Genomic DNA, 113235 nt, shown 5'->3' on the forward strand with positions numbered 1-113235 from the left:
GGAGGAGGAGGGGAACAGGAGGTGTAAGAGATGAGGAAATTGTGTGGTATTACTCCAAATGATAGGGGGAGGGGATGATATACTGGTTTCCCATTAAACAATTTGCAACCTTTTGTTGAAAGAGGATGACATCTTCTAGAAGTATTAAGTTTTCGACTTTAAACCCAAAAATGTCTCAGGAGGAAAACTAAGACTTCATAAGGAGCTTATTGCACTAACAACCCACTAAAGGTTTTAAGGAAATGCACTTTAGGAGGACAGTAATGCAAGGTAGCTGAATTAAGAATGGAATTAATATTTAATAAATATTAGCATGTAATTTCAGTAAGGTAAAGTCAGCTATGAAGGACCAAATGGAAATGAAGTTTCTTGCTTGGAGCCTGCAGTTTGTTAAATAGGAGATTTTCTACTAATGTCAACAAATGAATTCATGCTTAGTTCGCACTGAGAAGCATGGATGACAATATTTATATGTAGTATAGAGTAACAGATAATAGCCACAGATTACAAAGTTTCAGATTGAGGAACAATTCCTATATTTTAGCAATAACCAGGAAACCTCACAGAGAAGTGCATATGAGCTGACTTTTACAGGAGGAGTGAAATGCTTCATTTAATGTCTCAGTACAGGGCCAACGAGTAATACTCAAGGAAGCTTATGCTGTATCTTACTTCACACAAAAATGATAGGTTTTGAAGTGGAACATATTGTGATTTCCCCCCATGACTTACATTAGGTTTCAGAGAAATTTTCTCTTTACTTCTAGTTGCTCTTCAACTGGGAGTTTCTTCCTAAAACTTTGACTTTAAGTTTCTCTCTCTCTTCATAAAAGATTAATAATAAGCCAAGAAATAACAAAACAACCCAGAAAAATTCATTCTTTAAAGTAGCGATTTTTCAACTTTCACAGTACATTTGAGTTTCTTGGAAGGTTTTCAAAAATACTGATGCTTGTATTGCACAGTGTGGAGCCAAGCTCATTTATCACAATTTTTTAAGCATTTCACAGATAATTCTAATATATAGCCAGAATTGAAAATCATTGGCTTATTTTAATGTTAACAACCTAATCCAAGAATACTGGTAAATCAAAGAATATACACATCCATTTTCAAAAACCAATCTTTTCTAGTATACAAACGGTGACAAATACCAACAGTGATAAATTCCATTTTCAACAGCATAAATGGAATCAGAAGCGCACAGCTTATTCATATACAACATTTACTTACAGGGGCAACACAGTTGATTCTTACTCCACTGCTGGCCCATTCTAAAGCCAAGGTTTTGCTGAGGTTGTAAACACCTTCTCTGGCAGCTCCACTATGCCTTTAAAACACAAAAGATATAAACACTATAATTAGCTTTTGTTGAATGTTTCTTCATTAACTAAACTGACGGGTTTGTCAATGGCCTGTCAGAACCCCAGAAGAACCTTCTTGTCATGAAACTGTGTGTCTGAGTCTGTCTGAACAATGGGAAAGAATTGGGTCCTCCCATGTTAGAGCCAAACCACAGCTCTCTGATTGTCAAACCTCACTGTGCAGGCCCAGATAAGATTCCCCAACTCACAGGGATTAAGAGGAATATTGAAAACTTTTTTATGAAAACAAACAAATTGGTAATTTGAGGGTTACAAGTGTGGTTGCTACAAGTCTTTTGGTGTGTGCACAGTAAATTTTTAACTGATGATGATTTCAGTGATTTTTTGTTTGTTTAACTTTGGCGATTTCTGAAGCTTTGACACATAGGAAAAAAATATATATATATATAAATGCTTACGCAAATCGCGGATATCCATTTTTAGTAACAATAATGATATTGACAATGGATCCTCCATGTTCTCTCATCCAAGAGTTGTAAACTGAAGGAGACAGACAGATGACAGTCAAATTAAACAGTGTGCTGACCCTTCTCTGGTCCCCTGTTCCAGCATGCTGCTTTTGTGGTATGTTTTTAATTCATATTTATACTATATATTTTTATTTTTTAAGCCTGACTGAGGTACAATTTACACATCACAAAAACCATCTACTTTATGTGTACAATTTAATAATTTTAAAAAAATATACAGAGTTCTGTGCTCGCTTCGGCAGCACATATACTAAAAATATACAGAGTTGTCCTGGCCAGTGCGGCTCAGTTTATTGGAGTGTCATCCTGTGCACAAAAAGGTTGCTACTATATAGCGGTCAGGGCACATACCAGGGTTGCAGGCTCAATCCCTAGTCGGGAGTGTGCAGGAGGCAGCCCATCCATGTACCACTCTTACATTGATGTTCCTCTTTCCCTCTCTCTCTCCCTTCTTCTCTCTCTAAAAATCAATAAAATCCTTTAAATCTGTATGCAGAGTTGTGCAACTATCAACACAATACAGTTTTAGAACATTTCCATCACCCCAAAAAGTTCCTCTGAGTCCATTTGCAGCCAAATCAACCCCTGGGCAAATAACCATTCATTTTCTGTTTCTGTAGATTCGAGTCTTCTGAATATTTCACATCAATGGAATCACACTTTTATGTCTGGCTTCATAGAATGTTTGTGAGGTTCATCCATGTTGTAACACATATTAATAGCTCCTTTTTGTTGTTGAATAGTACTCCATTGTATGGATATGCCATATCTTATTTCTCCATTCACCAGTTGATGAACATTTGGGATGATTATGAACACGCTTTTATGTAGAAACATGCTTTTGTTTCTCTCAGGTTAAGGGTAAAATCGCATTCATATGGTAACTCTATGTTTAGCTTTTGAACTCTATGCCAAACTTTTTCAGTGTTTCCACTACGTTATATTCCTACTACAAATGCATGAGGATGCCAGTTCCTCCACACCAGTATTGCCTCACTTGTTGATTACAGGCATTCTAGTGGAAATGAGGTGGTACCCTCAAAACTGAGGTTTTAATTTCCAGGTCTTTAGTGACCAATGGTGCTGAGCATCTTCTAATGTGCTTATTAGCTTTACATATATCTGTTTTGGTGAAATATCTACTCCAATCTTTTTTCCATTTTTTAATTGGGATGCTTTCTTAATATCAAATTATAAAAGTTCTTCATATATTCTGGATACAAGTTCTTTATCGGAATGTGATTTGGAAAATTTTCTCCCAATCTGTGGCTATCTTTTCACATTCTTAATGGTGTCTTTTGAAGCATAAACATGTTTAATTTCAAGTCTAGTTTATCAATTTTATATTTTATAGATATATAGGGATTTTGGTGGTGGTTTCTAGGACTCTTTGCCTAACCTAAGATCAGAAAGATTTTCTCCTTTGTTTATTTCTAAAAGTTTCAGAATTTACTTTTCCCATGATCCATTTTGGACTATTAGTTAACTTTAATTTATAGTGTGAGGTAAGGGTCTTTTTGTATGTGGAGATTCAACTGTCCCAGTATCATTGATGAAAAGACTATCATTTCCCCATAGAATTATTGGCACCTTTGACAAAAGTCAATTAATCACAAATATAAAGTTTTATTTATGGACTCTCAATACTTTTCCACTTATCTATACATCTATCCTTATGCCAGTACCATGGTGTTTTGAAATCAAGAAATATAAGTCCTCCAAATTTCTTCTTTTGTAAAATTGTTTTTGGCTAATCTGGTTCTTTGCATTTCTATATACAGTGTATTTTGTTTCTTTTTTTCTTTGTTTCCTTTACCCAAGAAAATATATCAGAAAAAAATATATGGGTAAGAGACATGCCAGAGATTTCACTGCCTATGTTTAATTCTAGGAGTTTTATGATTTTGAGCCATACATTACAAGTATTTAATCCACTTAAGAGCTTATGCTTAAACTATTGTATATGGTGTAAAAGGTGATCTAGATTCATGTTTTTGCTTGTATCTGTCCAATTTTCCCAACATACTTTATTGTATAGTCTATCTTTGCCCCATTGTATGTTCCTGCCTCCTTTATCATATACCAAATAGGTATGGGCTTATTTCTGGGCTCTCTATTCCATTCTATTGATCTATGTGTCTCTTTTTATATTAGTGCCATGCTGTCTTGATTACTATACACGTGTAGCATAGTTTGATATCAGGTAGTGTAAAACCTGTAATTTTGCTCTCTTTTTCTCAAGACCACTGTTCTATTAGGGGTTTTTTGTGGGGCCGCATAAATTTTATTTTTTTGAATATAGTTTTATTGATTTTAGAGAGGAAAGGAGAGGGAGAGAGAAATATAAACATCAATGATGAGAGAGAATCATTGGTCAGCTGGCTCCTACATGCTGCCCACAGGGCATAGAGCCCATAACCTGGACATGTATCCTTGACTGGACTCGAACCTGGGACTCTTCAGTCCATAGCCCGAAGCTCTATCCACTGAGCCAAACCCACCAGGGCTCCACATAAATTTTAGATTATACTTCTGTGAAATATGTCATTGATATTTTGATACAAATTACATTAAATCTATAGATTGCTTTGGGTAGTAAGGACATTTTAATGATTGAAACCAAACATGTAATCTAAAGACAATGCCATGCTAATTAACTGTTAGACTAAAGAATGTGGAGTTTGTCCGGTCTTCTCCCCGAGGACCTAACTGACTTAACAGGTTATTAAAACAGATTTATTTCTTAAGAACAAAGTAAGTGTGAGAGGTTTCTCTAATTTTATAAACAACTCTGTTGTTATCTCTTTGTACAGACCTTTAATAATTTTGTCATGGTAAATGCATTAGAATAAAATTATAAGATCAACAGATATCCGTATTTTATAAATTCTGCCAAATTAATAGCTAGAATTGTAGCAATTTACAATCCTGTGTGTGAGTAAATCAGGGTAGTGAATCTTGAAAACTGAGCTTTCTGAGCCCCTAACAGTTTCTCTTTCAGGATTCTCTATGATCTTTGAACAAAGACACCTTGAATGTTGGGGGCAGTGATCACACTTGCCTGCTTTGCACATATAGAAGGTGCCTGTCAGGTTGGTTTCAATCACAGCATGCCATCCCTTTGCACTGATGTGGTCAGCAGGAGCCGGGAACTGGCCTCCTCCATTGTTTACTAAGAAATTGATCTTCCCATAAATGTCTAAGGTGGATTTGACCAAATTATTTACCTGAAGAAAAACATTAAAAGTAAACTGGTTAATGACATTATTTGCTACTCGGATGGATGGTTTGCTCCAGGAAAGCTTACAATCTCTCACCACAATGTCCACACATCAGAAAGCTGGAGGTATAATTTTGCTTCCCTTCCTCTCTCCTTCTCCTGAGGCAACTTACTCAATGGATCATTAGCGAAGAGCCTCCTTCACAGGCTCTGCTTCTTCTGAACCTCATCTGAGGCAGGTAACATGAGAAAACGTGAAGCACTCTCAGATTGGGAACCACTGATATAGATGAAAAATGAAAAAAAGACATGGGCATAGTTGCAGTACTTCATCTGATGGATGTTGCATTTTATGGGAGTGACCTGAGACTGGTGGGTGAGAGGCAGGGTGGTCTTCAGTTCGTCCGCAGTAGATTTTAATACATCAAACTTACGGGATGAAATGACCACATTACAACCTGAGGAAAAAACAGCCAAAGGACAAGTAAATATGCTTTCATTGGTTGGCAAAATCTCACAAATAATAATATTTACCGAATATTTCATGTGTTCCCATAAGAACAATGAATTGGGACTTCTGCTTCAAGATGGAGTAACAGGAACTGGATTGCTATCAAATCAATGAACATATCCTTAGGTGAGGATGAAAAAAACAAAACACTCTTATGTGTAACTCTCCCTAAATCCATATTAAGAGATTGAGCCTCTTTAAACAAAAACTAAACAAAAACAACAACACAGAAACAACAAAACAATAATTACTCCGGATACTAAAGTGATTAATGCCTGACCTTGTCCAATGCCTCAAAAAAGACATACAGTGAGCCCTGGTTGATTAGTCCAGTGGATAGAGTATCGGCCTACATACCAAAGGGTCCTGGGTTCCATTCTGGTTAAGGGCAGTTACCTGGGTTGCAGGATCCTTCCTGGCCTGGGCCCTGGTAGGGGCCCTGTGCAGGAGGCAACCAATCAATGTGTTTCTTTTACATTGATGTTTCTATCTTTCCCTCTTTCTTCCACTCTCCCTAAAAATCAATGGAAAAATATTCTCAGGTGAGGATTAACAAAAAACAAACAAAAAAAGACATACAGTGAAAATACAAGTAGGATTTTTCCCACGAATTATCAAACCCAACATTTCCTAAATTAACACTGCCTATTATCTGAGCCCTGAGCTTCAGCAAAGTTATGCAATACAAGTAGAGCTCTACTGAAACACAACTTTAAAGGCTATTTACTTCAACTGATAGAGCTTGTCACCACATTCAAAAGGTAACCCAGCCCACCGTTCTTTTAACATTGTTTCTGAAAAGGATGATTTGTAAATTCCCAGGAAGCTGCAGGATTCTAGGAAGCTAAGTCCAGGCTTCAGGCATTTTGGCTCCAGACTTGGTTACCTTCCAGACCATCACTTGACTGGCTCCAAGATCGTTAGTGGAGCGGCCTGTGCCAACTGGCACACAGCACCTTCACAATGACCCACAACCACTCCGGTCACCTTTGTTCTGTCTTCCCCTTCCCTGCCCATCAAAACCTCTGCCTGCACTGAGATGCCAAGATGGTCTTTGTGATGGGAGTCCCCCATCTTCTCAAGGTGCCGGCTCTCTTCCTGCTTTCCTTTTCTCTATAGCAGTGGTTCTCAACCTTTCTGATCCTGGAACCCTCTAATATAGTTCCTCATGTTGTGGTGACCCCCAGCCACAAAATTACTTTTGTTGCTACTTTATAACTGTAATTGTGCTACTGTTGTGAATCGTAATGTAAATATCTGTGTTTTCCTATGGTCTCAAGGGACCCTGCTAGCAGTTCTCAACCTTTGTGCTTCATGACCCACAGGTTGAGAACCTATCCTGTAGAGCCTAAGCCTGTGGGAAAACACAGATATTTACATTACGATTCACAACAGCAGCACAATTACAGTTATGAAGTAGCAAGGAAAATAATTTTATGGTTGGGGGTCACCACACCATGAAGAGCTGTATTACAGGGTCGCTGCATCAGAAAGGTCAAGAACCACTGCCCTAGAGTATTGGCTTTCAAGCAGCAGGCAGCCAAATCTGGGTTCGGTATCAGAACTTGAACTAGTGTGCAAAGGTAATACAAGAAAAAACAAACAAAACTTCAATGCTGGGCAAAATGCCGGAAATCCAAATGTCCATTAAAGGAATGGTTAAATAAATTATTGAACACCCATTCTATGGAAAATGACATGACTTTGAAAAGAATGAGATACTACCATATGTACTAGCCAGGAATGAAAAAAAGTTACAGAGAAGTTAAAATATTGTGGTCCCAGTTTTGAAAGAAACATATTATACATATGTGTGTATATGTGGGCATTTGGGTGGGTTCATTGAAAATCTCCAAGGAGATGTAGAATAAGAGCAAAATGGGGAAACTAATTTTTTTCTTTTATATACTTCAATACTACTAGAATTTATTACAGTGCACTTATATTATCTTAAAATAAACTAGAAATGCATTAAATATAATTCTTTTCCAAATCCTACACTAAATAATTTGAATGAATTTTTTTCATTTGTTTTTATGAGAAGCTAGAGAAATCCTGAAAGCTAAACTTGTTGAGATATAAGATGGAGAACTGACTTGCAGATAAGGAGTTATTTCTACATCAGGCAAATGCTTTCCTGCTTGGGCTGACATTGATTCCTTTTCATCTTCAACTCAAAGTATGACATTTATTAAGTACTTTCTAGGTGCCTGGTGTCAGTAATAGCCTTGGTGTAAATCCTACAGGCTTTTGTTTGTTTATTGTCTTTAATGTAAATGCAGAATTGAAGCTTTGATTGTCAAGGCATCCAATTCAAAGAAGGCTATCCTATCTAATAGAAGGCTAATATGCAAGTCACCTGAACTGCAGAACTGGTTGCTATGATGCACACTAATCACCAGGGGGCAGATGCTCAATGCAGGAGCTGCCCCCTGGTGGTCAGGGTGCTCCCAAAGGGGGTCCTGGTCGCTACTGATGGGTCAGTGCCAGGGCAGGGAGTCCTTACTCATTGCTCCTGGTCCTGGCATTGCACACCTGGCTTTGCTGCTTTGCTGGGCCTGGAGCTGCAATACTAGGGAGGCCTAGATGCTATCTCTAAGGAGGTGACTTTCTGTATCTGGCTGTCAGTTGCTCAGCCAGTTTTTCAGCTGTCTGTCTCAGTTTCCCCATTCTACTGGCCAGGAAAATATCGATTTGGTTCTGAGTTCTTTTTTGTTTTTTCTAGAAAATTCCAGACTCTCTTACTTCACAAGGTACACATTTTCTTTTAGCGATAATTTTATGAAGATATAATTCCATGTGGTTTGTGACTGGGATGCACCAGTGGCTTCATGGAGCTGTGCCTGGGCGGGTCAGTGTGCCCCTGGCAGCACCACAGCCCTGGTGGTGGCTTCCCCCATCCTGCCTCCATTTGGTTCACCTGGTCCCTATCGTTAGCCAATTTTTCAAGCAGTGTGTTCCATCTTTTCCTTTTGTATTTGCGCGAGCTCTTTGTATCGTACATTTGTTGTATATTGTAAAGAGTTTTCTTCATGTGCCTTTAATATTTCCTTACATTGTTTTTTTTCATTCAACTACATATTCTATTCATGTGGATTTACATTTCATGTGGATAGATTGCTCAATTTTCTCCTTCGTGGTTTCCCTGGCTTCCTTGTTCAGGTGCTGACAGAGTCACCCCCTGTACCCTAGCTTACTTGGCTGGGGGAACAGAGCTTCTGCTGGTGCACTGCAGGGTCCTAGGTTCCATCCCAGGCAAGGGCACCTACCCCTGTGGCAGGCTCCATCCCCAGCCCAGGTTGGGGCCCTGCAGGAGGCAGACCAGCTATGTGTCTCCCTCACCTCGGTGTTTCTCTGTCTCTCCCTTCCACTCTCTCTAACTTTCCCCAGGGCCAAAACTTTCCTTGAGTGACGATTAGCAAAAATAAAATAAATAAATAAAGTCCTCCCTCCACTCATTGCAGGAACTGTTATGAAAGCTCATATGATGGGAGCCTCTCAATGCCACACTCTCTTCAAGTGACATGAAGTCCCCTGGGTCCTCACCCCTCCGGAGGCAGCCTAGGGGAAAGGGTTCGTTTTCCATGATTCATTCCACACACGTTTCCGCAGGTCTCCTTCTCCGCTACTTGGCACCCCAGAGGAGCAGGTACCATGTCTCCCACATCTGTCCCTCTGTGCTTTGCAGCTCCACACCTTCGCCACCCGCCTAGCGCCTCCTGCTGCCTGCGGCCTCTCCAGGGCCCGGCCGGCGGTACTCACGCACCCAGCCGCAGGAGCTCGGTCGCGATGGCCTTCCCGATGCCCGTGCCCCCGCCGGTGACGATGGCCACCTGGTTCTGCAGCAAGCCGGCCGCCAGGCAGCTGCTGCCCTGGGCCCACATTGCCGGGACCGCGGGGCGCGGAGTGCTCCCAGGGAGGCCGGTGGGGATGATGAGCCCTAGGAGCCCACGTGACCGCCCCGCCCGCCCCGCCCGCAGCAGCTGCGGACAGAAGCTCCGGCCGCGGCTCCCCATCCGCATCCTCTGCCCGCCCCGCCCCGCAGGCCGGTGCAGGTGAGACTCCTCCTTTGTGTGCCTGTGTTTTGGTCCATATTTCCATGCCCGGGAGGTGTTGGCAGGAGGTGTTGGGGGAGGGGGTGGCAGAAGGGAAGCGGACAAAAGGCGGGAGCGTGCTGTATTTTGAAAGATGCAGTCCTCAGTGCTGTGGCTCCCACGGTTAATTAAAATGGAATCTCCAGGGCGTCTGGGCATGGAGGCTGCAGCTCGGCCCGATGCTGGGTGCGGCTGCCTGGGGAGGGAAGGGGCTGGCCCCCTGCGAGGAAGACATCCGCTTCCATCCAGACCCTTCCATCCTCAGGGGGGACCCGGGGAGGGCAGGAGCGGGGCGGGGAGGAGGGCCGGTGCAGGCATCCGCAGACACAAGGAAACGGTTTACAGAATAAACTCGAGCCCATCTCCACCCCATCTCCCCCTCAGCAGAGAAAGGGAGAAGCGACCTTTACCAGATTCCAGATCTGATCCAGTTCAGCCAGGCTGCCCCGTACACCCATGAGTCCTTGAAGGGGCATGCTTGCAGCAAGAATGTATCTTAGGCGAGTGTTTGAGAGCCTATCCTCCAGCTCCGTGGTCGGCAAACTGCGGCTCGCGAGCCACATGCGGCTCTTTGGCCCATTGAGTGTGGCTCTTCCAGAGGAATACCATGGCCTGGGCGAGTCTATTTTGAAGAATTGGCATTAGGAGAAGTTTAAGTTTTAAAAATTTGGCTCTCAAAAAAAATTTTAATCGTTGTACTGTTAGTATTTGGCTCTGTTGACTAATGAGTTTGCCGACCATGGCTCCAGCTCATTCTTTATGCAGGGGGCGAGCCTGCTGAGGATGGGGAAAATTTCTCATCTGAGTTTGGGTACCCAGTCATAGTGATTCGTTATTCAGGTTCTCCTTCTTACTGTTCATCTGGCCTGGTTCAGAAAACCCACCAGAGGGAGAGCACACCTGGCCTGGCCCAGAGCGCCTTTGCCTAAGAACTTGGCAGATCTAGGGCTTGTGTCAGGTGCTGTGGTTTAACCATCCGGGCAGCATGCTGTTTCCAAGTGTGTCAGCAGAGTGCTGTATGTTCCTCTCTGGCCATTAACATAGTGTGAAAGCAAACAAATGCCATTATCTGATTGGCCCCAGCACCTAATCACAAAGCAAAGGAAATGATGAGAGTGCACTCAGACATCCTTTTCCTTCTTCCTCCATCCCCTGCCCTTCTCTGACCTCCTTTAAGACACACTTGCCCCCAATCTTTGTTGCTGACAGATTCCAATCTCTGCTCAGTGCCGAAGGGAAGAAAGTCCCTCTTTCCATTTGTTAGATGGCTTACCCATGGGTCACCCCTACTATTAAGTCAGGTATGTGGTTATGACCACATTAAGAATGACACTGTCACCTCCATGACAAAGAATTAAATGTATATAGCAACGTTCAAAGTTTTATTGCAGAAAAAAATAATTCCTGGTGCTTTAATCCCGACAACAAAATATTTATTTTAACAGGAAGAGCAATATTGACTTGGTTCTGAGGAATTTCTTTTATTCCAGAAAATCCCAGGCTCTCTTTCTTCACAAGGAACACTTGAAGTTTCTTTAAGAACACTGTTATGAAGATATATTTTGTTTGGTTTGTGTCTGGGTTGCACATGTGGCTTCATGGAGCTCTGCCTGGGCGGGTCAGCAAGCGCCTGGCTGCACCCCGGCCCCTGGGTGGTGGCTGCGTGGACTGGGAATGGGCTCTGTGGTCCTCCAGTGAAAAGCGGGCTGCACAGGCTTCAAGCCCGTGTGGACTGCCGAGGAGGACAGGAGCCAGTCCTCAGCAGCAGGGAAGGGGCAGCATGAGCAGTCAGAAAGACAGTCCAAGACAGCCCATGATGAAGAGACATGAGGTCTCTTTGAGAGGACTTTCCTTAAAAATAAGAGGCGTGTCTCCTCTGCCTCTGACCTCAGCCAGGGTTTGAGAGTCTAACCCCATAAGGCCTGGCAGACCAGCAGTAGTTCTGCTGCTCAGAGGCTTGTGTTTCTAGATTTCAACTCTGGCCCCTGCTGGAGCCATCTCGCCTCAGGGCATCCACGCCATGCTGCACTGACTGCTCCTCTGGTGAACCAAGTGCTGCCTTTCTGCATCTCTACCCGCTTTGTCCTGGGGAAAAAGGCATCCTCAAGGCCCCAATCCTTCCACACTCCCACACTGTCATATTGTATTACCATGACTCTCTTTATCTTCTGAGATTCTTTCTCACCCATCTTCCCGCCCCTCCCCCGCCCCATCTGCATGGTAACTTCACTTTCTCCCTTCTGCAAAGCAGCTGCTGGCTCAGACTGACAAGGCCCCGTTGGATTCTCAACATTCAGACTCACAGACTCCCCACGCAGAAGGAGTGTCAACGAGGCCTCTAGCTCCAATATAAATAAAACTCATAACCAGTTCACAATATTCAGCCAATATTTATTGAGCACCTGCATGTGCCAAGTACTGTTCTCTACAGTACAGAGGACAAGACAGTTAGGTGTGTCTGCCTTGGCAGAGTTTCTGTTCTGGCTCATGTGCCTGTTAGGAGCAGAAATGGGAGGTGGAAAGGCTATGTGTGCCATGAGCAATCCAAAGGTCAGATAGTGAAGGTGAGACCTTACAATAAGAACGTGCTCCAGCCCCTTACAACCAACTACCTTTGCTGCCAGGAACAGTTTCCTCTGTAGATGGTCAGATCCTCCCTCAGCGATGAACCTGTCTCAGTGTGAGAACCTTCCAGAACCAGGTAGGTTGGCATTGACAAGAGAAATACTATCACGGGACCACAAAGGAACAGGCTACCCTGTGCTCATGGCCAGTTCACAGCAACTACTGGAGGCTGTTGTTCCATCATTGTTCAGTCACTTGCCATCCTCTAAGCCAAATTCCCTCTCATTTTTACCTTAGAGAGACCGTCTCCCTAAGAGGGGCTATGGTAATTTTCAGTGGTAAAATGATAAGTTTTATTTTCTAGCTGGCCTACTACACATAATGGTGGTGAATCAAGATGCTATTGGGAGAGTCTGGCCATCCCAGACAGGTAATATGTGGTCCTTTGGGTGACACATACACAAAACAGAAGAACTGAGAGCATAGCAGGCTGGAGCAAGACAATTTACTGTGGTGGTAAATTAACTTAAAAAACGGTGCTATCCCACCCACCCAGTCCCAGTTCAAGTTCTCTTAAAGAGAGAGATGTTCCCATATGGGTCAAAGTGCAAAAAGTCAACTCCTAATTATTCTTAAACCATTGGAGCAGGCCACCCTGATTTGGAAGTGTTATGAGCCAGAGGTGACAACCTATTTGAGTTTTGTTTTGGTTGGTTGTCCACTTGGCAATTTGTTTAAATTTAGACTCGTGGCAACAAGTAAAGTCAGGGTTTTTCAGATGAAATGTCAGGCAACCCATGCTAAATGGACCTGCATTTCTCCATGGAAGCACTGTTGGCCAGCTCTTTACAAGAAGAGAATAGTCTCTGTCTCAGTCTGTTCAGGCTGCTATAATAAAATTACGGGTAGCTTAAAGAAATTATTTTTTTCTCATAGTCTGAAGATTGGGAAGTCCAAGATCAAGGTGCTGGCACATCCAGTGTCTGGTGAGAGCCTGGTGAATAGACATCTTCCTGGTTCATTGGTGTCCAGCTTCTTGCATTGACCTCACATGACAGAAAGAGCAAGAAAACTCCCCATAATTTCTTTTTAAAAAAAATATATTTTATTGATTTTGTACAGAGAGGAAAGGAGAGAGATAGAGAGTTAGAAACATCGATGAGAGAGAGTCATCGATCAGCTGCCTCCTGCACCCCCCCCACTGGGGATATGCCTGCAACCAAGGTACATGCCTTTGACTGGAATCAAACTCGGGACCTTTCAGTCCTCAAGCCGACGCTCTATCCATTGAGCCAAACCAGTTTCTGCGAAAACTCCCCATAATTTCTTTCATAAGGGCACTAATCTCATTCATGAGTGGTGCATCCTCACAACCTAATCACCTCCCAGTGACTACACTTTCTAATACCATCACATTAGAGGCAAAATTTCAACATATGAATTTGAGAGGGGTTCAAATATTCAGTCCATAATAGTATCATACAGTGTATTAAGCTCTCCAGAGGGCTCCAGGTGGCGCTTGAGCCAGCATCAATGTAGTGTCCTTCATATTGGTCTGCTGGGTTTCAGGATTCCTGGCCCACCCAGAGGAATCCAAACTGCTTGAACTATAAAATGGGTGATGCCATTTTAAGATCTAACTCTGAGGTGCATATCAAAATCTGCTTATGCCCCAAGGCTGATAACTTGGAACACAGCAGAGGTGTTGTGACATAAAATAACAAATACATTGGGCAATCCCAATGTATTCGTTAAGATTTCTGTGTGGCTGCCTCAAGAGGTCAAAATAACCTTGGCTAAAACAAAACAAATATTTGTTTTTCTCATATTGCAGTCCAGAAGAAGAGGGTGGCTCTTAATCCTTCTCCCTCGTTCCTCTGCCATGCCTACAGGCTTTCCTTGTCCGTATGGTTGAAGATGACTCATCCAGTTCACTTTCCAGCCCTCAAGAAAGTGAAAAGAGGAAAGAGAGGTGCACATGTGGAAGCTGCACATATCACATTTCCTCACATCCCCTTGGCCAAAGACTAGTCGTGATCACACTTATCTTTGAGGAATGGTGGGCAATATTGTCTTTACCGGGGAAATCATGTGAGCAGCTACAAACCTCCATTGTTAAAGAAGAAAATAGATATAGATGTAGCACTTAACAATTGTACCATAATTGAGCTTATTACGCATAAAAGAGCTTATTAATGTCTCTTTACTTAACTTTCCCTTAATCTTGTTCTTTGACAAAATCAAGCTAATCCTTAATTGCTACCATGTCACTCCCCCAAAAATTATTAATACAGTCTTTTAAAATATTTTGTTGAAAACCTTCTTGTTGACCTAATTGTATGTGCTTATAGTCTACTTTATAGAATTTGTAGTCTAGTAGAGGAGATAGACAATAAACAAGTAAAATAAAAAATAAAAAGACTTAATTTCAAATGCTATGTCTTATACAAGAAATAGGCTATATTGAAAAGGAATAATGAAAGGCAGAGCAGGGGGCCTATTTTAGGTTTGGTGTCAGGAAAGCCTTGGGGGATACCAAGGCTATGGCCATGTGAAGGGCCAGGGGTGGACAACATACCAGCCCTGTGGTAGACAGCATTTAAGAAGACTTCAAGAGGGCCCGGCCAGTGTGTCTCTGTGGTTGAGTGTCTACCTATGAACCAGGAGGCCGCAGTTCAATTGCTGTCAGGGCACATGCCCAGGTTGCAGGCTTGATCCCCAGTGTAGGGTATGCAGGAAGCAGCTGATCAATGATTCTCTCTCATCATTGATGTTTTTATCTCTCTCACCTTCTCCCTCTCTGAAATCAATAAAAATGTATATGTTTTAAAAAGACTTCATGAAGGAAAGCAGTTGGTGGTCTTGAAGAATAATTGGCAGCCAGTGTGATCGAGCATTGGAGACATAGATGAAAAAAGAGGAAGAGCAGCCGAAACTGGTTTGGGTCAGTGGATATAGCGTTGGGCTGCGGACTGAGAGGTCCCAGGTTCAATTCTGGTCAAGGGCATGTACCTTGGTTGCGGGCACATCCCCAGTAGGGGGTGTGCAGGAGTCCGCTGATCGATGATTCTCTCTCATCGATGTTTCTAACTCTCTATCCCTCTCTCTTCCTCTCTGTAAAAAATCAATAATATATATATAAAGAGGAAGAGCATAGAGTAGCAGGCCAGGAAGAGCCTGAGTCATGCATGTCCTTATGCCATGTGGATTTCTTTTTATAACAGTGAAGAGGGTTTGAAGCTTTAAGCTTTATGTAAACTTGATGGTGATTGTGTCAATGCTTCCTGCCACAACCTGCAGGACGAGGGTTCAGGATCTGAAGGAGGGGCCGATGCACAAATGAAAACACTGGACAAGAAATATGCATTTAAAAGGCATGGGGGGCCAGGTGGAGACCCCTCTCTAGGCGAAGCACACTGAAACCTGCTTTACCCCTTTTTATTCAGTTTTAGATACGTATCTTGCCTTCAGTAAAGCATGGCAAAGAGCAGACAGACTGCCTCTAAGGTCATTAAAGATCAGTCAATATCAGTAAGGTTCAGTAAACATTTACTTTGAGACAATTAGACCAGGAAATTGCTTCGAGCCACCACTATCTCAACAGAAAAATGCTGCTTGATATTAGTTCTGCTAATACCCAAGGCCCTTCGACCTTCCTCATTCCTTGGTGCACTCTTATGACAGTATTGGGAAAACAGTGGCTCTCCAGATTTTCAAAAGATATTTCTAACGACTGAGTGAAAAATTGATTGGAAGACAGCAGGAGTAGAAGCCAGACAATAAGGAACATTTTTTAGAATCATAGGTAAGAGATGATGTCTAGTAGACCAAAGTATTATAACAACGGGTATGGGAAAAATGGTGGATGAAGTTAAAAATTATGGAAAGTTGCCTTCAAGAATGCTTAAAACCAGTTATTTGAAGCATGAATTTTAGAGTCTGAGCATGTTCTTTAAAACCTATTTGCCCCCTAGGATGACTGGGAATCCGGAGCTAATGATTTATTGAAGGCCACACTGTGCAGCATCACATTCACTGACCATCTTCAGAATGGGAGTGGACATGGAGGATGGGTGAAGCCCCACTTCCAGGGAAAAGAGCAGTCCTTTCTCCTCCCTTAATTCTACAGATGAAAGTCTTAGAAGCTGAGAAAATCCTTTTTACCCTCCAGCTTATGGAATAGGAAAGGAAGGAGAAGTATTCAGAACCCAGTTCCCAGATAAAACCCTAACAACATAATAAAGTCTATAAAAATGGGGAGATAATTAAGCCTTTCTTTCTTAACAGTGGCTCTTATCTTATTTTTAAATAGGTATTTTCCCTTTCCCTCTGTTCTATCAGGTCAACAGGCATACCCTAAGTACCTGCTATGTGAGTCCTGGGATCTTTCCACTGGACCTGAGGAAGTGTAAGATTGTTCCTGATTTCTAAAAATTTACAATCCACCCACAACCTCTCTTTACCTTGTAAAGAAACAAACAAAAGAGGAAGAAGAAAGACTTAAAGAGTGAAAAGTGTGTGCCCTCTCCACTGGTTTCCCAGCATGTGGTAGGGCAGATCCCAGGAACTTTCTGGGATCTTGGGTCAATAAGAAGCCAGGAAAGCCGGGACCGGTTTAGCTCAATGGATAGAGCGTCGGCTTGGGGACTGAAGGGCCCCGGGTTCGATTCCGGTCAAGGGCATGTACCTTGGTTGCGGGCATATCCCCAGTAGGGGGTGTGCAAGAGGCAGCTGATCGATGACTCTCTCTCATCGATGTTTCTGACTCTCTATCTCTCTCCCTCTCTGTACAAAATCAATAAAATATATATATTTAAAAAAAAAAAAAAAAAAAGAAGCCAGGAAAGAGGTGTGCTCTGTAGAACAGTAGGGTATACGTGGTTGGTGAAGTTGTGCCATGTTTTTTTTTTTTGGTTTTTTTTTTGTTTTTTTAATATATTTTATTGATTTTTTACAGAGAGGGAGGGAGAGAGATAGAGAGCTAGAAAGGTCGATGAGAGAGAAACATAGACCAGCTGCCTCTTGCACACCCCCTACCGGGGATGTGCCCGCAATCAACGTACATGCCCTTGACCGGAATCGAACCTGGGACCTTTCAGTCCGCAGACCGACGCTCTACCACTGAGCCAAACCGGTTTTCGGCGAGTTGTGCCATCTTTTGGTGCCTCACTGAAGGTTGCATTCATTCATCCATGTGAGTATTCTTATAATGTCTGACTTGATAGCCAGAAGCCTGGAGTATTGGTTGCAGCCATCTGTATCTCCTTTTATGGTGACAGTAAGAATGGTTCTTCACTGCCATTTGTCTGTAAGGCTTCCTCAAAAGTCTTTTACAAAAAAGGTAATTTACAAAAACATATATTATGTACTAGCAAACCCAATTTCATTATACTTGTCTAGATTGTGGGTTTCCTAGTACATAATATATGTTTTTGTAAAACCAACATCATTGCAATAAAAGTTTACTCACTATAATGCAGTCCTATAAAAGTATCTCTGCAGCATTCAAAAATGCAGAAATATCCCAGCCAGTGTGGCTCAGTGGTTGAGCATCAACCCATGAACCAGAAGGTCAGGGTTCAATTCCTGGTCAGGTCACATACCTAGGTTGTGGGCTCAATTCCCTGTAGGGGGCATGCAGGAAGTAGGTGATGGATGATTATCATTGATATTTCCATCTTTCCTTCTCCCTTTCTCTCTGAAATCAATAAAAATAGATTTTGAAAAGATCTTTAAATGCATGAATAAAATGTTATGAGAAGTAAAGAGAAGTAAGGTGTTCTGAGATGTAAAAGGAGGTGAAGACTTGCCAAGGTGAGGATCATTTCCCAAATTCCTTTTCAGCTCACCCCTGTTGATGGCTCTGCTTTCCTATCTGTCAAGTTGAACTCATCATTGGGATATCTTTGCAAAGCCCATCCAGGAAGAAGCTCTGGGATGTACGGATTGTAAATTTGCCCAAGCAAGTTGGAGCCTTCACAAGAAATAACCAGACGTGAGGACTAGAATGGAAGAGTTGGCGCCAGTAGAAAGTCAGGACCAGCTCTCAAGCCCCCACCATGGCTCTCTGAGGAAGGCCGTGACAGCTGCCCTGGCCCTGGATGGGGAATCCACAATAGGTCGCAGGAAAAAGAAGAGGAAGGAGTCCCGCCCAGAATCTATTATCATCTACAGGTCAGAGAGTGAGAGAGTGGATGAGGAGCCTGGGGAATCAGAAGGTGGAAACCAGCCTAAGGAGGAGGAAGGAGCCGACTTCCTAGACTATCCTGCCGATGATGGTAAGTCTCTCTGGGGCCACTTGCTTAAAGCCATGGGAAGGAAACCAGATGAGGATCCTCCAGAAGACAGAAAGGCATTTGATCACTGACCTATTTCTTCTTGTTGATACATTTCTTTTCACAAAGTTGCAGTCTTCATTTAATGAATTGACAATATTTATTGAGCACTTATTATATTATCTTCTAGGTAATAAGGAGGAAGTCTCTGCCTTTTTGGAACTTCTAGTGTAATGACTTATACACAAAATTTAGTAATACAAGCCATGCTGTGTTAATCACTTAATACATGTAAGATAAAGAAACAATAATAGTTGGCTTTCATAATAATCAGGAAAATACAAGTTATAACAACAATGAGTTATAGTATTTTCTCACATTTAGGCTGGCAAAAAAATGGGTAAAATCTGATAACATCAATGTGAGGAAGTGTACATATTCTCATACACCTCAAGTGGAAGTGGAATCTGCTTTGTAGGAAAAATTGTCAATATTTATTAAAATAAAAATATGCATTCCTTTGTCCTGGAAATTCTCAGTATCTACCCCATGCAATTTATGCCCATGTGCATAAGGAGGCATGTGTAAGAATATTTGATGCTGTTATTGAAGTTGTGGAGTGTCTGTATTGAGCATCACTGTTTAGCAACATATGGATGAGGCAGATCTATTTGTGTAGATGAATTCATCTCTAAACAGATACCCAAAGGGAACAAGCAATTGCTTTCATGCAGTTGACCTTCTAATGGAAGGAAGACAGACAGTGAACAAGTCAGCAAATAATAGATAATTCAGGCAGTGGTTCAAGTTTCCAAGACAATAAATCACAGTGATGAGAAGATGAGTAATTGGGGGAAGAGATTGTATGGATGTGCAAGGGCTCTCTGAGGCTGTGATATTTGAGCTGATCTGAATGACATGAAGGAACCAGCGATGAAAAGATCTTGGGCAGAGCTTTTAGAGGAGGGAGAACAGCAAAGGCAAAGACCCCAAGTTGGGAACATTGCTTGTTTCTGGTATAGAGTATTTTCTGTTAGTGAGTGTAGAGAATGGTGTGAGATCAGAAAGGTCAGAAGGGTCTTATCGCAATGGGTTAGGATTTATTATAAGTTCAAGAGGAAGTCAATAAAGAATTGTTTTTTAAAAAATATTTTTTGATTGATGTTTAGAGAGAGAGGAAGGAGGGGTGGAGATAGGGAAAATTGATTAGCTACCTCCTGCACACCTCCTGCCAGAGATTGAGCCCACAACCTGGGCATGTGCCCTGACCAGAAAGGAATCAAACAGGATGTTGGGGACATGCCAACCTAAAACTTATGCTGTGCCCACCTTCTTCATTTGCATAATACATTTCACATACTGAGGATCACGGATATCCCTATTTCAGTATCTTCAACCTCACTTCCAGAGTGGCCAAAGGATGGCTGTTTGGTGGTTGTTGGTGGTGGTAATAGTGGTGTTGAGTGTATTTGTGTGTGATATGTATGTATGTATGTATGTATGTATGTATGTATGTGGTGTGTGTGTGTGTGTGTGTGTGTGTGTGTGTGTGAACAGATCTTAGACACAAGGGCTGGGATGTCCGCAGACTTGTGAGGAGGCCTCCTCTCAGAGAAGCATAGTAATTGACACTAATAAGCAATATTTTTACAGTGCTTATAAGCTGGAAATAAGATCACTATAAAGTGGTGTCTGTAGTAAATTGCTCCCACTCCTCTGATCACAGTGATTATGTCAAGATTGAGGCCCAGAAAGTGGAGAAGAAACAGAAAAACAATTCAGTCCACCACTGAATCACTGTCTCCAGTGCCATGACAGATGCTATAAAACTGGACACTAGCCCTGGCCGGTAAGGCTCAGTTGGTTGGAGTATTGTCCTGTTCACTGGAAGGTTTCTGGGTCAATTCCTAATTAGGGCACATACCTGGATTGTGGGATCCATCACTGCTCAGGGCACATATGGGAGGGCAACTGATTAATGTTTCACTCCCACATCGATGTTTCTCTCTATCTTCCTCTCCCTCACCCTCTCTCTAAAATAAATAAAACATTTTTTTTAAAGTAGACACTGTTGTCATCAGCCACAGCCTCAAGGGACAACACTGTGATGAAATGTCCACTCCTGATGTTGACTTCACCTCTCTTATGCCTTGCAGGTATGTGGAACATGCCTTTGGACAGCCGTTATGTCACATTAACTGGGACCATCACACGAGGGAAGAAAAAGGGTCAGATGGTGGACATCCATGTCACTTTGACAGAAAAGGAGCTGCAGGAATTGACCAAGCCTAAAGAGTCATTGAAAGAAGCAACACCTGAAGGCAGAAAGGTCTGCCAGATGTCAGCAGACCGTGGGCCCCACGTGGCCCTCTGGACGCTGGTCTGCCTGCCTGTGGTATTTATCCTCTCCTTCATTGTCTCTTTCTACTATGGCACTATCACCTGGTACAACATCTTCCTTGTGTACAATGAGCAGAGGACCTTCTGGCATAAGATCTCATGCTGCCCCTGCCTCATTCTCTTCTACCCAGTGCTCATCATGGCCATGGCCTCTTCCCTGGGCCTCTATGCTGCTGTGGTCCAGCTCTCGTGGTCCTGGGGAGCATGGTGGCAAGCTGCCCGGGACATGGAGAAGGGCTTCTGCGGCTGGCTCTGCAGCAAGCTGGGTCTGGAGGACTGTTCTCCCTACAGCATTGTGGAGTTGCTTGAATATGATAATATTTCAGGCAATCTCTCCAATAAGGACCCTACCCAGGAAGTAGAAACTTCTACTGTCTAAACTTCCAACACCTTACTTCTTCTTCTGGTCCCGTAGCCTGTATATCGTCGTCCAACTCCCCGTCCCTCACAGTGCTTCCGGAAAAGTCTAGCCCACACTGATCTGCCCAACTATTTTGATGGTTCTAGGAGGGCAGAGAACAAAAAGGCAATTTATACAAAAGTTGTCCATACAATGGACAAACTCTTCTTCATTCCCTGCCCTAAAATGGTCATTCATCTGGGACAAGAAGCTCCTTTTATGTCATTTCTGGTGCTTGAAGATGTTACTGGTGCTTGGAACTCAGGCGAGTATGTGAGTAAGTGTGACAGGGAGTATAAGGAGGACTTGGGGGACCAATAAAATAATAGATAGGAGTGGAGTAAAATATTTAGGAAGCAGGTTTACCACAGCGTAGCAGAATGTAAAGCTTTGTAGGCATCACTTAGAGTTCTATTTAGCTGCATATAATTGATATCCCAAAACATGAGTGGTTTAAACAAGATAGAAGTTTACTTCTTTCTTCTATAGAAGAAGTCTGGAGGCAGATCATCAGGGGACCTGATGGAGTTTCCTGGATCCAGGCTTCTTTTATTCCCCTACCGTTGGAGAAATATGACCCTCATAACCTTTATCTTCCACACCCTGGTGCTGACTACATCTGCAGCCACCTCGTCCATGTTTCTGGCAGAATAGAGGAAGGGGCAGAGAAAAGCAGATTTTCTGTGCTCAAGGAGGCTTCCCAAAGCTGCACTCAATACTTCTTATTTCTCATGGGCGAGGCCTTCGTCACAGGATCTAACAAGCAAAATAGGCTGCAGAATGTAGTCTTTTGGCAGTTATATGCTAGCTAAATATGGAGGTGATGCAAATTTAAGAGGAAAAAGAAGAATGGCTATTTTGATTGGCAAGTAAGGATATCAGTCATTATTTACATATATTCAGATCCCAAACTGCTTATTTATTTATTTATTTATTTATGCTTAAATCTTAGAGATTTTATATGTAGATACTAGCTCTATATACTATGTATAAGCTATATATAGATATTAGTATCTAGTACTTTGCAATTAAATGACTGTAATGTCATGTGGTTTCAGGGTTATTTAGAAGGGAAGAGTAAACAGGTGAGTACAACTATATCCCAGTAGTGTACTTTTTCCCCTGGTAGTGAAGGTGGGACTGGTGGCAATATTTAATTTATTCTGAGATTAAAGACTGTGCAGGGAGGGATTGCATCTGTGATTCCCCACTGCCTTCCCCTCATCCCCATAACAGGATTGGTAGCCCTAAGCAGGAAGAAGGTAGAGTTATTTTTCTGTTGTTCGGAAAAATCTCTCTCAGAGCCTCACTCACTCACACTTTTCTGGAGTTTAACAACAAACACAATGTCTGTTGAGCTGGAAGACTGTCTTCCTGGTCACCAGGGACTGTAAAGCAGGTGAATTAGATTAATTTAAACTTAAAAAAAAAAATTCATTCCTGAAGGTGTATTTCTAAATTTTTTAAATTAGATCAAGCCACTTGTGGAGGTTTGGGGCCTTACAAGAATAGCTGGTACTTGTTTCTTATTCATGTCTCAGGAAGAAGTTGAAAGAACTGCTGTGAAGCAAATAAGACTGGTTGGGCATGATCTCCCACAGAGGGCCAGGGACATTTGTTTAACGTATGGTGCTGAATTCCACCTTCAGTAGATTCTCCACAATTATGATGATGATTATTTAAATCTTCACGTGAGGATATTTTTATTGACTTCAGAGACAGAAGACAGAGAGAGAAACATCGATATGAGAGAAAAACATCCATCTGCTGCCTCTTGAATGTGCCCCAACTGGAATTGAACCCCCAACCTAAATATGTGTTCTGACTTGGAATTAAACCTGCAATCTTTTGAACCTCCAACCAACTGAGCCCCCAGTCAGGGCAACACCCACCTTTTATTATTAGTTTGACCAAAACAAAATTCTGTTCAACATTTTTGAAGATAAACTTGGTGCTCATTGGTGCTTTTTTTAAAACCATATTTAATATCACCAATCTAATGATTAAACTTATGTATTCTGTAACAAATCTAAGTACATGTGCTTTCACCTCTGGCCAAGTTCTCATTCCAATTGAACAGCCTATTTTTGGTGTAAGAAATGGTAATGCTGCAATAAAGTTGTAGATGTCTGCGGGCATACATTGAGGGATAACTCTGACCTTCAGGGATTCCAGCTCCAGATTATTTGCTGATCTTCACTTGTAAAACCAGGATGATGTACCCAGATTATCATTTGACCAGTTTTGAGATTCTTAATGGAATGGATGGACTATGCTGGTGTGCATGTAAAAAACCTTCAACCTCCTCCCCTTAATCTTTTTGTTCTGTTTTCCTTTCCCTCCTTTCAAAAACTCCTTCCTGCACTGAGATGCTAAGATTGTTTTTAAGGACAAGAGTCCACCATCTTCTCAGGTCGCTGGCACCTGAATAAACCTCTATCCTTATTTACCATACCTGTCTCATGAGTATTAGCTTTCATGGTGGCAGGCAGCCAAGCCTGTGGGTTGTTTCCCCGTTTTCACTTTTACGGAGATGTAAACAATTGAAATGAAAACAAAATAAAAATAAAATATGTTAAAATGTGCTCACTTTGTTTTTGAGTTTCTCCCAAACTGCTTTGAATGCCACAATTTGAAGAAAAAGAGTAACTATGGTGGCTGTTCTATCTCTATCCTATATAATTAAGTGGTAATATTCAAACTGACCAGTACTCCAACAAATAAGATGGCTGCCCCCATGTGGACACAAAATGGCCACCACAAGATGGCCAGCAGGGTAGGGCAGATGTACGTGATCAGGCCTGCAAGGGAAGGCAATTGGGGGGGGACCAGGCCTGCAGGGGAGGGCAGTTGGGGGGAACCAGGTCTGCAGGGGTGGGCAGTTAGGACTGACCAGGCTGGCAGGGGTGTTTAGGGCATGATCAGGCTGGCAGGCAGAAGTGGTTAGGGGCAATCAGGCAGGCAGGCAGACAGGCAGGCAAGCAGTTGGGAGCTAGCAGTCCTGGATTGTGAGAGGGATGTCCAACTGCCCATTTAGGCCCAATCGGTAAAATCGGGCCTACACAGGCAGTCAGACATCTCTTAAAGCAGGGGTCCTCAAACTTTTTAAAGTGGGGGCCAGATCACTGTCCCTCAGAGAGCTGGAGGGCTGGACTATATGAACTACTAATTCCTACTGTAACACCTCGGCTGCGCTCACTGCCCAAAAAACCTGGCGGGCCGGATCAGACTCCTCTGCGGGCCCCATGTGGCCCGCGGGCCGTAGTTTGAAGACCCCTGTCTTAAAGGGTCCCAGATTGGAGAGGGTGCAGGCTGGGCTGAAGGACACACTCCCCTCCCATGCACAAATTTTGTGCACTGGGTCTCTAGTACTGGTATATAAAAACCTAAGCAACTGTTAAGACTGGTTAACTGGTTGTTATGACACGCATTGACCACTAGGGGGCAGACGCCCAATGCAAGAGCTGCCCCCTGGTGGTCAGTATGTTCCCAAAGCCAACCAACTTCTTGCTTTCCCTCTCTCAGGACTGGGAGAGATGGCCCTGATCGACCCCAATACTTGGCCAGGCTGAGGGACCCCACCCATGCATGAATACTAGGCCTCTAGTACATGTACGATATAACAATCTGAATCTGAATCCAAGTGTTTATGAAGCAAAATATCTTGACTTTTTCCATGTACTGTTACTGGGAAACCCCCACTTGAGCTCGCGCTGCGTGATGCTGTGTCCAACAATGAAGGCAAGGTTGAATCATTAAGGCTTTTATGGAGGAACCCAGCCAACCAAGAAGACAGGTGTTTATAAGCATTCAAATCCTGTTTTACTGCAAGGTGCAAGGGACAGGATTTTAAAGAGGAATAGAGCTGGGCGGGGATTGGCAAACTCATTAGTCAACAGAGCCAAATATCAACAGGACAATGATTGAAATTTCTTTTGAGAGACAAATTCTTTAAACTTTTTAAAAAATTAGACTCGCCCACGCCATTGTGGAAGAGCCACACTCAAGGGGCCAAAGAGCTGCATGTGGCTTGCGAGCCACACTTTGCCAACCATGGGTTTAGGATGAGTCTGGGAACGGATGTCAGCCATTGTCCTTTAATCATCAGGCAAGGAGATGATGTTAATGAGATGATGTCTTGACTTCTGGTGTGTTGGTCTGACTTTTCATATCAGTTCTGCTTGCTGGATTCACAGCTGAGTCACCTTCTCAATTGCTTCACACATGCCTTGAAAAGGAAATTTAAGAAAAAATTTACCCCCTATTCACAATATGAGAAACTTAACCCCCTATTCACATAAGTATATGTGTTCTAAGATTAAAAAAATATGATTATTTTTTAGGTTAATTCAGGTGCTCTATCATAAGTCCCCCCTATCAGTAACCCAAATTTATGGAGATTTTGTTTAGGTGGACTGTTTTCATAGTCACATATTTACTTAAGCGTACATTAGGAAATTGCAAACATTTTTGCCATACTTTTCTTGGGATAGAGAAATCAATGGCCAGGCCAAAAGTAGCTATAATTAGAGCAAGGTAAGGAGGTCATGGTTTAACGGAGGAGGGTGGGGTGAGGATGAGTTCCATATCTAGATGAAGTTGATATGACCCCCAATCTAGTTGGGATCGCCACCTATTGGAATAAGTGGGCTTGTAAATGAAAATCATTTCAAAAGCTTTCTAATAAGGTACCTAAATGCCTAGACCAGTAGGAGGAAAACTTAACCAAATTGGGAGGCATGGCTTATGAGGGGCACCCAAATAACATTGTTATTCTCCTTGCGTCAATTTTCCTCATTTGTGACTGTAGCTCTCATGCATCTCTCTTCAAAAATGTCTTTTTTCTCCCTCCATTTTTTCATTAAGGTATTATCATTGCCGCCCCCACTCCCATACATGCCCCCACCCCCCAGAATTTTGCATTCATTGGTTACGCTTATATGCATGCATACAAGTCCTTCCCCCACATCTCCCTAACCTTCCCACTGTAACTTGACAGTTTGTTTGATGCTTTACTGCCTCTGTATCTTTTTGTTCATCAGTTTATAATGTTCTTTGTTATCCACAAATGAGTGAGATCATGTGGTATTTTTATTTCATTGATTGGCTTATTTCACTTAACATAATGTTCTCCAGTTCCATCCAGGTTGCTGCAAATGGTAAGAATTCCTTATTTTTTGTGGCAGCATAGAATTCCATTGTGTAGATGTACCATAGTTTTCTGATCCATTCATCTGCTGACGGGCACCTAGGCTGTTTCCAAATCTTTGCTATTGTAGATTGTGCTGCTATGAAAATATGGTGCATATATCCTTTCTGATTGATGTTTCTAGTTTCTTAGGATATATTCCTAGGAATGGGATTACTGGGTCAAATGGGATTTCCATTTTCAGTTTTTTGAGGAAACTCCATACTGTTCTCCACAGTGGTTGAACCAGTCTGCATTCCAACGAGTAGTAGACAAGGTTCCTTTTTCTCCACATCCTCACCAACACTTGTTATTTGTTGATTTGTTGATCATAGCCATTCTAACAGGTTGAGATGATACCACATTGCCATTTTGATTTGCATCTCTCAGATAATTAGTGACTTTGAGCATGTTTTCATGTGCCTTTTGGCCTTCCTTCTGTCTTCTTTTGAAAAGATTCTATTTAGGTCCATTGCCCATTTTTTATTGGATTATTTATCTTCCTTTTATTTAGTTGTATAAGTTGTCTATAGATGTTGGAGATTAAACCTTTATCAGTGGTAACATTTGCAAATATGTTCTCTTATACAGTGGGGTCTCTTGTTGTTTTGTTGATGGTTTCTTTTGCTGTGCAAAAGCTTTTATTTATTTATTTATTTATTTATTTATTTATTTATTTATTTATTTTTATGTAGTCCCATTTGTTTATTTTCTCTTTAGCTTCCATTTTAGGAGCAGTATCAGTGAAGAAGTTCTTTTGGCATATGTCTGAGATTTTGTTGCATGTGGATTCCTCTAGTATTTTTATGGTTTCCCGTCTTATGTTTAAGTCCTGTATCCATTTTGAGTTTATTTTTGTGTATGGTGTAAGTTGGTGATCTAGTTTCATTTTTTGCAAGTATCTGTCCAATTTTCCCAACACCATTGATTGAAGAGATTATCTTGAATCCATTGTATATTCGTGCCTCCTTTGTCAAATATTAATTGAGCATAGAGGTTTGGGTTGATATCTGGATTCTCTATTCTATTCCATTGGTCTATATGTCTGTTCTTATGCCAGTACCAGGCTGTTTTGAGAACAGTGGCTTTGTAATACAGCTTGATATCTGGTATTGAGATCCCTCCTACTTTATTCTTCTTTTTCAGGATTGCTATGGCTATTCGGGGTATATATTTACATTAATAACATTTACCTCTTCACCTTTAAGTAAGGCCTTTTGCCAGTGGAAGCAGTGTTTAAACTCCATATCCATTCTCAGCACCACACCTGCCTCTCGGCCTGGAAGCGGGTGATTCCAAAGACGTTTCTAAGGATGGCTAAGAAGCAAACAAACACAGGTACTAGAATTTCTTATTTCTTCCAGGAAACAAAGCTGTACTGGAAGGTGTGTGAGTGTGAGACAGGGGGAGAGAGAAAAGAGAAAGGAGAGACTATATAGAAGACAAAATTATGAGCATAAAGCATGCACATTTCCTTGGTGAGTCTCCAGTAATTCTACTCACGTGTCATATAAAAAGTTTTAAAAATAATATTTGACTTTCCAAAGATCTCCCTCGAGTTGGCATTAAAAGCTGTGTGTGTCGATACCAGTGAGAGGAGAGGGAAATGAGTCTTTCGGATAAGTGGTTTGTATTTAGACCCGTGGGCAACTCAAAGACTGCCAGCGCCACCGCACAGGGAGGCACACAGGGAATCTGCGCACGCTCGGCGCCCAGTGCCCCGCGCCTCCCGGCCCCCCCAGCCGCTCTTCCGGTCCCCCAGCCGCACTTCCGGTCCCCCGGGTTCCCAGTCCGCCGGAACTGTGCTGCGGCGCCGCAGGTTCCCGCCCGGAAGAGGCGGCGGCGCTGCTGAGCGGCACCATGGCGCGGTCGGCGAACAAGGTAGAGGGGGCGTGGGCTCGCGCGTTGCCCGTGCGGACGATGGAAAGGGCGCTTCCGAAGCAGGAAGCATGGGTATCCAGGAGTGAGGAAAGCGGGGAGATCCTGGTGGTCCAGGGGCTGGATCAGCAGGGCCTGGACCCGGGGATGCAAAGTGAGAGAAGCTGGAGATTTGCTGGAGTCCTAAGACCTGCATTTGAGCCTTGTGCCTACTCCCCACCCCCTCCTCTACCCTTCCATCCTCTCACTCCCTTTCTGTCCCACCTCCTTCCTATATGGGCTACTCCTCTCTGGCCCCTCTGTCCATCCCTACCCCTCCTTCATTACTCTTGAGCCCGGTGTTTAAAATCTGAATGAGAATGGCAGCGAGCCATGGTGAGCACCTGCTCCACAGAGCTGTAACACTTCATAGGGGCACTGTGAGGAAAATAACTGGAGTAGACAATGTCATAGTATCATCTAATTTTCTCCGTGTGAGACTAAACTGATCTAAATGCTTGGTTCCTATCTCATTTAATTTTAACAAGCCCTGAAAACTGTTAACCCCAGTTTACAGGCATGAAGAATGTTGAAGTGATGAATTAGCCCAGGTCTCCCAGTCCATACTTGGTCAAACTCGGATTTGAACCCAGCTGGTCTGGTTTCAGAACCCTGGGGAATTTCTGTGTGGCTAGGAATCTTTGGCCTTCCGTGTTCCAAATGAACAACAGGTATTGAAGTGACTTTTAAAAATGATTTCTCTAATAGAGGTAGAGTGGTAGTTGTCTGGAAGGATCACTAGAGGGAGATGTGTGCCAGGGAGTGGCTCACGCTCCCCAAAGGCAAGGCCCTGTGGGAGGTATCTGATAGACTTACAGACAAGGATTTTGAGCAGCTGATCCTTATACCCCCTCCATCTTCTGTTAGGACATGTTGACTATCATGATTAGGAATGTATGCTGCCACCCCCCTTTTTTGTATATCTTCTTTCAGCTGCTGAAAACTGCAGCTTTAGTGGAGGAGCTGTTTATGGCAGGTGGGCTTGCAGCAGAATTCTAACTGGCTTGCTTTGGTGTATAAATGAACCCAGCTGCTGTGCTGCCCAGTTTCTCTTTCTGGTAGTCTTACTGCTGCCAGAAAGGAACTTGAAATATCGCATATACAGTTCTTCTGCTTCCATGCAAGAAGTTCTATATTGTGAAGCCCTGTGCTGCCACTTTTTTGGATACCTCATGCCTAGCAAAAGGCCTTATTGTTTTAAAGTAGTTTTTATGGTTGTGTATTAAATAAATGCAGCAACGTATTTTGGGACTCATAAATTTTTAAATATTTTTTTATGTTCAAGGCGTTGAAACTATGGGATGTAAATTTTATTCTCAGAGGAATTTTGTAGTTCATTACCACCTTTTCTCCAAACATGCTGTCTTTACTCCAGAAATCTTTAATATTAGTACATGAAGTTTACTATTTATAACATAAACTAGGGAAAAACTTAAGTAGTCTTTCTTTTCCTGGTGTTGCCTGCGATATAACCAAATCTAGAAATCATGTATAAGTTCCCTGATTTTTCAGACGCTTATAGGGGCAAGAGATCACTGCTTCTGAAAACTGGTTCTTTTATGGATCATTTCTAAATGTTCTTTTTTTCTCCTTGTGTGGAGTCAAACCAATCTCCCAGTAACTTCTATCTGCTAATCTATCTCTCCCAAAGACCAGTCCTTTTATATCACAGCTGTCAAATATTTTGGAGGAAGTCTCATGTTCCCCTAAATCTTCTCATTTGGCTTAAATATCCCCGCTCCCTTTTTTTTTCAAACTGTTCTTCAAGTCAAATGTTCTTCAGATCCTTCTTTAATCTGCTCATTTCATATCAGTTTTAATAATCTTCCTCAAGGATGTGATGCTCCAAACTCTCACAGTTTGCCAAATGTGGTCTGATCAGTACAAAGCACAGGTGAACTGTCAAAAGAATGTTAACTATGAAAAGACCTTAGATCTCATTTAGTCCAATGCTGCTTTCTGCCTCCATGAATTAATAGTGAGTTTAAGTGGGAATAGTGAAGTGAAGTAGGAGAATCCAAAGACTTTGGGAATCCAAGAACTCAGAGCTAATCTGTATATATAAAAGGCTAATATTCTAAGTGTCCGACAATCAGGATATTGACATCACGTAGCAATACCCGTCTTCCTCTCCCTAGCTACTAGCCTCCCTGCAGTTTCTTCAGCCCAGGAACATGACTTTATAGCCAGGAGCAAACATTTCACACTGTAACCAAATGTTTATGAAGCAAAGTGTTTTCCCATGCCTCATCTCATTTGATCCTCACAGAAGTCCTGGCGTAGGTAGATAGGAGCGTCGGTGGGATCCTGTTTTCTTTTCATTAGCCGGAAAATGGAGATTTAAAAGCTTAGAAACATGACCCAACTGACAAGAAGTAAGAAATGGTGGACCTTGAAAATGACTTCAGATTCTCTCAACTGCTCAGAATATAGTCAAACACTGCTGCAGTTAAATATTTTACCCTTTGTTCTCCCAGTGTGATCTACAATAATAATCTTCATGCTGATATTTACTGCTGTGTGGCTGACAACTACCTGAAAGAGAAGTTGGGGTGCTTCACTGGGCTGGAAAAAGTTTAGCTAAATCAGAAAGCAGGTCTAATTAAGCAAGTTTATTTTCTAAATATATAAAAGGCTGAGTTGACTCATGTGCAATACATATAAAGCTCTTGATGGCACCAATTACACGCATGTGTTGTGATCTGTCATTGTCTATTGTGAATTTGATGGATACTTCTACTATAGAGGAAGGGTGAATAGCAATATTAAAATATTTCTTCTCTTTAATTTCCTTTCAATGTGCATAATTTTGTGTACCGGGCCACTAGTTGATAATAAAGATGGAGATTGGATCTCAGGTCTTCAGACTGCTAATCCAGTCTTCTTTTCACCATAAGCCCTTTCTTTTCTTTACTTGGATTCAATAAGCCATCGACACAACCTAAAATATTTTAGAGGATGAAATTAGATATGTAAGGGGGATATAGTGCTGAAGCTATGACATACCAGTGACTCATTTTATAATTCACTCTGAAATTATTAGTTGCTGTTTGTTCAGGTCTCCAACTCTATTTGGTTAAATTTTGGATGCCAAATATAGATTTTATGTGTATCCCTCTTGGTTTATGTTTTCCCTATTTTCTTCATCCCATACATACATGATTGCTATCTAATGACTATATGTCTTTATGTGGCTCCCTCTATCTGTAACGCCCTTGTTTACATGACTGACTCCTACTCATTCTTTAAGACTCACCCAAGTTTCATATCCAGGCAGCTTTTTCTGCCTCCTTATCCCTCCTGTATCTCCTCTCTGTGTGTGCTCTAGTGCCCATTGCATATCTCTGTCATGGAACATTGTGCTGGTATTGTTTGTTTATATGACTTTGTCGGCTACTGGGATAGATTTAATGTCTTGATCTTAATTTTAGATCCTCAGTTTATAAACCAATGCAAAGTGTTGTAATCACTTTTGCATATATAAATTCTAGTAGTCACTTATTGCCACAAAATGGTTTATGAAAAACTACGCCCTAAATCAGTGGCTTACAACAAAAGTTTGTTAGGGCTCATGGTATGGACTTAGCTCTAGCTTGCAGGTTGTTTGCAAATCTGCTGCCCCTGGGTTTATTCCTGGGCTCAGGCTAAAGAAGCAGCACCTGCCTGGAGCATACTCCTTCCTGACAGGTATTTTCTAGCTTTTAGAAAACATTAGGACTATTTAAACTTTCTCTATAGTAAAAATTTATGTCTTACATCTATTCTCTAAGTAGGACACTTCCTCTCCCTTCAACATGCATCCCCTAAAGATCAGTACAGGTTATCTGGGTGAAATAAACAAAGGGCATATCTCTTTTCTTTCCTTTTTTATTGGCTATTATTAACATTTTTCAAATATTCTTTGGGACCTTGTTTCCAGGCAGCTGTTGTGCTGTGTATGGATGTGGGCTTTGCCATGAGTAACTCCTTTCCTGGTGAAGAATCTCCATTCGATCTGACAAAGAAGGTGATGACCATGTTTGTGCAGCGACAGGTAAGAGCCAGATTGGCCTTGGACTTGTAACTCAAGTTCTAGCTGTTTATTGCCTCCACTTTAGTAATACAAGGTACCAGCCTGTTTACAATGTCCAGGCTCAGGGTTTTCTGGAATCTGAGGAGTTTTCTTACACATGCTCCCATGCAAGTTCAACTCTCATTTCTTACATATACTCCCATGCAAGTTCAACTATCATTTCTTACATATACTCCCATGCAAGTTCAACTATCCTTAGAGCCTGGTAGTTTTTCCTTCTCTTATTTTTGGCCCCTCCACTGGATATTACAGTTTTTACCAGACACAAGAGGCAATGTTGAGTCATGTTTACAAGTACAGTTTCTAGAGCCAGATGGCCTAGGTTTGAATCCTTGCTCTAACATGTCGTTTACTGATCTCGTGATCTTGAACAAGTCCTTCAACTACTTTGTGCCTAGTCCAGTTACCTTTTGCTGGTGGCATGCTATCTCTATTTTAAACAGGCCTCATGAGAGTCCCATGGAATCATGAGAGATGATTTTTTAAAAAGATGTCATCTAAGATATCATTTAAAAATGTCCCACTGGTGTGCTGGACATGTTTGAATCCCAGCAGCTGGGACCTTTTCTCCATGTACAACTAGGGATTATAATGAGTTGTTAATTGACTGGGGAATTTCATAGACCAAACAAAAACGAAGAATGCCAGAATTTCATTTTCTCCCTATGCAGCTTTCTCCCCAAGGATATAAAAGGCTTAATCATAGATGGGGACAAGATTGCCTGTTGTTTCAGATACTGTTGTTGTTTTTCTGTTTGATTATGAAATGTTTCATAAAAGAGGCAGATGCAGAGAATAATATAATGTGAACATATTTTCCCATTGTCTAGCAATATACGACCCTAAAGTTTTGCCATATTTCTTTTTCTTTTTTTTCTTAAAAAAATAAATATTACAGATAAATAGGAAGCCCCTTGTGTATCCCTTTCCAATCCTCTTCTTTCTTCTCCCCTGTCCCCTCTTTTTCTCAGAATTTGTATGGTTATACCATGCTTATTTTATACTTTTGGACATAAGTATATTCATAAATAATATTTAGTGTTGTGTGCAGCTCTCAAAACTGTGATGCTATTATATGGGGCATGTAATTTTGCAGCTTATTTTTTCTCAACCATCTGTTTTTGACATTTATTTCTGTTGATAAACATTGCACAATTTTTTTTTGTTTTTTACTGGGTAGTAATACCCCATTGTATAAATATTCTTCAATGTTTGTTTGCCTTCTCCTGTTGATGGATGGTTCGCTTGTTTCCAGTTTGTTATAAACAGTGCTGAAGTGAATTTTCTTGCTCATTGTATCCTTGTGTACATGTATAAGAATTTATCTATGGTATATACACTTGTAAGTGAAATTCCTGGGCTTTGGGATGAGAACCAGGAAACATTGTTTTTTAATCTCTGGAAAATGTAAACCTTGAATAGTCGTTCCAGAAAGACAGACTAAAATCTTTTCAAATTACCCATAATTAGTTTTCATTCAGAATTAGAGTCTGGTTTTGCTAGAATTCTTTAAGAGCAGTTACCATCCTACTATTTCCCCACCCTGAGTTGTGCTGAAATGAAGGTGGTACCGATATAGTTCATGAAAACGTCAGCTTAGAACCTAGAAATTGTCTTTGTCCCATGGGCCATCCAGCCCAATGTACTGCTGTTGACAATGGTCCCAGGAACCTGCCATAGGGAGGCGTGGTTGTCTCTCTCCCTGAAGGATAGGTATCTAATGGCTTCCAGCTGGTACTATATGGTTTTCAGCCTTCTAACATTCTTCTCTAGGTGTTTGCTGAGAGCAAAGATGAAATTGCATTAGTCCTTTTTGGTACAGATGGCACCGAGAATGCCCTTGCTTGTGAGGATCAGTATCAGAACATCACAGTGCACAGACACCTGATGCTACCAGACTTTGACTTGCTGGAGGACATTGAAAGCAAAATCCAACCAGGTTCTCAACAAGCTGACTGTATCCTTTTTCAGCCAAAGAAGACTTAAGAAACGTCCTTTAATCTGTGGGATCATAGTTTAGTTTGGGGAGGTTCTCTGAGTCCCAGCTATAACTGTAATGGCATTTTGGCTCTGAGGACATGAAGGTAATGTGTGTTAGGATTTAATGGGAAATTAATTGGATTGGGTTGGGTGCCTGGATACCTGCTCCTCCAGAATAGAATCTTGCTCCTTTTTTGCACGAGTGAGATTGAGAGGTTGGGAGGCAAAGGCAGGGGAAGATTCCAAAATGTATACGTGTGTATCAACGTGCAGAGGGTTTGATAGTGGTGATAGTCAGAAATGTTTGGACATGGAGCCAGTATTTCTAGAAGACTATAATATATACACCTGTAAGTGAAATTCCCAAGCTATAGCATTCTCCATGCTTTCCCGGATGGGGGCTACTTCTGTGTCAAAAATATGCCCATAGCCAAATTGTGAAACTTCCCGTTCCTTCCACAGGCGCCCTAACTTAAAGGGGTTACTCTTATTTTTTTAACAGTTCACACTGCCTTCCTGGTCACTAGGAGGTGATGCTGTGCTGGGAGTAACTTACAAATGCTATATTATGGCTCACTTAATTTTTAAGAATTGGACTGTTAATCACAAAAATTGGGTTCTAGTCATTGTAAAATGGCATCATCATTTTTGGTTAAATGAGTGAGATTACCTTTTGGATTATTTTATCTCTTATGGTTATATGTCTCAGGATGTATAATATGGCATATAGCATATGTGAGTGTATGATTGGAGGAAGGGTCATTGGGCGGGTACTTTCAGATCATCACACAGTCAACCCAGTGTCTACAGTTTCCAACACTGTGGGCTTTATTGGGAAAAAAGTTGCATATTCTTGGAATAAAGGGACTGTTTGGTCAGATCTGCCCTTAACTAGCTGAGTCCTGGATGCACTCATTGTGTGCATGGATGTGATTCAACAAGAAACTGTGTAAGTGTCTCAGCTGGAGAGAGTTGGAAATGAGCCTTTCTGAAAAAACTGTATGGCTTGATATATTCCGTGCACTACGTGATTCATTATTAATCAAACGGCATGTTTGTGTGGCTAAGGAAACATTTGATAGAATTCAGTGGTTGAGTTCAAACCCTCATAGAAGCTTAAAAGGAGGAAGGAATATATTGGGAGGGAATTTCTCTGGGAGGAATAAAAGTTTGGCTTATTACAGATTCCTTTCTATTTGACTTAGCTAATTACCTGGAATTTTAAAAAATACTAAATAGTATGGTCCATATGTTATTGAAATTAGGTGCATAGTAACTCTGGCCAATTTTCTAATTCATTACTTTTTAATTACTGTGCTTTTAAAATATGTATCTTTGTTTTTTTTTGTTTTGTTTTTTAATATATTTTATTGATTTTTTACAGAGAGGAAGGGAGAGAGATAGAGAGCTAGAAACGTCGATGAGAGAGAAACATTGACCAGCTGCCTCTTGCACACCCCCCACCGGGTATGTGCCCGCAACCAATGTACATGCCCTTGACTGGAATCGAACCTGGGACCTTTCAGTCCGCAGACCGACGCTCTACCACTGAGCCAAACCGGTTTCGGCTAAAATATGTATCTTTGAATACACAAACATATCCCTTGACTTTTAGGAATAATGATTTGTACAAAAATCCCAGGCCAAATTTTGTATTATGATTTCTCAATTTATATATATATATATATATATATATATATATATATATATATATATATATAATTTTATTTTTAAATTGATTTTTCACAGAGAGGAAGTGAGAGGATAGATAGCTAGAAATATCGATGAGAGAGATATATCGACCAGCTGCCTCCTGCACACCCCCTACTGGGGATGTGCCCGCAACCAAGGTTCATGCCCTTGACCGGAATCGAACCTGGGACCCTTCAGTCCTCAGACTGGCGCTTTATCCACTGAGCCAAACCGGTTTTGGCAAATTTCTCAATTTCTATACATTCTTTGCACTAGCCCTGTGAGAGGAATCAGACCAGGGTGTTTGGTAATTGAACCCTTACAAGGCTGACGTTGTAGTACACTGGAAGTGCTCCCTGTTTACCTTCTGCCTTTCTGGAGGCTGGAAGGGGATTCTTTTTAATCACAATGACCACACCTTTACCTGAAGCTAGAGTTATGAAATGAGGGACATAATTCCAAATTACTAAGAAATTTTGCCTAAGTGGTTGAAAGTATGAGTTATAACTAGGTGATTAGATGTTTGGTAGAAACTTAACTGAGTATCAAGAATACGTGGACTTCTAGAAGGAAGGTAATACATTTGTTAACTGTATCTAGATAATTTCTTAGCCTCTTTCTGCTTAGTAAACAAGTGAAGGGCATTTGAATCTGTAGGAACTAATTCAGGAGGATGATTTCTTAATGTAATAACTCTCTCTTGTAGAGGAAAGAAGTTTGAGAAGAGGCATATTGAAGTGTTCACTGACCTCAGCAGCCCATTCAGCAAAGATCAGCTGGATACTATAATTCATAACTTGAAGAAATCCAACATCTCTCTGCAATTCTTGTAAGACTGTAAGAATAATGTTCATAGACAAACCCTGTGCTCTCACATGTAATGAGTGGGCCTCATTATAGAGTGCTTGGTTCCCAGGAGTCTTTGCTCTGCTCTGACTTGGGATCTGTCAGATGATTGACTTCAGCAAATATTTACTGATTACTTTCCATATTCCAGGAACTCTTCTGAGTTTTGGTGATAAAGGGATGAAATTCACAGTTAAACAGGAATTTAGCTTAATAGCCGATGGTTTACTATTCTTAGACTCAAAGAATTGAGGAATTAAAGGGAAATCTTGAGCATATTCAATTGCTTGCCTACTTAGAGGATTTGACCCAAACAATGACCTGATTGATGGAGTTCTTTCTTAAACAGCTCAAGAGAACTGTGTCTTAACAGTAGATATTTTTGGGGTAGAGAGAAATGTCAACTTGGGAATCATTTTAAACATATATAATGCTTGTTTTTAATTGTTTTCCAGATCTAAAGGATACACACATGTGCAGAAAAATAATTTGCTTATGCGTATTTAGAGAGGAGGTGTATGAACAGAGAGGGGAAACATATTTCACAGTTTGTTGGGGAGAGAATCCCTCCCCCAAAACTTGAATTTCCCCTCCAGGCATTTCCATTCTTTCTCTTCTATGGAAGTTCTTTGACTACACCAATCCTTCCTGCTGTGTCTGTAGCCTATTTTTTCTTGTCCTATTTTCAGTGAAAGCAGAGTGATATTGTAGGATGTTGAATTATCAGGCTTCTGGGGACACTCCTTTTCTCAGACCGAGAGCTCTATTAAAAGGTCCCCAGCTCAGAGTGGTAAGCCTTCGGCTTTAAAATGCCTGCCATGGGGAATTGCATGTATGTCCCTCTTAGAACTGCGGAGGGGCATCTCCTTTCTGTAGAAAAGTAGTTCAGAATAACCATCATACTGGAACTTGTTAAAACGATACCTCACCGAAATTAAGTGCTTTTAAAGCGACACTTCTCTTATTGAATTGAGATTTTTTTCCCCCCAGCACTTCAAAAGCCCATCTTGGTTTCTGTTCCCTGTTCATAATCTTAGGATGCCTTTACATGGCTGAAGCATACTGCACTTGTATTTATTTATTTATTTTTTATTGAATTTACTGGGGTAACACTGGTTAAGAAAATTATACAGCTTTCAGGTACACAATCCCACACACATCACCTGTACACTGTATTGTGTGTTCACCACCCCACATCAAATCTCCTTCCATCACCATTTATCCCCCCCTGTACCCTCCCTCACCTTCTCACACTCCCCCTCTTCCTGGCAATCATCACACTGTTATTTGTGTCCATGAGTTTTCTCTCTATTTTCTTAAAAAAATATATATCTTTATTGATTTCCGAGGGGAAGGGAGAGGGAGAGAGAGAAACATCAATGATGAGAGAGAATCATTGATTGGCTGCCTCCTGCACTCCCCCAAATTAAAGAGGCTTCAGCTACTTAAAGCTGACAGAGCCCCAGCCGGGCAGCTCAGTTGGTTAGAGCAGTGGTCGGGAACCTGCAGCTTGCAAGCCGCGGTTTGCCGCTCTGTTGACTAATGAGTTTGCCGACCGCTGTCATATACTCCCTTACCTCTGTGCACACGATATGCCACAATTGCCGAATCCTCACAGCTTCCAGCTGCACGGTAACATTTAGTATACCAATGGTCAGCAAACTCATTAGTCGACAGAGTGGCAAACCGCAGCTCGTGAGCTGCAGTTTGCTGACTACTGGGTTAGAGCATTGTCCTGATGTGCCAAGATTGCAGGTTTGATCCAAGGTCAGGACACTTACAAGAATCACCAGTGAATACATAAATAAGTGGAACAACAAATTGATGTTTCTCTCTCTCTCTCTCTCTCTCTTTCTCTTTCTCTTTCTTTCTCTTAAATCAATAAATTAAAAAACCCTCATAGAATATTGGGTAAGCGATAAGTGCCATTTGACAGATGAGAAATGTAAAGCTCGGAGAGGTTGACATACCCATTTTTTCTTAGCCAGTGAGACAGGCACAGGATTGGGACCCAGGGTCTGGCCTAGCTGCAGAGCCTGTGTTCTTAACCAATGCCGATCTTCTCCTGATAGTCTGCCTTTCCCAATTGGCAAGGAAGATGGAACTGGGGACAGAGGAGATGGCAACTTGCCCTCGGACAACCATGGGCCCTCCTTTCCTCTAAAAGGAATTACTGAGCAGCAGAAAGAAGGCATTCGGATGGTGAAAAAGGTGATGACGTCTTTAGAAGGTGAAGATGGGCTGGATGAAATTTATTCTTTCAGGTGAGAAGTGAAAACCTTGATTGCAACTTTCAATTGTACTATATACATTTCTCTTTTGATCATAGGGCTTCCTAATATTTTCTTTTTTCTGGACCACTCTTGAATAAGCAGTTCTTCTTTGATTACATTGAAGAACTAGTATACCAGTTCCTAATCTTTTTTTTTTTTTTTTTATATCTCTGGATAATGTCACATAATTTTCTTTACCTCTTTCTCGATTTATTTTTCATCTGTACCAAGGAGATCAATCATAGTCTAGACCACTGGTGGTCCACGAGGTCTGAAAGGTTGGCGACCGCTGGTCTAGACTGTATGCTTTGAATGTGTTCAGTCATTAGTTCCTTTCTTCCTTATTTTAGGGAATATCACAAATTCCAGATATCATCTGTCATCTCCTCTGTTGTTTGGGGGCCAGATAAAAGTAGAATTGATCTGGATTTATGTTCAATTTATTGTTGTTCAAGAACCAACAATTTACATTGTGTTTGCCACCCCTCTATTTCTCCCCTCTCTTCCCAGTAAGAAACCTAGAGTTTTCTATATCTGCTTTGCCTTAAAACTAAAATATGGACTTCCAAGTTCCTTTATCCCCTGGAGAGTCTTTATTTAACTCTCTCCATTCTGTACAAATACAAGTGCCTTTTATTTTGGAGAATTGGAATGAAATAAAAATTGTAGAGTTGTGAGCAATGTATTTTAGGGTGGTGCCCACCCCATGATACCCTAGATAGGAGTTCTTACCCTCAGGTCCGTGTTTTTCAGGGAGCTTGGTGAACTCTTTCTATTGGGTGAAACTTATTTATGAATGTGCTTTTTCATAGCCTCAACATGTCCTTGGTCCTGAAAAAAATGTTAGGAACAACTGGCTGAGTTGAAAGAAAAGATTGAATAGAGGAAGATAGAGATGTTTGTTTTTACCTGTCACTGAGCCAACTCAGTTGTACCTGGTTTTCTCCCAACTTGTGATTGCCACATTCCTGCCATCCCCAGCTGTTCCTCCTCTCTTTGTGATCGACACCAGTTCACTTCCCCTTCTAGAAAACTAAGCGCATCATTTCAGTACAATTAACATTTTAAAATTGTTGCTTTCATTGTATATTTATTTTTAATTTATCTTTATTGTTAAAAGTATTACAGATTGCCTTTATTTTTTAATTAAGTGAGAGTCTGAGACAACTGTGTGTCTTTAAGAAAATTGAGAGGTCTTCCATGGCCTGGCCCTGTCAACTGACCATTGGCTCTAATTTGTCAATAAAGATCTTGGCTTATAAATCGGTAAGTAGTTGGTACACATATTTTTACAGAAATGTTACCTGGCAGACAAATATGCTTATGTAAGAAACTGACAATTCATGAGTGGGTTACTCAGTACTGTGCTTACTGCTTCTTTAACTGCTCTGCCTGTTCGTATCATCTCTATCTTTTGGGAAAGGGCATGCTAGAAGAGGAAGCTTTATGAATTATCTCTGATGGAGATTGATTCCCTCATTTTTCTTTCTCTCCATAATGGTTAGTCATGAGTTTCAGGCCTTTCTTTCTCCGGAATGCATAAAGTTTTATCATTATCGTATCTAGCTTTTGTTTTCTTTCAAATTTTCTTACTGGTTTCCGACTACTGATAGACGTCTCCCCTTTCTTTATGATAACTGTGGTAATAAAATGTATGGTCCTCTTTTTATTTTTTTGGTCTGAGGGTTTAATATAGAAAGTATTTGAATACATACTAATATTAATGTTTATTTGTGGTTTACCTTGGGGGAAAGATGAAATGTAGAAAGAGTTATGAAGTAAACTCAAGTTCCCACAGTAGACAAGAGCAAACAAAGCAGTTCATCTAGATTAACTGATATGGATGATTTTCTGTAGAGAGCATATCAGATTGTCACCTTTTGTCAATTGGAATCCTTGCTCTCTCCGCATTGATTTATTTATGTATTTACTTGTTTTCTTGTTCGTTTAAATTAAGATTCTACAGGAGAGAGTTAAAAAGTCTTGGACAGTTGTGGATGCAAGAACCCTAAAAAAGGAAGATGTACAAAAAGAAACCGTTTATTGCTTGAATGACGATGATGAAACTGAAGTTCCGAAAGACGACACTATTCAAGGTATTAGAGTAAGAGTATCTACTTTTGCTTAAAAGAGCTGTTCTTCAAGGTGATAGGAGGTGGGCTGGGATTTACATTATTATTGTTTAGAGATATTTCTCTGTGTCTGGAGACGCAGCTCTTTGAGGGGATCATGAGATGTGAATCCCGAGGGGTCCCTGGTTGGAGAGGGTGCCGGCTGGGCTGAGGGAACCCCCCTCCATGCACAGATTTCATGCACCAGCCCTCTAGTAGTTGAATATGGTTTGAGTTCAAAGAGCATAGATGTGCAACTTTTGTCTCTCAAACTTTTTGCAGTTATTCACATACTCCCTTTTCCTATCTTCTGCTCTCTACCCAAATATGTAGAGTTCTATTTCTTAGAAGGACAATACATGTGGGCAAAGGAATAAGGTCATATGTTGTAATCTATTCTATCTTTTTTGCTGTCTACAAAAGTTAGAGTTATTGATTTACCTTTTAAATAGATGAATGAAAAAACCCAGAAGAGATTTCACTATAAATTTTCACGTTACTATTAAACAATTTAAGTAAGAAGATGTCTGATGACAAAAAAGTTAAAAAAACATTTGGTTTCGATATCACTCTTAATCATGTGCCATACATTTCCCTGATAACTTTTTGTTGGAAATTTTTAAAAAACACAAGTTTCTTTGTTTCCTGGAGTAAAAGTGCACATACTGTTCCTTTCCTTTAACCCAAAGCCAGAATCCTTGGATTTTGCTGATCCTTCTCCCCACAAAATATATAACACTGTATATACACTCTATGTATGACCTCCCATAGAGCAGAGGCCTTGGACAGAGTGGGAGTTTTGTGTTTGCTTGTTTTTTAGAAACCAAGAGCCACTCTGGCCAATTTGGCTCAATGGATAAAGCATAGGCCTGCTGACCGAAGGGTCCCAGGCTCAATTCCAGTCAAGGCACATACCTTGGTTGCATGTTCTTCTCTGGCCCAGACCCTGGTTAGACAATCAATCGATGTGTTTCTCTCACATTGATGTTTCTCTCTGTTTTTCCCTCTCTCTTCACTCTTTCTATAAATCAATGGAAAGATATCCTTGGATGAGTATTAGCAACAACAAAAAAGAAACCAAGAGCCTATATTTATATGAGCAACCTAAGTAATTGAAAAAAAAAAAATAGACAATCCAATCCCAGAAATAAAATAAATTTGAATGCAGAAAAATATTTATCAATTGAATGTTTCTAAATAGAAAAATTTTGGCTTCTTCCATGAATTTTTGATAACATTTTGTTTTGAGAATTTTCTGTGGGCATTTTTCTCTGTGGTTCTCCAGGTTTCTGAAGAGATATGTTCATGTTATTATATTATGTTTACAAATCATGACTATATTTTAGTCAACCATGGTTTATCTTTAGAGAATAACTAGTTCATTGCATTTGCTATATTCTTTCCTCTAGGCTGGATAATCATTAAGTAACTAAATTGCAGAATATGTACTTAAAAATGTAATTGGATTTTAATGGACTCTTTTTGTAGATGCCGTTTGTGTATCTGCGCTGCTGCTTCTCCATTCATCACAAGGGGCAGACCTTTGATTTTAGGGAATAGTCTATGGAGGCTTGATCTGGGGTGCACGTGTATTGTTAGTGGATGCGGAGGGCTCATTTCAGCTCGTAGAGAATGAGGCCCCGTGTGCTTAACAGATGCTCTTCTCTTGTTCTCTAGGGTTCCGCTATGGGAGTGATATCATTCCGTTCTCTAAAGTGGATGAGGAACAAATGAAATACAAATCAGAGGGGAAGTGTTTCTCTGTTTTGGGATTTTGTAGATCTTCTCAGGTACAGGATTTAGTTTACTAATTATGAACAAAATAAGTACGTAACCTTTTTCTTGTTATTATTTGAGATGGGTCCTTTCATTTATAATATGTTTATACTTAACTTAGTTTTTCTAAAATGTAATCTGGGTGTTAGTGTCACTACCTTTGATTTTTTTAAAAATATATTTTTATTGATTAGAGAGGAAGGAAAAGGAGAGAGAAACATCAGTGATCAGCTGCCTCCTACACACCCCCAGTGGGGTGATGGAGCCTGCAACCCAGGCATATCCTCCCCGACCAGAACTGAACCCAGGACCTTTTAGTCTGCAGGCTGATACTCTATCCACTGAGCCAAACCGGCCAGGACACTGTCTTTGATTTTTGAAGAGAAAATCAAGATGAAGAAAAGTCAGAAGAATAGATTTAATTGAAAGTCAATTTTTAGCTTTGGTGCCGGTCATAGCTCATAGTAGCCTTAAAGGAACAGTATCTAGTTTGATATTATATTGCCTTTTTGAAAATTATGTATAATGGAGTGTTTATAGGAATGAAGGTCTAGCTGGGTTTTGAATGTCAATGGACCTCTTAGAATATCATTGATTTATGCCAGTCACTGTCCATCTCAATGCCCAGCAGAGAGGTCCAAGATGTGAAATTTGTTCATGTCATATGCTTTTTATTTATTTATTTTTTTTATACTTTTTTAAAATTAAATTATTATCTGTGTACATATCTTACCATTGCCAACCCCCCTACCATACATACCCTCCCTCCCCAGAGTTTTGTGTCCATTGGTTGTACTTATATGCATGTATACAAGTCCTTCGGTTGATCTATTATCTCCCCCAGATCTCCCTACCCTCCCCGCTTTAATTTGACAGTCTGCTTGTTGCTTTGCTGTCTCTATATCTATCTTTTGGTTCATCAGTTTATAATGTTCTTTATTATCATAAATGAGTGAGGTCATGTGGTGTTTCTCTTTCATTGACTGGCTTATTTCACTCAGCATGATGTTCTCCAATTCTATCCAGGTTGCTGCAAATGATGAGAATTCCTTCTTTTTTATGGCAGCATAGTATTTCATTGTGTAGATGTACCATAGTTTTTTTTTTATCCAATCATCTGCTGACGGGCACCTAGGCTGTTTCCAAATCCTAGCTATTCATATGCTTTTTAGATACCAATGCAGAGATACACGAAATAGACACAGTGGGAAATGCAGCAATTCACTGAAGGCTCTGGGATACCATATACTGCCCTAGAAAGGCTTATTAAAGATTCTTGGATATCTTAGATAAAATTATTCGTGAGGTGAATGAAAATGAAATCAGTATAAAATGTATCTTTTCAGGCTCTATAGGGATAAATATTTTTGTTGATTCTAGATGAACTCAATTGAGAATTATAATAAAAATAAATATTATCCAGTATATTGGGCTTGAACTTCTTCATGTTGCTTAAGTATATAGTCCCTGTATAATTCAGTGTTAGAATAATTCATTGAAGTTGAAAGAATCATTTTCATGATATGTGTCAGTTGTTAGATACATTTTTAAGACTCATAAGCTGAAAATTGGGAAGATTTACTTAAAGTTGATGAAATTTTAATGGTGAGAATACTTTTTGGGATTTGAGAGTCTCTAATAATTTTCTAACAAATTATACTAAATATGCTTTATATACTTCCCAAAGTGAACTCACTTTAGTCAGACCTGTTTGTACAAACTGGCCTATTGGAAAGTGGCCTTCCTAATTCCAGACAGGCAGAAAAGACCTACTCAAAACACCTGCAGCCCTACCATTTGGCCCAATGGATAGAGTGTTGGCCTGCGGACTGAAGGGTTCAATTCCAGTCAAGGACACATGCTGGCTGGATTCCCCAATGGAGCATGTGCAGGAGGCAGCCAATCAATGATTCTCTGTCATCATTGATGTTTCTATCTCTCTCTCCCTCTCTCTTTCTCTCTGAAGTTAATAAAAATATATTAAAAACAACAATAAAATAAGACAAAAAAAATCTGCAAGTGTAATTCAGAACTCAAAAAATTGAAATCATCTATGCCTGGCTGGGTCTGGGGGAGCCTATTTAGTGAATGGCAAAGCAAGAAAGAATGAGCTGGACAAAAAGTACATTTTCCATTTTTTAGAAACTTTTTATTGAATTTATTGGGTGGCATTGATTAATAAAATTATATAGGTTTCAGGTATACAATTCTATAATACATAATTTATGTATTATATTATAGAGTAACCTTCCATCCACCATTTATTCTCCCCTCTATCCTCTTCTACCTCCCCTTGTTCCCCTTTCCTGCTGGTAATCACTATACTGTTGTCTGTGTCTGTGAGGGTTTTTGTTGTTGTTTTTCTTAATCCCTTCACCTTTTAGAAAGATTTTTATAAACTTTTAAGTCATGAATTATTTTGGACTTTTTGTTTTTAAGCTCTAAACTATTTTTATCTTAAGTATAATCTCAGACAGGTACAATGAAGATAACATAATAGCTATCATTTATCCAGCAATTATACTACTCTTGTCATTATACTAAGCATTTTATATAAATTCCCATTTCATTCTTTTGTGACCCTCTTAGGTAGATGCTATGATACGTATTTTATACATTAGGAAATTGAGCTTCAGAGCTGTTAAATGACTGGCCCAAGATCACTTTGCTGGAAGGTGGTAGAGGTGGGCTTTGAGCCAGGTCTCTGATTCCAAAGCTATTGCCATCGGTCAGTTGTAATCTGCCCACCAGATGGACAGCCTCATTTTTGAACAGTCTAAGTTTTACATACCTGCTTTTGTGTATTATCTTAACAAATGTATACACATCATCTTGTCAACTAGATAGTATAAGCATGCACCTTGTAACAGATGAGTAATTATCATTAAATTGATAAAATCACATAGTTTTCAAATTCCCTTAAAGTGAGGGAAACTAACATTTCTGGGTTGAAATTATGTAAAACTTTTCATTCTATAAAATAGGATTTTTGGTTTGGGATATTTTTTTCTTTTTTGAAATGTGAATTATTTTTCTTTTTAAAAATTTCAAGAGTCTTTTCAATTTGTCTTTCTCCAAGTTGTCAGTGTTCTGGATATGTAATTATAGACAGATAAGAATTTAGCCAGAATTTCCCCTAAATGTCTGGCTGAAATTCCCCTAAATTTCCCCTAAATGTCAGAATTTCCCCTAAATTTCCCCTAAAGGATGTGTTTCCAAACACATCCTTTTAGGTGCCTTAGGAAGAGATTTCATTAGCTCTTCTTTAATCAATCAAGAACTATTACAAATTCTCATAGGAGGGCAAATTTATATAAATGTAGCAAACTAAAAATACAGAATTATTCCCATATTTCTTTAAATAATGGTTCTCAAATGGGGAATGGAAGTGGAGATGGAGGGAATTTGAATTATATGGGCCTATACCCATGAATTACACCCATATCTTTGAGACTTAGTCTTGAGCTACTGTGACAGTGCTCATAATTTCTCAGCTTTAGAGGTGGAAGGGCAATTGAAACCCAAAACATTTTAGAAGCATTGCCTTATGCAGCATGTGGCATGTTCTTATAAATAAGCTTCAGGCTCAAGGGCCCCTAGATGAGAGAGAAGTTCTCTCATCTTATTCAATAGGTGCAGGTGGGAACTCTTCAGTGTTCATTTCTCACCTTTGACCCCTTTGATACTGTGAGTAACTAAAGGGGGCAAAAGAACACACAGTGTTTATTTTTGCTTTATCGATAGTTACCCTTCCTCCAGTGCTCCCCCTCTGTTCAGTTCTTTGCTCTGGTCTCTGCAGTTCTTCGTTGCTCTTAGGACCACTTAATTTTGCTGATAAGAGATCATAATTGGTTGTTGTTAATCTCGCTAGTTTCCCCCTTCCTCCTTGAACTGTGGCAATGTACTACTCCAGAAGCAGTTGCCCAAACATACTTCCTATGTCTAGACTAACACACTATTATCTTTGCCCAGGATATTTGTGGCCAGACTTTTTATCTCCGTTCCAAACACATCCTTTAAATCTTAACTTGGGTGTCACCATTTGCAAAAGCCTTCCCCGAGCCCTCATGCCCAAACTAGCTGCCCTTCTTATGCACTCTCGTGGCACCAAACTGTTAATACTGTATTATAAGTCTATTCCTGTGTCCTTATATCATAGCACTGAATGTTAGTACTGCACTGTGGTTAATTTAATATTTATCTAAGCTCCTCAGGACAATCTGTATCTTATTCATTATTGTGTTTATAGTGCCCAGAACAATTTTGATGCATATTAGATGCTCATATATTTATTGTGTTGAATCTTAGGTAATATGTTGTTTCTAGTACTCGTCAATGTTTTTCAGTAAGAACATTTTCAATGGAATTTCTTAGCAAACTGTGGCATTATGGTCTTATGTATAACTTATTTTGGATCATAACTGATTCTTTCCTCACTTACTCTTGTAGGTTCACAGGAAATATTTCATGGGAAATCAAGTTCTAAAAGTCTTTGCAGCAAAAGATGATGAGGTGAGTTGACAATGGGTTTTTTAGGTAGTGTCACAAATTAAATTGTCATTTTAAGTGAATTGTTTGGGACATTTATAGTTTAAAATGACATTAATGTTGTAACGGCAGTGGGGAAATTCATTGTCCTTTCACTCTGAAAATGAAGAAATGACTAAAGAATTTGTCATAGCATGAGCACAATACCTTAGGAAATAGTCCTACCATTGGACAGCAGGTGAATGTTAAAAACAAAACTATTTGAACACATGCATTTAGTATGGGGATCTCAGGGTCCCATGATCAGAAAGGTTGGGGTCAGGTTGCCATTTTCATTGTGATGGATATTGGACATTTAGTACTGGCTCTAGTGTCCTGGAGAGGAGCTTCACTGACTCTCTGGACCCCTTCTGTCATTGAGAAATTTGTCTTTTCCAACCCCCATCTCTTTGCACTCTTTCCCCACCTTCCCGAGATTTTGTTTTCAGGCTAGTTTCTGCCTGGCTAACAACCCAAGACCCTTGCATCCTACACTCACCTGCCCTCTCTCTAAATATTTTCTGTGTGGCTTCCAAGTCAGAACTTATTTCCTTGGAGATGCTGATCTAAGCTGGAAGATTAGAATATAGTGTCTTTTTAAAAAATATATATATTTTATTGATATTTTACAGAGAGGAAGGGAGAGAGAGAGCTAGAAATGTCGATGAGAGAGAAACATCGACCAGCTGCCTCTTGCACACCCCCCACCGGGGATGTGCCCACAACCAATGTACATGCCCCTGACCGGAATCGAACCTGGGACCCTTCAGTCTGCAGACCGATGCTCTACCACTGAGCCAAACCAGTTTCGGCAGAATATAGTGTCTTTTTAAGACTACTGAAGCAGGTCTCTATACATTTAAAATTAGTAGATGTAGAAGGCTTTTTTGGGGTGAGGGGAAGGGTGATGGTATAAGAGATCTAGTCCTCTTAATTCTCTCTTTCTCCTCACTTCTGAAGGGTAGCTGGCAGCAAATCTAGTAAATGGAGATGCCATTATTCCATCAGAGCAGTTGACGTTAGGAGAGAGCACTCAGTACTGCACAGATTCACTGGAGCACAATGGGCTCTAATATGCGAATCCTCCAATTTAAAAATCCGAGTTCCTGGGTTTCTCCTAAATCAGATCCTGTTGGTAATCATGCAGTTTTGGGATGTATTGTCAACACATCTTAACTGCATTGTTAACTTCCGCTGACTGTAAGTCTGGAATTTAGAAGAATGTTAAAGCTGATTCATCAACTCATGAGACTGGATAAAATAATCCCCAAGTGGAGCTTTAGAGTAAGAGGAGGAGGGAGAGGTCAAGAGCAGAGCGTCAGGTTAGTTGGAGGAAGAGAGGAGTGGCTCACAATGTATAATAATCAGGAGGGAGTGTTACCTGAAGCCAGATGAGAAAGTGCAGGGAAAGGGGATGGACCTGCTACTGAGAGGTCAAGGAGAACGGGAGCCAAGGGCTTAGCAATGAGGTCATGGGTGACTTCAGAAGATAATGTCAGTAAGACAGGTCAGTGGATGGATTAGATTGAAGAACAATCCTATGCTAAGCAGTGACAACAACAAGATGATTATTTCATGGAATTTAGAGGTGAAAAGAAAGAAAGATACATGTAGTCATTGATGGAGAAAGGGGGACAAAGAAAGATTTTGTTTCGGAAGGCTGAGACTTAAGTTTATGTAGAGGGTGAGGGTATGAATTCAGAGGATAAGGAAGTTTGAGTGATAAGAGGGAGGATTTAGATGATGAAGTAAAGTTCCGGAAGAGGTAAAGTAAATGTGATCAAATGCAGATGAATAGAGTGGCCTTGAAGTGGGTGAAGGTGCACTTTAAAAAAAATCTGAGCCCTAGCTGGTGTTTCTCAGTGGATAGAGCGTCTGCCTGCAGACCGAAGAGTCCTGGGTTCAATTCCTGTCAAGGACGCATATCTTAGTTGCAGGCTCCTCCTTCTCTCTTCCACTCTCTAAAAATCAATGGAAAATATCCTTGGCTGAGGATTAAAAATAAATAAATTTTTAAAAACCTGAAACAGGAAGACAGTGGAACGCAGTCTTAGGAGTATGTGGCTCCGTTGTGAAAACTCTCCCGGGTTGGATCTGTGTTAATGCTGCCTCTTTCTTACTAGGCAGCAGCGGTGGCCCTTTCCGCCCTGATTCACGCTCTGGATGAACTGGCCATGGTGGCCATAGTCCGCTATGCTTACGACAGACGATCTAATCCTCAGGTTGGCGTGGCTTTTCCTCAGATCAAGGACACCTATGAGGTACAACCCACAGGGCTCTTATTCCTGATTTTTCCCCTTCAGTTTCTGTATTCTAAAGAGTGCTTCTCAACTGTTAATGTGTGGGAATCACTTGGGAAAGCTTGTTAAAATGAATTCTGTTTCTGTATTCTGGAGTGGTGCCTGGGATTCTACATTTCTCACAAACTCCTAATGTCGATGTTGCCGGCCTGTGAACCACATGTTCAGTTACAATGGAAGAACATAAGTTAATATGAGTATGTAAAGGACCTTTTGATCAAATCACTAAAGGTTAACCATGACCTCCTGTTTGCCCTATCCAGTGACTTTCTCTTGGTTATCCTCCTTTTTGACAATCTCAGAACCTAATAGGAATAGATTACCTTTAATTTTTTTTACAATAGCCTTTATTTACTATGAATAAAGGTTGAAGATGAGATTTTGTTGTGATTCTTGTGAAAGTCAGTTTGGTTAGCGATGTCCTATTTAAAATACAGGTCCGCATTTCTTACATCTTCTATTCCTCAAAGATCTTACTGTGGCAGAACTGAAAAAGGGACAGCAAATGACTTGACTTGCACATCAACCTTCCCGTCACCCTGACTCTTCTCATTTATTGTGTTGGGCATACATTTCCCAGGCATCCTTTGGTAATCTTTCTTTGACATGTCTTTCATGTTTAATATTCTCTGTACTCTTTGCAGCTGTGTACAGCTAGTAACGATAATCAAAACACTGTACTTCCCATGCACCAGCTTTGGGACTTCTGATTTTCGAAATATTTTTGTTGTGCCACTTTCACAGCACTTGGGACCAGCTTTATATTTTTTTATTAATTGGATTGTTTTTGCTTTTACCTCCTTTCTTTCTCATTAGTGTTTGGTGTATGTGCAGCTGCCTTTCATGGAAGACTTGCGGCAATACATGTTTTCATCATTGAAAAATAATAAGAAATACACTCCCACGGGTGAGTTTATTTCCATTTTGCTCACTAATTGGCTCCAAACATAAACTGTTCCTGGGAAATCACCTGTCTGCAGTCATTGGCTGGGGCCAAGGTTTCGCAGGATGGAGTCAGTTGGGTCCAAGTCGCATCATACACAGTAATGAAGATGGTTCATCATGTGTTTTTCCAGTAATAAGGACAGGATTTCCCTGAACTCTCCAAACACCCTCTAGGTTCCCGCTTCTGACGTAGGATGTATATCTAGGAAGCAGCTTGCTAGAAATGGATGTACATTCTCTAGTTGTGACCAGGTTTGCCCTTTATAGAAGCGAGTTGACATATATAGTATTAAACCTGGGACTTTAGTGTCATACATAAAATATGTTTAGTGTCATACATAAAATATGTTATAACTTTGACTTGAAGAGTGATAGTGCTGGAGATTGCCTTTTCTCTTTGCCCTTTCTTTGTAGTTTCATGGTAACAGTTTAAGTCGCACTGTTCCTCATTTCCAGGAGTTACTTTGAGCTTGGCGTGAAAAGGCCATTATTAAGCATCTGGCTGCAAAGGTCAGGGGCTGCACAGAATGAGTCTCACAGATGCAGATCCTATCTTCCAGAGAGCTCACAGTTTAAGACAGCTGTAACACAATATAGTAGTGGGCCAGATGTAGAGAACATACCACAAGGACAAGTAGATGTTTTAGTTTACAAGTTTTTCTCTGTGTCAGTGTAGGATTAGGGAATAGTAGGTGACTCTCAAAGCTGGTTTCTCTGTGTGTTTCTTTGGTTAGACCGTTTGGGCGAAGTGTGCAGTAGGAAAGCCAAGAAACAAATGGGCTTCTGGGGCTTTGTCTTTCCGTTCTTCTAGAAATGAGTCCCTCTGCATTATGGGGAAGCCAGGCGTGGACTTCAACATGTTAGAGTTGTCTCTCCTTACCTCTTAGTAATCCCAAACTTTAAATGAGCAGAACATTTAAAAAAGAGAACTTCGTTGAGAAATTATGGTCATAAACCATTCATTCAGGACCTAAATAATACATTAAATATCTCTCGACCTGTTGATTTATTTTCTGTGAGTTGACAGTTTTGTTTGCATTTTCTCCATTGGAAAAACGTATTATTAAAACTGTTTGGCATATTTCCCAAGTAGACATTTATGATTTATGTAGGGGTGTGCAGTGCTAGAGTGATCTGGCCTGATACAGCCTGATAGCTTGTAACGACAAATGAAAGCCACTGCATGTTCATACACAGGTACCACCCACTGTTGTTTACGTAGTCAGCTTACGATGGTGATGGCTGTGCCAGTGCCTGAAGCCTCCCTAGAAAGTCCAGAGATGGGCGAGGAAGGTTTTATGATAAATATCTGCATGCTCTTTCCTTCTGTAGTAGCTGTTCACAGGGAAATTTGTAGCGGTGATGGACAGAAGCATAATGGGTGTTTCAGAAACTGCTTACTCTTTTCTACCTTCAGTGGAGCGCCCGTGGATGATCCAAAATTAGCACCTCAGCTTTTAGGAACCGAACTGCTGTGTGAATCAGCAGCATGAAAGTGACACGTGGTAGTTTAAGTAGAAGCATTTCTGAGAGAGTTGCCTTTCATCCACATTGCCTTGGGGCATGTCGTTTTTTGTTGACTAGGCCGATTTTTATTGAGGAGCCCTTGCTTTCTTTCAGGTTTTAGAAAAGTCAGAAAGAAAAGGAAGTCATGTGTTTGCTCTTCAGGATCTTCAGAGTTTGAATAAGTCATGAATACAAGTGTGCATATATGCAGAGTGTGCTTAGTGCCATGGGATTTGTGAGAAGAAAGGGCTCCTTCTGACTTGCAGGGGGAGGGGGGGGCCGGGTTGTGAAGGAATCGGCTCACTCTGCTCCAATGCTTTCTTCCCGTTAAACTGTGATACAAGTTCTATTAAATCCTTATAGAGTTAATGCTTTTTTCTTTATTTTTAAAAAAACATTTATATTGATTTTTAGAGAGGAAGAGAGAGTAATATCAGTGTGAGAGGGAAACATCAGTTTACTGCCTCCCACACACCCCCTACTGGAGATTGAGCCCACAACCTGGGCATGTGCTGGGAATAGAGCCAGCAACCTTTTAATGCACTGGACCAAGCCCAACCAACTGAGCCACACTGGTCAGGGCTTTTTAAATGTTTTTCTCCGTTAATTACTAATTTCTTTTAAAAATTCATTGAATTCTGAATATTTTGAATTGCTGTATAAAGGTTGGGTTTTGTGTGGCTGTGGTCTGTGGTTTGTGTGGCATTCCATTTTATTTAAAAAAAATATGATTTTATTGATTTTAGAGGAAGGCAGGGAGAGCGAGAAACATTGAAGAGAGAGAAACATCAATCAGCTGCCTCCTGCACACCTTCTGCTGGGGATGGAGCCCAAAAACTGGGCATGTGCCCTGACAGCAGTCTCTTGGTGCATGTGACAATGTTCAACCAACTAAGCCACATGGTCCAGGGCTAACCTCTCTTGCTTTTGATATGATTTCCATTGTCCAAAGTTCACTGAATGGTAGAACTGGGAAGGACCTAAGAGACCAGTTACTCTAAATAACTCATTTTTACATATAGGAAAACCAAGACCAAGGTAAATGATTTGCATCACTGGAGACTATATTTGGCAGAGCCAGGGCTGTGTAACCTGCCAGTATTGCTATGAATAGCTATGAGTGGAAAGCATTTGTTTTAGTGGAAAATAATAGAGTTCGTCTATTTTTCTTTCTGCTTCTTTGTTTATCCTTGTTTTAGAGGCACAGTTAAGTGCTGTCGATGCTCTAATTGACTCCATGAGCTTGGTCAAGAAAGATGAAGAGGCGGACACCATTGAGGACTTATTTCCAACCACCAAAATCCCAAATCCTCAATTTCAGAGATTATTTCAGGTGAGAAAGGAAAGATGAACCAATCATACTTTTTTTTAAATGAAAGAGAACTGAGTGAAAAATTAGGGTAATTGACCAGTCACTAGCAAATGTTTTTAATCTTTTCAGTTGCTCTATATGTTTAATGGGAGAAAGTTACCTTCTTTCTACTAAAAGAGAAAAATACTCTGAGCTTTTGGAAAGAAAGAAGTCAAGTTAGGGTGCTTTTAATTTCTTTCTGGAGAAAGGCTGTTGTTTTTTCAGCCGATTTTCCTTTTATGTGTTTTCCAGGCTTTTCTCCTTTTTTAAAATATCCAAATAGTAGAGTTTTAATGAAGTTTATAATAATCACTATTAGGGAACAAATGTTCTGGTGCCACATTTGTCAAAAATCTCATAATTAAAGGTAGCATAAAGGTCAGATAAAGAGGTTATAGTATGAAACTATTAAGGAGTAACTAACGTTCGGGGAAATATGAATTACTGAATCTTGGGCCAAAGGAATTGGGAGTTGTAGATTGGATTAAGGGAAACGGGAAGTTGAAAAGAGAGCTGACTTATGCTGAGCAAAGGCCAGGGTTGAAGGGAAGGAGTATTCCAGTCCTGGATTACCTCAGTGACAGCAGGACTTAGGCCTTTCTGAACCCCCAAAATGGAAAATGATCACAGGCAGCTTTTTCAGGCAAACTCCTCCTCACAGAGCAGTGGAGGGCCTGTTTCTGAGGGGGTGGGGCTGTGGATGGAGAGACCTTCAACTCCCTCTTTTTTTTTTTTTTTTTTTTTAAATATATTTTATTGATTTTGTACAGAGAGGAAGGGAGAGAGATAGAGAGTCAGAAACATCGATGAGAGAGACTCATCGATCAGCTGCCTCTTGCACACCCCCTACTGGGGATATGCCCGCAACCAAGGTACATGCCCTTGACCGGAATCGAACCCGGGGCCCTTCAGTCCCCAAGCCGACGCTCTATCCATTGAGCCAAACCGGTTTCGGCTCGACTCCCTCTTAATGCACTTCTTAAAGCATCCTTAACTAGCTCAGGGCCATATTGGGGCCCGCTGTAATTTTGAGGGATCTTCTACACAAGAGAAAGTGTGTGGGGTGTTTTTTTTGTGTGTGTGTGTGGGGGTTTTGTTGTTGTTGTTGTTGTTGTTGTTGTTTTTTAATGTTTATAATTCCTTTAAATAATGAGGGGGGGGGAAGGAAAACAACTTTTGTTCTAAAATTAGAAATACAAAGCCTGACTCAGTGAATGCTTTAGTAGTAAAGTGTAATCAAGTATAAGTTCTTCGATGTCTTTGACAACTGGACGTCAAACGGCCTTTGCCACTTACTTGCATTTTAAAATCCTTCTACTTTCCCCACAGTGTCTGCTGCACAGAGCTCTGCATCCTCAGGAGCCTCTGCCCCCGGTTCAGCAGCATGTTCTAAATATGCTGGACCCCCCCACTGAGGTGACAGCTAACTGTGAGATTCCTCTCTCCAAAATAAAGACCCTGTTCCCTCTGACTGAAGCCATCAAGAAAAAGGATCAACTGACTGCTCAGGACATTTTCCAAGACAAGTAAGTAATGCTGTGGTTGCATTTCACATCAGACAGCATAAGACTGGTGGTAGTCATAGACTGGGCCTCCAGGACTGACGGCTGTGGGAGGAAGAAACTTTGGTTATTTGACCCTGGCCTTGAAAATACTGGTTTCTCATCTGTGCATTGTAGGTCTGTTTTATTCTTGTTATTCACCTGGAATGGAGAGCTACCTTCTGGGCTGTTGGCTTTTTAATCAGCATCAAATTCTTGCTTAACACACACACACACACACACACACACACACACACATGTATATGAAAGCTAAACAAAATTAATACTAAATTTTACCATTTTCTGAAGTAGGGTGCTAGGAAAGAGGAGAGGGGTGAAGGTCATAAGGTTTTTGTTTGGGAGGTTAGGTATCAGGAGAATGGCAGTGAGAATTTTGGAGGGAAAGTGGGAAGGGGAGTGAAAAGCCCTGGCCCTGTGTCAGTGATGCACTTGGTTATAGCATCAGTGAGGTGTTTGCATTATAAGGATAGCAAAATGCTTCTCATATAATTCTCAAATCAAATCAAGCTTTCAGGAAGCTATTAAGTTTTTCTTCCCTCAGCAAATTCTTTTCAGAATCTGTATCAATTCCCATTCAAAACAAAACAGAAACAAACCATAAGAAATTGTTTTTTAGTATCCGGAATCATTTGGATGTATAACAGTGATTTTTTTTTTTTTTTTTTAACCAGTTTTAGGTTTGGTTATTGGTGACTTTTCCTCCCAAATCAAAATGATCTGTTCATTTGTTTGGATTGGATTCTGTGATCTAGTTTTAGGCCACATTTTTTTTTTCTTCCTTCCCACAGCTGTATCTTTATTGACAAGTAAAGCTTATTTGTAATTACCCCATTGGAAGAGTACTGAGTAATTTCCAAAAAAACCTTCACAGTGTTCTGTAAATTGCTTATTTAATGAATTATCTTCCAAGTTGAATAGAAAACTTTATGCTTTCTGTGGCTTTTTAGAGATTAATATGCCCAGCTTTGTTAGAAGGGAAAAAAAAAATCATGGAATTGATAGATTCTATCACGTGATTTCCTGATATATTCTGGAGAGTTTTTTTGTTTCTCTTTAGCCTATCACGCTTTGTTCTACATAGAAAGGCTGTCACTGGAAGTTTACTTTCTCTCTTTCTCTGCGGGCCTCATCTACCTATATCCCTCTGGATTAGTACTTTAGAACAGTTTAATGAAATGTGAAGTCTTTTTCTTCCCATGGCAGCCTAGCTTTGGCCTCTCCACAATCATTAGCTATTCTCTGTGTTAAGGCTCCAGTTCCTGATCCTGATTACCTTCTGCTGTTGTGGGAAAGAAAGGGGTCATTTCCCCCTCTCCCCTGGATTAAAATGTATATTAGCTGACTTAAAAAAAAAACACACAAAAAAAAAGAGAGGCTGTTGTTCTGTGATTTGGTCCTTGCTGTGATGACACCTTCAGCTCTAATCCTACCCTTCACTCTTTCTGGAAGCTTGAGTGTTTCCTGGGGCCTGAGAATTATATCACTTATACTTACCCACTCACACTCTCATTCTCTACCTTTCTTCAGAAATCTTTGTTTTTAAGAACTGCAGAAATTATGCATTTAACAAATATTTATTGAGTACTTTCTATATTTAATAAGAAAGATTCAGCCCCTTCCACAAGGTCTTTGCACCCCTTAATTTTTAGGGTAAGGTGCCCATCAGCTTTGGAGGTGGTCTTCCCAAAGAGAAGAAAATTGCTAAAAACTAATTATATTTTTGTGTATATTCAGTATCTCTGTACTTAGGGCACGTATTTCCTGTGTAGGGGCAAGGGACAAAGACTAGGGAGTGAGCAAATGTCAGTTCAGGAAGTGTCAGAGGCCAACACAAAGAGCCCTGGATGGGAAATCACGAGTCTTCATTCCAGCTTTGAACTCTTTATGTGATTTTGGTTAAATAATTTTACCTTTCTGAGAGTGTCTCCATCTCAACAGATATTGTAATAATATCTCTTAAATGAATATTTAATTTAATAAGTATTTTGAACTAGTTAGAAGGGAAGGCAGTAGTCAAAACCCAAAATATTAATAGTATCATGCTGTCCCAAGTTAAGCCTTTCACCTGTGTCCTGATGTCATCTTCTGTCTCATCTGGTACCTTATTCCAATACTAATTTCTTCCCTCTTTCTGTATTTTCAACTTCTCTTTTTGTACCAGCTCCTTTCCCTTTACACATTAACACTGTATTTCTTTCCTCTGTAGCAAAATAAAATAAAATAAATCTCTTGCTTCCCCCTCTAGTTATCACCTATCATTTTCTTTCCTTCCATAAGCCAGGCTAATTGGCAGAATAGCCCCAATTTTTGTTTGATTCTTTATTGGGCACCCATTGTCTCGGATTCCTGCCCCCACTGCTCCCCTGAAGCTGTTCTTCCAAAAGACACCAAGTGCTTCAATGCACGTTAGCTTGGGAGTCCTTTCTCTCTTCACCTCTTGGTAGCACTTGACATTGTCAGTTATTCTTTGCCTCTTGGAACTCATATATCTTCCTTAACTTCAACTTCTCCAGATGGTTCTGTCTAAATCTTTGACAGCTCCTGCTTCCATTCCTCTGGGGGCTGCTTTCTTTCCCCACCAACCTTATGTGTGGATGTTCTGTAGGACTCTTCCTGACAAAGAGCTGACACTTATTGGACACAGGTATGTGCTGAATGCTTTGCTTGACATGTATTACCTTTGTAGATCCTTTGGGCCATCCTCTGAAGTAGGTTCTTCTATAACCCCCATCTCAAAGCTGGGGATACTGAAGCTTCGAGAAGACAAGAAACTTGCCCAAGATCACAGCTGACTGCGTGTTGGAGTGAGGAGTTAAAGGCAGGCAGTCCAGCTCCCGAGCTTGCACTCTCACCCATTGTGCCACGCTGCCTTCACAATGCATGTTCTAGGACCTTTGATTATTTCACATGCACATATTCAAAAACTATTAAGTATCTGTCCATCCTGACATATTTCCAGCCTATCCACTGTATCTTAAGTATCTGTCATTACTTCAACTTTAATGTGTCCAGAAATGACTTCATTCTCTTTTTTCTTCCATCCTCCTTTTAAACCCCAATTCATGCTATTTTTTATTCTCTATTTTAGTGAATGACATCTATTTTCCAGGTAGTCATCACTTTTTTACTTTCCATATCTCGTTAGTTTACCAAGATATATTACATTTACCTCAAACCCATTCCTTTCAAGAAGATTGAAATAATATCAAGCATCTTCTCAGACCTTAATGGCATATTAGAAATAAACTACAATAAAAACAAACAAACAAAAATTCAAACACTTGGAAGCTGAATAGCATGCTATTAAACAATGAGAAGATTACGAAAGAAATGTTCTGAAGATGTCAATTAAGTCCATCTGATTTATTGAGTCATTTAGGATTGCTGTTTCTTTGCTGATTTTGTCTAGAGGATTTATCTAGTGACATCAGTGGGGTATTAAAGTCCCCTGCTATGATTGTACTGTTGTTGATCCCCCCCACCATATCTTGCAGGAGTTTTTTTTTTTTAAATGAATTTGGGTAATCCTGCATTGGGTGCATACATGTTTACCAGGGTTATAATCCTCTTTATCGATCCCTTTAGTATTATGAAGTGGCCTTCCTTATCTCTTGGACACCCTCTTCCCCTGTGCACGAATTTCATGTACCGGGCCTCTAGTAATTTAGATATTTTCTTTCTTTATCTCTCACTACTTCCCAGCATGCACCCCATACCCAACACAGCGACTTGCTATCCTCTTACAGGGATGTGCTGCTTGCCACAATGTTTTGTTAATTGCCTATTTGTATATTTATCTTTTTTATTTTGCTGAACTTCTTAAAGGTGTTGATTGAATATTAATTTTGGTATACTAGTATTTAGCACCTAGAGCTCTGCTTAGTTTTAGTGGCTGACACATTGTATTAGGTAAATATTTGGCTAAATAAATGAATTACAAAATGTATACATATTTATAAAAGAAAATGAGAAGAGGAGAAAGAACAGTGAATTACCTATGGTCCCAACATCCAAATGCAGCAGCTCCTAACATTTGTGTGTCTACTGTGACTCTGCATGGATAATTTCTACCTCCCAGGGCTCCACTCCTTCATAAGTAAGATGAGAGTCATTGCCCTTTCCCACTTCAAGTAGACAGTCTGAGTTCAGTATATGTAGAATTCCTAATAATGCTATTAAATGATTTAATCTTGATAATATTAATCATATTAAAATTTCACTACTTTCTGCTTATTCCTGGGCCTGCCTTCACCTGCTCAGTTCTGAAGAACTAGAATTTATATCTTCTTATCCTTCTTTCCCATGAATCTTATCTTAGAAGGTTTAAGAAATTCTTTATGTGATTCAAACTTGTATTCTCAGAGAACTTAGCACAGTACTTTGCATATTTAGAGCTTTTTAATACCATCTTATAAGTTAACTAGAGGCTGGGTGCACGAAACTTGTCCATGGTAGGAGGGTAGGGGGTATCCCTCAACCTGACCTGCACCCTTTCCAATCTGGGACCCCTTGAGGGATGACCAACAGCCGGTTTAGGCCCAATCCCAGATAGGGCCTAAACCGGCAGTTGGACATCCTTCTCACAATCTGGGACCCCTGGTTTCTAACCACTTGCCTGCCTGCTGACCGCCCGTAATCACCTCTGCCGGCCTGATCACCCCTACCCCCTCTGCCTAGGTCCCCGTCACCATGGCTTTGTCCAGAAGGAAGTTGGAAGTCCAGAAGATGTCTGGTCAACCTGGTCTAATTAGCATATTACTCTTTATTAGTATAGATTTGTATCTCTGGAAGAGAATAGGTACATAGTTGATATACTCATGGTACTTTTTATCATAGTGTTTTCCTGAGGAGCAAATTGAAGATCAGAGAGTCTAGTAACTTACTAGAGTCTAAACTCTAGATATACTGGAATTAATATGAAATCAATATTTATAAGGAGGCATAAAATGTCAGGGCTAGGGAGTTTTGAAACAGACTAGAATCTAGCTCTTTGGTTTCCAAATCTTCAGCAGTACCATATTGTCTGTTTCATAGGGACACCTGGCAGAGATGAACTGAGATGACTGTGAGGTTTTTGCATGGACTCAAATTCTGGAGGAATTTCATGCTGCTTTGGGTTTATGCATTTTCCTTCATTTTTGTCATCAAGGCTTTGTGTGCTCAGTTTCTGTTCTATTTGAAGGAAAGAGCTCAGGATGATTCACCCCTTTTAATAATTCCTGGGCCCCATCCTTCTGTCTTCTATTTTTCCTTTTTCTTTCTTTCTTTTTTTTTTTCCTCAAAGGAAAAAAGGCAAGTGGTGAATGAGAAAGATGTCAAGTACTAAAACTTTTAATTCATGTTTTTGTAAGGCTCTGATTACTGTAGTCCTTCATCTAGCTGTAAGAGGAGATTCATTATTGAAACAGCATTGAATAAGCCCCCTCATGCCTTATTGTTCTTTGCTTTAATTTTAGGATAACCTCTTCTTCATGCCTCAATGCCTGAAGGTTGGACTTTTGAACAAAAACACATCACATTTAGAAATACTAGATCCTAGTAATTTCCCTTCTCACTCAGCCATTTCTTGACAGCTGCTTTTGCCCTGGGTTGATTATTTGTCTGGGAGGAAAACCTTCATATCTCAGTGTTCAGTAGCTTAAGGGAGATTATGGGCAGAGCCTTTGGATTTGATTTTTCTTCTTCTTTGCAATTAACTTGACCTCTTCCTGACTTCTAGACAGGTTGTTAAAGCCAGAATGTTGCTTGAAGCAAGATGTTTGATACACTTCCTTGGAGTCATCTTTCCCTACCACACAGATGCTTTTGGACTCTGTTAGCTTACTGTCCGACACAGAATTAGTTTTTTTATAGCTTGACTTATCTAAGAATTAGCTCTTGCATATTTGATCAAGGATTATCTTGTAAGCTTTGAAGCTGTAAGAGGAAGTTTCTAAAGCTCTCTCATACATGATGGAGACACACGTCTTCTATGCACACGGAAAGCTAATAGCTATCCATTCTGAGACAGAAACCAGCGAATAATATCTGAAGAGCAGATATTATTGGACATTCTTACTGAAATGTTCCCTTCCCATGTCCTGTGCTTTCAGTGCATCTGGGACAGGCTTTGTGATGCAACTGCTGACTGTGATCTCTATGCTGTGAAGCAGCCGGGGCTGCTCAGGTCAGGGTCAGGCTGGGAGCGCTGAGGTTGGGAAAGGGAGCCAGGCTCATTGTAAAGGAGGACCAAGAGCAGCTGTTTATTTTTGACACTTGAAAAATAAAGTGGTAGTTTTCACATCAGTAGTTCTGGGTTTTGTGTGGTTGCTTTGTTTTAAGGGGAAACCCCATTTATTTCTTCACCAGGAGTGAGGACGGACCTACCTCTAAGAAACTGAAGACTGAGGAAGGGGAAGCCCACTTCAATCTCTCCAGCTTGGCTGAAGGCACGGTCACCAAGGTGAGCAGAACTTTTCCAGCGTGCTCTCCCCAGTTCAGGAAGATGGGCTGAGGGAGACTGCGACGGTGTTTGTTAGTCCTTCCAACATGGAAGCCAGGCAGGGGCATCCCATACTTCTCCTGGAAGTAGTTACTGCCAGTGAATTGCCTGTAAATGACCTGTATGATACACAGTGCACAGAGCACTATATAATACACACAGCGTGGAACATTGCCGTGGGAGTACTTTTTGTAGAGATTTTTTTTGTTTACTTTGCAGCTTTCTGTTTAGTCAAAATGATAGGGGTTGATGATATGACTCATGATCTTCAAGTAGATCAAATTTGAGTATAACTCTTCTTTCTGATATACAACTTCCAAACAGGTTTCACAAGTTTAGGATTTCTCCAAACCAAATATCATTCAGACACCCGAGATCTTCTTTATTTAATGGAAAAGTTTTTGGAACTTGAAGATAATTGCCTTATTTTAAGTGTCATTAGTTTGAATCACTGGGTCTTAGAATTTGTCCCTTACTAGCCAAGTGCACTGGGAAGGTCAGTTAGCACTAGGCCTAGGGAATGCCTTTTCCCTTCTTAAAAAAGAAATGCTCTCAGAAAAACTAAATGTCTGAAAAATGGTGTGGGGCTTATTTCAATGTTTTATAGTGAAGGAAAAAAAATTATGACCTTATTTGTTTGGAGAGCTTTTATGATTGCTTTACCAGAGCAAACTGGAAATTTGAGTATGCTTTGTGCCAAAGTCTACCAGCCATAATAGAGCCCCTTTGAGCTGAATGATACTGAGGCCCCATTTAGGTTGGGACTGGAAGATGAAAGACATAAGTATGATCAGAAAGTGCCATACAGTGTGGCAGAGATTTCCATCTTTGAAACTAGTACTGCAATAAATCTTGACACATGATCTGCTTGTACTGTTGGGTTACATCTTCAGTTTGGGCACATTTTTATATTCTACCAAAACTTCAATGCCAAAGGGTTAGCAGCAGTCTCTTCCCTCTTCTTCCCCCCTTCCCTCCTCCCCCCCAAAAAAGGGGAAGTTCTGACAATCGAACATCAGGCTGTTACTTTTCACACCATCTTCACAGGACAGATATTTGGAGCTGGCCCCACATTGCAGAATCCTCTTCCTAATTGGTTGGGTGTCAGGATGCACAGGCGGTTTGCCACATACAGCCTTCTAGCTGGGCTGGCTAGTCACTTAGTAGTAATACTTCTGCCCTCTCTGGAAAGAAGTCAGCTTGCACAAAGGGAGGGAAGTGAAAGTACAGTCTGCTAGCTTTGAACAGAACCCTGGAAATGAAGATGAATAGGAAGGGCCTTCACTCTGGTTTTGGTTTTATTTTATAAGAGGACACTTCCGACATTAAGCCTTCTTGTCTTGCCTGGGGTGACCTGCAGGGTTATTTTCTGTGGGTGTGTTCTAGGTCGGAAGTGTGAATCCTGCTGAAAACTTCCGTGTCCTGGTGAGACAGAAGAACGCCAGCTTTGAGGAAGGTGAGTGAGATGCCGCTGGCTCTGTTTTTAGGGAAGGTGTTCAGTTGGGTTAATGGATTTAAAATCGAGATTAACAAGTGTAGCCTTTTACTAAAATGTTATAACCTCATATAGCGGTTTTATTTTCTTGTGGCTCTTTGTGTTGTTACTTATTAGTGAGCTCATTGAGCTATTATGAGCAATGAAGATAAACTCAGTACAGGTCTGCCCAAGCTGAGGACTAATTTGTTAAGAAAACTGTGGGCGAGAACCTTGGAGTTTTTAGTTCTACTTCCTTGAACTTCTTAGGTTACTGTGAATGAGGTTGGAATAAAACAATTTTGTGTCATATCTTCCTGTTCTTCCTGTTTCCTTAGTCTAGGCTTAAGGGTTTGAGCCCCTTCATAACCCAGAAAGACCTGGCTGCCGCCCCTTGATTCAGTACTTCTGAAATTGACTACATTCTCACAGTTTTCTTACCAGATATATCCCAGAATTTCATTTAGCCTTGGGTTAATATTAAAATGGCTTTTAGAATGAATAGAGGGTCTTGAACTGACATTCATATACTTGAGTGCATTTAGATTCCTGTTCACTCACCCCTTAAAGCAGGAGTGGGGAAACTTTTTTTAGCCAAGATCCATTTGGATATTTATAACAAAGGCCATACAAAACTATCAACTTAAAAATTAGCTTGCTATATTTGGTCAAACAATTAGCTCACCCCTAATGCCTTTGTAGGACCAGACAGATGATTTTTTGGGCCTTATATGGCCTACGGGTGGATGTTCCCTACCCTTGCGTTGTAAAGAGTAGCACCTAGCACTAGTAGTCCTGCAGCTCTGTGTACACAGTAGTAGTCATCAGTGCTGCCCAGGGTCAGGCCTGTCTGTGAGCCACCCTCTGTGTGTGAGTGTTAATGCGTGCACAGAACTTTCTCTTCTCGCATCTTGGTGTTTTAGGGGGAGAAATGTCTAGAACACTTCACCATTTTAGTTTAATCGTCTGTAGTGCCAGGCATAGGTGTAGGGCGCCTTAGTACTTCAAGTTTGAAAATCCTAGCAAAGATGCCTGGACATGCTGTGCTGTTGCCCAGCAGCAGTCATAACCAGCCAAGCCTCAGAGAGAGCATGCAATCCACCAGGCCAACGTTTGTTGGCAGCAACACCAAAGGCCAGACCTCTGAGGAGGACCAGCTCTGTCACCACAGTAATTCTTTTAGGTGGGTCATGGGTGTTTTATGTTTTGAATCGAAGAAGATTTTGTGTTTTTGATGAAAGGTTATGGCCTTCTTAGCTTCTGATTGTATGGTGTCAGTTACTTTGGCCAAAGTCAAGAGTCCTTCCTGTGGAAGTGATTGGCCTCCCTGGTTGAGTAGGCATGGTCTTTTTCAGGGGGCTGAGTCCCGGATCATCACCATTATGAAAGCAGCCATTAGTGTCTACTATGTTCAAGCATTGTGCACCCACTTTGTTATATTTTTGTCTTAGTTACCTACCCCACAGAGTAGTCCCACAGTCACATGAGCAAGTGGAGAAAATGTGAGAGCTTTAACAGCTGGTGCAAGAATTTGGTGAAAATTCTTTCATTGTATTAATTGGGAAACTACTTTGATAAGTGCTTGGGGTAGAAATAGGCTCTGTTCCAGGCTTAGTTGTTAACCAGTACTGGAGTTCAGAGCATTATATAAGTAGAGAAACTGGAGTTTAATCGGGAGAGGAGAAAGGTATAAAGCTAAGAGGGAGAGGAAGTAAAGGAATTAGGTGAGGGCACAGACTTCTGTAATACTTTCCCAACTTATGACTGCAGATCCTCAGAGTCAGTAAAATCAGAATGCTTGGCCAAGACCGGTTTGTCTCAATGGATAGAGCGTCGGCTTGGGGACTGAAGGGTCCCGGGTTCGATTCCGGTCAAGGGCATATACCTTGGTTGCAGGCATATCCCCGGTAGGGGGTGTGCAAGAGGCAGCTGATCGATGACTCTCTCTCATCGATGTTTCTAGCTTTCTATCTCTCTCCCTTCCTCTCTGTACAAAATCAATAAAATATATTAAAAAAAAAAAATCAGAATGCTTGGCTTGAGTTCTGGGTCTTGAATTATTTCAGGCAGAGCAGAGAAAGCACCTCAGAGCACAGGAGCCCAGAGTCTGAAGAGCTCATGAGAAAGTAAATCCTCAGAAGGTTCACAGTGAGGAAAACATGTTTCCCTGAGGCCATGGAACTGGGCATTTGAAGCAGATGTATGAAAATAAGGGCAGTGGCCCCTAGACGGCACATAGGTTACAAATAGGTACTCTATCCTCTCTTTACAGATGGAAAAACCGTAAAACTGGAGGAGATGAACTTCCCCCAAATCACACAAGGATTCAAACCCATTTTTTTCTTAAATACTAGATTTTTCTACTTAGTCTTATTGTTTCCACTAATCCTAATGCCCTCCGTTCCTGCATGTTTTTTGTTTATCCATTATAGGGTCATGAATTTTAAAGCTTGTGTCTATAGACAGGACTTTTGATGAGTAGATTGTCCTTTGATGTTGAATGTGATTGAGTGCTGTAGTGTTGTGATGGTGAAATGTCCCTCGGTACCTCTGTCTAGGTGGAACTTGGTCAGTTAGATCACCGCAGTGGCCTCACATAAGCAAGTATGGGAAAATGGGACCACCCACTTGTTAACTAGTTCTCTTCTGTGGTCCTAACTTGCTTTCCCTTTCTGGCTTCAAGCTTCAGAAATTTTGTTTCCACAATGCTTTTCCTACCTTTGTTCTTTTGCTTGTGCATGTCTTAGCCAAGGCCCTTTGTGAGCCAAGACTCACTTCCCCAGTAAGCCCAGAGTCATTCTCCAGTCTTTCAGCTGCCTCCTTGGTATTGATCATTATCCCTCCCGGACTTCTCTGACGAGGTCAAGGGAGGGAGCAGCCTTGTTCTTTTCTCCATTATATCTATTTTTAAAAATTCAGTTATCAATACCATGATCAATAGCGTTAGTAAGATTGTTTAACCCTTAGAACTTGACCCTTTCACCTGTTGCTATAAACTAATATTCAGGTGTAATTCCGTGTGGCCTAATAATGGTGAAGTCAAACTTAGAGAATTATAATCCTATTCCTTTGACACCAGTTGTCCAACATAGGCAGCTACGCATTTTATCTTTTTTTATTTTTTGGTGTGAGGGATATTTTTTGTCCTAAGTTTATTGGCATAGAGGAGATAATACTGAACCCCAGGAATGTGTTCTTCCTGGCTGCTGATGCTCCTGTAAGCTGTCTTTGATTCTCAAGTGCCCTTCTTCTGCTGGTCTCTATCCTCCTCTCTTACCCACACCATCATGCTATCACTACAGTTTACAATAAAAAAATTCTTGACCACAGCTGTATATGTAATAATTGTGAAAGCGGAGTTGTTTCCCTAAGCACAATTCATAAGTGCTCCTGGGATCTGTAGTTGTAGGTTATTGGAAGAACCTGAGTCCACAGAGTTCTCAGACTCCTCGAATCAGAGTTACCCTATTTAATAAAAGCCCAGCAACCATAACGGCAGAACGACTGCTCGACCAGTCGCTATGAGGTGTACTGACCACCTCTTGGTCCCTTTCCCCGGCTGGCAGGCTCTGATTGCCGATGGCGAATGGGAACCACTGGGGTGGGTGGCCTGGGATATGGGCAGCACTAGGCCAAGGCCCCCGCCCTGCCGGTTGCCCCACACACAGAGGGTGACGTGCGGCGGGGGTGGGACTGGCAAGCGGGAAGCAATGGCTGACCTCTCAGTCCCTCCCCCGGCCGTCAGGCTCCCATCGCCGTATGGCGAACAGGGAACCGGGGTGGGTGGCAGTGAGATGGCCCTGATTACAGGCTAGGCCGAGGGACGGTGCCCACCACAATTTCACGCACCAGGCCTCTAGTCTACTTATATGAACACCCTTCTCCACTAGCTCATCGGCAGGCTTCTTAGGAAGAACACCATGGATTTCCAATTCTTTGTCCCTTCCCTGCTTTTACTTAGGGCGAGTGCTAACGTGGTCAAAAGATGAGAGCAAATTGGAGAAAGAAAAGCCACTTTACTTCAGTCCTCCAAATGATTCCTACATTATTGAGATAGGTTTGAATTTACAGATTTCCACTGAGTATGAAACACTATGTAAAGTAGCTGAAAGGTACCTAGTGTGTCAAAAGACAGATTCTCTGAGGACCTTAAAAACCAGAAATGATGAATATTAGGAGAGAAATAAAAGGATGGAATGTAACTTTTTATAATATGAGATGATTCTTCCATCAACCCTACTTTTGCCACTTAGATTATAGGTCCTATATCAAGGGAGGCTCCAGGATGTTTCTGGCCCTCTGGCCCAATCTGGATCAGCTGGACCCCAGTGGGAGTGTCTGCCCTCTGGTGGTCAGTGCGCGTCATAGTGGCTGGTCGATTTATCAGACATTTAGCATATTATGCTCTTATTATATAGGATGATTTTTCTGACATTGAATCAAGCCAAATTGTGGTTTTTCAAGAGTTGGGATCTAAGAAACTTCCTGTGTATTTTCTTTTTTTATAGGGCCCTGATTTATGTAATCTTGGGTATGAATTATGTAACTTATCACAGCTCTTTCCAGAAATGAGAAGGTAAAAATATGGCCTTTAGCTGTTGTTTTGCACAGAGATGGTAAAATTTTTAAAAAGTACGTTCTGTCAAATACCTTGAACATCTTGAAGGATACTAAATACAAATAGTAACTAAAAGTTAAAACATTTTTATCTCCATAAAAGTTTTGTGTTTTTAAGTTTGGCATACTTTCTTAGTACTTTCCCAAAAAAGCATTAATTCATCTAATCATGAAAGAAAAAAAATACAAAATTATGGATTCTAGAAATTTAGTCAGTTCTTGATCTCTTGTGGCTTTAACTTCTTCACTGTTGCTTCAATTCATTTCACTAGATGGCACAACACCACCCTGAAGTTTGCATTTTAACATAATAAAACTCATCAACCAAATAATTAAAATGAAATCACTGAAATGAAGAAAAAAATAAAAACGGCATGACATAGAAACTGAAGACCATCATACATAACCACTTTATTTTCAGTTTTCAGCAACTCTCCCCAAAATGGTTCTACCCTTTCTTAATCAGCTTTTGAAATCCTTTCAAGATCAGAATATGTCTAATGCAGCTGGCTACCTGTTAGAAAAGAGAGCCTCCTGGTAGCTTAATCATAAAAGGCTGGGTGCTGTAGTTGTGTTCTCAGTAATACTGGGATTTCCCCTGGGAGCAGTAGAGGACGTTGATATTTGGCACATGACAGTGTTCCTATTTTCTCCCACTGGTTTGTTTTCTCATCCCAGGTGGTGAAGTTGCTTGCCTTAAACCTGCTGAGTATTTTTTCCCTTTTATGTTAAACATAGAAAGGATATTTTCCCCTCTGGCTGAATATGTGGAACTCATATGAACACTTTCCATGTCGCAACAACTACCTACCGTGTTTCCCCGAAAATAAGACATCCTCTGAAAATAAGACCTAGCGCATCTTTGGGAGCAAAAATTAATATAAGACACTGTCTTATTTTCGGGGAAACAGGATAGAAACGCACAGAATCTGTTCCAGCCTGCTTTAAGCATGGTGGCCAGTTGGCTTGCACTCATAACCCGTGCCAGCAGGGCATCAAGGCAGGTACTCACAGCTGACTCTAAAGGCAACACAGAATTAGCCTGGGTGTTTTGGAGAAAGGCTGTGGTTCTCCAACTTGCTGCTGGAGTCCACCCTTGCAGTGAGTGCTAAAGAGAGCGATTTGTGAGGCAGAGAGTTGTTGAAGTACTTCTCTTATTCTTGGTTCTTCCTTATACCTCCTATAAATCCTACAGTTCTTCCCGCACGGCAGATCTTGTCATCCGGGGCTGTGCCCTTGCTTCTCCTGGAATTGGGCTGCTTCAAGCCCAGCTGGTTGAAAAAGGAAACTGATTTCAGATTGTGCTGATGTGCAAACTGCTTTAATCAGGGGCTTGTGGCAAACAACAGAAGCTCTTAACCAATTAAGATCTTTAGGGATGGATGTTTGGCTTTTGTTAAAATAGTCACTAATCAGCTGAAATGTGGTAAGAGGAGCTTAGAAACAGCTTGGAGTCCCACTTCAATACAATAAAAGTGTTTTGGTCCTCCCCTTTTAAATTGCAAGCCCAAGGGAAAAAACATGCTGACATGGAAAGAAGTGGCAAGTGTAATTTGACATGGTTAGTCCTGTCTGTTATTCATGTCTTCATGGGACTTTAAAAACGGGTATGCATGTTTCTTTGGCCAGAAAAGGGAGTGGGGTTTGGTTCAGACACAGAACACAGTTCAGCAGGACGTGAAGTCGTATCAGCATAGTTGTCCTTGGACATAGGAGAAAAGTTAACTTTTTATTTTATTGTATTTTTTGTGGTTTCATATGAACAGTTGAAGAAAAATATTTAGTTAATAGTTATGATTAAAGGACCTTCTTTAGACTGAATTACCTTCCCTTGTGCCCCCAACCCCATCCCCCATCACACAAATTTATATGTGAAGGCCCTATCCCTTAATGTGATTATATTTGGAGATGGGATCTTCTGGAGGTCATTAGATTTAGATGAGGTCATGAGAGTGTAGCCCTCATAATGGAATTAGTGCCCTTATATGAAGAGATACCAGCTTGTGTTCTCACTTCTCTCCTCTTTCTGTCTTTTCTCTCTCTGTCAACTGAGAATACAGTAGGAAGGTGATTATAAGCCAGGAAAAGAGAGCCCTCACCATGCTGAAACCGGTTTGGCTCAATGGAGCGTCGGCTTGGGGACTGAAGGGTCCCGGGTTCGATTCCGGTCAAGGGCATGTACCTTGGTTGCCGGCATATTCCCAGTAGGGGGTGTGCAAGAGGCAGCTGATTGATGACTCTCTCTCATCGATGTTTTTAACTCTCTATCTCTCTCCCTTCCTCTCTGTACAAAATCAATAAAATATATTAAAAAAAAAAAAAAAAGAAAAGAAAAGAAAAGAAAAGAAAAGAAAAGAAAAGAAAAGAAAAGAAAAGAGAGAGCCCTCACCAAAACCGACCATGCCGGCACTAGCCTGGAGAACTGTGAGAAAATAAATTTCTGCTGTTGAAGCCACACAGTCCATGGTATTTTGTTATGGGAGCTTAACTAATACAGGCTCATTTCCTTTCCTTTGTCCGATTCAATTTCTGAACTTATGTAGTTTATCTCTCTGTGCCTTTCAGTGATAATGAGCGGCAAGTATTACACTCAGATAGTCCGTTAGAGTCAGGAGCCTCATCCCAGATGAGAACTCCCTTTGGTAATCCCTCACGTTGGAACCTAATAGTGTTTCTTTCGGACAGTGAGGGTAAGCTTACTATCTGCGCCTTCATAGTTATCCTGAAGTAGAAATATCCAGTGTCTCCCTTCGGTCTGTGGTAAATCTCCACAAAACTCTTAGCTAAATGGATTGTATTTATTGCCAATTTTTTAATAGTTTATTGAAGGGTAGGTTTTTACTATAAAATATACTCATTCTAAAGGCAATTCAGTGATCATTGGTAAATATATAGAGTTGTACAACCATCACCATAGTCCAGTTAAAGAACTTTTCTCTCACCCCTAGAAGTTCCACATAATCATTTATGTAGTCAATTATTTTTCCCCACTATCGCCCCAAGAGACCACTTTCTGTTTCTATATATTTGCCTTTTCTGGAAATTTCACATAAATGAAATCAGTCAGTATTCAGTCTTTTGCATCAGTTTTTTTTCACTTAACACAATGTTTTTGAAATTTGTCCATGCCATAGCATGTATCAACAATTGATTTTTATTGCTGAATAATATTTAATTTTATGAATATACCATTTTATTTATCCATTCATCAATTGATGGATAATTGGATTGTTTTCAGTATTTAGTTATTATAAATAATGCTTCTGTGAACACTTGCCTACAAATGTTTGGATGTTTTCCTTTTTCTGGGCCATATGGAAGATTTCTGTTTAACTTTTTAAGAAATAGCTACTCTTTTCTAAAGCAGCTTGCCATTCATCCCCAGAAGCAGTGAATGAGGGTTCTACTTTCCCACATTACTGGTAGCACTTGTGTTGTCAGTGTTCAGTTAAAGCTATTCGGTTGGCAGTGTATAGGTATCTCGTGGTTTTAATTTGCAGTTCTTCAATGACTAAATGCTGGTCATTTTTCATGTGCCTATTAGCCATTCCTAAATCTTCTTTGTTGAAATGTTTTTTCAATCATTTACTTTTTTTGGCTCATATTTTAATTGGGATTGTCTTATTGAGATGTCAAGAGTTCTATATGTATTCTGGGTAAAAGGCTTCTAAAGATATATGATTTGCAAATATTTTTTACAGTCTGTGGTTTGTTTGTTTGTTGTTGTTTTTTAAATATATTTTATTGATTTTTTACAGAGAGGAAAGGAGAAAGATAGAGAGTCAGAAACATCAATGAGAGAGTCATCGATCAGCTGTCTCTTGCACATCCCCCACTGGGAATGTGCCCGCAACCAAGGTACATGCCCTTGACCGGAATCGAACCTGGGACCCTTCAGTCCGCAGGCTAACGCTCTATCCACTGAGCCAAACCGGTTTCGGCTGTGGTTTGTCTTTTTAATGATGTCTTTGATGTTTCTTAATTTTGATGATCTATTCATTTTTTTTTTTTTTTTTTTTTTTTTTTGTGGACTAGCATTTTATTGTCTTATATAAGAAATCTTTGGCCCAACTCACAAGGATTTTCTCCTCTGTTTTTTCTGAAAGTTTTAGGTCTGTAATCCAGTTTTAGTTGATATTTGTAAATGGGTATGAGGTAATTACCTAGATTTATTGTTTTTCATAGGGATAGCCAATTGTCCCAGCACTATTTGTTGAAAAGACTGTCCTTTCCCCATTGAATTGCCTTGGCACCTTGTTAAAACTCAATTGACCATAAATTTAAGAGTTATTTCTATACTTTTCAATTCCGTTACATTGACCTATGGCTATCCTTCACTAATACAGTGTTTTGATTACTTTAGCTTTTTAAATTTTTTATAATATTTTAAAATACTGAAATATCTTTCAGTTTTGTTCTTTTCAAAAATTGTTTGGCTAACCAAAAGCCCACTGGGATTTTGATAGGGATTGCGCTAAGTATATAATGAAGGGGGGATTGCCATCTTAACATGAGTTTTCTAATCCATGAGCATGGAATATTTTTCCATTTATTTAGATCTTATTTACTTTCTCTCCATAGTGTTTTGTATTTTTTTTATTTTATATTTTATTGATTTTTTACAGAGAGGAAGGGAGAGGGATAGAGAGCTAGAAACGTCGATGAGAGAGAAACATCGACCAGCTGCTTCTTGCACACCCACTACCAGGGATGTGCCCGCAACCAACGTACATGCCCCTGACCGGAATCGAACCTGGGACCTTTCAGTCCACAGGCCAACACTCTACCATTGAGCCAAACTGGTTTCAGCATGTTTTGTATTTATTATATAAGTCCTGCATTTCTTTTGTTAAGTTTTTGCCAAGTATTTTATTATTTTTAATGCTGTTGTGAATGGAAGTTTTTGAAGTTATTTTTTCGGATTTTTCCCCCCCTAGTATATAAAAATACTGATTTTTGCATATTGATCTTATACCTTGCATCCATTTTAAACTTGTTTATTCTAGTTGCTTTTATATACTCCTTAGACTTTTCTATATACAGGATCATGCTGTCTGCAAATAAAGGCAGTTTTACTTTTCTTTCTATCTTGTATGCCTTTAATTTACTTTCTTTGATTGTACTGGCTGGAACATCCAGTACAGAATTAAATAGAAATAATGAGAATGAATATCCTTGTTCCTGGTCTTAGGGGGAAAGCTTTTAGTCTTTCACTATCAATATGATGTTAATTCTAAGTTTTTCTCAGTTTCCTTTTATCAGTTTATAGAAGACTTCTCCCATTCCAAGTTAATTGAGAGGTTTTGTTTGTTTGTTTGTTTGTTTTAATATATTTTTATTGATTTCAGAGAGGTAGGGAGAGGGATAGAGAGATAGAAACATCATTGATGAGAGAGAATCATTGACTGGCTGCCTCCTGCACACCCCACACCGGGGATCAAGCCTGCAACCTGGGCATGTGCCCTGACCAGGAATCGAACCGTGACCTCCTGGTTCATTAGGTTGACATTTAACCACTGAGCCATGCCGGCCAGGCTGGTTGAGAGTTTTTATTTTGAATGGATGTGAATTTTGTCAGATGCATTTTCTACATCTATGAGATTATCGTGTGGGTTTGATTCTTCTATTAATATGCTATATTATATTCATTGATTTTTTTTTCAGTTGCTAAACTGGCCTTTCTTGCAGGGATAAATTCTAATCAGTCTTGGTATATAAACACTGTGGTATGTTCTTGAATTCATTTTGCTAATATTTTGTTAGGATTTTTGTGTATGCTCATGGGGGATATTTATATGTAGTTTTTTGTGTGTGTGTTTGGTGTCTTTTGCTTTGATATCAGAGAAATATAGGTCTCATAGAATGAATTAGGATGTATTCTTTCCTCATTTTCAGGATTAGTATTATTTCTTTTTAAAATACAAGTGTTTGATAGAATTTGCCAGTGATCTGGGCATGGTTTCTTTGTGGGAAGGTTTTTAATACTAATTCATTCCTGGGAGAATAGTTCCTTAGTTAAGGGACTAGCAGCACTTGTGTATTGAATTATTATTCAGATAACATGGTAAAATTATGGCAGAAAAATCATTAAAAAGTTAAAATATATTTCCAGTAGAATACATGTATCTATAAATGACTGTTTGCTTAATGATGTCTATCACTGTACACACATAACTGATTGCTTTTATGCATTCATTGGTCATTCAACAAATAAGACAATTTCAGCTAACTTGATTTTCTATTTTCTTTATATGGAAACTTATTGTGGACCCAGTGACTAAGCTTCAAAATAAAATATTTTATATCCTTAACATTGATTTTAATATCAAAGAAGATAGGGAAGATAAAATTTGGGTATGATTATGTTTTTTAATAGAAAAATTTGTTTAATAAACATCATAATTGTGATTTTGCTTAAAAAAATATTTTTCTTATAGATTTTGCCAGACTTTCTATTTCTGCTTCAGACAGTTGTAGTAATTAGTGTCTTTATAAAATTTATTCATTTCATCTAACTAAGTTGTCTAACTTGTTGACATAATATTGTTCATATTATTTTTTCCTTATAATATTTTTAAGTTCTCTAAGTTGATAGTGATGTCCTCTCTCTCTCTCTCTCTCTCTCTCTTTTTTTTTTTTTTAAATATATTTTATTGATTTTGTCCAGAGAGGAAGGGAGAGAGATAGAAGGTTAGAAACATCGATGAGAGAGTCATCGATCAGCTGCCTCTTGCACACCCCCTACTGGGGATATGCCCGCAACCAAGGTACATGCCCTTGACCGGAATCGAACCCGAGACCCTTCAGTCCCCAAGCCGACGCTCAATCCATTGAGCCAAATCGGTTTTGGCGATGTCCTCTCTTTTATTTTTGATTTTGTCGTTACTTTTTAAAAAATATATATTTTATTGATTTTTTACAGAGAGGATGGGAGAGGGATAGAAAGTTAGAAACATCGATGAGAGAGAAACATCATTCAGCTGCCTCCTGCACACCCTCCTCTGGGGACGTGCCCGTAACCCAGGTACATGCCCTTGACAGGAATCGAACCCGGGACCCTTGAGTCCACAGGCTGATGCTATATCCATTGAGCCAAACCGGTCTTGGCTTTGTCATTACTTTTTGACCCTTGGATTATTTAGAAGTGTGTAGTTTAATTTCCAAATATGGAAGATTTCCCAAATTTCTTTTTGTTATTGATTTTTAATTTAACTCTGTTGTGATTGGAAAACATTTTGAATGGCTACAACCCTTTTAAATTTATTGAGACTTGTTTTATGGCTTAGCATATAGTCTTTTTCTGAGAAATGTTCCATATGTCCATTAAAGGAATGTGTATTCTGCTGTTGTTCAGTTTAAGGTTCTGTAAATGTCAGATCATTTAGGTTCATACTTTGTTCAAATCTATGTCTTTGTTGATTTTCTGTCTAGTTCTCTATGATGTTTAAATATAGAAAGTTACTCACCTTGAGACTTTGTGGGCCAGTAAGACCTTTATAATTTTTGCCTCACCTAGCTAAACAAAAATCTAGAGACCCAAGTGAATTTTTACAGAGTACCAATAAAGAAAACATTTCAGTTCAGGTAATAAAGTATACTTTAAATAAAGGTCATCAGATATGGGAATTTTAAAAAACACACTTAGATACATGTATTGCAAAATTATGTTTGTCCTCTGCTTCATGGGAGAAATTCATTTACATTAGTAAATGACAAGCTTACTCAGTACAGGAAAAATTGTGTAGAGTTCAGGAACTTGTCAAAGTATAGAGGTGATTAGTTGTGAGTAATGAAACCCAATTTACATTTTAGTGATAATAAGAATGCTATTTTACTTTTATTTTTTTGACAATAGGCATTTTTGTCTTACATCAGTGTGTATAGATTTAGAAAAATTTTAGATTCATTATTTCCTCCTTTCATTTGTTTCTTCTTTGGTGCCATTTCTCAGAGTTTATTATGTTTGATTCATTATTTATCTAATGCACTGAGAAGAAGATATATGGAATAGCTAAGGTTGGATCGTCCTGTAACTGTTCCCATTTCTAATTACTCCTTAGATGGACTATAATGCAGCCAGCAAGGCTCACATATTGGAATTTTAAATGTGTTTCATTACAGGGGGCGTTGAATCTACAATCCAAAAATAAAATTTGCCTGTAGCAAAACTGGTTCAAACTGGTAGACTTTCCTGAGAACAGTGGGTGAAATGAAATATGATACTTTCTAAGGTCCTTTTTAATACTACCCTTTAGGTATATGAGTAATAAACAGAAAAAAGGAAGTGGTTCAGAAAGAATAAAAGAAAAAAGATCAACGAACTACAAGTATTTTGAGCTTCATCATAAATAAATACGAACCCATGAAAAATGTCTTTCCATTTAGGACTCACTAGAAATAGAAACAGTTCTTTATTGTCTACTTATATGAGAGCCTCTTATATGTCACAAGATGATTTAATTGCTCCTGTGGCTTCTCCTCATTAAAAAATAAGTATGTGCTCATTGGAAAAAAAATAGTAAGGTAGTTATACATAAAGTTAAAAGGGGGAAGTCTCCACTTTCATTGTCCCCCTCTCTTCCAAAGCCTCCTGATACCCACACTCCTTACCTCGCTTTCTTACCCTTTCTTCATTAGAATAACCCTATTGATGCTCTCTGTTTTAGTCAAGATGATTAATTGTTTTTAGGACAGCAGTCACCAACTTTTCAGACATCACGGACCATTAGTGGTCCTCGAACCACCAGTTGCCGACCTGTTTTAGATTATGGTAACTTGAGGCTATAGCCATTGGCAGTACATTTTGGGAACCCCCCCCCCCCCCCGCCATTCCCATTTACTATTGATCATTTCTTACCACTTTGTACCAATTTCTAATTCTCTTCTAATTTCTCATCATTTTCTAGATCTGTCTCTTTCTTTCCATCCTAACTACCACTATTCTAATTCAGGTTTTCATTACTTCACATTGGACAGTTACAGCATTCTTCTATATTAATTATCCTTGGAGTTGTTCTCATTCAACTCATCCTATATGTTGTCTAGATTTAACTTCTTATAGCACAAATTTAATTATGGGTCATCATTTCTTAATTATTCTCATGTCTTCAAAATTAATGCCCAATTCTAGGCTTTCCATGATCGTTCCCACCCTGCCATTCCAGATCCATTCACAGGTACCCTTTGTGAACCTTGGACCCAAACCAAACTGTATTCTTGCTAATACCCTTGTGACAGTGACCTTCCTGCTTCTGTATGTTTGCTCATGATGTTCCTTCCACAAAGCTTCATTCTTTTTCCTCACTCCCAAATCCCATTCTAAAGAGATGCTTGTGGTTTAAGAGTTAACATATCCTAGGATGCCTATACCGAGTAGTATTTTATTGTAGTATGACTCATTATCAAAGATGCCGCTGCTAGTCTGCTGTCAAATAACCTCCATCTGCTTTCCTTTTCTAAGTACTTCTGGCTAATAGTAATTTTTTCATTTCTTTCCATTGTTGATTTTAACAAAGCAGTGCTTGTGAATAATAACAATTTGAATTTTTGAATTACAGCAGAATTAATTCTCAGGTAAGATGATTTCATAAATTTTAGCCCCATCAAAAAAGTAGAGAAAAGTAACATGGCTATATTTTGAGCTTTACAATGTGTAACTTTCTTCACAAAACCAGAAAAAGATAGAGGGAAAAATTAAATGGGAAAAAAAAAAAGGATCTGAGGGGTCCTTAAAGGAAAGGTACTATACTACAATAGTATAAACACTGAACATCGTTATTTATCAATTTTTAGAAAGATTTACCACATGGAGTACAGTTGTTTTAAAATTTCTGATACTTGATATTTCCTGCAAGGAATGAGTCAAATTTTCGAGGTCTCATAAAGCATTATGTGCCAGCCTCCTGCTCCTCCATCATCCACGACAGCACAGTCAGTCAGTGGCCACCTGCTTCTTTCCTTGCTATGCAGTCTGACTCATCATTCACTGTAGCTCTTCAGCTAATACTGGAATTTCAGTTCCATTCAATTACCAGCTTTTAATTGGAGCCCAATACCAGATTGGTCTCCTGTTCCGGAGCATCTCTTCTTGGCTGCTTGGTTTTTTTCTGCTACTTTCTGCATTAGCTTGATGACATCCACTCAGGTATGAAGCTAGACGGATACTGTAGAATTGCTACAGAACCAAACACTGTCATCTTGCATTCTGCCTCCCTCCTACTGCCCATCTGGAATGGGATCAGGTTTAGATGGTGAGGTTCTTAATTCTTCTATCTCACTTTTATTTTACTGAGCTTTGCCAAGTTTTAGAATTCTAGGACCTTAGAAAATTGTGGAGACCTTCTTTCTTTGTTTCTCTACTTCCTACCTCCACCCCCACCACATACTTTCAAGCATATGGCATATGCATTACATAAACAAGCTGAAGAAATCACCTTCTCATTTGATGAGAAGATCTTCCTTGAGTTTCTTTCGTATCTTAGCCTCATGTCCCAGTTTTGTCCTCTAAGTGCAATTCTTTCTGGATTGGGGGAATTAGTCACACTAAAGTGGATTTTCTTTGGTCTTTAAGTTATCTGCCATATGCCCTGTAAATGTTAATTGATAACCTTCAGGTTTTGTGGGACATGTGCAGTGGGTCTTTAATAGTTAGATTGAATGCTTTTAATAAAAAATTAAAGAGCATAGAATGTCATGAAACCCACCCACTGACCAGGAAATAAAATTTTCCCGCTGACTTGGGAATAAATCCCGGTCTTAAACACCAAGTTATTTAAGATGAAAAATATTATTCATACAGAATGAAAAAGATTTGTCATAATGTTCTCTTACATGAAGTGTGCTTATAACCAGTAGGCTAACTGGATGCCATTTCTCTACTTTCTCAATTGCTTACACCTTCATCTATTTTTTTAGAGTATGCTAAGACCAAGAGACTCACAGTTAGCTCAAATAAAAACAAAAATAAAACAGAGAACTCATAGTCTGCAGGAGTGGATTCTGACAATAAAGACTTTGCCTTTACTCTGCTCCTTGTGCCTGGGGTTTTAATTTAACACATCAATGAAAAGGCTGCATTTACCTAGGAGGAAAATACTCAGCAGGACTTCACTTTTATTAGTGCAGTTTGTAAGAAATTACAGCATTTAATGAGAAAATCGTTAAGCATGAAAAAAAATGGGCTGTAATTGAACTTGTGGAGTTTAAATGGTGAGGTTTTAATTGAGTTTTTTTAGTTATTGGTAAGAAAAAAATAATAAACAACCAAGGCTGTATCTCTATGGCTGAGGTGGTCAGCACTTCATGTACCTTAGTGCAATTTCCTGTACAGCTGGTCATGCGTAATATGGCTGTGGTGTTCTCTGTGTGGTATCCACAGACTCCTTCTGCCTGGCAGGTGAGCAAGTCGGGCTGAAATCTGACAGAACAATTTCTAAAAGGAGAAAGGACAGGCGAGGGGCAAAGAGCAGGACAGGGCCGTGTCACCTTCACAGGCAAGCTGCTCAAAAACAAGATAACATTTGAATATCCTTTTCAGGTTCAAAAAGCTTCTACTTTTTTCTTAGTTCTCAGTTTCTTTTGTTGCCACCCAGTGACTTCTTTTTCCCCAATAAGGCTTTCATTATAGACTACAAAAATGAAAAAACAAGAATATCAGACCAAGGAAGCACACAGTCTTAGATCTGAGCTCTTTTAGAATAGAAGCAGAAAGATATTTAAGAAATTAATTGGCATATCTTTTTTTCATTTAGAGGGAAAATATTTAGATACCTTCTTTTTGTACTTAAGTTTTTAGAAGAAGTAATACATTTGATGTCCAAAAGGACATGACACCCCAGAAAGATTCAGTTACTTCTAGTTCCTCTGGTTTATCATCATAGTCTACACAGTGTGGCAACTCTGCTGTGTTTCAAATGTTAAATCTGGAGGAAAGAGAAGTGTATGTAGTTCTAAAGATGTTGAAGTAGAAATGAAAGTCATATTTTTTATGTAACTTTTTGTAGAAATATAAAAACATTTAAATGGCTGGGGAAAGCTTTAAATATGCTTGTGAACCTTTTCAATAACTTCTTACTAAATTTCATTGTATCCTACCTTGCTGGGAAAAAAAGGAAAAAAATCTGTACACTTATCTTCCCTTATTATTTAAAGAATGCCTTCTTAATTTCTATCTCCTGGAAATATTCAGTGCATTAAATGGGGTGTCCACCTCTATCTATACTAATAAAAGGGTAATATGCAAATTAGTCAGAGCGCCCTCATAGTAACAACTGAACAGCAGGCTGCGTGGGGCATCCAGGCCGGCAGGGGGGGTTAATGAGGGATGACCAAACGACTGAACAGCAGGCTGGGTAGTGCGACCAGGCTGGCAGGGGGTTACTGAGGGATGACCAAACGACTGAACAGCAGGCTGCATGGGGTGACCAGGCTGATGGGGCGGGAGTGAAGGGCAACCAGGCTAGCAGGGGCAGCAGTTGGGGGTGACCAGGCCAGCAGTGGGGTCATGAGGGGATACCAGGCCAGTACGGGGGGCAGTTGGGGGTGACCAAGCTGGCAGGGGAGGCAGTGAGGGGCAGCCAGGCCAGTGGAGGGGGCAATTGGGGATGGCCAGGCTGGCAGGGGGTGGCAGTAAGGGGCGACCAGGCTGGCAGGGGTAGGGCAGGTAGGGGCAATTGAGTTGGCAGGCAGAGACAGTTATAGGGGTGATCAGGCAGGCAGGCAAGCAAGCAGTTAGGAGCCAGTGGTCCCGGATTGGGAGAGGGATGTCCCAGATTGGAGAGGGTGCAGGGAACCTCCCCCCCACCCCAATTTCGTGCACTGGGCCTCTAGTAGGATTATAACATGTTCAACCCCAGCTCCTAGATCCACTCCTCACCCTTTTCCTGTGCACCAGAGGAGGGAGGAGGAGGGAAGAGCAGGTTACATTTCCCAGGATTCCACATCTACTGGTTTCCTACTGGGTTCAGCCAATGGAAGACCCTGGTGGGAGATTGGTGGGAAGGAAAAAGCGGGGTGGGGGGTGGGGGGAATCAGGGTATTCCTCTTTCTCCCTTAAGTGTTAGGCAGTCCTCCATGGTTTTAGCCCCCATTGGACAGTTATACTTCTTAATTATAAAGTTACAACATGTAGGCTTGCCACAATTGGGTTCCACCCGATGTGTTAGGCAGTCCTCCATGGTTTTGGCTCTCATTGGTTCTTTGTAATCGGGTGAGACCCAATTGTAGAAAGCCTACATATTTTAACTCTAAGTACAAATTTAAGTACAAATGTGTTAAATTGAACCCCCTGACGCCTAGGTACACTCTTCTTTCTTTCTTCTCCCCTCTGCTTCCCTCTCCTCTCCTCTTCTACACACTGCCAAAGGTCTGCTAAGGGTTATTTGCTGTTCCTAATCTTTGGGTTGTAGCACCATTCTCAATTGTCATTATAGCTTTTCATTACCTGTGTAATAATTGCCTGCATTAAACTTTCTGGGTTAAATATTCAGTGATTTCTATTATTCTTGTTGGTTCCTGACACAGCCTCTAGCCACAGTGGCCAATTTATATCCTACTAGAGGCCCGATGCATGAAATTCGTGCACATGGGAGGAGTCCCTCAGTCCGGCCTGCACCCTCTCCAACCTGGGACCCCTCGAGGGATGTCCACCTGCCTCTTGCAATATGGGACCAGTGGCTCTTAATCGCTCACCTGCCTACCTACCTCCCTGATTGCCCCTAACCCCTATGCCTGCCTTCTTGATCACCCCTAACCACCTCTGCCTGCCAGAAAAATCCTAACCAACTCTGCCTGCCTGCCTGATCACCCCAACTGCTCCCCTGCTGGCCTGATTGCCCCTAACTGCCTCTATCTTACCTCACACATAGGACTCAGGATTCCCCCCTCTGGCCAGTCGCAGACACTCGGGATTTGGGCTTCCCTCCCTCTGGTCAGCCACAGGCACTCAGGACCCAGGCCGGCTTCGCCTAGGCCAGCCGCAGCTGCAGGGGACTGTGGGCAGGTGATTTGTCCCTCTTCCAGGCCGCAGGTGCAGCCGTTGGCACCCAGGGTGGGCGGCTTGTCCCTCTCCGGGCCACAGCCTGGCTGGTCCCCATTCTTCTCCCATGAGCTCATTTGTGACTGGATGATGCCCATTCCTCTCTCCCCAGTGTTGAGTGTCTGAGCTGTTAAGGCATGATGGCGTGAGGGTGTGATGACCATTTGCATATTAACTCTTTATTCTATAGGATAGGATAGTAAAGAGACATAAGGAAGCCTCTTTGTGATTCGTTTCTGTTTTAGTTGCCTGTGCTAAAAGAGACTTTTTTTTTTTTTTTTTAATCAGGCAAATGTTACTTGTAAGTTTATGATTTTAAAAAGTGGTTATAATTTACACAGAGATTTAATTGATGGCAGATTGTACTACTTGCTTAGAGTTTTATTTGCTGATAATGTGTTGTTGTTTTTTTGTTCGTTTGTTTTTTCTTAGTGATTGACCTGACCAGGTGCTTATTTTATTTAGATGCTTGACATTTATTGTCACTTTTTCATTTTGTTTGTAAAGACGTTTTGTACTTGGTTATGTAAATCTGTTCTTAACATTTAAAAATTATTTAACTGCCGACTGCAAAATGTGCTCTTCTTCAATAAGCAGAATTCACGTGAGGCATTTAGATGATGAGAAGAATTAATTGGGAAACATCTTAAATGATGCTTGGGTTCAGCAGAATCATTTGAAATAGCTTTCCAGTCCTTTAGGTGTGGTGTGTGACAGATGAGTGAATCTACTGCTTTTGTGATTCTGACTGATGGAGGGCAGAAACCCACAGTAAATGACCTCCTTTCACTTTGTTAGAAATATCTTGGCATTTCTCACAAATGAGCGTGATACACAAGTGAGTGAATGTAAAGCCAGAGGCCAACAACCATGTGGCCCCGGGTGTTTGGGTCCTTGTGACTGTACGACAAGAAGAGATGTGATTCAGTGTATGGCCCTTTGGATGGTGTTGAATGTTTTCTCTAGAGAAGCAGAACATACATTTCAGATTAAACAAGAAAATGTCCTCTTACATAACCCTTCTGAATCTGGATAGCATTTTAATATAACACTACAGTATTATTGTTTTGAGACTAATTTTGTGTATCAGCAGTCTGTACTCTTAAGATGCTAGGTTAATATATAATGCCCATATTTAAAACCTCAAAACCCAAAACAGACATTTTTGAAATTCAGAATAGGCATTTTGATTTTGAAGACTCATTGAGATAAAAAGACAGATCTTGTCTGACTTGGCCATTTTTTATATTGGCTACTAATTAGTGTTCCTGAGCCTTTGACTAATTCAGAAAAGCATTTTGGTAATAATTGGCAGTGGATTTACTGAGTATGGAGGCTGGCAGACTATTCCTTAGCCCTGTAATTGATGCAGAAGCAGCCAAAAACACCCTGATGATCGGCATTTCCTTTCTGTGGGATCCAGAGGAAGGGGGAGTCAAAGCATAATTTTATCAGAGAAGGATATTATTTTTAGCCTTTTCTGAATTTTACTTTTATTAAAAGTGACAGGAAAATATGAAATGCCACTATATTTGGGAAGGGAAGTCTTATTCACATCCCAGTTTCATACTCGATGTATTAAAGCATCATATGTATTCGCTAGTTTTAAATGATTCATTATAGTCAGCAAACTCAAAATACTCTAGGGAGAGGGACAGAATTCAGAATCATGGATCAGATGCTCAGACTATGTGACCGATTGTTTCTAGAAGGGAAAAATCCGGTTCTTTGTAATCATTGGGTCTGTCGAAAGTTTGGCCATGTTTATCTATGTTCCTGAACCTTCTGAAGGAAAGCATAGAACAGTCTAATATGCAAACCAGAAAACTATCTGTACTAAATCTATACTAATAAAAGCCTAGGTGGTTGTCACACCCACACACCATCATAACCCATCACCACGGTGGGCAGGGCTTGATGCTGTGTGCGCCGTACGGGGTACGGGGGTGGGTCCCGGCAGCTGCTCCACGTGGCTTCAGCCGGGGGTCCCGTAGCTCCGTGCGTGCCACGGAGGCAGGACTCGTGGCTCTGGCCTACCTCTTTGTGGCAATCCACCGGGGAGCTCCAGAGGGGTGGTCGTTCTGGTCATTCCACCATAACAGTCCCTGGTCTTTTATATAGAGAGATAGAATGTGACATTATTTATGTAGTACCTTATGGCACAGCAGACAACCCTGCTCTTCCCAGCTTCTCTTCTCTAGTCTCTGTGACGCCGTAGCCTCCTGTTTTTTTATCCCTCCTGTCCTTTTCCTCTTAGCCTCCTTACCAGCTCCCTTTCCTCTTGTTTCTTCCTGTGTGCCTGTCCATGGACTCCGTATACTGACTGGGTCATTTGTTTTCTTCAACCATAACATGTGCTTTCCATCTCTGTTCTCCCAACTTCTGCTCAATCTGTTTCCTGCTTTATGACAGCTAAATTTTATTTTTCACTGCCAGCTTAAAAAAACAAACACAAAAAAATGTTAATTCATCAATTTTTAAAAATTCATATCAATTGATATATTCCCACACATTCTTCACTTTTACCGCCTATTATTTATGTGCATGTGTGTTATTGCCTCTGTTAGAGTGTGAACTCCTCAAAAGCAAGAATCTTATCTTCAACTCAATTGAATCTTCCACAGACCATAGCATAGTATCTTATACGTAGCAGTTACACAATAAATATGTACCAGGTTTAAATTAAAGAAAATGACCACTAAATCAAGCAGTGAGGAACATTTGCATTATAGCTTGAAAGATCCCTCGTTCTCATTCAAAGGAAATGAGAAACTTGGAACCTCTGGGATTACTGCCATGACCTGGAAAGGCTCTTATTTGTGCCCAGATACATAACTCTGAATGAACTTTATATCAAACTGTCTGATGAAGAAGCCTGCTTTAAGTGGAATAGGAAATATCAAGCATTTGTTCCTTCACCTTTCCAAGCTGCAAGAGAGAGGTAGCTTTTGTTGCTTTGAGCTTCTTTCTGTCGGTGGCTTTCTGCTGTGCCTACTAATCGGGGTTGTATTGTTTACCTTGTTTAAAAAGGCCCATCCGAGTGTTCTTTCTTTCCTTTGAATTGCTGTTGGATATTAATGTACTGCTGAAGGATACATGGGTAAAGATTTTCAAAATTGCAAGGAAGTGTTTCCTTAATCCCTCAAGTTTGTTAAGTACTTTTTTTTATAATGGAGATCATAATCTCCTAGTTGGTAGAAGAGATGAAATGGTTACCAGGCACATTTTCTCTTGCTGCAAAATTTTTATATTGGAAAATACTTGATCCAGTTTATAATCCTTAAATAAGCGGTGGCACTGAGTTTCCTGTCTTTCATAAGGCGTCTGGCATTGATCAGGTGACGGTGATTCAGTTAGTGGCCCATATAGGCGAGCCTTGAAAGTGCTTTCCATTAGTATTGTACGCACACGTTCATAACTGTTAGAGTGCTCAGCTGAGGCCATGGCCTTGGCGGACACGCAGTCTGAGAACATCTTGTCATTCAGCATGAATTGCTGCCAGCCCTAAGGAGTGGTTTCTGGGGCTGAGTGAGAAGGAGCCCTTAGGCCATGGAGGTGCGTGTCTCCGTGGTCTGTTCTTCTGTGCAGATGTAAGGGTCAGTTTTAACCTGCTCAGCAGCTTAGTTTCCTGATGACGTTGTGTTTCTGTTTTTCTCTGCTTTTACACTGAAGAATTGTTTGTCTGTCTAGAAGGCAGCCCCAAATTGCAGTCCACCTTGGAAATGATAACATGAATGTGTTTTCTCTTTCTGTAGCATTTATGGCATTGCTGGCTGACAGTTATTGTTTATTAAGTGTTTATTTTGGATTGTAGACTGCTGAGCAGCATAGAGATGACCGTATTTTTCAGACCATAAGACGCACTTTTTCCCCCCCAGAAGTGGGGGGAAAAAGTCCCTGCGTCTTATGGTCCAAATATAGCCTACACATATACTTTTAAAAAAAAGTTTTTTTACTTGCCCGGCTCTGTGTGGTCTCTGTGTGCTTGCCCGGCTCTGTGTGCTTGCTGCAGCCACTGTCCATTCCTCCGTGCCCAGAGTGTCTGCCCTGCTCTGTAAACCCCAAGTGGTAGAGGAGTTCCCATGTATGGTAGTCAGCCTCCATGCCCTCGCTGCAGCCATATCTCCATGTCAGCCCAGGTGCGGTGTACGGTAACTGCGTAATCCAAACCGTAATCATCGCCTGTACATTTTGTCTTTTGCTGACTGTATTTGTTAATAATGGTTCTAAATGGTTCTAAATGCTGCTGTTTACTTTACAGGGTTGATTACATGTGTTTATGACTGTGATGTTGGGTTTTAATGCACATAAAATATTTTAGGACACTATTTGTTTCAGAATCTTTTTTTCTTCATTTCCCTTCTCTAAAAACTGGTGCGTCTTATGGTCCGGTGCGTCTTATGGTCCGAAAAATACGGTATTTGGGCTCAGCTGAGGGCAGAAGATATGTAGCAATGACTTCCCATTCTAAAGGAATTATTAAATTAAGACAAGGCTGGTCTTTCCTAATTTGACCTGGGCTTAGTAGAGAGGTGTCCCTGCCTCATTATTCTCCACTGTTTTGCTCTGTTTGACATTTATCTTAAGTATAATTAGGGGAGGGACTAGAGGACCTATCTTTTATAAATATATCTGTAAAGGCAGTTGTAAATTATCCCAATGGTTCCTAAATTCTAGGGAAGGGAGAATAAAAAGCAAAACCAATAACTGTTTTAAAACCCAACAATTTAGTATTTGAAGTCTCAAATAGAACATTTAGCTATAATTCTAAGCATTTTAGAAATTAAATTTTATTTCTTGGCAAATATCAGCATGTACCACCCAAACTTTTCAAATAAAGACACCTAGTATCAGCATTTTGCATCTCCAGAAAAGATAGCCACATAGAAGGATGTATTCTCTCTAACAAGTATCACTTGAGTAGAGAAAAATAAAACTTGTCTTGTGTTCTAGCAAGTCGCCAGCTAATAAGTCACATTGAACAGTTTTTGGATACTAATGAAACACCGTATTTTATGAAGAGCATGGACTGCATCAAAGCCTTCAGGGAAGAAGCCATTCAGGTAATACTATCCTAGCCTGTCTCCTCACCCTAACCCGTGGGCCATCATCACAGGGGAGATGCAGATAGCACCCACAAATAAGCCTGGGCTCTGGAAACAGTCAGTCTCACTGTGAATAGCAGTGTATGCCAAGAGAAGTGGAGATGACTAACTCATCCTACTGTCAGTGTCATTTCTGGGGATAAGGATGGGTGGAAGAGTGGAATGCTTTATCCCTGGGAATGAGCTTTTTGTTATGTTATAGCCCTGGCTGTATGGTTTCTATTAGGCAAACAGGAGAGTTCCATTGTACCCCTAGTGTTCCAGTCATCAATGTAAAGGGTGGACTAATTATTTAAGGGTATTGATGGGAAATATATATTGTGTAATTATTGAGAAGGATTTTATGAAGACAGGAGTAGGGATCTGAATGCCAGGGTGTAAAAGAACACTGAAAATTAATTACTCAGTACCTCTATCCTGCCTTTTGTGTGGGTTTTTGTTGGTGTATTTTATTGGAAATGTTTATAAAACACTTCAAAAAATCTTCCAAATTATTTCTAGGCTTTTATACATAAGCTCTAAGCAAGAGTAAGCAAGTTTAAATGATAAAAGTAGGCAAAATTGTAGTTCTTATGTCTTGTACTAATTGATATTTGCTGAATAAATGAGCAATATAATTATTGAGTAATTTAGATACTTGCAAAGAATAAAAAATGGGACAATGATTACAGTTAGAATAGAATAAGAGATTTAGTAGTACGTGACCCAAATGCCCTACAGATAAAAGGAAAACTTTTGGCAGAGTAGAGTCAGAGGAAGATGGCGGTGACTCAGGCTGGTGAAGAAAGATTTCATTAGGTGGAAAAGGGCAATAAAGAAATACTGCTTTTTAAGTAACACTGCTCCCCCAGGCTAGATGGCATCTGAAGACATTTCTGTGTACTCCTGCCACAACTTGTCCTGAAAAGTAACCGATGATAGATTTCTTTAAAAACATAAAAAAAGAGTTGGAGGAAAATCAAAAGAGACTTTAAAATTATATCAATTAATCTTTATATAAAGACATTTCTAATTGTAAAAAAAATGTTTTTAATGTTTTCTGGAATAGCTAGTGGTGGTGCACAAAATTCATGCATGGGGGTGGGGAGGGAGTTCCCTCAGCCCAGCCTGCACCCTCTACAATGAAGGACCCCCTGGGGGATGTCTAACTGCTGGCCTGCCTCTGCCTGCCTGATTGCCCCTAACCCCTCTGCCTGCCTGTCTGCCTACCTGCCTGATCACCTTTAACCTCTTTGCCTGCCTGCCTGATTGCCCCTAACTGCCCTCCCTTGCTGGCCTGATCTTGCCCTCAACTGCTCTCCCCTGCCAACCTGATCTCACCCCCAATTGCTCTCCCCTGCCAGCCCTGGTTGCCCCCAACTGCCCTTCCCTGCTGGCCTAATCTTGTTCCCAATGGCCTTCCCCTGCTGGCCTGATTGCCTTTAACTGCCTCTGCCTGCCCCTAACTGCCCTCCCCTGCTGGCCAGATCTTACCTCCAACTGCTCTCCCCTGCCGGCTTGATCATTTCTAACTGCCTCTGCCCTGGCCCCCACCACCATGGCTTTGGGAAGGAATTCATACATCTAGAAGATGACTGGTTGACCAGTCTAATTAGCATATTAACTTTTATTAGTATAGATTGGGAAAATGTAAATACTGATTGGTTATTTGCTTCTATTAAGGAATTATTACATTTTATGACTACATTTTAAATAATATATATTTTAGATATTGTGTATTGAATTACTTATAGATGAAATAATATGATGGAAATTTTCTTCAAAGCAGTCAGATTTGTGGGAGAAGGTGAAGGTATAGATGAAAGAAGATTGGCTGAGCTGATAATTGTTGAAGCCGAATAATGGGCATATGAGTATTCAATGAGTTATTCTCTATTTTTGTTTGAATATGTCTGTATTAAAAGTTAAAAAACAAAGTACCAGGCCACTAAAAAATTGTGTGGTTCTGGGAGGTTTTATTCCTTCCACAGATGGAAAGGTTTCAGGTTCCTATCAAACGAAATTGAAATTGGAAATAATAGTTTTCCATTTACCAAAGAAATATGTATATTTTAGATATATATTATATGTATTTAATACTATATACAAATATATGACATATTTAATATGTATAAATATACACATACATGTATAATTGTAATATATATACTGTCTGTTATAAATGACTAATTCAGTATATATATGGTACTTTGGCCTGGGAGGACTTATTTTTATATTTGCTCTGACTTGTCCCCACAGTTTTCAGAAGTTCAGCGCTTTAACAATTTCCTGAAAGACCTTCAAGAGAAAGTGGAAATTAAACAATTAAATCATTTCTGGGAAATCATCATTCAGGGTAAGCTATCATTTTCTTCAAATATTGATGCTATCTTTTCTAAATATAAATACAAATTCTAATATATATATTGTGTTATATGATGACTTTTGATGTGTATTTGGGAACAGTTCAGGATTCAATGAACTAAAAACATCCTACCTAATAAAAGAGTAATATGCAAATTAACCATTACTTCGCTAGACCCACAAGCCACGCTCACCAGCCAATCAGGAGCAAGCATGGAAATTAACGCAACCAAGATGGCTGTGGCCACAGATAGAGCAGGAGGGAGGCTTGGATTTCCCTGGCAATGGAGGAAGCCAAGCTTTCCACACACCCTGGCCAGCCCAGGCCTCTGCTTAAGGCTACAAAGTTTCAATTATAGAAGATAAATAAATCCCCTGCCACCACAGAGCAAGCAGAAGGCTTGGCTCCACTCCAAGCTACAAAGTTTCAATTGTAGAAGATGAATAAATCCCAGATACCAGGGCTTCCATTTGGGTTGCCCAGTGGGGCGTGGCAGGCCTGTAAACCACCACAGGCCCCTTGCCCAGGCCACTCTATGCCCCAAGGGAACCCCCACCCTGATCCGGGACACTCTTTAGGGCAAACCAGCCAACCCCCACTCGAGCATCAGGCCTCTATCCTGTCTAATAAAAGTAATATGCAGATTGACCATCACTCCTACACACAAGATGGCTGCCCCCATGTGGTCAAAGATCCTGCCCCCATTTGGACACAAGATGGCCAGCAGGGGAGGGCAGTTGGAAGGGACCAGGCCTGCAAGGGAGGGCAGTTGGGGGTGATCAAGCCTGCAGGGGAGGGCAGTTAGGGGTGACCAGGCTGGCAGAGGAGGGAAGTTGGGGGCAAACAGGCTGGCAGGGGAGTGGTTAGGGGTGATCAGGCTGGCAGGCAGAAGCAGTTAGAGGCAATCAGGAAGGCAGGCACGTGAGCAGTTGGGAGCCATCTGTCCTGGATTGTGAGAGGGATGTCGGACTGCCCATTTAGGCCTGATCCCACTGGGCCTAAACGGGCAGTCGGACATCCCTCGAGGGGTCCCAGATTGGAGAAGGGTGCAGGCTGGGCTGAGAGACACACACTCCTCCCCCCGCCCCGTCCCCCCGCCCAGGCCTCTAATAATTTAATAAGCCTAAAATCAAAGAGGTAAATAATAAGTATACATGTAAGTCCCACATGAAACTATAGCCTGACCCGTTTCAAAGATCATGCCTTTCTGTTAGATGAAAGAAGCTGTGAGGGCAGAATTGCCCCCTTCCCCAGACTCTGAGATACTTTGAGTTCTGCTAGACCATGGCACTTTCCTTGGCCTCACCTGCTACTTTTCATTACCCTGTCCTTGGATTTCTCATAGCAGCAGACCAGCATCTTCAGGCACCAAATTTGGCCACTCGGTTCCTCACTTATTTACAGTAGCCAGTGCAAGTAAAACCTCGAAAGAATGTAATACACTTTTTTAAAGCTTTGTGTTTGATTTTCTTCATGCCCTTTGCCCACTTTTTTAAGCAGACTTGATATTTTTTCAGAACCCAAGTATTCTGTACGAGCCATTAAAAACAGCGATGTTAAAAAGTGTGAAGCTTTTCCCTTGAAATCGGGCCCCAGAATCACTTCCAGCCTGCTTTCTGTGCATTTCTGTGGGAAGGAGTTCCACACCTATCTATCCAGCTTCTAACAGGCAGCTTTCCATCACACAGGCAACCATTTCCCTGACAGTTCATTTCTCAGCCCTTTACCTCCTGCACTGGGGAACAAAAGCAATCAGAATAGGCGGCAAATGGGGCTTCCTCAAATCACTCTTGTGTCTCTGCCACCGACCTGGCAGATGAAAGAGATTGGTTTTGGTATTTATTGAATGCCTCCAGCATACTGTTTGCCGAAAAGAAACAGAACATACACAAGACACATATTTTCTGAGAGCTTATATTCCTATTGAGAGAATACACACGACTTGTGCCATTTCTAGGTACAAATGGATATTAAATGCACATGCTTTTCTGAAAGTATTTCACGCATCAGCCATTTGAGGCAGGAGAAAATTTTAGGAAGACGAGAAAACTAAAGGGTAGATTTTTTTCTCCTTGATTTGCTCTCACTGAGCTAAAATTGATGTGCTGTGCTAAATGATAGACGTGGCCATTGTAAGAGATGTTTCCTCCCGACCTTGGCCTTCCTGCTGTTCCATCAATAGCCAGTAACACTTCTGGAAGTCAAAATGTCTGCAGATTCCCATGTTGGGTACCAGAGTATAGAGTCATTCAGTTATCACTTATTTACTGAGCTTTTGCTGTGTACTACATTGAGGGGAATATAAAGATGAATAAAACCTGCCCTAGAGAAAAGTGTAGCGTCCCAATAGGAGAGATGAAATGTATATAGGGTAAGTTGTACACAGTAAGATAGGATAAGAGCCATTTCAAAGGCATGAACAAAGTGATCTGAGACTTGTACAGGAGAGATTATTCTGTCTGGATTTAAGCAATGAAGACTTCACAGGACATTTGCAATGTGACTTTTACACAAGCAAAACTAGGAGAAAGGGTAATGTAAGATGGAAGGAATTAGGTGGGTGAAATGTCTTTATAGTTTTATATTCCTTACAGAAAAGAGCACAATCATAGTTTTAAAAATCTCCAGTTCTAAATGAGAGGAGGTATGGTGGCAAGAAAGGTGGGACTGGGGTTGATTCTGTACTTAGATTTTACTCTGCATTACTTTGTAGATGGAATTACTCTGATCACCAAAGATGAAGCCCCTGGAAGCTCTGTCACGGCTGAGGAAGCCAAAAAGGTACTGGCTGCTCCCTATCTATCTTTAGATCAATTATTGCAGTAAATGTTATTTTCTTAATGCCCATTCTTATTTGAAGTTACATTTTTTAGGGTAACTATTTTTAGTGTACCCATTTTTATTCAGTCAACAGGCAAATTGCAGCATCCTTGTGGGGGAAATTATAATCTCACTCAGTGTCCGTAGACTGTGGTAATGTTTCAGAACTCTCCTGTGACCCCAGCTTTAGTAGCTCCAGAGCTGCTGACGTCCATAGTGCAGACCCCATTCTGGCCACACATAGGTCGCCTGAGAAGCTATTTTTTACAAAATATACTGATGGCCAAACTCCCCCCCACTCCCCCAAGGTACTTTTTGTCTGAGATGGGTCCTAAGCATGGTTTTGAATTTGTAATTTTGCAGCAAGGTGGCAAAACACTGGTGTTCTAGCATAAGGCACATCTAGGTGTTTTCAGTAAGAAAAAGACCCATGTGTGAGACCCAGAAGATTCGTATTGACCCAAATAGTTAGGCCAAGGTCTCCCTGTTGTGTATGAGTACTGAATCTGATTCAGCTATGAGTCAAATAGGTGTGGCTCTGTAGGTCAATGATCCTTCATTATTCCTAGGTTTTTGATAAAATTTTAATGGAATTAGATTGCATAGCTCAAAAGTGTATGGTTCACAGCATTGAGCTTCAGTTTCTGTCACTGATTGACCCAATCCTGCCAGTTGTGACCTAAGCCGCTAATGCAATAGTGACTGTCTGCTAGGCACTGTGGTGGATGGTAAGGCAGCACCCCTGTTCTCTGAAACCCAAAGGAGCAGTTACAGGGAGCAGAGGGAGGCAGTGAGGCTCAGACAATACTGTACCATGGAGGGAGAGCTTGGTCTGGAGTGGCAGACGGGAATCTGTTAAGGGAATGGCAGGAACAAGGCTGGAAATAGTCATCTTATGGCTCAGTTTAGGCCAAATCGAGAACGCCTTGAATTTTTATGAGTGATTTGATAGAAACTCTAATGTTGTTTGGAAGAACAGTTAGTCTAAACATGCAGGAATTTTTTTTAAAGCACTTTGGTAAAAGGCTTTTGTTTTCAGGAAATAATATGCTGGAATTTTAGAAGCAAATTTTAAGATTCTGATTATTGTCTCAGGAGGGGTTGTCTGCACCCTCTTTGCTATAATCCGTACTATGAGGCTGCCAGTACTTGAGAGTATGTCATTCAGTGGCTGTGTTTTATTTCTATTTGTTTCTTTATTTCACCCTCTAACTGGGTTGTATCATTCAGGGCTCTGCACAGAGGCAACCAGTAGGATGTGTGTGATAGAAGGGAGATTGATTTATTTTAAGGGATTGGTTCATATGATTGGGGAAGCTGGCAGATCTGAAACTTGTCAGGCAGGCCAACAAGCTGGAAACTCAGGCAGGATTTCTATTTACAGTCTTAAGGTAGAATTCCTTTAACTGATTGGATGAAGCCTACCAACATTATTGAGGGAACCTTTACTGTAAGTCAGCTGATTGTAAATGTTAACCACATGTACAGCAACATCTAGATGGGCATTTGACACAGCAGCTGAGCACCATGGCCTAGCTAAGTTAACAATTAAAATTAAAACTAACCACCACATAGCCTGAAGGCTTGTCAATCAGTGTTTGCTAAACAAATAAAATTAGTCAATACAAATACTTTAATCTTAGTCACTATTGCATTAAAATGTCTATTATTTAGGTGAGACTTTAGTGCATAGTACAGTTTTTGGAAGAAGAAGGGACACTGATCTAAAAGTCAGAGTGTCACAGCCCAGTGGATCCAGTGCGTTAAAGTTAAAGCAGAGAGACACCCGAAGGGGGATCATACGCTTCTTGCAAATTGTCAGGTTTGTTCTGTGTTGCCTCCCCATCAGGAATTTTGATGTCTGATAATGTAGCTATAGAGAGGAATTTCAGTTAATGACTGTGTCTGGGGTGGTGTCCTTACATGATTCTAATATCAGCAGAACTGATTTCAGTTGGTTGTAATTCTGAACACCTCATCCTTGACTGGAAAGAGAACATGGTGCTCAGTAGATTGGTGAGATTCTGAGCAGAGGCTGATGGTTAGTTTCTAGTTCTACAGAGGGATAGAACTGGAAATTTCTGTACAAAGGTTATTGATTCCATTTCTCTGCTTGGGGCCAGGATTGTATTTCTGTGTACTTGACAAGTAACAGTTTATCCATCTCCTTAAGGTCTCCGAGTAAGGACACTGGGAGACGCAAGTGAGTGACAGCACTCTGAGGAAGGAATGTGTCACCCACATGCCCTTTCTATTTCTTTCCTACCTTTTCAGCATCTTGCAGAGGGAGGGAGCACAACAAAAGATGAGAGTTGATGCCTACCCATATTGCTGCCTTCAGAGAACTGTTGCTTTTATTGAGAGAGCAGGCCCATCCTTGAATTCTCTGCTCTGTCTCTCACCTCCTTGTCACTGTGCAGCTTGGAAATCACTGGCAGTTTAACCCTCTGATGAGGAGGAGTGATACATGTAAGAGATCAGCCTTGCCTGGGGCTTTGGGAAGGATAATGGATGGCAGCCCAGCTTTTAGTCACAATTTGCTTACGCAGAAATGCTGAACAGCTCTATCAGGACACTCAGTTGCAGGTGCTCCACACTGGATGGAGATGAAAGTTTGTTTGCTGATGTTCCTCTCTTCCTAGGAATTTGGCCTAGTCTCAGAGATGTGCCATTTGTGTTTAATTATATAGACCTCCATCCTACTGTGCAGATAGTCCTGTCTCAATTTATCCTCTAATTGCAGTGTGAAAGGGGCTTTGCAGGTGGGGAAAGGATGGTAATATGGATTATTTAGGGCTGTGTGCCAAAAAACATGAGGGATTTTCTAGTTTCCTCAGTAAGCACCCACCATGGATCAGGTTACTAAGGGGAATAGAAGATGCAGTGGCCGGTAGAGCCTTTGGCCTGCAGTTTGTCTGTATTTGGAAGATGCTGGGCATTTGTGGCTTCACAGAGGTTTAGAACAAGATACAACTCTACTTTTTATTCTCTTCACCCAACCAGATATCTTATCCTTTAGCCATTAAATTACTGACACAGGGGAAATGAGAAAAGAAACAAAATAAAAATCTTTTTTAATAGTTATAATAATTAGAATCATAAATAAAAATTAATTTGGGAATCTACGATAGAGCAGAGTATATAACCTTTAGACATAAACCGTATGCAAATACACATGTAGATTTCTTATTTATCTGTATTTGACCCTCAGATATATTCATTAATAATTAACCAGAATAAATAAATAGGATTAATGGTATGGAAGCTGCATTACAGTTCTGTTCTAGACTGTACCCCTACTGCTAGCATTTTCTCTCTCTCATTGACTGTAGCACTGAACACAGTCCAATTTAGGGCCAACAAAGGGCACTGGGAAGATCCATAAATGTCTTTTAAAAGATGCAAATCCCTTAATCTCTCCGTTTGGGTGAAGATAATGAATAGTGGGGTTGCTTTGACTGGGGGTTACAAGTTCAGGGGCACTGTCCAGGGTGCTGAGAAGAGCACCGCCCAGTTCTGCACTGTGCCACTTGGTTAACTGGGGGAATTTTTGTCCGTGAGGAATGGAAGGCGTGCAGCCCTTGCTTTCTAAGACTTGCTGTGCACAGCCTCATGTTTAAAGGGTGACTTGTTGAAGAGACATATTTTGAGTCTATAAGTTTTAGGTTTCAGGGGCCTCGATCATATCCATTTCACCATAAAAATAACAGGAATGTACACATAGGGAAAGCAATTCTTGCGTTTTTCCATGTTGAGGAAGTGAGGAAAGTACAGCTACACTGCTCCCTCTCGGGTGGAGCCAGAGTGGGCGGGCAGGTTTGCTCACCACGCACATGCTCTGTGCACACTGACCCGAGGAGTGCTGATGGGATGCGTGCTCACCTCCCGCCTCCCCTCCTAAAAGCACTCGCTCCTGCAGGCTCCGCTCTGCTGCCATGCTCAGTACTCAGTACTGCCAGAAGATCACTTCTTGTGTTAGGACAGATAAGTGGTTGATAAAACCTCGCTCTTAGATGCGCTTACCACGCCCCTCGAAGAAAAAGAGTCCCCACTGCTCTCTCTCGGAGGGACAGGCTGAGAGCAGGGTGTGCAGATCATTTCAAGGGCTCTCATTAGCCTTTTAAGGTCTGAGTTTTATACCCAGGTCCTTGCAGACTTCCGTTCAGGCCCTGGCTTTGCCGTGGCTCTGCCTTTCAGAGGCTTCAGGCCTGTGGCCCGGCTCTGAGCAGACGGATACACAAGAAGTTTCCTCATCCACTGATTTCCAAACAGTTTCTAACACAAATGTGTTTCCAGAAAATGGATTGAATAACCTCCAAGCTCACCCACTTATTTGTTTTACATCATTGATGAGAAATTCTCCCTTTTACCTCTTTTGCCCAAAGAGGAGAGGAGTTGGAGAATAGCCGATTATAATCTTTAATTCTGACGCTTTATTATTATGATCCCTTCAAAGGAGACCAAGGCACACTGGTTTAGGGAGTTTGGTTCTTTTCTTAACCCTAACGACCCCGCACATCTCCTCTGGGGGCCCAAGCGAGCACATCAGGCATCTTCCTGACGTGGGACTCCAGGGTCACCGTCTCCCTCCTCACAGGTGCTTTCTCGGTGACTAGTTAGTGTGGACAGCTCAACCTCTGAGTGAGTCTTTCACCCAGAGACAAACAAAGGAGCGGATAGCGAGATGACGCTTGTTGGGAGCCATCAGGAGCAGGTCTCAGGTTTGCCTGTGGCCCTGCTAGCGGTTTGTATCTTCATCTCGAGAGGAGGAATGTCATTTTGGTATCATGACTGCCTTTATGTCCACAGTTTCTGGCCCCCAAAGAACGTCCAAACGAAGAGAGAGCAGCCCTCTTTGAAGAAGGTGGTGACGTGGATGATTTAGTAAGTACTTTCCCACGAACAGGGGCTAATCTTGGAAGCGGTCTGACCTGTGAGTGTAGCACAGAGGCTGCTGGTCATAGCCTCGTTTCTTACTTGTGCTTTCATTCCTCACACACCGGAAGCTCCCACACTGTTACTTGTTGCCATCACAGATTTAATCAGGTGATTTCATAGTGGGAGTCCCTGTGCGTGGTGGTTTTAGTCACATAGTTCACCCAGTTTAATCCTCCTCTTTGAAAGACTGAGAGAGCCGGGAGGCTATTCCTGTGTAGCAAAATGGCCCAGTTCCTGAAATTGCTCTCAGCCTAAGTGAGCGACACAGCGTGCGATTCATATGGGTTAACAAATTTTAAAAAAACAGCTTTTAAGAAGCCTAATTCTTTTTTTTTTTTTTAATATATTTTATTGATTTTTTACAGAGAGGAAGAGAGAGATAGATAGTCAGAAACATCGATGAGAGAGAATCATCGATTAGCTGCCTCTTGCACACCCCCTACTGGGGATGGGCCCGCAACCAAGGGACATGCCCTTGACCGGAATCGAACCTAGGACCTTTCAGTCCGCAGGCTGACGCTCTATCCACTGAGCCGGTTTCGGCAAGAAGCCCAATTCTTAAATGTTCTCACAACTTCATGTAAGCAAACAGGCTGGCAGGCATTGGGGTTTCTGGACCCCCTGGGGCTGTGTACCGGTGTTGGCCTTCATGCCCATCTTTCCAGTGCGGGAACGTTCTGCCTTTAAGGCTCACGTGACATGACAGCCATCCAGTAAGAGCTGTCAGCGTTCCGTGGGGAAGCTCTTAGCATTACAGTGAGGAGATGCTTGGTATTTAACTACTGAAATAGTTGGTGGTGGACAAGGATGCACGTCCGTGCGTGTTGCCCACAAAGAGAGCATCGTCATTGAACTCACCAGAGCAGCAGTGGCCCGGCTCCTCTCTGACCCTGTTGTTCCTGTTGCAGCTGGACCTGATTTAGGTGCTGGAGGTGTGGGATCGACACAAACCATCCTGACTGTCCTGCTGGGACCTCTACACCGAAGAGCCTGGAGGGACCGAAGCTCTGGAGGCAGTCTCTGAGGTTGCGCGAAGGAGCCTCCTAATTCCCCGTGTAATGAGCACATACACCTGAGGGGCATGTATCCCCGTACACGTTTATAAAGTGTCCTTGTTTTCTGATTGCTGTGTTGTTGCTTGTGGTCTTACCGATCTCCGTATATAGCACATGCGCTTTGAAGTTTCTGGAAAATGGACTCCTCCTGACCTGGATGTTGGTGCGGGTGGCAGCCCCCATGAAGTGCTCTCGTTGAGAACCAGGGCAGGGCTCTGGGTGAGTTTCTCAGTCCTCGCAGGAGGTGTGGTCCATCGCCTGGTCCTCTCAGCAGTCACAACTCACACTGATCATGGATGTCCTTCAGTTCCTACAACAGAAAGCTGGGTTAGGAAAGCATTGGGTAGGGTAAGTCCTACCCATTTCTGTTTTTGTGTAAGCCTTTTAGTCCCACAGTACTTTGGCTGCCTGTGCAGGTGGTTTTCCATAAGCAGGTGGGAGGGGAAGCAGTCTCCTGGGTACCCATTCTAAGCAGTGAGTGACGGTGTCCTCATGGAGAAAAGATGCTCTTTTGGCCCTCTGACATGTTAGTGATTCCCCCCCCCAAAAAAAAATTCACCACAGTAGTTAGGATTTTATCATTTCTCTAGAGGCCTGGTGCATGAAAATCATGCACAGGGAGGGGGAGGGAAGGTATCCCTCAGCCTGGCCTGCGCCCTCTCACAATCCGGGACCCCTTGGGTAGGGTCCCTAGTCCTGGCTGGCGATCAGGGCCAATTGGGGCTTTCCTTCCCCCGGCTGCTGGCAGCTGGCCCCACCCCCACCGCTGCCACTGCTTGCCATCTGTGCGGCACTGCCCCTCCCCACTGTCCCCGCCATTGGTTGCCTCCCTCTGCTGGCGACAGGCGTGGGCTGCTTGGCTGGCCTGGGCCTCCCTCTGCAAGGTGATTGCTGACCGGCCCCGCACACTCGCCACAGCATTGCTGGCCAGTGGCCTGGGCCTCTCTCTGAGGGGTGATCATACATCCTGTGTGAGTGGAAAGGGTCAGGCTGCTGAATTGTGAAGAAAAAATCTGTGTCTGCATTTATTAAGGATGTAAATATGAAACAAACTACAGAGTGTTCCATAAATGTTACCTGTTATTGATATGTACGTGTCTTTGTGTCCTATTCATGAATTCTTATGTTTGAGGAAAGAGACCACATCATGGGCAGTGTCTGGTCTTTGAGCTCTGTCAGCTCTGTCCTGGCTGCTGGGGCCCACACTTAGTGAGAATCCCAGAGGAGGCTGGTTGGGAGGCTCAGGCAGACTTTGCTCTACATAGAATCACCCCCAGAGCTTTAAAAACTTCTGCTTCCCAGGTCTCAGCCTGCCGATTGGGTCAGAAAGTGGGAGCCGGCATCAGGAGTCAAGATCCGCACCTCATTCCATGTGTGACCAAATCCGGGCATCTCCTGTGTTTCCCTCCTCCTCTGGGCAGTATTTCCCTCTGTCTGCCTGGTCTCTGCATCTCAGGGGTGCAGGCGACAAAGCAGGGCTTCTTCCTTTGTCCCCTTCCCGCCTCTCTGCTCCCCTTTCTCTTTTCTCCTATCAAATTAAGTCCTAGTCAGTGAGGCCAGAGTGCTCAGTGCACAGAATTAAACAGTAACCTCCAAACAAAGCAGAGGGAAGTGTCTGTCTGGTCCTGCCTTGTATATGTCTACTCTGACTTTTTAGGGCCGTGTAATGAAGGGCTCTTAAGTCTAGAGTCAGTGGAGGACCCCTGAACCCCAATTTCTTCCTGGTGAGATAGTAATAGGATGAAATGATGCTAACTCCAGTAAGGGTAGTGTTGAGGATATAGAAAAAGAGAGGGGCTAGCCTTGTGTATTAGTTTAGAACAGCAATTTTCAAACTTTTCCATCTAATTGCACAGAAACTAATTACTAAAGTTCTGTAGCACAGCAAAAAGAATACTTTTTAATAACATATATGCCAATATGACCAAAAATAGGTATAATTTTGATTCACACCACATGGCTATTGTTTTTTGTTTTTTGGGTGTTTTTTTTTAAACCTAAGGGAAAGGGGGTCAGTGTCCCTGATTAAATAGTTAGGTATTGCATGTTTTAAAAATCCTGTGGCACACTGGTGAAAAATTGCTGGTATAGCAGTTCATTTCTGGGAGGTCCCAAAGACCCAAAAGCTTGCTTCCTCCACTGCTTGGTGCTGGTTCTGAAATGCATACATCTCATTCCCATAGCTCAAGGCTTTGGTCCTTGTTAAAATGAAGTCACTCCTAATAAATATATCCTAGAAACAAAACAACAAAAACAGCAACAACCAGAAAGTATATATGCACCCCTATGTTCATAGCAGTGTTATTTACAACTAGAGGCCCTGAGCATGAAATTTATGCATGGGTAGGGTCCTTAGGCCTGGATGGCGATCAGGGCCAATCTGTGGGGTGACTGGTGGGGTGATGTGGGGGGGGGGCCTGCTGGCACCCACCTTGGCTGGCCTGGAGCTTGCAGGCTGGGGGCAGCTCCTGCAATGAGCGTATGCCCTCCTGGTGGTCAGTGTGTGTCACATAGCGACCAATTATTTTGCTGTTCGGTTGATTTGCATATTAAGGCTTTTATTATATAGGATGACTAAAATTTGGAAATGGCTCAAGTGCCCATCATTAGATGAATGGATAAAAGAGCTGTGTGATATTTACACTATGGAATACTATGCAGCTGTAAAATAGAGTGGTCTCATACCCTTTGGGACAGCATGGATGGACCTGGAAAGTATTATGCTAAGTGAAATAAGCCAAACTGAGAAAGACAAATATCACATGACCTCACTTATTTGTGGAATCTAATGAACAAAATGAATTGACCAATAAAATAAGACCCAGGGAGGCATGGCAAGACATACCTCAAAGTAGGGTTGGGGGGATGAGAAGAGTTAAACCAAAGAACCTCTACTTATATGCATAGCCCATGGACATGGGCAATAGGGTAATGAAGACCTGGGGCTGGGAGGAAGGATGGAAAGGGGAGGGGGGGGATGGGCGACATCTGTAATACTGTCAACAATCAATATATATATAATAAATATAATAGTTTAACCTGTTATCAGGTATTTATCCTTTAGTGTGGATGCTGCTCCAAGGCAAGTTTTGTTCCAGGGCCGTAGGAGAGCCCTAGACCTGAGAGTGAAGAACAGACACGGGATTTCCATAGACCAAAGGCAAACTTGATGGGTTTCTAGGTGGTGAGGTCCCTGCTGTGGTTTTATTCAAGTGAAAAGCCCATGCTGGATCTCACACTGCCATCCCAGGACTGTGGGCAGCACAAAACAGACATCGTGTCTCTGTCTTCCCAGAGGTGGTGGAGGCTCCTTGGAGCTTGCGACATTCCTTTCCCTCCAGGTCCTGGCATAGAGATGAGCACACCTTGTCACGGACAGTTAGGACCAAAGTAGCCTGGTTTATGACATCCCCTAAATGCAGGGCTCTGTACACAGCTGGGGACTCTGAGGCCTGGCCTCCCACCCTTGCTTCCCACTCAACTGGCAAGTGGATGACGAGCACATCGCATGCAGATGGAAAGTGGGGAGTTCCTGAGAGTGGACCCAAAAATAGGAGGAATCCGTCTTCTGAACCCAAAATTCCTCACTCCTGGAGGATGGGGGATGCCCTCTTCTAAGGAATGTTCCCCTGCTGCACTTGGGACCTTGAGAATCTGGCCCATCATTGGCTTCCACTTAATTCTAGTGGTCATCCCAGGAGGAGACTGCAGGGAACCTAAGGAAGGAAAATGGTGGCACTGATCCGGGAAGACCATGCTCTCCCTTCCCAGTGTCCCTCTCTCTAGGATCCATCAGGAAAGTTGGGCTGGAAGATGCTCCGAATAATTGCTTTTCTGCCCTGAGATGGCGCCTCTATCGCCAGTCAGAGTTTTAATTAATCACGCCAGCAGATGGGCTGTCATGGGCCCCAGCAGCCAGGGTAATGAACTCATTTATTATCGGGCTCTGTCAGTGGGAGGCCGTCTCGGCTTCTGGGAAAAGTGGAGGCTCCTGACACCAGAGCCCAGGACATATGCAGTTTGGGGGAAATCTGTGGAAATGTTCAGATTTCAGACCATGCATTGCCTTGTAAGAAGAGAGGGAAGGGGACTGGGACTCGGTCCTGAGCAAGAAGCTGTGATGGTGCTTTAAGTGGTGCTGGAGGTTGGCTTGTCCCTCTGGTGCCCTCTGCACCCACCTGTCTCAGGAAGCTAGAGTGGCACGGAGTGGGGGAGGCACGGTATGCATTCTTAAGCAGGGGCACAGCAGGATGCTTTGTTCTCAGAGGTCCAAAGTCATGCCCTGCGGGTACACTGCTGGACTTTGTGCCCTGTGTTGTCGCATTCATCCCAGTTCAATAAATGCTGAGTTAATGGAAGAGTGGATAAGTAAATATTGAGTGTGGGATGCTCAGCATACAAGCTACCACTATGAAGGGGGAAAAGGCCTTCATTGAGCCCAGTTAAAGTCCAAGGTTCTAAGCAGCACCTGCTCTAGGGCCTGGATCTTAGTGACAGTTCCTGCTTTGGGGATTACAGTGAACTATGTCAGGACTAGGTCAGTCAGAACATGTAATAAGCATGGCCACTCCAGTATGAGAAGCCGGGGGATGGGCCAGAAGGGACAGTAGGCACACCTGGTCTGCCCCCTCGTTGGCTGAGGAGACTGAGACCAGCATAGTGGAAGGCTTGCCCAAGGCTGGTTTGGCTCAGTGGATAGAGCTTCGGCCTGTGGACTGAAGGGACCAGGGTTTGATTCCTGGGTGGCAGGCTTGATCCCCAGGGGGCATGCAGAAGGTGGCCAATCAATGATTCTCTCTCATTATTGATCTCTTCTCCTTCTCCCTTCTCTGAAATCAATAAAAATATATTTTTAAAAAACACCCTCAGATCTTCGTTAGTGGCAGGGGCCAGCCAGTAGGTAGTGGTAAGCATATGCTCCTCTGAAAGGGACCATTACTACTCAGTGGTAGCCATGTAAGAACCCAGACTGAGTGTTATCCTATTTTTTAAAAAATTTTGAAGCATTATAAATAGCAATTTTTATGTCAAATATCCTGATTTTTCAAGATGGGCTCAAAATTTTGAAATTTTACATTCATTTGTTACCCCTGAGCTATGACTTGAAGAATCCACTGTGTAGGGTGGGTCCTATGGTGTTATCTAAGGTTAAGTTCAGTGTGAACCAACAGCTGCAGCTGGGAGAGGCCCAGTACCCCACCAGACCCTGCATGGCACACAGGGACAGCGGCAGGTGGCCTTGGAGCCAGACAGATCCCCTTTTAAGACTCTATAAGACCTAGGGACAAGAAGGACCGCCCCCGCCCCCAATGGATGACACCTCTGGTTAGGTGATAGATGGCTTTAACCTACATTGAAGGATTCAAAGGGAAGTGCCCATTCCTGGTGTCTACATGAGATAGAGCCAGCAGTTCATACCACTTACAATGGTTTTATTTTATCCCCCACAATATCCCTGAGAGCTAAGAAACATGTTTAGAGATTCACATGGGGCTGCCTGACTTAAAGAGACACAGTAAATATGTGTCCAAGTACATATCAGACAGACCAGGTCTGTGGCTCACCACTCAGCAGCCATATGGTTTGGAACGACTTTGAGCTCCTGGGTCTCCATTCCCTCATCTCTGTAATAAGTGAAAGATAGTGACTATCAGCTGTGCTGTAGGATGACTAATAGTCAATGTGCAGAAAGTACTTAACATGATGCCTCTCTCCGAATGAAAACTCAATAAATGTTAGCTGTCTGCTCTTTCCACATCCAAGTCCTCAGGTGTCACAGCCCACGGAACCATTATTTAAGATACATCAGAAATGTCAAATGTACACTGGACTTCAAAGTGTCGGGATGAAAATTAGAACATAAAATGCCTCCATTAATACTTTGTATAGTATATTGGTTATATGTTGAAATAATACCTAGGGTATATTGGGTTAACAAACATCACAAATTAATTTTTAAAAATATTTTTTATTGATTTTTTTACAGAGAGGAAGAGAGAGGGATAGAGAGTTAGAAACATTGATGAGAGAGAAATATCGATCAGCTGCCTCTTGCACACCCTCCACTGGGGATGTGCCGGAAACCAGGGTACATGCCCTTTACTGGAATCGAACCTGGGACCCTTCAATCTGCAGGCTAACGCTCAATCTACTGAGCCAAACCAATTTCGGCTAAAATTAACTTTACTTAGGTTTTTTGTTTTTTGTTTTTTAAACCTCTTTTAATGTAGCAACTAGAAAGTTTAAAATTATAAATGTGGCTCACATGAAATTCCTCTTAGGCTGGATTGGTCTGGAACCTAGAATAATGCCTGATTCAGAGTGTGTCCTCAGGAAGTACATTTTGAATGAATGAATAAATGAATGAGTGAATAAATGACTAGTTTTCACAGATTTCTCAGGCCTTGGTCTTCTCCCTTGAGCAATGTGCCCTCCCTCTGGCTTCCCTACTCCTACAATGAATGACCACCACAAACTCAGCAATCATTCATCATTAGACAGCCCTCCCGTTCCCACACACCAACTAACAGGGGATAGAGGCCCCAAGAGATGGAGAGGACGTGGTCAATGACAGAGCAGAGGCACTTAGACATAACCTTGTTTTCCCAGTGAAGGCCTTGATTTTTATCAACATCTTCATAGCGCAAGGTGACCAGACGTCCCACTTTAGGCGGGACTGTCCCGATTTTTAACAATTTGTCCCAAGTCCCGCAGCATTTTAAAAAAGTCCCGGTTTTTGGAAAGAATGCACGACAAGCTAGGGAATGGCAGGAGAACGGGAAGGGAATATACGGTTTTTCGGCAGCCATGTGGCTATTTAGCCAGGATATGAGTTTTATATTATTTTTGTTAATTTTATAATGTTAAACTTTAATAATAACAAATAATTGTTGAGAACTGATTATTGAGATCTGCTTATCAAAGTTCGCATTGTTGATCAGTTGTTAGAATTGTAGAATAAGCGCTGTCCTTACCAGGAACTAATGCTGCGACTGAATGCGTTTTTTCTAAACGGTAAATAAAGTGTGGACATCAGAAAAATCACAATTACGTGTTGAGACTTTGAAAGCCATTTTATGTGTGAAATATAATTTAACAAATTCTTGTGAAAAATTTCATGACCTTTTAAACAACGACAACAATCTACTAAAAATATTCACTCAAATGAGAAATATGCCAAAGAATAAAATAATACTATAGATAATTTTTTAATTTATTACATTTGTAAATTGTACTTATGTTGAAATTTAAAAAGTATATATTACAATACTATTTTTGCGTTCTATGAAAATTTTTGCTCCATATAAACCAAATTTTTAATCAAGACATCCCCCCCACCCCCCACCCCCTCTCCGTTCAATGGTGTCCCGCTTTACAAATGTTAAAATCTGGTCACCTTATCATAGAGGCAAGTGGAAATTCTCAGGGGCAGGCAGGGTACATGGTCACATGGATACTAGGACAAAACAAACTCTCAGGAAACTGCCATCCCTCCCTCTGAAACCTTATCCTTCAAATTACAGCCAAGACTAGCCCCACCACCCACCTCTCTGAAGCTTTGAGGTTGCAGCCTTGAAGGCAGAAATGCTGTCATTTGGGGCATTCTGTCATGGCTTTAAGTAAAAGGGCCTTGGGGTGTCCTTGTAACAGTGATAATAGTATTGAAAAAAGCCAAAAGAGTTGGCAATAGCTCTTTGGAAGTCTCTGAAATCGTTAATATTATTGATCCAGAGAGGCTGCCAGTTGGCACTTGCTGGGGGTTTTTTTCTCTCAGTTCCACTAATTCAATTCTCTCTCTCTCTCTCTCTCTCTCTCTCTCTCTCTCTCTCTCTCTCTCTCCATCTCCCTTCCTCCTCCCTTTCACCACCACTACAATGCAGAGAGTCGGGGCCTAGGGAACCATGTGCTAGTTAATAAAAGGTTTTGAAACAATTCACTTTGAATCCATTAAACCCAAATGTGTGACAGTTACATAATGTCATAAACACTTACAGGGAGGAGGGCCAAGAAAGGCAAATGACACGGTCCAAGATCCACAGGAGTGGTGAAAACTGTAAGACAGGTGTGTGTGTTTTGTTTGTTTGTTGGTTTTTCCAGTGTTGGTCACTTTCTAGAGCAGAGCAAAGCTAGAAGCCAGGCCTTGCAAGTCACAACACTCCACAGCTCACTCCCCAGGTGCTTGGAGGCCCCAAAGGAGGAGCAGGTCTCCATGCTCCCTCTTGAGAATCTGAGAGTCTGGGGAAGAAGAAAGAACTGGAACCCTAATCAATGTTCAATGTGTTCAACTCAGACCAAAGCAAGTCAACAACTAGCCACCGCTGGGTAGGGCTGTGGACATATGTACCAGAGACTGCTGGGAAAGTTGGTACCAGCACAAAGTAGAACTATTTCAGGTGGAAGAGGCTGTCTTTGGCTGGAGGAAGGATGGAGCCTTTCGATTTGGGGAAAGGCACCTGAATCTCGGAGGCATGGTAAGTGCAGGTGCATACGCTGATTGTCCTTACTGGTGACCAAACAGAGCACTTGGATGAGGAATGACCTTGAAGCTGCATTTTAGACTTAGTCTTGATGCAAAGTGGCAGGAGACATCTTTTTTGGTCACGGCTGTTGTTGGTGCCCTTGCCATCTTTCTTAATCGGCAGTTTGGCTTTTTTTCTCAATAAAACTTGAGCTTTCTGTTTGTTCTCAGGGCTCCTATGGATGTTTCCCCAGAGCTGGGAGGGCTGAGCGGTGGGAACGGTGGGAACGAGGTTTGGCCAGCTCCCTGAAGAAAAACACAAACATCCACCTGCTGAGAGCTCCAGTTGTCTCCCTGCCGTCGTGATGAACAAAGGAGGGGCAAGTGGAAGAATGAATTGAAATAAAGGAAATGAAGCGACCTGTGAAAAACCAGCAAACAAGCCTACATCAGCAGCGGAAGTCAATGAGGCAAACACCATCTGGCCCTGAAATGAATGGAGCAGAAAAGCATGGCCTGGCCTCCTGGGGGTTCGTGCTCCGCTGGGTGCGGAGTCGTGTCCACGCCTGCCTGAGACTAGCGAGGGTCAGGAGCGCAGGTGAGGGTGGGCGGGTGTTAATACATTTCCACAGAGCAGGATGTTGGACAGACTTTCTGCCCTCCCCCACCCCCCTCCCCCCCTCCCCTCCCCCCCGATAATGTATCAGGCCACAGTTTCAACTAATGGAAACTCTTCAGCAGGAAGGAGTTATACCCTGTTTCCCCAAAAATAAGACAGTGTCTTATATTAATTTTTTCTCCCAAAGTTGCTCTAGGACGTCTTATTTTTAGGGGATGTCTTATCTTTCCATGCGCTAGGTCTTATTTTCGGAGGATGTCTTATTTTCGGGGAAACACGGTAGTAGCTGCTTCATTTCCATCCCCACGCAGAGCAGAATTCAGGGATTTGAGTACAGTGGAGTTGTCCATGAGAGCACAGTCTGATCACTTGCACTCATTCACTCATTCAGTCCTGCATTCATCCATCCTCCCATTCACTCATCCCTCTCTTCCTCTCCTTTACGCCACCTCTGCTGTAGTCCATTGCTAGGGTCTCTGCCTCCCTCTGAGCTCTCATCCCTACACAACACCGCCAGAACCTCTTTTAAAGCTCAAAGCTGCCCTGATCCCTCCCGATTGTCAATAACTCCCCACTGCTTACATGCAATTCCCCCCATGACGGAACTCTTCCAACCAGCTGACCTCATTTCTTGCTGCACCATCCCTCCCCACACCTGGCCTGCATTCTGCTCATGCCCACTCATGATCCACATTGTTTCTTGCTTTGGAGTCTTCTCTGATGCAGGTCCCCATCCTGGAACATCTTCGCTTTTGTCCTCTCCCACTTTCCCTCACATATATGCCTGCTGATATTACTTAGAAGCCAAGCTATGAAAATGTGCAGCTATACCTTGCAGTGCAGAGAGTGTCATTGACAATGCCCCCAGCTACTGCCCTGTTGGGTCTGCCACCATGTTCATGTCAAAGCCGTGGCTCCTGTGGGCTGCTCCCAGGCCATGCCTGAGCACAGTGGGCCCCGTCCAGTAAGATATGAGATTCTGCCAATGGGTAGCTTTGGTCCAAGGACTCCCTCAGTCTGAGACTCCTCCTATCCTCTCATCCTTTCCCACAGGCAGCAGGCATGCAGTGTGTTCTGAGGGCTCTTCCTGCCTTCTGCTCCCCCCACCAATAAATCCTCACATGTCTAACCCTCTCTTTGCATCTGCTTTTCCATAAACCTGAACCTAGCACCACCTCTTTTTGTTGAAAGATTTTCCTAACCTTCCTTGTAGAATTGAACCCTCTCTCCTTCCCACCGTCTTCTCTACCTTATATGTACATTTTGTTATTGCACCAATAACTCTTCGCTATAATTGTCTGCTTATATGGCTGCCTCCATTTCCTAGAGTGTAGACTCCATGAAGCCAATGAGTCCACTGTCTTATTTGTTTTGTTAACCTCATTGCCTAGTGTAGTGCCTGCACATATACAGGTTTATGAAATGAATGAACAATTGATCTGTGTATCCATTTATCAGCTCCAGTTGTTCTAGACCACATGGTAGGTGCAGAAGATAGAATATTGATGAACGAGACTCCCTGCCTTTAAGGCACTCTGAGGCTGGTTGGTGGGATTAGCATGCAGGTAACTATAAGTGAGAATGGAATAGCTGCTATCAAAATGGTTCTATCAAAATGAAATAAAGAGGAAGGTGTGATTACTTTCCAGTGGGTGGTGGAGGAAGGAGGATGCATCAGGAAAGGCTTCCTAGAGAAAGTGGTCTTTGGGCTAGGGCATGTGGACTTATGCACAGACAGTATGAGAGGAGGTGCCTATGCCAGAGAGACGGCACACACAAGGGCACAGAGGGTGACGCCATGAGGGCTCTTTGTTAACCTCATTATGAAAAATTTCCAATACACACAGATAAAGAGTGTGTCACTTGTTTTACCTTCTCTTTTGTGGTTGCTGCCGAAGGAAGAAGGCTTTGCTCGTTTGGTGTTTGTTTGCTCTGCCTGATTACTGCATGTCTCCATCTGCCTCAGAGCCCCCACCATGTTTGTTTGAGTCTCTCCACATTGTCAGTCCCCTTGACTGACTTTGCAGTCTCACATCTGGCAGGCTCACAGGCCAGGAAGATGCCTGGAGGTTTCCGGCATTTGGCTGGACAGGCAGGAGCCTTCAGTGACTATCTCCAGCTGACAGGTCCCTGGGCAGAGGACTGACTGGCTCCTAAGCCTGGTGTGAGCACGGGAGGAGACGCTGGCAGCAGACACTGTCATCTGCTGTTGGAAGGCATCAATCGGCTGCTGCCTAGAGAGGAGGGAGAGAGAGGTAGGCCACAAAGGGGACAGAACCAACTGCCTGCAGCCTGGATGCTGCTGGCTCCATGCTGGCCAGCTTTGCCTGCAGCTTCTTTTGGGCTCACGCAGAGCTGGGCTGGCAGGCGGCACTCTCACCTAGGAGGCCTGGCTACAGCCGCACTCCATGCTCTCAGCAGGCAGCTCCTTCCTGGTGTGCTGGCAGCAAAAACTCAATCTCTTGGAGCTCCAGGGGCTGCTTCAGAATCACTCTGGTCTGGAGGCCTGTGGAGACCAGCGAAGATGTGGGACAAAGTCTTGTGTACAACTTGAGAGCATCATCCCTACCCTTGCCTTCCCTCTGGTAGATCAGCAAATAAACTCTCAAGTTTATCTTATCACAGGAACTCAGAAACGTGGAAGGCCCCAGGAGTCCTCTATTCCACCCCTGCAGGGCTGCCCCTCATTCAAAGAAAAGTTCTTAGGAAAAATGAGCGAGGACCTCTTTCAAGTAAAGAGCTTTTAATCATTGTTTTCAATGGTTCCTCAATGTACCACTCTAGATATGTACCACAGTTTTGTTAATTATATAAATATTACATGAATTCATTCTGATGATTAAAATTCTAACCACACAAATAGATATTTCCACTGCACATTCCCTTAACCTCACCCTGTCCCAGAAATAAATAGCTCGAATCAGTTGGGTGGAATCTGTTGGGTGGCAGGGGTTCAGGAGGGCGCTGAGGGCTTCACTTCTCCTCAGGTTGGGCGTAGGCAAGGGGAAAGCCTTTGCCCAGTGGATTCTTGTCCCCAAGATGGGCTGGGTGAGGAGTAGATAAGACATGCTAGAGCAGGAAAGAGGCAGCATGAGGAAGGACAAGTGGATGCTTGGTCAACCAGCTGGCCACAACTCAATGAGGCCCAGACCCCAGGCTCAGATCGGAGGTGAAGCCAGCCCTAGATCCTCACCACTTAGAGTTGTCTTAAAGTGTCACCCAATTGTCCATAGCACCCCAAGCTTCCCAGTTTCCACATGCCTTTTTTTCAATAGGGGTGGATGGAGATGTGGGGAAGAAGGCTTCAGACCCTTGCACCACTGTTACAGGATCAGACTCTTACAGGCAAAAGTTATCCTTGATTGCTTATTATTCATGGATAAACAGGTAATTTGAAAAACGGTGATGAGGACGAGTGCATAATGTGTCCTGTCCCTCCTTTCTCTCACCCCCACAACACAATGAACTGCTTACAAAGCACATCATGACTCTTAGGAAGTGGTTATTATTGTGTCCAGACCATGCCCCTGTCCTCTGTTGTACATGTTGGATCTCATACGTAAAATAAATAGTAGTAAATTATCTCATAAAAGTTCCAGGATTTTGATGGTTTTATGCTCTAAGATGTCACAGATTTGATTCTCCCAATAGATAGGGACAAAGCTTCAGAACTGTGGGGTGATCCTAAGTTTTGTGGACTGTGACTAGAACCCCCACTCTGCACAACTCATTGGGAACTAGGGCCAATAGTCTAGTCCTAATAAATAGGGTAAGCTTTTACTTTTTTTTCTTTTTTTCTTTTTCTAGAAGGAGAAGGCTCTGTGGTCCCTATGGAACTTGGCCCTTTGTCTATAAAATTTGGTTGGAGTAAGTCCTGTGTCTTTTCTGAAATCTTCCATGTTCAGAAATAGCCAACTTTCTATTGTACAGGCTTTCATTCAGCCAGGATATTATCTGGACATCAAAAATCAATTTCTAGGTTAACTAATTTTTGGTAGGGAACAGAAATAGTTTATAATTATTCAGCTGCAGTTTCTACAAATTTCCCACATTTTTTTTTTCTATAGATCTCTGCCATGATGAGCTCCCTGCATTGGCCTGACCCAGGTTTTCCTGAAATGAGTGCCAGGTGTCCAGCAGGAGCGGAGCAGAGTGGTTACAGTCAAGCCTGGGTGGCCTGGGATGAGTTCCTGGCTGCTGTCAATGGGCTTAGCCTTAACCTCTTTGTCTCAGTGTCCATATCTGTAAGACGAAGATAATAAGGACAACTGCATCATCATTTGTGGGAATACTAAAAATATTGATACATATAAAGTACTTAATTTGGTGCCGAGTAATAAAAGAGATTTAAGTGTCAGCTAGCATCTTGCCCCATGCATGTCCCATACTTGTGGAGGGCACATGCATGCGACGAGTGAATTCTCTGGCCACTTCTTATTGCTCTGCATCAAATAACACCACAGGAAGCCGGATATTTGTCTGGTGGAATGAAGGATGATTTGCATGTCTGGAAGAGGAAAGTGGTCTCTGGCCCACAAAGATGCATAGAAAAACCCATTCTATTCATTTTGGGGCCCATACGTTCCATTTCCCAAAGCACAAGGAAGCTACCATCTTGTGTGGAGTCAAAAGTGGATTTTCCTTTCTGAGCTATGATTGAACTTGAAAGCTGGGGTGTAAGTGGGAAGCAACGGAGGCATGTCTCCTGCATGCTGAAGGCAGTCCGGTCCTCTTCCAGGAGTCTCTTATTCATCCAAAACTATTTGTTGAGCACTACAATATGCCATGCACGGACTCAGGTGCACCCCGAATATATAGTAACAAACAAAACAGACAGGTCTTTGAGGTCTTAGAGCTTCCATCATCAAGATCCAACACATGCTAGCATTCTATGAGAATTTGTCATTAATCCAATGCTCTTTTTCAGTAGCATGACCCTGCACAACTACGAGATTCTGAAAGTTACCTTGTGTCACCAAAGACAAGTGATGGCCACTACAGTTGTGGTAAAGTTTGCATCCTAATACTTTTTCTGATAATAGATAGTCCATGTAAGACATCTATACTTTCCATAAATATGTATTTTTTGTTAATCCTCACCTGAGAATATTTTTCCATTGATTTTTTAAAGAGAGTGGAAGGGAGAGAAAGAGGAGGAGGAGGAGGAGGAGGAGGAGGAGGAGGAGGAGGAGGAGGAGGAGGAGAGAGAGAGAGAGAGAGATTGATGTGAGAGAGACACATCGATTGGTTGCCTCCCACATGGGCCAGACCAGGGGCTGGAGATCAAGCTTGCAACCAAGGTGCATGCCCTTGACCAGAATCAAACCCAGGACCCTTCAGTCCATGATCCAATGTTCTCTCCACTGAACCAAACCGCCTAGGGCTTCCATAAATATTTACTTGACCTGAATGGCCTGTTCTGAGACCACACAGAAAAATACATACCTTTACTCCACAGGAAATATTTGTATGGTTTTGTTGGGTTTTACTTGTTTCTATGTTTTGCTTGTGGGGATCCTTTGGTCCCTCACCAACTGTTATGTCTATCAGGTGAGGAGACTCCCTACCCAATACACATCCTACTGATGACTTCGCTCCACCAGCTCTGGTCCTGAGGATGGAGGCCCCAGTCAGGTGAAAGGGAGGAAGATCTTGTCTGCTGCCTCACACGGCCAAGCCTTCTCCTGGGACCCTCTGATAGTCAGAGGAAGTCTGGGAAATGATGTCAGGACACATCCATCCTTCCTGAGGTTCTCTTCTGTGAAATGACCTGATGGGGTGGAAGCTCTCCAGATTTCCTCTCAACCGTGTCTCTGCTTCCAGATTCCTGGGCAGAAGGCAGGGTAGGGTTTAGAAGTTGTTCTTTTTGACTTGAAAGACTCCCGTCTGCAAAGAAGTCAAGAAGTGGCCAGGGCTTCACACA

General features: G+C 41.6%; 3 protein-coding genes across 3 annotated transcripts; 2 read left to right on the top strand and 1 right to left on the bottom strand.

Moving 5' to 3' along the window:
• Positions 1-5261: 5261 nt before the first annotated feature.
• On the bottom strand, positions 5262-9523 carry LOC311626518 (peroxisomal trans-2-enoyl-CoA reductase-like). The gene is made up of 2 exons (XM_084891976.1): positions 9353-9523; positions 5262-5533 (listed from the first exon to the last, which is right to left on the bottom strand). The coding sequence occupies exons 1-2, from the start codon at positions 9468-9470 to the stop codon at positions 5277-5279; spliced, it is 375 nt and encodes a 124-aa protein (XP_084748102.1). The 5' UTR covers positions 9471-9523; the 3' UTR covers positions 5262-5276.
• A 72-nt stretch (positions 9524-9595) lies between these two features.
• TMEM169 (transmembrane protein 169) lies at positions 9596-22782 on the top strand. Its single transcript, XM_084892545.1, has 3 exons — positions 9596-9641; positions 18090-18523; positions 20677-22782. Exons 2-3 carry the CDS (start codon positions 18253-18255, stop codon positions 21297-21299), a joined length of 894 nt encoding a protein of 297 aa, XP_084748671.1. The 5' UTR covers positions 9596-9641; positions 18090-18252; the 3' UTR covers positions 21300-22782.
• Positions 22783-28311: 5529 nt separating this feature from the next.
• On the top strand, positions 28312-98303 carry XRCC5 (X-ray repair cross complementing 5). The gene is made up of 21 exons (XM_084891974.1): positions 28312-28389; positions 32345-32458; positions 34271-34454; positions 35378-35426; positions 36876-36998; positions 39088-39279; positions 40440-40554; positions 41246-41384; positions 43077-43189; positions 47625-47687; positions 49826-49963; positions 50819-50909; positions 53653-53786; positions 55134-55330; positions 61715-61808; positions 63234-63303; positions 86927-87036; positions 89317-89413; positions 92136-92203; positions 97052-97126; positions 98089-98303. Exons 1-21 carry the CDS (start codon positions 28369-28371, stop codon positions 98101-98103), a joined length of 2202 nt encoding a protein of 733 aa, XP_084748100.1. The 5' UTR covers positions 28312-28368; the 3' UTR covers positions 98104-98303.
• The last annotated feature ends 14932 nt before the right edge of the window (positions 98304-113235 follow it).

The sequence above is a fragment of the Pipistrellus hanaki genome, assembly GCF_964339955.1.
Source record: "Pipistrellus hanaki genome assembly, chromosome: 8".
In the NCBI taxonomy this organism is placed as follows: Eukaryota; Metazoa; Chordata; class Mammalia; order Chiroptera; family Vespertilionidae; genus Pipistrellus; species Pipistrellus hanaki.

What these genes read in the sequence shown, in the direction of transcription:
- XRCC5 (XM_084891974.1), top strand. Translation starts at nt 28,369, where the DNA reads ATGGCGCGGTCGGCGAACAAG. An exon ending in CCATGTTTGTGCAGCGACAG is followed by an intron (nt 32,459 to 34,270) that starts GTAAGAGCCAGA and finishes ATTCTTCTCTAG; the next exon opens with GTGTTTGCTGAGAGCAAAGA. An exon ending in CGGCTGAGGAAGCCAAAAAG is followed by an intron (nt 92,204 to 97,051) that starts GTACTGGCTGCT and finishes TTATGTCCACAG; the next exon opens with TTTCTGGCCCCCAAAGAACG.
- LOC311626518 (XM_084891976.1), bottom strand. Translation starts at nt 9,470, where the DNA reads ATGTGGGCCCAGGGCAGCAGCTGCCTGGCGGCCGGCTTGCTGCAGAAC. An exon ending in GACCGAGCTCCTGCGGCTGG is followed by an intron (nt 5,534 to 9,352) that starts GTGCGTGAGTAC and finishes TTTTTTCCTCAG; the next exon opens with GTTGTAATGTGGTCATTTCA.
- TMEM169 (XM_084892545.1), top strand. Translation starts at nt 18,253, where the DNA reads ATGGAAGAGTTGGCGCCAGTAGAAAGTCAGGACCAGCTCTCAAGCCCC. An exon ending in AGACTATCCTGCCGATGATG is followed by an intron (nt 18,524 to 20,676) that starts GTAAGTCTCTCT and finishes TATGCCTTGCAG; the next exon opens with GTATGTGGAACATGCCTTTG.